This window comes from Zingiber officinale, chromosome 5B (assembly GCF_018446385.1).
Source record: "Zingiber officinale cultivar Zhangliang chromosome 5B, Zo_v1.1, whole genome shotgun sequence".
NCBI classification, from domain to species: Eukaryota; Viridiplantae; Streptophyta; class Magnoliopsida; order Zingiberales; family Zingiberaceae; genus Zingiber; species Zingiber officinale.
In genome coordinates this window covers 24424842-24569020 of record NC_055995.1, presented here as the reverse complement: position 1 = coordinate 24569020, position 144179 = coordinate 24424842, and positions in this window count along the sequence as shown.

The window sequence follows — 144179 nt, the reverse complement described above, 5'->3', positions numbered from 1 at the left end:
GCTTGGAATCGTGAGAAAGGTCCTTTAATCAATTGGTGTAATCAATTAGGACACCGTAAGCGATTACCCTAATCACTTATAGTGACTTTTGCTTCGAACATAATGATTCTGTTCGAACTTTAAGCGATCAGGCTGATCGCTTAAGCTATTTCTTGCGATTGAATAGACTGTTGCTGAATTGATCTGGCTAATTGAATCAGCAATGCCAAATCAAATAAGGTAGTCGATTAAGGTTGAAAATATAGCCTTTTATGCAGGTTGTTGACATGGTAATCGATTAAGGCGCCAACGGTAACCTTAGAAAAGGATTTTTTGGGCTCGGTTCTCCGTAGCGCTCACACGATTCTCTTCTCCTCTCTCATCATCAACCTCACCAGTTTTTGAAGCTTCTTGGAGTAAAGTGTTGCTGTACTTCTAAGGTCAAGAGGTGTTCCCAAATAAGAAGAAGAAGATAACTGGGGTTTCATTTGTGTAAATCTTGTAAGATTTTCTTTATATTTTCTTCTTTGTTCCTCTTGTTGTATTGAGAGTCTTGTACAAGATTTCTCCACCTTTGGAGTGTTTTCAAGAAGGAATATATTCTTAGTAGATGTGTGAGTGAGGGCTAGATCCTTGGATTAGTCACCTCTTCTTAAGGTGGATATCAAGTAAATCCTTAGCGTTAGCATTGAGAGCTTGCTTCGAGTCTATTCCACTGCAAATCATCATCATCGAAGCGTGACTGACTCTCTAGCTCTGAATTTCCCCAACAAGTGGTATCAGAGCGAGGTTGCTTTTTACCTGACTCATCGCTGGAAGGGCAATGAGCTAGAGGAAGAAGAAATTGAAGCCTAAATTTTATTAAGCCAAAGACTTCATCAAAGGCTCAACTTCAAGATGGAATTCCGAGACGGACTCAGATTCAACACATGGGTACCTCCACCATTCACAATGACAAGGTTTGATTCTTGGAAATCAAGAATCGAAAACTTCTTCATGATGGAGATTGAGCAATGGTTTGCTCTAATGGAAGGTTTTGAAGCTCCAAAGGATAGCAAAGGCAAAATCATCAAGAAAAAAAAATGGAGCAAGAAGCAAGTTCAAAGATGTGAGACCAATGACAAAGTGACCAAGCTATTGGAGCAAGTTGGCGAAGATCTATGAAGAACCCTCCACTATACCAAGTCAAGAAAAATTCAAAGAGGGCAACTCATTGGATCAGCAAGAAGAGGACTCCGAGGTTGAGAGGTGCTCAATATCGGAAGAAAAAGAAGTCCAAGAAGTTTCATCCTCAAAGGAGTGCAATGAAAAAGGCAAAGAGGGAGCATACTCTTTGTTTCATGTACAAGAGGATGGAGATGGAGAAGCCTCCACCTCAAGGACTGAGGGGAGTGTGTGGAACATCAATATTGGATCAAGAAGAAGTCTCTTCATCCAAATCAAATGGAGAAAGTGCCACCCCTACAAGTAAAGGTATAGAAATTTCAATTGTAAATAATAAAGATTATATCATTTGTTTCGAATGTAGGGAAAAAGGGCACTATAAGATTAAGTGTCCTAAATTGGCCAAGAAGAAGGGCCAAACGACATCAAAGGGCAAGGAGAAGCCCAAGAAGGTCAACCCATGCTACACAAGAGTAAGGAGCACATTGTGTACTTCTTGTGTAAACAAAATAGATATCACCGGAGCCAATCTCCAAAGGGGAAGAATTCGACCAAAGTCAAAGGAGGAAACACAAGTCAAGGGGGAGCTCTTAAGTGCAAACCCAAGGTATCGTTTATTGAACCAACTCTTTTAAGTAATGATAAAAAACATGCTAGAAGTAATTTATATCATTTCAATGTTATTTATCATAAAAATAGAAGACATGATAGGATTAAAGAAAAATATATAGCTTTTCATGTCAGAACCACCTCACCTAAGGTTAGGAAGGTAAATAACAATCTAGGCAAAAATTCTATGGATTTTAGATATAAGCCTAGAAATAGAAATGCTTAATGACCTAATGAAAAATTAAAATCTAAGGATTTAAGGATGAAAAACCAAGTCTTGAGGTCAAGGCTTGATAAATTAGAAAGGACTCTAAAACGAATGGAAAATATCTTTAAGGGGGAAAAAGAGCACAACCTAGGTTTAGGAATGCAAGAGTCATCCTATGGCCATAGAGGTTTGGGATACAAACCTAAAGCCAAGAAGGATGTGTCTTCTTATCATAGAGTTCCATATAGTTATGGAACTAACCCTAGGTCTAGGGGTTAAGTCAAAGATACAAGAGAAGTTATCCCTAGAAGTATTTTTGAGAAGACCAATGTGACTAAGGCTTCAAAGAAGTCTAAGAAAGTCACTAAGAAAGTCACAAGGGAAACTATCCCTAGAGTTGATCTAGAGGAGAGGAGCATGACCAAGGCCTCTAAGAAGCCTAGGAAGGTCATTAGGAAGGTAACTAGAGAAGTTATCCCTAGTGAATACCTAGAATACTCAAGGAACACCAATAGATTTTGGATTTCTAGGAGTATATTCTCTACACCCTAAATGAGTCTAGAGAGTGTCAACTTTAATTGGAAGGGTAGGTAACCTAACCTTGAAAAAATTGATACTTGGAAGTTATTTTCAAGGTTTTGTTACTCCTTAAACATGAAAAGGATTAATTGATTACTCTTTGGAAGAGTAAAATGTATCAAACTTTGAGAAATTAGACTTAATTTAAATTAGCACAAATAAGGAAAAGTAAAAAAAATGCCAAGTTAAGATTTTGGCATTTTCTTAGGAAAATGAGGGCAATCTAGGATTAATTCTAAGTTAGTAAAGCTCTAGAGATATTTAGATAGATAATCTAGGTATATTTATTTATGCTAAATTACCATGATTGTTTACCCATCATATGTCATGACATCATATTTCACATACATATTTTTATGAAAAATATCAAAAATACCATAACATGTCATACATACATCATGTAGTTATAGTAGTTTTTCTTTTGAAAAAAAATCATTTTGATGTATGTCATAAATCATCATACATTATTTTAATTTCTTGTAATTAAGGACAATGCCATTAATTAACACGTGACATCCTAAGTGGATGATCAATTTTAAAATACCTTGATAGATATGCATGATCCCTTAGATTAGGGCAAAACCAAAATCTACATCTCACAAGGACTATAAGTTGACTGTATGTGTTTTAACACACATTAGATATAAGTGAGATGTTAGGATGATGAACAAAGCTCAAGATCTTGATTTGATGCATTTTTTTGAGTTTTAAGTTCAACAAAATACATAGTTATGTGTCATCCAATTATTGGGAAAGCTAATGTACAAGTCATGTATACTTAGCCCAAAGAACATGGTTGGAAATTAGTTTTAAAAATAATTTTAAATGTACTTTGGAAAACTTTGATGAAGGCTATCTTTTGATAGAAATCACCATTGTAATAGTTAAACACAAACTTGGAAAAAACATTAAAGTTTTTAAGAATTTTCAACTTTGTGTCAATCTTTGAAAATAAGATGTATTTTCTTAGAAAATTATTTTTCCATGATAGTATATATCCTAAATAATGTCTACAAGAATTTTGACATATTTTGGAAGTTTAGAATTTAGAAATCATTTTATGAAATTTGATTGAAATCGATTTTAGAAATCAGAAATGGTAATCGACTAGGTTATTTGATTACCCATCTTAATCGATTATGGCAATCGATTAGGGTGCAATTACGTGAGCATAGAGGCTCACAGAATCGATCACTGTGATCGATTAAGAGCCTTAATCGATTACAACAATCGATTAACACTCGGGAATCGATTAAATCTCAACTTTAATTGATTACGGCCGGTCTTAAGCGATTAAGAGCTTTGTTTAAGCGCTTAAAAGTCTAATTTCAGCTTAACTAAGTTTATTTAAGTTGAATAAACCATGTTTAGTCGTGTTAACCATCCTTAACCCTATGAAACATAATTTTGAACATTTTAGGGTAGTTTTCATGATGAAAACAAGAAGGAATGGTTAAGAAAGACTAAGTTGGAGTTAAAATTGAGGATTACATTCAATATTGATTCTTAAACCTCATAACTTCATATTTTAGGTTTTTTAAAGGTTTAGAAACTCCAAGTCATTGTTGGTACAATGACAGAAGTTTGGGCATATTTTGAGGGAGAGTTACTCCTTAAAGACATGAAAATAATTTTTGAAACCAAGGAAGGTTGTAAAACCTTCGCAATTGTAATGCTCAAGGGTGAGCATTGGAGACAATGAAGGGTATGAGACCTTCATTGTGGTGTTGCAAACAACATGTGAGGTTAAGAACAATGAATGGATAACTCTTTAGGGGAAAATTTTTTGATGTGTGCCAAAGGGGGAGAATGTAGAGTTTAAGTTAGACCTTCATTCCCTAAAGGGGGAGTTTGCCCTCTAGGAAAGGGAGAAAACTAAGGAAACTCTCATTCATGTTTTGGCATGAAGAAGAAGTTGAGGCTATGAGATTAGCCTAACTTAAATGTATTGTCAAAAATCAAAAATGGAGAGATTGTTGGTGCATTATCCCCTGGGTCAAGATTGACTAGGTTGACTAAGCTTGAGTTGGCTCAAGTTTGAGTCTTGATGTTTGAGTTTCAATGTTTGACAATATATGAAGATTGTAGTTGTAATTGTTCATGTGCGGAGATTAGTCAAGTATGTCAAGGCTGACTGGATACTTGATTGAAAAGTCCTAACTAGAGGTTAGGCAAGGGCAATTCCAATGGGAAAGTTGACAGAAGATGAAAATCTAGGTGGATCAGTGTTGACCGAACACTTGATGTTAAAAGTCCTAGTGAGTGAAGCTAGGTAGATAGAAAATCCTGGTGAGTGAAGCCAGGTAAAATCTCTAGTGAGGGAATCTAGGCAGAAGGAAAGTCCTAGTGAGTGAAGCTAGACATAAGAAAAGTCTTGGTGAGTGAAGCTAAGCAGAAGGAAAGTCCTAGTGAGTGAAGCCAAGCATGTGGAGGTCCAAGTGGGTCAAGGTTGACCGGACATTTGGCGTTGGGAAGTCCAAGTGGATCAAGGTTGACTGGACACTTGGCCTGAGATGGTAAGTCCAAGTGGGTCAAGGTTGACCGAACATTTGGCATAAGGAGAAAAGTCCAAGTGGATCAAAGGATTAACCGACCACTTGATGAATAAGTCATAGCAGGTTAAGGTTGATTAGAAGCTAGGCAATGAGGAGTCTCAACAGGTCAAGGTTGACCGGATGTTGAGTAAAGAATCCTATATTTTGGTTTGGGAAGTTAGGGTTTGGTAATTGACTAAGATAGTCGATTACCATAACTTAAGCGACTAAGGTAATCGCTTAAGCTTGGAATTGTGAGAAAGGTATTTTAATCGATTGGTGTAATCGATTAGGACACGGTAAGTGATTACCCTAATCACTTATGGTGACTTTTGCTTCGAACAGAATAGTTCTATTCGAAGCTTAAGCGATCAAGCTGATCACTTAAGCTATTTCTCTCGATTGAACCGACTGTTGCTGAATTGATCTGGCTAATCAATTCAGCAATGCCTAATCGACTAAGGTAGTTGATTAAGGTTGAAAATATAGTCATTTATGCAAGTTGCTGATGTGGTAATCGATTAAGGGGATTCTTAATCGATTAAGGTGCCAACGACAACCCTAGAAAACGGTTTTTCGAGCTCAATTCTCTGTAGCGCTCACACGGTTCTCTTCTCCACTCTCATTATCAAGCTCATCAGTTCTTGAAGCTTCTTGGAGTAAAGTGTTGTTGTACTCCCAAGGTCAAGAGGTGTTCCTAAACAACAAGAAGAAGATAGCTAGCATTTTGTTTGTGTAAATCTTGTAAGATTTTCTTTGTATTTGCTTCTTTCTTCCTTTTGTTGTATTAAGAGTATTGTACAAGGTTTCTACACCTCTAGAATATTTTCGAGAAGGAGTGTATTCTTAGTAGATGTGTGAGTGAGGGCTGGATCCTTGGATTAGTCACCTCTTCTTGAGGTGGATACCAAGTAAATCCTTGGCGTTAGCATTGGGAGCTTGCTTCAAGTCTATTTCGCTGCAAGTCATCATCATCGAAGTGCGACAAGCTATTCATCCCCCTCTAGCTCCAAAGTGTCCCAACACTTGGGAGGTTGAGGAAGCAGTGCTGCTACATTTCCAACTGATCAAGAAGCATTTCTGAACAATAAGATATCAAGTAAGCAAGGTGTTCATTGTATTTGTATCATTATCTCTTGTTTTGTATTGTTCTTGTTGTATTCTCTTATTATGTTCTCATGTTTGAGATTATATGAGGCTTCTCCATCTTCATGAATGAGGTTTTCATAGTGAAGTAGTGAGTGAGGAGTGGATCCTTAGATTAGTCATATTAAAGAGATGGATACCAAGTAAAATCCAAGGAGTTAGCATTGTGGAGTCTTTGCTTCAAGTTTCCATTGCAAATCAAGTTCGAAAATAGAAGCGAGCTATTCACCCCCACTCTAGCTCATACGTGTCCTAACATACAACAGGCTTACAAAGTTTAGCAAATGAAAGAACAAGAAGGGAGAAGATATGAAGAGATTACAAGTTTGACTCAATTCTCCTTCTCTTGGTAACTTGAAGATATTACAGATAAGAGATTGAAATTGATGTTGAGTAGGAGAATCACAATGGAACAGAAGCCCCCTTTTTAACTACTTAAAACCGAGCTATTTCTACACCTATTGCCACCACCAATCTATTGGCATAATTCATCAATCGATTGTTGACCGTTAACTATCCGTTGAATAGTCACTGACTCAAGATCAATAGTTGAGATTGCCCTGCATTTGAATTCTAATTGATTGGTGGATATTATCAATTGATTGATAGTGCCTAATCGATCATCCAATCAATTTAGCAAACTTGTGTTCGCTCAAGAAAACTCTGCCAATCGATTGCACTAATCGATTAGCAATGTAGATCAATCAATTAAAGCAACTTTTGTTTGCTCAAAATTGCTTTTCAATTGATTGGCACAACTTATCAATCAATTAATACAATAATTGAATAAACCACGAATTCTAGATTTAACCCAATTAATTGTGCCAATCGATTGGTGTTGTAAAACTCAAAATTTGAATTTAGGGTTTAGAGTTTTGGCTCACCAATTGATTAGTGAACCCTAAAATAGGATTTTTTTTTATCTCTAAACCCTTAAGCCTAAGCTTCTCTACTCTTGTTTCCCAATTACCTTATGTTGATGAACCTCTTGTTCTCTGGACTTTATGCCTAGACTTCCTCGTCTCTGGGTCTTCATCTACCCTTGCATCCAATCTCGTAATTTGCTTGGGTTTCCTTCTTTTGCCAAGAATCTAGTCCTTGACTTTCTTGGTATTTCTTTACCTTGCATTTGGTCTCTCGACTTGCATGTAATTCTTCTTGCCAAGAATCCAACACTCGACTTTCTTAGACTTCTTTTATCTTCCACACTCATAAGTCAAGTGAAATCTAATTTATTAACCAAAATTTAAATAATTGTCAATAATTGAAATTTCTCATCTAGGGCATGATTGCACCAACAATCTCCACTTTTTTATGTTTGACAATTTATTTACATCTAGTCTAGTTTCCAACATATTATAATATCAACAATTAAACAATATGATGATATCAATACAAAAAACATAAACATTGTAAGATCATGTCATAATATCAATACAACAAGCATGAACTTGAATATGGTATTTCTCTCCCTTGCAAAATATAAAAATGAAGCTAACACAAAGGGATAAATAACATGATAATTGTTGGCGCAGCGGGGCCGGTAAGAGGGCGCAACGTCAATTAAAAAATAAAACAAAATCGTTCTCTAGTTTTTAAACTAAGATTAGTAGCACTATCACAATAATTATAAACTCAAATGAACAACTAATACAATTAAGAGAGACTAACAGGTTTAACTTGGTTACAACCTAGGTGGTTGTTAATCCAAGGCAGGTGCAAAGCTCCACTAGAAATATCTCCTTCGTATAGGCCGAGAAGCCTCTTTCAATCTATGAAAAGCTTAGAAAAGACTAGGAAATTGATTATAGTAGTTGTTCTGAATTTCCTAGGTCCAGGGTGTAGGGGATCTGTAACGACCCGCCTTCTACTGACTAGGCTGTAAGGCCGATCGCTACATTATGCTGTGCTAAATTACTATTGCAGAAAATCTGGATTGATTAAAATTTTACTAAACTGATTACTGTAAAATTTTAACTTAATATTCTAGGTGTACCTAGGAGTTGTACACATGCTAGGGAAGATAATCTATGCCTCTCGGATGACCTGCTAGATGTAATTAGGCATTTCAATCGACCCATGGATCGATTGGGCTGTCGGATCGATCCAGTGATCGATCCAGCTTGATACTGGCACGGAAGAAGACTCTGGATCGGTCGGCTGACCGATCCACAAGCTTCATCGCTTCTGTATGCAGCTGGATCGGTCTACCGACCGATCCAGGAGTACACTGATCGGTCGGTAGACCGATCTAGTGGCTCACTGATCGGTCGGCTGACCGATCAGTGAGCTTTGTACTTCTCTATTCGCATCTGTTTGGTCGCGACTGGATCGGTCAGCTGACCGATCCAGTGGCACAACCCACTTCTGATCGATCTGTAGATCGATCAGGTTTCTGATTTCGAATCAGGACCCCTGATGTCAGCACTGTTTCGTGCCTCAATCCTATTACAAGTTCTAAAATGACTAGGAATCACTCCACCACTAACAAATAACATTCTAACGTCATAAAAGAAGTGTTCTAAGCATAATAAGGTGCATGGTTAACTAATTCATGGCAATTAACATAATGAAGTGCAAAATACTAAAACATTGAAAAGTTCTAATGTTTAAACAACTTGCTAGAGTTTCCTAAGATCTTCTTTCCAAGTTCCTGCCCACACACATCTCCGTAGCATTGCCCTCCAGCCTCCGCTAGTCCATCTTTCCTTTACCTTTATCTGCAGTATAAGGAAAAAGTATCTGTAAGCTTTAAGCTTAGTAAGAAACCATCTACCTCACAAAAACGTGCAACGATACAAACATGTTTTTAAAGAATGCTAGTTAAAACATGCACTGAATTTTGTTAAAGCATGGCATACTGAAGTTACATGGCATAAATACTGAAACATGGCATGCATAATGAAATCTAAGCATGGAGCTATCTCATGGTACCAACTAGGAGAACTAAACTGAAACTGAAACTAAAACTGAGCTAAAACTGAGCTTAAACTATATTCACATAACTAGGTTACGGATTTGAAAGCTATTATCATAATAAGTGAAAATAGTAATCATGCTGCTGTTTGGGCCCGACAACTGTACTTGCTGTGCGCGCATCCCTAACTAGACCCGGGTTTGCAAGTCCCGCATTTAGTAGGGTTTACTAGGTTATCTGAACCTAGGGACGACTGTGGGAGCCCAACCCAATGGATATCTAATCCTGTACAGTGCCACTAAAAATAAAATACTGAATATAGCTACTAATGGTTTATTTTGCTGTTTCTAGGTTATCTGAACCTAGAGCTAGGTTATCTGAACCTAGAGCTAGGTTATCTGAACCTAGAGCTAGGTTATCTAAACCTAGAGGCGACTGTGGGAGCCCACCCATTGGACCGTAGTCCCATGTAAGCTGAAACTAGACTAATATACTGATTTAAATGCTACTAATGCATTTAACTGAGCTGTTAAAAATATCTGAGGTAGTATTTAGCTACACTAATCATTTTGTCGAACACTTGGTGTGCTCCAACTCTCCCCTCTAATAGGGAGACCACCTCTAGGCACCCGACAACGTCTAGAGCCTCCAACTGAAGGAGAACAACGTGTCTGGCCCATCTAGAGGTGCTCAACTAGATCCCTAATCTGTGAGGAGGGTTTTAAACACACCCTAGGTGCCGAAAAATATGCATATAGCTAAACTAAAGGCATGCAATCAAACGAAAGCTACTTATACTGCAAGTGAGGGGTTTCTTACCTCGTGCGCTAGTTTTCTTACGAATCTAGTCGCTAGTTTTCCGGTGGGGACGATCTTCTCGACGATCCTCTCGTGTCTACGTGTTCTTCTCGCAGAGGGGAACGTCCTCGTGTCGGAGTCGTCGCTGGAAGGTGCTCCTAGAGCCCTTAGGGAAGGAACCCTAGGTTTGCTTGGCTTGGGCGCCGAGAGGTGAGGAAGGGAGAGGGTCAGCGGGTGAGGGTTTGAGAGGAGGAAAAGCCCCGATCAAAATATAATCTCCTCACTTAATAATTTTCCTATTTATATTTAGGAATTAGTTCGCTCTACTTCAATATAAATTTAATTGAATCTCTTTCCTTTCAGCACGGCCCTGCTGGGTTCATCTGGTTACTAAGGCTAACTAAAAGTTATCGGATCCGAGAGGTCCCGGGTTCGATTCCCGCCTAAGCTATTTTGCGGTTCTAATTATTTTTGCTACTTACGCTATTCTAAAAATTCCGAAAAAATATCTACAAATTCCAGAAAAATCATAGAATATTTCTAAAATAGTTTTGAGAATTTTCGGGTGCTATAATCCCCCATACCTTATAAAAAGTTCATCCTCGAACTTAGAATAACTCTGGGTACTTCTGTCTTATGCTGGCTTCTGTCTCCCATGTTGCCTCTTCTGCTGTGTGACTTTGCCAAATGACTTTCACTAATGGTACCTCCTTGTTCCGCAATTTCTTAACTGCTCGGTCTATTATCTGAATAGGCCGACTATCATAGCTGAGGTCTTCGCGGACTGGTACCGGCTGGGGCTTAATCACCTGGGTGGTATCTGGGATATGCTTCTTCAGCATAGAGACATGAAATACATTATGGATGGCTGACATATCCTGTGGTAGCTCTAGCTCATATGCTACCTTGCCAACTCTTCTAGTGATAAGGTATGGTCCCACATATCTGGGACTTAATTTGCCCTTCTTCCCAAAACGCATTACTCTCTTCATGGGAGCTACTCTGTGGAACACTGAATCCCCAACTGAAAACTCTAAAGGTCTGCGCCGTGTATCAGCATAGCTTTTCTGGTGGCTCTGAGCTGTCTCTATCCTCTGGCGGATCTGCTGTATAGCTGCTGTGGTATCTGCCACTAGATCTGTCTGAAGTTCTAGTTCTTTCTGTTCACCACTCTCTCATACCAGCAGATTGGAGATCTACACCTCCGCCCATAGAGAGCCTCGTAAGGTGCCATGCCGATGGTGGCCTGATAGCTGTTGTTGTATGCAAATTCTGTTAGACTCAGATATTTGCACCAACTTCCTCTGAAATCTAGGGCACATGCTCGGAGCATATCTTCGAGTACCTGATTTACTCGCTCCGTCTGACCATCTGTCTGAGGATGGAAAGCTGTGCTGAACTTTAACTTCGTGCCCAAAGCTGACTGTACACACTCCCAGAAGTGTGATGTGAACCTACTGTCTCTGTCTGATATAATGGTTCGTGGGACTCCATGTAGTCTAACGATCTCCTTGAGATACAACTGTGCTAGCTGTTCCATGGAGTAGGATATCCTGATAGCTAAGAAGTGGGCTGATTTAGTCAATCTGTCGACTATTACCTAGATGGTATCGAAACCATTCGTAGTTCTGGATAGTCCCACTATGAAATCCATAGAAATGTCTTCCCACTTCCATTCGGGTATCTGAATGGGCTGCAAGACTCCTCCTAGTCTCTGATGTTCTGCCTTAACCCTCTGACAGGTTAGGCAGGTGCTGACATATCGAGCGATGTCTCTCTTCATCCCAGGCCACCAAAAACATTTCTTCATGTCCTGGTACATTTTGGTGGAGCCAGGATGCATCGCATAGGGAGTCTTGTGAGCCTCGTCTAGGATTTTCCTCTGTAGTTCCTCCTGATCCGGAACACATAGCCTGCCACCAAAATACAACACCCCGCTATCTGATATTCTGAACTCTCCACCTTCTGATTCTGCTAAACCTTGCTTGATTCTCTGAATTTCAGGATCCTGCTCCTGAGCTGTCTGGATGTCACCAAGCAAGGTCTACTCTAAGGTCATAGTAGAGAGCTGCTTGACTATGAGCTCGAGACTGAAATCTGAAATCTCCTTCTGTAGGAGCGGTGACATGGCGGCTAGAGATAATAGGGTGACGCTGGACTTCCTGATGAGGGCGTCTGCTACCCTATTCGCTTTTCCTGGGTGGTAGAGGATATCTATGTCGTAGTCTTTGACCAGTTCTAGTCATCTGCGCTGTCGCATATTCAGATCCTTCTGAGTGAAGAAGTACTTCAGACTCTGATGGTCTGTATACACTCTGCACTGAGCTCCATACAAGTAATGTCTCCAAATCTTGAGAGCGAACACCACTGCTGCAAGCTCAAGGTCATGAGTAGGATAGTTCTTCTCATAATCCTTAAGTTGTCTGGAGGCATAGGCGATCACCTTGTCATTTTGCATCAGCACTGCTCCTAGTCCCAACTTCGAGGCATCACTATATACGTCAAAGCTATCTGCGTTCTCTGGTAGAGTCAGAATAGGTGCACTGGTCAATCTCCTTTCACATGGCTCTCTGATCCTCTATCCACCGAAATTTTCTGTTCTTTCCGTAAGAGCATGGTGGGAGGCTATCCCGAGAAGTCCTCTACGAATTTCCTATAGTAACCTGCTAATCACAGAAAGCTTCTGATCTCACTGGCGTTCTTGGGTCTTTTCCAGTTGCTCACAGCTTCTATCTTACTGGGGTTTACCATGATACCATCCTTTGAGATGATATGACCCAGGAAGGACACCTAATCTAACCAAAATTCACATTTTGTGAACTTGGCATATAACTGGTTCTGCTGAAGGGTCTGCAATACTATCTTCGTGTTCTGCGTGTTCTTCCTGAGTTCTGAATAGATAAGAATATCATCGATGAACACGATGACAAACTTATCTAAATATTCCCTGAATACTCTGTTCATGAGGTCCATGAAAGTAGCTGGAGCATTGGTCACACCAAAGGGCATGACTACGAACTCGTAATGTCCGTATCTAGTCCTGAATGCTGTCTTAGGTATATCCCCTTCTTTAACCTTCACCTGATGATAACCTGATCTGAGGTCTATTTTAGAGAACACTGCTGCTCCCTTTAGCTGATCAAACAGGTCATCTATTCTGGGAAGAGGATACCTGTTCTTGATTGTGACTTGGTTCGGTGCTGTAGTCTATACACAGGCGCATGCTCCCGTCTTTCTTCTTCACGAACAATACAGGTGCTCCCCATGGTGAGTGACTAGGGCGTATGAAGCCTTTGTCAAGCAGCTCTTGTAATTGCTCATGAAGTTTCTTCAGTTCTGCTAGAGCCATGCGGTAAGGCGCTTTGGAGATTGGATTTGTACCGGGAATGAGCTTTATCTCAAATTCGATCTCCCTGTCTGGTGCTAAGCCTCCTCAGGGAAGACTGCTTGGTAGTCACATACGACTCGGACCTCTGCTAGCTGGTCCTGACCGGTATTGACTACATGTGCTAAAATCCCGTACATCCCGAATCCATTAATCTCCGTGCCTTCATAGCTGAGAGAAATTTCTTGGCTTTCTCTTGGGTTCTCCGATGAACTCGAATTGCGCTTCTGGAATATAACCTTCGCTTACGGACTCGATGGAGGCACCGTATCCGATCAAGAAGTCCATTCCAAGGATGACATCGTAGTCACCATATTTAGCACTATCGGATCACAAAAGAGCTCTTTGTTTGCTATAATGACCGGCATTGAGCCAGCGCGTGGATGCCATAATTTCTCCTGGAGGTCGTCAGAAACTGACTACTGAGTACCTCTGGAGGTCTCGCTAATTTCTTTGCAAATGCCCTGGATATATAAGAATGGGTTGCCCAGATGTCGAATAAGACAAAGGGTACTTTCTGTAAAATACTAATCGACCTGTAATAACTGCCGAGGCATTTGCTACGTCCTCTGCGTCGGTGAATAGATCCTCGCATTGGTCGTAGCTGGTGGGGCTTCTAATCTGCCCTGGCTGATATGTGGACCGTCTAAAGCGGCCCGCATCCGATGTAATCGAGGCTGGCCTCCATATCGGTGTGGTGAGGAAGACCGGTCTTGTTTGACACCGCTGGCCATATGCCCTTCCTGTCCGCATTCAAAGCATCCTCGTGTGCCTTACGACAAACTCCGGGATGGATTCCCACAAGTAGCACACTTGGATAACTGGGTCGCTTGCTGGTCCTCCTTTTGGGTAACTCCTAGTTTGCGCTTGTTGCTAGAGTTCCCTTTCCAGAGCCTGGAAGCTGTGGCCCTGCCGCGAGTGCCCGAGCCTCCTTGACCTTTAGCTTCCGAGAGGACTTGCTTCTGCTGCTTTTGGTAATGCTCGGTGATTAGAGCACCGCTCACTAATTCTTCCGTGGTTTGTGGCCTATGAACGCCACCAGCCACGTTCATTGCTATTTTCGGCCTCAGCATCTTGAGCATCAACCGGATTCGTTCCCTTTCTGTGCTGACTAATTCTGGGCATAGACGAGCCAACCTGTTGAATTTCTTCACGGCTTCCTCAACTGATAGGTTGCCCTGCCGAACTCGGTGAACTCGTCATAGTGACGGTTGGTGACCCGCACGTGAAAGAACTCCTCAAAGAATTCCTTCTCAAAGTCAGCCCATGTCATCTGGTTACTGGGCGCTTCGCTCGATTCTCTCCCACCACATACGTGCATCTCCTGTCATGCAGAAGGGCGCACTTCACCTTCTCATGTTCTGGCCAGTCCAAGCTCCATCGTACTTTCCAAAGTTTTGAACCGGGCTTGAGCATCCCATGGTTCACTAGCGCCCGAGAAGTTCTCGCTTGACTCTCCGCCACTGGATCGATAGGCTTCTCTTTACCCTCTTTGCTGAGAGGTGCTGGGGTGGGTGGTGGAACCTCTAAGACTCTGGCGTTGCTACGTTTGGTTCCGGGGTGGTGGGAGTATTCTGATTACCCTTTAAGGTGGCTATCTCTGCTATTCACTAGCTAATCGCATCAGAATCGAGCCATTAATCTGTCGGTGGTCCGGGGAGGCACCGCACCGCCTCATCTTGGGGCTCGAGAGTGGTGCCCTTCTAGTCAGGCGTCCTCGTGCCATTTCTAAAGACATAGAGGACATACATAACTAAGGTAATCATGTTTATATATCTACTATCATTATCATGTTAGGTGTTATCATCAATCAACATGCTACAGTATCTACAAACATGAAAGAAGGAACATAATAAAGTGAGAGACGTTTCTTACTTGGAAGCTGCAGGTTCAGTGCTGATGAGTGTGTAGGAAGTATGGAAACTGCTCTGATACCACTCTGTAACGATCCGCCTTCTACTGACTAGGCTGTAAGGCCGATCGCTACATTATGTTGTGCTAAATTACTATTGCGGAAAATCTGGATTGATTAAAATTTTACTAAACTGATTACTGTAAAATTTTAACTTAATATTCTAGGTGTACCTAGGAGTTGTACACTGCTAGAAGATAATCTATGCCTTTGATGACCCGCTAGATGTAATTAGGCATTTCAATCGACCCATGGATCGATTCATCGCTGATCGATCCAGGATCGATCCAGATCGCCTCGGAGAAGACTCGATCGGTCGGCTGACCGATCCACAAGCTTCATCGCTTCAGATGCACTGGATCGGCTCCACCGACCGATCCAGAGTACACCGATCGGTCGGAGATCTAGTAACTCACCGATCGGTCGGCCGACCGATCGCCGATGAGCTTTGTACTTCTCTATTCGCATCTAGATCGGTCGGCCGACCGATCCATAAACTCTCTGTTAGCGATCGATCGGTCACCGACCGATCCAAAGGGCACCCACTTCCGATCGATCGCAGATCGATCGAGTTTCGATTTCGAATCAGACCCCGATTTCAAAGACCGGCCTCAATCCTATTACAAGTTCTAAAACGACTAGGAATCACTCCACCACTAACAAATAACATTCTAACGTCATAAAAGAAGTGTTCTAAGCATAATAAGGTGTATAGTTAACTAATTCATGGCAATTAACATACTGAAGTGTAAAATACTAAAACACTGAAAAGTTCTAATGTTTAAACAACTTGCTAGAGTTTCCTAAGATCTTCTTTCCAAGTTCCTGCCCACACACATCTCCGTAGCATTGCCCTCCAGCCTCCGCTAGTCCATCTTTCCTTTACCTTTATCTGCAGTATAAGGAAAAAGTATCTGTAAGCTTTAAGCTTAGTAAGAAACCATCTACCTCACAAAAACGTGCAACGATACAAACATGTTTTTAAAGAATGCTATTTAAAACATGCACTGAATTTTGTTAAAGCATGGCATACTGAAGTTACATGGCATAAATACTGAAACATGGCATGCATAATGAAATCTAAGCATGGAGCTATCTCATGGTACCAACTAGGAGAACTAAACTGAAACTGAAACTAAAACTGAGCTAAAACTGAGCTTAAACTATATTCACATAACTAGGTTACGGATTTGAAAGCTATTATCATAATAAGTGAAAATAGTAATCATGCTGCTGTTTGGGCCCGACAACTGTACTTGCTGTGCGCGCATCCCTAACTAGACCCGGGTTTGCAAGTCCCGCATTTAGTAGGGCTTACTAGGTTATCTGAACCTAGGGACGACTGTGGGAGCTCAACCCAATGGATATCTAATCCTGTACAGTGCCACTAAAAATAAAATACTGAATATAGATACTAATGGTTTATTTTGCTGTTTCTAGGTTATCTGAACCTAGAGCTAGGTTATCTAAACCTAGAGGTGACTGTGGGAGCCCACCCATTGGATCGTAGTCCCATGTAAGCTGAAACTAGACTAATATACTGATTTAAATGCTACTGATGCATTTAACTAAGCTGTTAAAAATATCTGAGGTAGTATTTAGCTACACTAATCATTTTGTTGAACACTTGGTGTGCTCCAATTCTCTCCTCTAATAGGGAGACCACCTCTAGACACCCGACAACATCTAGAGCCTCCAACTGAAGGAGAACAATGTGTCTGGCCCATCTAGAGGTGCTCAACTAGATCCCTAATCTGCGAGGAGGGTTTTAAACACACCCTAGGTGCCGAAAAATCTGCATATAGCTAAACTAAAGGCATGCAATCAAACGAAAGCTACTTATACTACAGGTGAGGGGTTTCTTACCTCGTGCGCTAGTTTTCTTACGAATCTAGTCGCTAGTTTTCCGGTGGGGACGATCTTCTCGACGATCCTCTCGTGTCTACGTGTTCTTCTCGCAGAGGGGAACGTCCTCATGTCGGAGTCGTCGCCGGAAGGTGCTCCTAGAGCCCTTAGGGAAGGAACCCTAGGTTTGCTTGGCTTGGGCACCGAGAGGTGAGGAAGGGAGAGGGTCGGCGGGTGAGGGTTTGAGAGGAGGAAAAGTCCCGATCAAAATATAATCTCCTCACTTAATAATTTTCCTATTTATATTTAGGAATTAGTTCGCCCAACTTCAATATAAATTTAATTGAATCCCTTTCCTTTCAGCACGGTCCTGCTGGGTTCATCTGGTTACTAAGGCTAACTAAAAGTTATCGGATCCGAGAGGTCCCGGGTTCGATTCCCGCCTAAGCTATTTTGCGGTTCTAATTATTTTTGCTACTTCCGCTATTCTAAAAATTCCAGAAAAATATCTACAAATTCCAGAAAAATCATAGAATATTTCTAAAATAGTTTTGAGAATTTTTGGGCGCTACAAGATTGGTGGCCGGCTAGAAGGCAGGCTGAATAGTTAGGTCACCCCCCAATTTGATTGCTTCTCTACAAAACGTTAGTGTGCAAGTGGAAATACAAAAACTAAAGCAATGAAGGCAAACAAGAATACAAATTCTAACACGATTCCTTTACGTGGTTCAGAAATTGCTTGCTCCTACTCCACAATGTGTCCTTGAGGTGGACCAACCCTTGATCCTTCGGTGGATCAATCCCTGACAATCTCCAGCTAGAGCTTACTCCTTCTCGGTGGAATACAACCTCTCACAAAGCACTCTTCTTCTTTTACAATATAGAGATTAAGAGTAGGAAGAAGAGTATGGCTTGGAAGCTTTAGACAATGACAAAGGAGTGATTCAATAATAATCAGTAATCTCCTTCATGCCCCAAAGCTTCCTATAAATAAGAGGAGAGAGTTGATCATCATATCAACTCATCTCGGCACCAGTCGACTGACACTTTCATCAGTCGACTGGTGCTACCGTTGGAGGTAGCCAATGGCTACTTCGCAATGCAAACGGTTTGCCAACGACTACTTACCAGTCGACTGGTAAAAGTACCAGTCGACTGGTCACTGCTGGCTGAGCGAATAGAATGCTTCTGTTCGCTCCCAGTCGACTGCATAGTCGACAAGACAAATAGACTATCACTTCCACCAATCGATTGATCCCGGTTACACACTCACACTCATCCTCTTCGGAGTTGCCCTTGAAGCCCTCTTCCTTAGCCTTTGCCCCTCATATGCACCCGAGCCCGCGACTCCTCTCTATGCCATCCTTTACGTTGCCTTGAAGTCCTCTTCCTTCGGCTTCACTCCGTTGCTCCTCGTCCGCGGTCCCTCGGATGCACCATCCTTCACCGATCTCATGGACCCGAGCCATAGGATGAGCTTCCCAAGCTTAGCCACACCAAGTTCCTCATGTGTATTTCACCGAGTCCTGCATGACTTAAATACATACCAAACCAATATGAAACCTAACTTAAACTCTTTAATACACACATCAAAATAATGATCGAACCCCGATCAATCCTAGGTCAATTGCACCAACAATCTCCCCCTTTTTAATGTGTAGCAATATGTTTAAGTTAGACATAAAAATAACTTAAAAATTACCAGTACAAATGTAAACATGAAGCATAAATCCAAGCTACCCCTTAACATATGCTCTCAACCTTAATTTTTAAGTTTTGCACACAAGTAATGAGAAATAAGTTTCTAACTTAAACTTTCCCATTTCTCCCCCTTTGACACTATCAAAAAGATTGCTCTAAACAATCATGCATACCAAGGCATCAAAATTGGACTAAGTTAACCAAACCCAACTTTTGACAGTGCTTGAAAATAGCTACCAGTCGACTGCCATCTGTTGCAGTCGACCGACACATTGCCAATCCGAATTTCAACTTTCTGAAGTCAACTTCAGAAATGCATAGAAAATTCCAAAAAATTTGAAAAATCATGAAATTTTGAACACATATTTCTTATATTGTTCTTTAACAAGAAATATGTTTCCATGAAAATTCATCATATTTTTGAAGTTTTGATAAAAACTCAAACACCTTGAAAATCACTCAAGTTGGTATCAATTTGAAAACTTGTTTTGAATTCATATGTTTCAAAATAACTATACCACAGTAAGTATAACATAGAATTGTTTTCAACACATTTAAAATATCTAACTATAATCTATGGGCAAGATGCCCATTAATTAAACATTTTCTTTCCCCATAGTTGATCTATGATCACAAAAAATTGATACATTTCATAACTCATCAAAATGTCATAAGCATAAGTGAATTATTTGTATCATCCTATCATCTCACATCTATGTTTAGAAAATAATGCAAGTCATTGTGAGATAAAATGACGTAACCTCTACTTAGCCCTCTTTATCATGAATTTCTATCAAGCCTAAGTGCTCCCCCTTAAGGTTTCAAGTCAACCATTTTTCAAAGATTTGAATTATGATTTCAATGGTTGACTAACCCAAAATCCTCTAACCCTTGAGGATTGACTTTGGCACCCAATAGAAATTTTTTCTAATTGGGTTAACCAAATATTCCTTGGGGATCGATTTTCTATCTATGGTCTTAGTTTTTGATTGCCCCATAGCAAGTAGACAATGATAGGTCTTTTCATTGTTGGGTTCATTGTATCCTAGCCCATTTTTCTTAAAACTTGCCCTTTAACTCCCAATGATCATATTTAAGGTTTTGGATCTAATTTCAAATTTTCTAAGGGCATTGGTAAGGTATTCTACCTTTTCTCTTAAAGCCTTATTTTCTTCTTCTAAACATGAATCATTTGAATTTGTAGAAGAAGCATGCATATCATTATCCCTAATAGGAATGGATTCTTATTTTTCCTTAAGCATGCAAATATCATTTTTCAAGGACTTATTTTTCCTTTTTTCCTTAAACAAATTCTCATTTGTACTTTTAATAATTTTAATTAAAATATGAGGAGAAAGATTGTATACCTCACTTACCGAGATGTCTGAATCCGATGTTTGCCCTCCCCTTCACTTGAGCTCCCTTCTTCATCTTCACTTGAGCTCTTTCCCTCTTCATTTTCGGATGAGGTGGAGGCTACATCATCAATTCCCATTAGAGCAAAATGGGACACATGGTGCTCTTCTTCCTTCGATGATGATGGATCATCCAATGTTGCTTTTAGGTTTTTGACCTTCTTCCCCTTTTCTTTTGTCTTCTTCTTTTCTTCTTTCTTCTTCAAGAGGGGGTATTCATCCCTCATGTGTCCTTCTCCTTGGAAATTATAGCAAATGACTCTCCTTATCCTACTCTTGCTTCTTGAATTTTTCCTAGAATGGGATTTGTTAGTAGAAAAAGTTTTAAAAGATTTTCTCATCTTCCTTAATATATATGCTTCTTGATCGCTATCCATTGAGGCGTTTGACTTTTTGGAGTCCGAGGATGGTAGTGGTGAAGACTTCTTCTTCTTACCCTTTCCCTTGTTTGCCACAAGGGCTACTCCTCTTGATCTATGAGCTTCTCCATCTAACCCTTCAACTCGAGTCTTGTGAAGCTCCATGATTGAGAAGAACTCATCTAGAGTGCACTTCTCTAGGTCCTTTGAGATGTAGAACGAGTCTATTATTGACATCCAAGTTGTGGTTCTTGGGAAGGCATTGAGGGCTTTCATCATCATGTCTCGATTTGAAAGTGACTCACCTACACTTGTTAGTCCATTAATAATTTCCTTAATTCTAGAATGTAAAATTAATACCTTTTCTCCTTTCTCAAGCTTGATGTTGTTGAGTTGAGATCGGAGAAGGTCTCTTTTTGCCAATTTTGCTTCTGATATCCCTTCATGAAGCTCTACTAGCTTTTCCCACAAGTCTTTGGCACTTGTATAGTTTCCAATCCTTGTTACTTCTTGTTGGGGAAGAACACTTAGAAGATGATGAAATGCTCTTGAGTTTGCTACGTGTTCTTCTCTTTGCTTCTTGTTCCACCTTATTTTCTCAATTAACATATTGCCTTGGTACCTAGGCATCTCAAAACTATTTTTTTATAATTAGCATTATATCGAAATCGGTTTCGAAGAATACCTCCATTCTCTTCTTCCACTTATCTCCTTCGAATTTGGGTGGATGGATGCTTGAGCTAGCCATTTAGATGAAGTGCTCTTCTCGGCGATTAGTCTGTTGAAAGGTGTCCTTGCTCTGATACCACTTGTAGGGGATCAGTGGCCTACTAGAAGGGGGGTTGAATAGCTAGGTCACCTCCCAATTTGACTGCTTCTCTACAAAATGTTAGTGTGCAAGCGGAAATACAAAAACTAAAGTAATGAAGGCAAACAAGAATATAAATGCTAACACGATTCCTTTATGTGGTTCGGAGATTGCTTACTCCTACTCCACGATGTGTCCTTGAGGTGGACGAACCCTTGATCGTTCGGTAGATCAGTCCCCGACAATCTCCGGCTAGAGATTACTCCTTCTCTGTAACACCCCAAATTTCATTGTTTGGAGTTCTAAAAGTGCTTATAAATATTTAGAAATGCTTTAGGAATATTCTATAGATTTTTAGAAATTTTTAGAGTATTTTTATGAAATTTTCGGAGTTCGTTTGGTATTTTTACCAAAAGAAAGAAGTTACAAAAATAAAGAGGTTCGGCCGAGGTTCGAACTCGCGACCTCCGACCCGATCCAAGACATAAGCGAAGCGCGATAGCCAAGCACTCAAGCAGGTGTTTCGTGATAAAAGTGATGACGAAATAAATTTAAGTAATAACTGAAACCGAGAATACCCATTGGTATAAAAAGGAATCGGGTTATTTCCTCACGACCAAAACCCTCTCATCCTCTCCTCTCTCGCGTGCGACGGCGCAGCTCGGGCGAAAACGAAGCCGAAGCTAGGGCTTCGTCTCCGGCGGCCGGCCAAGGGGTAATTCCGTGAGCTCTTCACGGATTCGGGACCCTCTCGTCGAGGAGAACCCGTAGGCATGAAGAAGAGGCCGAGATTTCAAGCCCTCTTAAATCCTAGAAGCTTCTCTTCTCGGCTGTAAGTTCAAGAACACATAGGTAAGTGCTCTCGCCTGCAGTAGGAGTAGTTTTCGGATCTTTGTTTCCTTCTTTAGTTTGAGTTTTTCAATGGACAATTAATAGAAGTCTAATTCCAGCAAGTTTAGATTTTCTTTTGCTATTTATGGGGTACGAACAACCCCTTACCCTTAGCACGTTAGTTGAGTTTTCTTGCTTCTTGATTGTGCATGTTAGTATTTCAGTTTTTAGTTTTGTTACTGAGTTAGGAAGCATGAACAACCTGTGTTTTAAGTATACCATGTTGGTTTGCTCTGTTACTGCAATGAATAAGAACAACTTTATTTGAACCATGCCGTTTAGACCTTTTCTGCTTTCCAATTAGCATGGACAGCCTTACCTACGCTCCAGCATGCAGTTTTAGATGTTCCTTTAGCATCCCAGTTTGCTTATTTTTAGTTCATGTTGAGTTATTGAGCATGAATAGATCACATATTTGACTAGTTATAAGTAAGAAAAGACCAAGGATTTAATTTAATCCCAAATTCCAGAATTTGAGATCAAACATACACCAAGTGTTTGAAGAAATGCCGAGGCACTTCATTTTAGGAGTATTTAAAGATAATATGTATTTTATTTGAAAAGGCTAGTACCCGACTTCCGAGGTTGTCGTTAAATAAATCCAGGTGATCAATTCCGAGGTCTTGGCCCTTGTAAGATCAAGGTCTTTACCCTCGTAGGACTGGTGACTCGCTACCTCAGTTTCTATTAGGGAGCACGCAATGGTACTAAGCATGGGCCCAAGAGATTATTATTTTGAAGTATAAGAGTATAAGTTTGGGAATAAATGAAATAAGCTTCACATAGGTTTTAAAACCAGCAAGTTTAGCTCTTTTATTATAGCATGCTGTTTAGACTTTCTTACTGCTATTTGCAAGCATGAGCAGCCTTACATGTTTATCATTTCAGTCTGTTTTGATTCCTCTATTAGCTTGACAGGTATGACCAGCCGGTCCTTTAGCTTTGTAGTATTGATTTCTTTGATTTCGGTTCCTTTGCTATTAGATGAACATGAGCAGCTTTTCTTTTAAAGCATTCAGTTTCTAGATTTCCTTTTTGTACACATGCATATCCGAGTTTTGCGAGTTAGATAGCGCTTACTAAGCATTCGCTTATAGTTGCATTTCCTCTTACTGCAGATAAAGGAAAAGGAATGCTACAATGAAGGAAGGCGACAAGGAGGTGTGGGATGGATGTGTGATGCCTGGACTATGGAAGCCTTGGGACCTTGCTAAAGAATTTATTAAAATTAATTCCTTATTTAAGTTGATAAGGAAATTTTGGAATCGGATTTTCTATTTCGTGCTGCTAGGGGATTCATTGATCGGTTAACTATTTTCCTTATTGTTAGCTAAGGTTGCTTGGAAATTTTAATATGATACAACCATTACACTTGAATTGCATGCATTAGTTGCTGTAAGTTACATGTTCTATTCTTATTTTCCGGAGCAGTTAAAGGGGGTTAAGTGTTACTATCTTTAGAGTAAGCAATATCAGTTAAGTAGAATGAGTAGTTAAGTAGCGTCGACCCTTAGAGAGTAGTAGTAAGGAGGGTGGTCGTTACAGGTTGGTATCAGAGCAGTCTCCATTCTCCAACATCATACACACATCAACATCTGCCTTGCCGTCTTCAAGTAAGAAAGTACTTAATTTTATTTATTTATTATGTCTTTCCTTATTAATTGCAGTATAGAGAAATCCTTAGAAGTATTTGCATATTTATGTTTAAGTAAGATAAAAGTTCTTGTTTTTGTTTTCTTTTTATGTTTATATATATATGTCTAGGGAGTATAGGGACGATTTCAAGTTTTCTCTCTCTGCATGACTAGATGGCAAGAAGAGGGCATCCCCATACCGCTCGTACTGAGGACCGAACTCAGGAGAACGAAGAGCCAAGAACAATTGAGCCTAATCTCTCTAAAGTTGTTGCTCAACTCCAGAGACAAGTAGTAGAGCAGCAACAAGTAATCGCCAATTTGATGGCAAATCAGCAGCCAGTTTCTCCCCCTCCCCCAACTATCAATGTGGAGACCCTAGTGGCGGCTGAGATTCCACCAGCTATCCTAGAAGGCGCCACAGCACCTAAACGATAAGAAGCATACCTGATACAGTGGCTGAAGTTGAAGCCAGAAAGTTTCTCAGGCACGACTGAGCCCTGGGATGCCTAGGCTTGGTTCAAGACACTGGAGAGCACAATGGAGCTTCTTGACTGGCCAGAAGTTGAGAAAGTCAAGTGTGCCTCCTTCTGCCTATCTGGAGATGCTTGTATGTGGTGGGAGAGAGTTAAGAGCAAGAGAGCAGCCAACCAGATGAGCTGGGCTGACTTTGAGACAGAGTTTTACGAAGAATTCTTCCACCAGCGGATCACCAATAAACATTATGAGGAGTTTATAGAATTCAGACAAGGTGACCTGCCAGTAGAAGAAGCAGTCAAAAGATTCAATAGGCTAGCTCGGTTCTGCCCAGAGTTAGTGAGTGCAGAGAAGGAACGGGTCAGACTGATGCTTCGAATGCTGAGACCAGAAATAACACTTAATGTGAGTAGTGGAACTCACCGGCCATAGACTGGTGAAGACCTAGTCAGCAGGGCATTAGTCGCTGAGCACTTTATGAACAACATCAAGGCACAACAAACGCAACTCAAGCCAGTTAAGATAGAGGACAAGACAGCAGTGAGTCAGAAACCCTAGGCAAGTAAGCAGAACTGGAAGGGCAAGGATAACAAAAGGAAACGATGGAATACAGGAGGCAGCCAAAAGGGAGGTCTAATAGACAAGCAGGCCAAGTTCCCTCCCTGCCCTAAATGTGGGAGACTACATCCAGGAGCCTGTCTTTTGGGTATGACTGGATGTTATTCATGTGGTCAAGAAGGACACCTGGCTAAGGCATGCCCTAACAAGCTCAAAGCACCTCAGCAACAGGCAGCGCCATACGGGAGCAAGCCTTAGTTACACTACATGCCTGCAACTCTGGACGGACCTCAGCTCAGTCAAGGAAGGTTGGAAGCCCCACCAGTTCCAACCAGTGCCAGAGTATTCTCCCTCACTAAAGAGGAAGCTGCTAGTGCCTCCACGGTCGTAACAGGTCAAGTAGTTATTTTTCAGCATTTAGCTACTGTACTATTTGATATTGGGGTGACCCATTCTTTTATATCAGTGCCCTTTGCCAAGGAATTTCAGGTGCCTACAGAGAGCATGAACTCCAAGTTCTTGACAACCCTACCTTCTGGGGAAGTCATGGAGTCCAACTAGTGGCTCCGGGCTGTACCAGTCAAAATTTCAGACCGAGAGCTATATGTTAATTTAGTAGTCCTTGCGATGCAGGATTTTGATGTTATTCTGGGTATGGGTTTCCTCAGCAAGTACAGTGCTTCGGTGGACTACCACAGAAGGAAAGTGATCTTTAGCCCAGAAGGCGAACCACCCTTTGAATTCATGGGAGTCCTAAAGAGGAGGACTAAGAAGTTCCTATCTTCTTTAACAGCTCACCAAATGTTAGCTAAAGGGTGTGCTGGCTTTCTTACGTACATTGTGAATACAGAAGGACAAAAAGGACCCAAGAAGGAAGATGTTCGGGTAGTCTGTGAGTATCCAGAGGTATTTCCAGAAGAGCTACCTAGACTACCTCCCAACAGAGAAGTGGAGTTTGAAATTGAGTTGGTTTCTGGCACCGACCCAATTTCAAAAGCTCCATACCGAATATCTCTAGCAGAGCTAAAAGAGTTACAAGAACAACTTCAGGAGCTACTTGATAAGGGTTTCATCCGCCCTAGTCATTCACCCTGGGGAGCTCCAGTGTTGTTCGTTAAGAAGAAAGATGGATCTATGCAGATGTGCATAGGTTATAGAGCGCTGAACAAAGTAACAATTAAGAACAAGTACCATCTTCCCAGAATAGATGATCTATTTGATCAGTTAAAGGGGGCAACAGTGTTCTCTAAGATAGACCTGCGCTCTGGGTACCATCAGTTGAAAGTGAAAGAAAGTGATATACCCAGAATAGCTTTCAGGACCAGATATGGACACTACGAATTTATAGTCATGCCTTTTGGTGTGATTAATGCACCTGCGGTCTTCATGGACTTAATGAATAGAGTGTTCAGAGAATACCTCGACAAATTCGTCATTGTTTTCATCGATGACATTATGATTTATTCAAGAACCCTAGAGGAGCATGACACGCACTTGAGAATTGTACTGCAAACCCTTCAGCAAAAATAACTTTATGCCAAATTCTCAAAGTGCGAGTTCTGGTTGGAGCAGGTGGCGTTTCTAGGTCACATCATTTCTAAAGAAGGTATCCAGGTGGATCCTGCCAAAATAGAGGCGGTCAACCACTGGTGTAGACCCAAGAATGCCAGGGAGATTAGAAACTTCCTTGGTTTAGCTGGGTATTACAGGAAATTCATGGAAGACTTTTCCAAGATAGCCTCTCCACTAACAGCCCTAACTAGGAAGAATAAGAAGTTTGAATGGTCAGACAAATATGAGCAAAGTTTCCAAGCATTGAAGAAAAGATTGACCAGTGCTCCCATTATGACTGTTCCAGAGAGTGACAAGAGTTTTGACATATACAGTGATGCTTCCAAGATGGGCCTTGGAGCTGTTCTCATGCAAGAGGGGAAGGCTATAGCTTATGCTTCCAGACAACTCAAAGACTATGAGAAGAACTACCCCACTCATGATCTTGAGCTGGCAGCTGTGGTCTTTGCACTAAAACTCTAGCCACATTATTTGTATGGAGTTCAGTGCAGAATCTTCACCGACCATCAGAGCTTGAAGTATTTCTTTACCCAGAAAGACTTAAACATGAGACAGCGCAGGTGGCTAGAGTTGGTTAAAGATTATGACTATGAAATCCTCTACCACCCAGGTAAAGCTAACAAAGTGGCGGATGCACTAAGCCAAAAATCCAGTGCAACCCTGATGCCCTTGTCATCATTAGCACTGCCACTGCAGAAGGAATTGTCAGACTTTGGAGTTGAAATTATTTATGGGCAACTCTCGGCATTGACCTTAGAGTCAACCCTGCTTGAAGATATATAGAGAAAGCAAAGTGAAGATCCAGATATCCAAAAGATCAAGCAAGGGATACAAAAAGGAAAAAAATTTAGAGTTTCGAGTATCAGACAGTGGAATCCTCTATCAGGGGAGCTGTCTTTGTGTCCCCAATGATGAGGAATTGAGAAGGAAGATTCTAGAAGAAGCTCATAGTACACGGTACTCCATGCATCCTGGTTCCACCAAGATGTATCAAGATTTGAAACAGAGATTCTGGTGGTCTAGACTCAAGAGAGATGTTGCAAAATATGTCAGTACCTGCCTGACATGCCAGAGAGTCAAATCAGAGCACCTATAACCCCTCTCAATACCAGAGTGGAAGTGGGAAGAAATATCTATGGACTTTATAACAGGTCTTCCAAGGACCACTAATGGGTACGATGCGATATGGGTGATAGTGGACAGGTTGACAAAGTCTGCCCATTTTCTAGCCATCAAGGTGTCCCACTCTATGGAGCAGTTGACACAGCTATATGTTAAGGAAGTGATCAGACTTTATGGAGTTCCGAAGTCGATTGTTTCTGATAGGGATGGGCGCTTCACCTCCCATTTTTGGGAGTATGTTCAGAATGCATTAGGCACCAAACTCAAGTTCAGCACAACCTTCCATCCCCAGACTAATGGACAGACAGAGCGAGTAAATCAGATTTTAGAAGACATGCTCCGGGCTTGTGCATTAGATTTTAAGGGCAGTTGGTGCAAGTATCTGTGTTTAGCTGAATTCGCCTACAACAATAGCTACCAGGCCACTATCAAGATGGCACCTTACGAGGCACTGTATGGCCGAAAGTGCAGATCACCCATTTGCTGGCAAGAAGTAGGTTAAAGGAAAGAAAAGGAAGTGGAGTTGGACATTCAGACAGAGATGATAGATGAGACCACTCAGGCTATCCAGAAGATCAGATAGAGAATTGAGACTGCCCAGAGCAGACAGAAAAGTTATGCTGACACACGCCGTAGGCCACTTGAGTTCCAAGTAGGGGATTCAGTCTTTCTCAAGGTCGCTCCTATGAAGGGAGTCATGAGATTTGGCAAAAAGGGCAAGTTAAGTCCTCGCTACGTAGGACCCTACCTGATCACAGAGAGGATTGGGAAGGTAGCTTACAAGCTGGACTTACCTCAAGACATGTCAGCAATACACAATGTATTTCATGTCTCCATGCTAAAGAAGTGCCTCCACGACCCTAGCCAAGTGATTCAGCCTCAGTCAGTGCAGATCCAGGAGGATCTTAGCTATGAGAGCAGACCTACACAGATAGTGGACAGAGGAGTTAAGAGATTAAGAATGTAAAATATCGAACAAAATAATAATTAAATAATAGGGTTATTTGATAAATAATCTTATTGGATTTTATGGAAAATTTTAGAAATTTTCTTGGAATTAATTGGAGCTCGTATGATGAAATTAAGGGGATAAATTTGTAGACTTGGTAAAAGTCGTTTAGATATCACAATTAAATTAGGAGTTGATTGACTAAATTAACCTAAAGTTAGTTAATTAAAGTATAGGTATAAAAATATAACCTAGGTTCCTTTGCTTTTCATTCACACCGATTTTCCCCATCTCTCCCGAGCTCACGCCGTAGCCTCCGCCCTTCCCTCCCTCTCGCGATCCACTGCACTCCAGCCGGTAATTCCCTTTCCCCTCTTGAGTTTTCGGACGCCGCCAGTTTCCTCCTCACGCAAGTGAGCCATAGCCACTAGCCTCTCCTTCTCTCTCGAGTCACAGCCGCGGCCTCACCGCACGCGAGCACCACAACGCCGCCCTTCTTATGCCCTAACGCCGGCCATCATGTGCTCCGATCGGGAGACACTGGTATCTGGTGGTGTTGGTTGTCGCCTGAGGCCTTGATCCAGTCGGCCATTGCTGCCCCTTCCTCCCGATCCATCACCGACAGCCGACCCTTCCTCAGCCCTAGTGCCGGTCGCCCGATCCACTACCACCTCCGGCCACGACGAGAGCTGGCCAGCAGGTACATCCTGTATTGGTATAAACTCCATGAAGTAAGGGGTAGATGCTTAGATTTATGATGATTGTCGAGGATGATTGGTTGAATGAGTTACGAATCGAAATTTTTATGTTTTTCCTTGCTCTGCCCTATGCCTCCTCTAAGGTTTCTGCAACGGATTTGGGAATTGATGATTGAAATTGGGCTACCTAGATTCTTCTTGATGATTAAAGTTTCTGCCGTATCTTGATTAGTTCGTGTAGATGGCAAAATTGGATTTGGGAAAGGGTTTATTTGAGGTAACTTGTTTCTAAATTGATGCGATGATGAACTTGGAGTTTTGGTTTGTTTTCCTCGGAGTCCTCTTGCGTTTTTCTGGATTTAGAAGTGACATTGTTTGAAAGGAATTATTTTAGTGTTGTTTCTGCTTGTGTTGGCTGATGTAATCCTAGATAGAATTGAAGTGGTTTAAAATAGTTGTCATTGTGTTTTACCACTAGTGTTGGCTGTGAAGTTCTGGACAGATTCGAAGGGATAGGGATTGGTTAGGTGGATGTGCCTACAGTGTTTTCTTAATAAACCTAAGTTAGGTTTGGGTTTGGCTATATGTTGTTTATGGAATTAGCTAAATTATATATCATGTGATTTACAGGACGTTGATTCGAGTCGAGCACTTTGACGTGAGTTGGTTTAGCACGATCAACAGAAAAAGGCGGGTACTTCTTGTTTTTTTCTCTTTTAGTACTTTGACCTTAGTGCATGAATTATTTTGAATAAGGACTGTTTACCTTGACTCCACTCTTACTTTCCTGTGCTTGATACTTCCACTCAAAACCTTTGAGTTACTCGTTTTATATCCATACAGTCTCTTGTTGTTGTCCATGATCAGTAGCAGATATTAGATACCATGTTTGTATGTTTTGACTGTTGCTTATTTATGTACGATATTGAGCATGCTGGCTTCATGTAGCATACCTGTTTCTGCTTATATATATATGATGACTGTTGCATTGTTCGCATCATGTCATTGCATGCATTCCGCATCCTCGGCCACTCGAGAGAGTGGTAGCTGGAGTTGATGCCGCTTGTCCTGTCGTGCCGCACTCGGCCACTTGTGTGGGTGGTAGCTGAAGTACGAGCAGCAGGGACCCCGTCGCAGATGTAGCTAGTTAGCTACTATGCAACTGTCCCCTCGGCCACTTGTGTGAGTGGTAGCTGGAGTGGTGACCTCTCGACCATACAGGGGTCATGGGGCAGAGAGGTGGGCGGGAGTGACCATCTGTGCATACGCTGTTGTTATTATATTTGTTTTGGCTGCTGCTGTCTATATATGCTGTTATTGCTTACTTACTGTTATTGTTCACATATGCTGATATGCTTACTTCTGTTGAGATATGTTCTCGTTGTAGATGTCTAGTCATTGAAAATTGGTATATACCTTGCTTATTACCTCTGTAGTTATGAACAGTAATGTAGCATATTAGTACCAGTTCTGACCTACTATACCTAGCCTAGGATATGGTTTCAGGTATGAGCATTTGTTTTGGTTCTTTTGTAGTATCTGCTATTTCGGTATGAGACTGTATACTCTTGGCTCACTTTCTAGTTATATGTTATGTTCATGCACTATCTCTTTCCTTACCCGCTGAGTTCCAATACTCACCACCCCGCAAAATGATTTTCTTTCACTAGGTAACAGGTAGATGAGTCATGGATGCTTGGAGAGTCCCGGCTGCCAGTCCCACGACACACTCGAGGATAGTTTCTTTTTTCTAGTTTTGGTTGCTAACGCTATTTATGTTTTGGTTTTGTGAACTTGGTTGTATGCTTCGATATGGATTTTGGAGTCCCGTCTGGTGGTTGCAAGTAATTTTGTTAGTGCCATTGTTAGTTTTACGTTCGTATTATTTTGTGTCTTCCGCTGTGCATGTTTCCAGTCGTGTGGGTTGTTGTTAATTGTGTGGTTGTTTTTATTCATTTATGTCCAGCCAGGTAGGCTGTGTATACTAATTGCGTGTTTGTGTTATTTCTATATTGTTATCTATTCCAGCCGCATGTGGCTGAGGTATATGGTGATGTAGTAATGCTTCAGATTGTCCGCCGTACAGGGGAGATGCTGCCGAAATTTCTTCGGACAGGGACTCCTCCGGGGCGTGACAAAGAAACAGAGAAGTGCCACTAGTGAAAGTCCTCTGGCAGAACCAGAAGCACGAGGAAGTTACTTGGGAGTGTGAAGACAACATGAGACAGAAATATCCAGAATTATTCTAAGTTCGAGGACGAACTTTTTATAAGGTATGGAGAATAGTAACACCCTAAATTTCATTGTTTGGAGTTCTAAAAGTGCTTATAAATATTTAGAAATACTTTAGGAATATTCTAGAGATTTTTAGAGTATTTTTATGAAATTTTCAGAGTTCGTTTGGTATATTTACCAAAAGAAAGAAGTTACAAAAATAAAGAGGTTCGGCTGAGGTTCGAACCCGCGACCTCCGACCCGATCCAAGACTTAAGCGAAGCGCGATAGCCAAGCGCTCAAGCAGGTGTTTCATGATCAAAGTGATGGCGAAATAAATTTAAGTAATAACTGAAACCGAGAATACCCATTGGTATAAAAAGGAATCAGGTTATTTCCTCACGACCAAAACCCTCTCATCCTCTCCTCTCTCGCGTGCGATGGCGCTGCTCGGGCGAAAACGAAGCCGAATCTAGGGCTTCGTCTCCGACGACCGACCAAGGGGTAATTCCGTGAGCTCTTCATGGATTTGAGACCCTCTCGTCGAGGAGAACCCGTAGGCATGAAGAAGAGGCCGAGATTTCAAGCCCTCTTCTCGGCTGTAAGTTCAAGAACACATAGGTAAGTGCTCTCGCCTGCAGTAGGAGTAATTTTCAGATCTTTGTTTCCTTCTTTAGTTTGAGTTTTTCAATGGACAATTAATAGAAGTCTAATTTCAGCAAGTTTAGATTTTCTTTTGCTATTTATGGGGTACGAACAACCCCTTACCCTTAGCACGTTAGTTGAGTTTTCTTGCTTCTTGATTGTGCATGTTAGTATTTCAGTTTTTAGTTTTGTTACTGAGTTAGGAAGCATGAACAGCCTGTGTTTTAAGTATACCATGTTGGTTTGCTCTGTTACTGTAATGAATAAGAACAACTTTATTTGAACCATGCCGTTTAAACCTTTTCTGCTTTCCAATTAGCACGGACAACCTTACCTACGCTCCAGCATGCAGTTTTAGATGTTTCTTTAGCATCCCAGTTTGCTTATTTTTAGTTCGTGTTGAGTTATTGAGCATAAATAGATCACATATTTGAGTAGTTATAAGTAAGAAAAGACCAAGGATTTCATTTAATCCCAAATTCCAGAATTTGAGATCAAACATACACCAAGTGTTTGAAGAAATGCCGAGGCACTTCATTTTAGGAGTATTTAAAGATAATATGTATTTTATTTGAAAAGGCTAGTACCCGACTTCCGAGGTTGTCGTTAAATAAATCCAGGTGATCAATTCCGAGGTCTTGGCCCTTGTAAGATCAAGGTCTTTACCCTCGTAGGACTGGTGACTCGCTACCTCAGTTTCTATTAGGGAGCGCGCAATGGTACTAAGCATGGGCCCAAGAGATTATTATTTTGAAGTATAAGAGTATAAGTTTGGGAATAAATGAAATAAGGTTCACATAGGTTTTAAAACCAGCAAGTTTAGCTCTTTTATTCTAGCATGCTGTTTAGACTTTCTTACTGCTATTTGCAAGCATGAGTAGCCTTACATGTTTATCATTTCAGTCTGTTTTGATTCCTCTGTTAGCTTGACAGGTATGACCAGCCGGTCCTTTAGCTTTGTAGTATTGATTTCTTTGATTTCGGTTCCTTTGCTATTAGATGAACATGAGCAGCTTTTCTTTTAAAGCATTCAGTTTATAGATTTCCTTTTTGTACACATGCATATCCGAGTTTTGCGAGTTAGATAGCGCTTACTAACCATCCGCTTATAGTTGCATTTCCTCTTACTGCAGATAAAGGAAAAGGAATGCTACAATGAAGGAAGGCGACAAGGAGGTGTGGGATGGATGTGTGATGCCTGGACTATGGAAGCCTTGGGACCTTGCTAAAGAATTTATTAAGATTAATTCCTTATTTAAGTTGATAAGGAAATTTTGGAATCGGATCTTATATTTCATGCTGCTAGGGGATTCATTGATGGGTTAACTATTTTCCTTATTGTTAGCTAAGGTTACTTGGAAATTTTAATATGATACAACCATTACACTTGAATTGCATGCATTAGTTGCTGTAAGTTACATGTTCTGTTCTTATTTTTCAGAGCAGTTAAAGGGGGTTAAGTGTTACTATCTTTAGAGTAAGCAATATCAGTTAAGTAGAATGAGTAGTTAAGTAGCGTCCACCCTTAGAGAGTAGTAGTAAGGAGGGTGGTCGTTACATTCTCGGTGGAGTACAACCTCTCACAAACCACTCTTCTTCTTTTACAAGATAGAGATTAAGAGTAGGAAGAAGAGTATGGCTTGGAAGCTTTGGATAATGACAAAGGAGTGATTCAACAATAATCAGTAATCTCCTTCTTGCCCCAATGCTTCCTATAAATAAGAGGAGAGAGTTGATCATCATATCAACTCATCTCAGCACCAGTCGACTGGCACTTCCATCAGTCTACTGGTGCTACCATTAGAGGTAGCCAACGACTACTTCGCACTGGCAACGATTTATCAACGACTACTTACCAGTCAACTGGTAAAAGTACTAGTCGATTGGTCACTGCTGGCTAAGCGAATAAAATACTTTCATTCGCTCCCAGTCGACTGGACCAATCGACTGTCACTTCCAGTAGTCGACTGGTCTCGGTTACACACTTACACTCATCCTCTCAAGAGCCTCCCTTGAAGCCGTCTTCCTCGACCTTCGTCCCTTAGATGGACCCGAGCCCGCGGCTCCTCTTTGTTCCATCCTTCACGTTGTTTTGAAGTCCGCTTTCTTCAGCTTCACTCTGTTGCTCCTCGTCCACGGTCCCTCGGATGCACCATCCTTCACCGATCTCATGGACCCGAGCCATAGGATGAGCTTCCCAAGCTTAGCCGCACCAAGCTCCTCATGTGTGTTTCACCATGTCCTGCATGACTCAAACACATATCAAACCAATATGAAACCTAACTTAAACTCTTTGACACACACATCAAAACAATGATCGAACCCCGATCAATCCTAGGTTGATTGCACCAACACAGGGGTCTTTTAATTGTTGGATCGAGATCGCGCTAGAGGGGGGGGGGGGTGAATAGCGCTCGTGGCTTTCACTTTTTCGGAATCGTAAAACTGTTCAAGTAAATGCTGCGGAAATAAAAACAATCACACAAAGAGGCAAACTATTTACTTCGTTCGGAGCCTAGATCGACTCCTACTCGAAGGCCCGCGATCCTTGATCGCTTTCGGTGGGCAACAACTATAAGTACGATAATTTGTACAATTATAGGAATTTACAGCTCATAAACTTTATACCGACAACTAAAGATGGAGAAGCGTAGTTCCGGGTCGTTGGTGTCGCGTCGCAGCACTTTTGGGTCGTCAGGTTCGTAGCACGCAGCAAGAGATTATTCGGAGAGCGTTGTTCTGGAAGAGGTGCTTGAACACTGCTTATAAAGGGTGCTGGAGGCGCCTCCAAGGCTGTCCGAGGCGCCTCCAAGCCCTGGGTTGCACGCGTCGATAAGCGCTGATCAAGTCGCGCATTATCCCTTTGAAGGCGCCTTCATGCGCCTTCAAGGCGCCTCCATGCTGTGGTCCAAGGCGCCTTCACTTCCCTTTAAGGCGCCTCCAACTCCAGCGCACAGCCAGCTCACCTTCGCACCCGAGGTGCCTCTAAGCTCCATGGAGGTGCCTCGGAGACTGTTCATCCGAGGCTAATGTTGCTCTTTTGTCCCTGCACAATGTGTTAGTCTACAAACTACACACATATCCTACAAGACAAAGTTAGCACACATAATATCATAAATATGAATGAAAGTTCGACAGTCTCCGGACTGTCCGGGTCTGACTTCGGATTTCCGATCGGAAACCCTAGGTCGACCCGACGCCTACTGTTCCCTCTACGGAGAACGCACCCTCACCTACTCCACTCAGGAGATTTACCTGTTGCCAGTCGATCCTCCAGATCGACTAGACTTTTGCTCAGCACTCGACGCTTCCGGACTTTCTGTTGGACATCCGCTTCCCGGCCAGTACAGTCTTTCACCTGGTTCGCGACACCAAAACTTTCCACCTAGGGTTACCACCCCCTAGGACTTTTGCCTGAAGTCATCGACCTGCCAAGACTTTCCGCATAGGGTTACCACCCCCTATGACCTAGGGTTACCACCCCTAGGGTTTTTCCCTTTGCCTAACCGCAGCTAGGACTTTTCTCCACCTAGGGTTACCACCCCCTAGGGTTTTTCCCTTTGCCTAACCGCAGTTAGGACTTTCCTGAAACACTCATTCAACATGTTAGATAATAGAGAATCTTAACTTTGAATCCCTTTGCCATTATCAAAACTTAGGTTCGATCGTCGGATGCTTCCTGCACCAACAATCTTCCCCTTTTTGATTATGGCAACCGAAATTCAAAGTTAAGTAAAAATGCAATATAGATACGCATAAATAAGCACAGGCATAAATAAAGCATAGGCACATTCACAACAAAATTTTCATTTTAAATAAGCACAGGCTTAAATTGTTTTAATTTTCTTTGAAATTTAATTTATAATTTTCTTTGAATTTCTTCCTACTCTCCCCCTTTGCCATATATCAAAATACCCAAGAGAGTGAAGAAAACTAGGCCTTAGCTTAACTTTCAAAGATAATTTTCAATCTTATCTTTCAAAGAGAAAAATAGAGGGTTAAGCATACTTTTGATAAACACTTAGTTTTTCTTGTAAGATTTTTAGCTAGGTGAAATCATAATTTTGAAAGCAAAATTCTTTCTTTAGTTTGAGAGATACTTTTAGTTGAGATAAGGTTATTTTGTCTTTAACCAGTAACTTAGCAAATTTTTGTGATAACTTAGCATTTTAGCTGAGATAACTTAGCATTTTCAGCAGAACTTAGCATTTGAAAACAATTGCTTTGAGAGACACTTAGCTAATTTTTTTTTGTTTTAAACACTTTAAAAAGTACTTAGCTAAATGTTTTTGAAAAAAAAAAATTTAGCTAAATTTGAAAATACTTAGCTATGTTTTCAGCTTAAAAATGATTGCGTTGAGAAAATATCTTGCCAAGTAGCTAAGTTTAGAAAATAATTTAACTAAGTTTAGTTAGAGAAAACTTAATTAAGTACTTAGCTTTGAAAACATATAGCTTATAGAGAAGTTATAATTTAAATGTTAGGTCATAAATAATTTTAATTTTAAAGCTAAGTTAAAAATAGCTTGAATTTTCGAAGATTTGCCAAAAATAGTTTTTTATTTTGAGGTCAAGTCAAATTTTTTTAAAGAAAAACTAATTTTAAAACTGACTCAAAATCACTCCCCCTTAATTAATGCCTTAATAAATTTTTAAATTCAGGAGTTCAAGCATGAGAGGTTAAAAAAATCATTTTCCTAATTTTCCTTCTCACTCATTCTAGATTAACAAGCATGTTTAGCATATGAGTGAGTGTGAGATGAAGTTTACTTTAATTTACAACATTGAAAATATCAGTTAGAATTCCAAATAAGTGCCCATTATTTAGAAGATTTAAAAATTAATTGAGTTTAGAATTTCAAAGAATTTAATAACTTCTGAAAAGGGTTTTGAAATTAATTTTTCACGAGATTTTTCAAATGATTTTGAAATGATCATTTTTCAAATAAATTTTAAAAGAATTTTGAAATTAAGTTTTAAAGATTTTGAAATGATTTTGAAAAGATTTTTCAAATAAATTTTAAAAGAATTTTGAAATTAAGTTTTAAAGATTTTGAAACAATTTTGAAACGATTTTTCAAATAAATTTTAAAAGAATTTTGAAATTAAGTTTTAAAGATTTTGAAATGATTTTGAAAAGATTTTTCAAATAAATTTTAAAAGAATTTTGAAATTAAGTTTTAAAGATTTTGAAATGATTTTGAAACGATTTTTCAAATAAATTTTAAAATAATTTTGAAATTAAGTTTTAAAGATTTTGAAAAGATTTTTCAAATAAATTTTAAAATAATTTTGAAATTAAGTTTGAAAGATTTTGAAAAGATTTTTCAAATAAATTTTAAAAGAATTTTGAAATTAAGTTTTAAAGATTTTGAAATTACGTTTTAAGGATTTTGAAAATAAATTTTCAAAGAATTTTGAAATTAAGTTTTAAAGATTTTGAAATGATTTTGAAAAGATTTTTCAAATAAATTTTAAAAGAATTTTGAAATTAAGTTTTAAAGATTTTGAAATGATTTTGAATAGATTTTTAAAAGAATTTTGAAATTAAGTTTTAAAGATTTTTAAAATAATTTTGAAATTGAGTTTAAAAGATTTTTAAAATAATTTTGAAATTGAGTTTAAAAGATTTTTAAAATTATTTTAAGTTAATTAATTTTGAAAATAATTTAGTTGAATTAACTTGATTTAAGTCAATTTTAATTTTAATTTCCTAGTCATCTCACCCGATCAAAATTTTCAATCAGGGAACCCTATAATTGTTGTGAGATGAACTATGGTTGAATTTTAGGGTCTGGTTTAACTTTTGTGTTAGATTCAGGATTAGCTTTGGGTTCAACAAGTAAGCATTCTTTGGATAAACTTCTGGGCTATGGTGAGTCACAAGGAACTCATTAAAGTAACCATGCCTTCGAGGTTTCCAAATAGTCCTACCCATTGAGCTTAATACTAAACCTTGGTCTAACTAGTTAGGATCCATTTAAGGGTAGCTTCGGTCAGTTCCACTTGGCCAAATGCACCAGGTCGAAGCCATATCTTCCTAGACATGCGATGCCCAAGCTTCCCTAACGTACTATCATCCAAAAACTTCACCAGTACTGTGGGTCAAGTTAAACCTAGCCCGTTTTGATCTAACCTTAATTACCCTGCCGGGTAATCTACTCTTGTTTTATCCATTTCGGGTAGATTAGGTTCAATTACCCTGTCGGGTAGTTCAGTTGGGGGTGCCAGCGAGTCTGGATCCTCCATCTATTTTTATTTAACTTAAGTTGAAATTTACTTTTAATTTCGAATTAATTTCGAATTGAATTTCAAATTTAATTTAATTTCAAAATTTTAATTGAATTTTGAATTTTGAATTTCAAATTTTTAATTGAATTTTGAATTTAATTTTGAATTTTTAATTGAATTTTAAATTTTGAATTTTGAATTTAATTTGAATATTAATTTGAATTATGTTCTTAATATTATTTTTCTATTAGCTCCCCCTGGATCATAGCCTCGATATGGTGTATCAAGGTAATAGACTTGATCCTTGGGGACCCAATAGTGACCAGTTCCAACTTGATTAACCAAGTTGGATTTTGGCACCCATGCTTGGACAATTTTTCTATTATTTCTATCAACTAGCGATAAATATGATTTGTATTTTATTTTAGTTTTAAATCCAAGTCTAGTTTTGTTGTAAATGGCTCGTTGTTTTCCAAGAATCAGATCCAAATTCTTGGAGCCCAAGGTGAACCGTTCCAACGTGTTCTTGAGTTCTTTAATTTGAGCTTTCAAATTGGAATTTTCTTCCTCAAGTTGCTGGACTTGAGTTGAACTTCCAATTTGAACTGACTCTGTTAAAGAGCTCGAGTCAGTCACTTCCTTAAGGGTTGTTACCTCCTTTTGGAGCGACTTAACCCAGATGTTGGATTTAGCCAACTTTTTTACTAAGTAAGATAATAATTCATGCAAGTTATCTAATTGAAATTCTACGAGTAGTGAACTTACAGTGGGTTTTGGTCCTTCGGAAACGAATGCGGATTCGTGGCTTCGATCAGACTCAGTCTCAGATTCGCTCTCGGTTTCTGACTCATACTCGGACTCAGTTTCCGCCACGATTGCTAGTACTGGTAGACCGAGGAAGCTCGTCGGCTCTTCTTCGTCGGACCCGGATTCATCTGAAGACTCGGACGATATCTTTTCCTCTGTCTTACTTGTACCTGCAACCATCGTAATACCTTCCTCGGCCGAAGTAGTATTATTCTGCTCATCTAATTCAAATAAATCATTTATTAAATTATGCTTACTTACTTGAGCGTCGGAAGTGCCCTCGTGTAGTTCCATCAACTTTTGCCACAACTCTTTTGCACTTGCTAAGGGGCCGATGCGGTTCAGTTCTTCATTGGTTAGGCCACATTGTAGCATGCATGTTACTTTGGCATCGGCTTCAACTTTTTTCATTGTGCTAGAATCCCAGTTGATGCATGAGATAAGTTCTCCGGTGTCGTCACGTGGAAGTTCGAGTCCGGTCTGGATGATGATCCACATCTCAACTTGCGTCTTGAGGTGGTATTCCATCCGGTTCTTCCAGTATCCAAAGTCCTCGCCAGAAAAGAGCGGCGGTCGGACGATGCAGAATCCTTCTTGGAATGCCATTTTAAAAGAACCTTGCACACAAAAAATAGCAAAAAAAAAAAAAATGTACCAGGACTTGATCCTGGATTAGCAGTGCGGTATGGAAGGATAGAAATAGAAGTTCACCAGTTTCGAGAAAAAATAAAAATAAAATAATAATAAAATATTATTAAAAAATATTATTTCAAAATTTTCCAAATTCAATATTTTATCAATACTAATAAACCGTGAAAGGATGAAAATGAATTTTTCGAAAATAATTTTGGAGGGAAAAAATGAAAGGCGTAAGGTTTTATTTTTACCCTATACAAACGACAAAGCCACAAAAAATGTTTGAATGGTGATTGCACCAGTTCAAAGCGACCCTGCTCTGATACCAATTGTTGGATCGAGATCGCGCTAGAGGGGGGGGGTGAATAGCGCTCGTGGCTTTCACTTTTTCGGAATCGTAAAACTGTTCAAGTAAATGCAGCGGAAATAAAAACAATCACACAAAGAGGCAAACTATTTACTTCGTTCGGAGCCTAGATCGACTCCTACTCGAATGCCTACAATCCTTGATCGCTTTCGGTGGGCAACAACTATAAGCACGATAATTTGTACAATTATAGGAATTTACAGCTCATAAACTTTATACCGACAACAAAAGATGGAGAAGCGTAGTTCTGGGTCGTTGGTGTCGCGTCGCAGCACTTTTGGGTCGTCAGGTTCGCAGCACGCAGCAAGAGATTATTCGGAGAGCGTTGTTATGGAAGAGGTGCTCGAACACTGCTTATAAAGGGTGCTGGAGGCGCCTCCAAGGCTGTCCGAGGCGCCTCCAAGCCCTGGGTTGCACGCGTCGATAAGCGCTGATCAAGTCGCGCATTATCCCTCTGAAGGCGCCTTCAAGGCGCCTCCATGCTTCGGTCCAAGGCGCCTTCACTTCCCTTTAAGGCGCTTCCAACTCCAGCGCACAGCCAGCTCACCTTCGCACCCGAGGCGCCTCCAAGCTCCATGGAGGCGCCTCAGACACTGTTCATCCGAGGCTAATGTTGCTCTTTTGTCCCTGCACAATGTGTTAGTCTACAAACTACACACATATCCTACAAGACAAAGTTAGCACACATAATATCATAAATATGAATGAAAGTTCGACAGTCTCCGGACTGTCCGGCTCTGACTTCGGATTTCCGACCGGAAACCCTAGGTCGACCCGACGCCTACTGTTCCCTCTACGGGGAACGCGCCCTCACCTACTCCACTCAGGAGATTTACCTGTTGCCAGTCGATCTGGAGGATCGACTGGACTTTTGCTCAGCACTCGACGCTTCCGGACTTTCTGCTGGACATCCGCTTCCCTGTAACGACCCAAATTTCCCCATTTCGAGTTCCAAATGTCCCTAAAAATATTTGGAAATGCTTTTAAAATATTCTAGAGATTTTTAGAAATTTTTAGAGTATTTTTACGCAATTTTTGGAGGTCGTTTGATATGTTTACAAAAAAGAAAGAAGTTTTGACAAAAAATCGTTGAAGGTGAGACTCGAACACACGACCTCGACCCGAGCCGAACCTCAGCCGAACCCAGCCAACCAATTGAGCTGCGGTTGATTTGTGATTAAGAAGGGGAACGAAGTATATTTAAGTTGTAATTGGAACAGAATTAAACCGAGTTATAAAGGGATTAAGTTTTCCCTTTCTCACCGAAAAACCCTATCTGCCTTTTCTTTCCTCTCCCGACGGCGATTTCGCCTTCTCGTCTCGGTCGAAAAATGCAGCAGCAAGTGAAGGTCTCTCCGGCGCCGGCGAAGGCTTTTTCCGGCCGATCTTCACCTGCGGTGGTGATTCCCTCGTCGAGGAAGGTCTGTGGGCGCAAGGGAGGTTGAAGATCCAAGCTAACCGAAACCCTAAAGCTTCCTCCTTCGGTTGTAAGTCCAAGAAAGCATAGTAAGTACTACTCACCTGTGGTAGGAGTTGCTCCGATCTTTCTGTTTTCGTTTCCTTGTTTTTCTGAGTTTCTTGAATCCGAAACAAGCTATATAGATTTTGGCTTTGGGTGTTCTGCCGTGGGTTTCCTTTGCATTTCGGTTGTAACATGCCTAAAGGTTTCTGTGATTCTGTGAAGGTATAGTTTTGAATAAGTTACGTGGGTTTTGTTTGTAACATTTCAGCAAGCAGAATTATGCTAGGAAAGGCGCACGATCAGCCTTGTTAATTGGTTCCAGTAGTAGATTCTATGTTATTTGTAAATTGTACACATTGCTATGTGTTTATTGAGTTCTTTAGATTTGGATTTCTTAAGTTTCAATTCAGCAAGTTGGATTCTTGCTTTTGGGTGGCTGCTATGAGTTGATAAAAGGGAGAAGAAGGGATTTGAATGGTTTTAAGTCTGTTCTAGTTTAAAGCATGTGGTGTTAGCTTTAGATACTTGCTGTTTTAGATTTCTTTTGAATTTAGTTCATTCCTGTGGACTGAACAGTAGCAATTCTTCAGCTTTCTTTTGGCTGCCGTGAGTTTTATAGGAAGTTGAGAAGAGGTTTTAGGTAAATGGAGTAGTTTCCATTAGAAATTAGTTGGGCAGGTGTAATTTCCCCTTGCTGCCATGAAACTTAATTTAAACTGTGTAGTATTGAATAGCTTATTTGTAGCTTAGTTTTACCTTGTTATATTAAGCACAAACAACATACATTTAGAGCACTTTGTAGTTCAGTTTTCCTGGCCAAAACAGGGCACGAACAGCTATATATAAAGTGTGTTTTGTAGCATGATTAATAAGATCAAATTAGTCTTCCTTTGCCCCATTTCACAGCATGTTTAGTAAGCTCAAAGTTGTATTCTTTTGCCCTACTTTACAGCATGATTAGCAAGTTTGAATTAGCTTTCTTTTGCTCTATTCTATAGCATGATTAGTAAGATTAGATTAGCTTTCTTTGCTCTTATCACAGCATGTTTTAAAAGTTCAAACTAGCTCTCTTTTGCTCTATTCTATAGCATGATTAGTAAGTTCAGATGTGCTTTCTTTTCCTTTGTTTTACAGCATGTTTAGAAAGTTCAGATTTGCTTTTCTGTTGCTTTGTTTTATAACATGCTTAGAGAGAGTTTAGATTTGCTTCCCTTGTATTGTTTTTATATAGCATGCTTAGTTAATTGTAATCCTACACTTGTTAGGTATATCTAAAGGATTCCAATAAACTCTAATAAAGGATTATGAGAAAACTGAGTAAAAAGAAAGAGACCAAGGTCTAGTTAAAAAAGAGATAACAAGTAAACTAAAGTAAGAGGCTAGTACCCGACTTCCAAGGTTGTCGTTAAACAAATCCAGGTGACTAATTCCAAGGTCTTGGCCCTGGTAAGACCAAGGTCTTTACCTCATAGGACTAGAGGCTCACTACCTCAGTCACTATTAGAGAGCGCGCAAAATAAAGATGGTACTAAGCCTGGGCCCAAAGAAGAAAAGAAAAGAAAAGAAGAACAAGAAGAAGAAGGTGAAAGAGAAATTAAAGATTAATTTCTAGCATAAGAAAAGTAAGAAGAACAAGAAGAAGAAAGTGAAAGAGAAATTAAAAGATTAATTTCTAGTATAAGGATATAAGAAAATGAAACAAGTTTATGCTTAGAATCAATAAAAGTTTAGTTCTTTAATTCTAAGCTTACAGTAGTTGTTTCATTACTTTCCTGTCAGTTAGTGAGCATGTTTAGTATTCAGTTTTATTTCTGTATACCATGAGTACATGCAGCTTTGCTTTAGCGTTTCAGTTTCAGTATTATTGCATTGTTTTTATGCACTTCGAGTTTTTGTGAGATAGATTAGTACTTACTAAGCGTTTTCGCTTATAGATTTATTTTCTTTCCTCCTACTGCAGATAAAGGAAAAGCTGAGACATGAAAGGGAGGCGACAGGATGGTGGTGGTGATGAAGGTGTGTGATGTCTGGACTGTGGAGAGATCCAGAAGTAGCTGGCAAAATTGTCTAGACTTTCTCTTAGTCCTCTATTAATGTTGTATTAAATTTGGGATTGTAGTTGAGTTTATTTCCGCATGTCTCGCTAGTCTGTTTTATTATTTGTGGAGTGCTGTAGTCATTGCTATTGCTAGAGTAGTTTCTTTGTTTTTATTGTGATTTTTATTACTGCGTGGTTGTGGAAAATCTGTTCCAGCCGTCTGTGGCTGCGTATACTATGTTTGTATTATAGATTTGGTCACCGGTACAGGGGAAACTCTGTCGAAATTTTTCGGTAGGGTTTCCATGTGATATTTAATCATACCGGTTAAGTAGAGTTAGTAGTTAAGTAACGGTCATCCTTAGAGAGTAGTAGTAGTAAGAAGGGTGGTCGTTACAGTTGGTATCAGAGCAGTGTGCCATTCTCCAGCATCACACACACATCAGCATCATCCTCGCCGTCTCTAAGTAAGAAAGTATTTAAATCCTTTCTTTATTCTGCTTTCCTTATTATTAACTGCAGAATAGAGTACTTGTTTTTTTTTAGTACTAAAGTAAGATAGAAGATTTAGTTTTCCTTTTCTTTATTCATATTTATGTATGATTAGAAGGGTTAGAGAGAGGATACTAAGTCTTATTCTTTGCATAATTAGATGTTAAGAAAAAGGATGTCCCCGTACCGTTCGTACTGAGAACGAAGATCAGGAGAACGAAGAGCTTAGATCAACTCAGCCCAATCTCTCTGAAGTTGTTGCCTAACTCCAGAGACAAGCACAGAACAGCAGCAAGTGATTGCCAATCTGATGGCAAACCAGCCAGCAGTTCCTCCCCCTCCTCCAACTATCACTGCAGAGGCTCCAGTAGTAATTGAGACTCCACCAGCTACCCAGGGAGCCGTCATAGCACCCTAGAGACCAGAAGCTTATCTTATACAGTGGCTGAAGCTGGAACCAGAAAGATTCTCAGGCACGACTGAGCCCTGGGATGCCCAGGCTTGATTTAAAACACTAGAGAGCATTATGGAGCTTCTTGATTGGCCAGAAGTCGAGAAGGTCAAGTGCGTCTCTTTCTGCCTGTCTGAAGATGCTCGTATGTGGTGGGAGAGGATAAAGACCAAGAGAGCAGCCGATCAGATGAGCTTGGCAGATTTTCAGTTAGAGTTCTATGAAGAGTTCTATCACCAACAAGCACTATGAGGAGTTTATAGAGTTCAAGCCAGCCAAGATAGAAGACAAGACAGTAGGGAGCCCGGAGCCCCAGTCAAGTAAGTGCAGAAGAACAGAAAGAAGGTAAGAAAGAGGGGGTTCGGGTGGTCTGTGAATATCCCGAGGTATTCCCAGCAGATCTACCCGGACTACCTCCCAATAAATGAGTGGATTTGAGATTGAATTGGTTCCTGGAAACGGTCCAATTTCAAAAGCTCCGTATCGCATGTCTCCAGCAGAGCTGAAGGAGTTACAAGAACAACTACAGGAGTTACTTGACAAAGGCTTCATTCGCCCTAGTCATTCACCCCGGGGAGCTCCAGAGTTGTTCGTTAAGAAGAAAGACGGATCCGTGCTAATGTGCATAGATTTCAGAACGCTGAGCAAAGTAGCAGTTAAGACAAGTACCCCCTTCCCAGGATCGATGACTTATTTGATCAGTAAAGAGGAGCAACAATGTTCTCAAAGATAGACCTACGCTCTGGGTACCATCAGCTGAAGGTGAAAGAAAGAGATATACCCAGAACGACGTTCAGGACCAGATACGAGCACTACGAGTTTATAGTCATGCCTTTTGGAGTGATTAATGCACCTGCGGTCTTCATGGACTTAATGAACAGGGTGTTCAGAGAATATCTTGACAAATTTATCATCGTATTCATCGACGACATTCTGGTCTATTCAAGGACCCCAGAGGAGCATGACACGCACTTGAGGATAGTACTACAGACCCTTCAACAAAAGTAGCTTTATGCTAAATTCTCAAAGTGCGAGTTCTGGTTAAATCAGGTGGCGTTTTTACGTCACATTATTTCTGAAAAAGGTATTCAAGTGGATCCAGCCAAAGTGGAAGCGGTCAACAACTGGAGTAGACACAAGAACGTCAGAGAGATCAGAAGCTTCCTTGGTTTAGCTGGGTACTACAGGAAGTTCGTGGAGGACTTTTCCAGGATAGCCTCTCCACTAACAGCCCTCACCAGAAAGAACAAGAGATTTGAATGGTCAGATAAATATGAGCATAGTTTCCAAGAGCTAAAGAAGAGATTGATCAGTGCTCCCATTCTGACTGTTCCACAGAGCGACAAGAGTTTCGACATTTACAGTGATGCTTCCAAGATGGGTTTAGGAGCTGTACTCATGCAAGAAGGAAAAGTCATAGCTTATGCTTCTAGACAACTCAAAGATTATGAGAAGAACTACCCTACTCATGATCTTGGGCTGGCAGCTGTGGTTTTTGCACTTAAACTCTGGCGACATTATTTGTATGGAGTTCAGTGTAGAATCTTCACAGATTATCAGAGTCTTAAGTACTTCTTCACTCAGAAGGACTTAAACATGAGACAGCGCAGGTGGCTGGAGTTGGTCAAAGATTACGACTGTGAAATCCTCTACCACCCCGGCAAAGCTAACAAAGTGGAAGATGCACTAAGTAGAAAGTCCAGTGCATCCCTGATGTCTCTATCATCATTAGCCCTGCCACTGCAGAAGGAGTTGTCAGATTCCGGACTTGAAATTATTGAAGGGCAACTCTCTGCATTGACCTTAGAGTCTACCTTGCTTGAGAACATACAGAGAAAGCAAAGTGAAGATCCAGACATTTAGAAGATCAAGCAAGGGATACAGAAAGAAGACAAATCAAAGTTTCGAGTAACAGATAACGAGATTCTTTATCAGGGGAGTCGCATTTGCGTGCCCAATGATGAAGAACTGAGGAAGAAGACTTTAGAAGAAGCTCATAGCACCCCATACTCCATGCATCCTGGTTCTCCCAAGACGTACCAAGATGTGAAACAGAGGTTCTGGTGGTCAGGACTCAAAAGGGACGTTGCTAAATATGTCAGTACCTGCTTGACATGCCAGAGAGTCAAAGCAGAACACCAGAGACCAGGAGGAGTTCTTTAGCCTCTTCCAATATCAGAATGGAAATAGGAAGATATATCCATGGACTTCATAACAAGTCTTCCAAGAACTACAAAGGGATATGACGCAATATGGGTAATAGTAGACCGATTGACCGAGTCTGCTCATTTCCTAGCCATCAAGGTGTCCCACTCCATAGAGCAGTTGGCCCAGCTATATGTTAAAGAAGTAGTCAGATTTCATGGAGTTCCTAAATCTATCGTTTCTGATAGAGATGTGCGCTTCACCTCACACTTTTGGGAGTGCGTTCAGAATGCACTAGGCACCAAACTCAAGTTCAGCACAGCTTTCCATCCACAGACTGATGGACAGACAGAGCGAGTGAATCAGATTTTAGAAGATATGCTCAGAGCTTGTGCGCTGGATTTCAAAGGAAGTTGGTGCAAGTATTTGTGCTTAGCTGAATTCGCCTACAACAATAGCTATCAGGCCACCATCAAGATGACACCTTATGAGGCCCTATATGGCAGGAAATGCAGATCACCCATATGCTGGCAAGAAGCAGGAGAGAGAAAAGAAATGGAAGTAGAGCTGAGTATTCAGACAGAGCTGATAGACGAGAATACTCAAGCAATCCAGAAAATCAGACAGAGAATTGAGACTGCCCAGAGCAGGCAGAAGAGTTATGCTGACACACGCCGTAGGCCATTGGAATTCCATGTAGGAGATTCAGTTTTCCTCAAGGTCGCTCCTATGAAGGGAGTGATGAGATTTGACAAGAAGGGCAAATTAAGTCCTCGCTATGTAGGACCTTACCTGATCATAGAGAGGACTGGGAAAGTAGCTTACAGGCTGGACTTACCACAAGACATGTCAGTTATACACAATGTATTTCATGTCTCCATGCTAAAGAAGTGTCTCCATGACCCAAGCCAAGTGATTCAGCCTCAGTCAGTGCAGATCCAAGAGGATCTTAGTTATGAGAGCAGACCTACACAGATAGTGGATAGAGCAGTCAAGAGACTAAGAGATAGAAGTACCACTAGTGAAGGTCATCTGGTAGAACCAGAAGTACGAGGAAGTCACTTGGGAGCGTGAGGACAGTATGAGACAAAAATATTCAGAACTATTCTAAGTTCGAGGACGAACTTTTTATAAGGTACGGGGGATTGTAACGACCCAAATTTCCCCATTTCGAGTTCCAAATGTCCCTAAAAATATTTGGAAATGCTTTTAAAATATTCTAGAGATTTTTAGAAATTTTTAGAGTATTTTTACGTAATTTTTGGAGGTCGTTTGATATGTTTACAAAAAGAAAGAAGTTTTGACAAAAAACCGTTGAAGGTGAGACTCGAACACACGACCTCGACCCGAGCCGAACCTCAGCCGAACCCAGCCAACCAATTGAGCTGCGGTTGATTTGTGATTAAGAAGGGGAACGAAGTATATTTAAGTTGTAATTGGAACAGAATTAAACCGAGTTATAAAGGGATTAAGTTTTCCCTTTCTCACCGAAAACCCTAATCTCCTTTTCTTTCATCTCCCGACGGCGATTTCGCCTTCTCGCCTCGGTCGAAAATGCAGCAGCAAGTGAAGGTCTCTCCGGCGCCGGCGAAGGCTTTTTCCAGCCGATCTTCACCCGGGGTGGTGATTCCCTCTGAGGAAGGTCGGAAGCGCAAGGGAGGTTGAAGATCCAAGCTAACCGAAACCCTAAAGCTTCCTCCTTCGGTTGTAAGTCCAAGAAAGCATAGTAAGTACTACTCACCTGTGGTAGGAGTTGCTCCGATCTTTCGGTTTTCGTTTCCTTGTTTTTTTGAGTTTCTTGAATCCGAAACAAGCTATATAGATTTTGGCTTTGGGTGTTCTGCCGTGGGTTTCCTTTGCATTTCGGTTGTAACATGCCTAAAGGTTTCTGTGATTCTGTGAAGGTATAGTTTTGAATAAGTTACGTGGGTTTTGTTTGTAACATTTCAGCAAGCAGAATTATGCTAGGAAAGGCGCACGATCAACCTTGTTAATTGGTTCCAGTAGTAGATTCTATGTTATTTGTAAATTGTACACATTGCTATGTGTTTATTGAGTTCTTTAGATTTGGATTTCTTAAGTTTCAATTCAGCAAGTTGGATTCTTGCTTTTGGGTGGCTGCTGTGAGTTGATAAAAGGGAGAAGAAGGGATTTGAATGGTTTTAAGTCTGTTCTAGTTTAAAGCATGTGGTGTTAGCTTTAGATACTTGCTGTTTTAGATTTCTTTTGAGTTTAGTTCATTCCTGTGGACTGAACAGTAGCAATTCTTCAGCTTTCTTTTGGCTGCCGTGAGTTTTATAGGAAGTTGAGAAGAGGTTTTAGGTAAATGGAGTAGTTTCCATTAGAAATTAGTTGGGCAGGTGTAATTTCCCCTTGCTGCCATGAAACTTAATTTAAACTGTGTAGTATTGAATAGCTTATTTGTAGCTTAGTTTTACCTTGTTATATTAAGCACAAACAACATACATTTAGAGCACTTTGTAGTTCAGTTTTCCTGGCCAAAACAGGGCACGAACAGCTATATATAAAGTGTGTTTTGTAGCATGATTAATAAGATCAAATTAGTCTTCCTTTGCCCCATTTCACAGCATGTTTAGTAAGCTCAAAGTTGTATTCTTTTGCCCTACTTTACAGCATGATTAGCAAGTTTGAATTAGCTTTCTTTTGCTCTATTCTATAGCATGATTAGTAAGATTAGATTAGCTTTCTTTGCTCTTATCACAGCATGTTTTAAAAGTTCAAACTAGCTCTCTTTTGCTCTATTCTATAGCATGATTAGTAAGTTCAGATGTGCTTTCTTTTCCTTTGTTTTACAGCATGTTTAGAAAGTTCAGATTTGCTTTTCTGTTGCTTTGTTTTATAACATGCTTAGAGAGAGTTTAGATTTGCTTCCCTTGTATTGTTTTTATATAGCATGCTTAGTTAATTGTAATCCTACACTTGTTAGGTATATCTAAAGGATTCCAATAAACTCTAATAAAGGATTATGAGAAAACTGAGTAAAAAGAAAGAGACCAAGGTCTAGTTAAAAAAGAGATAACAAGTAAACTAAAGTAAGAGGCTAGTACTCGACTTCCAAGGTTGTCGTTAAACAAATCCAGATGACCAATTCCAAGGTCTTGGCCCTGGTAAGACCAAGGTCTTTACCTCATAGGACTAGAGGCTCGCTACCTCAGTCACTATTAGAGAGCGCGCAAAATAAAGACGGTACTAAGCCTGGGCCCAAAGAAGAAAAGAAAAGAAAAGAAGAACAAGAAGAAGAAAGTGAAAGAGAAATTAAAGATTAATTTCTAGTATAAGAAAAGTAAGAAGAACAAGAAGAAGAAAGTGAAAGAGAAATTAAAAGATTAATTTCTAGTATAAGGATATAATAAAATGAAACAAGTTTATGCTTAGAATCAATAAAAGTTTAGTTCTTTAATTCTAAGCTTACAGTAGTTGTTTCATTACTTTCCTGTCAGTTAGTGAGCATGTTTAGTATTCAGTTTTATTTCTGTATACCATGAGTACATGCAGCTTTGCTTTAGCATTTCAGTTTCAGTATTATTGCATTGTTTTTATGCACTTCGAGTTTTTGTGAGATAGATTAGTACTTACTAAGCGTTTTCACTTATAGATTTATTTTCTTTCCTCCTACTGCAGATAAAGGAAAAGCTGAGACATGAAAGGGAGGCGACAGGATGGTGGTGGTGATGAAGGTGTGTGATGTCTGGACTGTGGAGAGATCCAGAAGTAGCTGGCAAAATTGTCTAGACTTTCTCTTAGTCCTCTATTAATGTTGTATTAAATTTGGGATTGTAGTTGAGTTTATTTCCGCATGTCTCGCTAGTCTGTTTTATTATTTGTGGAGTGCTGTAGTCATTGCTATTGCTAGAGTAGTTTCTTTGTTTTTATTGTGACTTTTATTACTGCGTGGTTGTGGAAAATCTGTTCCAGCCGTCTGTGGCTGCGTATACTATGTTTGTATTATAGATTTGGTCACCGGTACAGGGGAAACTCTGTCGAAATTTTTCGGTAGAGTTTCCATGTGATATTTAATCATACCGGTTAAGTAGAGTTAGTAGTTAAGTAACGGTCATCCTTAGAGAGTAGTAGTAGTAAGAAGGGTGGTCGTTACATTCCCGGCCAGTCCAGTCTTTCACCTGGTTCGCGACACCAGGACTTTCCACCTAGGGTTACCACCCCCTGGGACTTTTGCCTGAAGTCATCGACCTGCCAAGACTTTCCGCATAGGGTTACCACCCCCTATGACCTAGGGTTACCACCCCCTAGGGTTTTTCCCTTTGCCTAACCGCAGCTAGGACTTTTCTCCACCTAGGGTTACCACCCCCTAGGGTTTTTCCCTTTGCCTAACCGCAGTTAGGACTTTCCTGAAACACTCATTCAACATGTTAGATAACAGAGAATCTTAACTTTGAATCCCTTTGCCATTATCAAAACTTAGGTTCGATCGTCGGATGCTTCCTGCACCAACATTTATAGCCCCTGAGAAATCTCATCTGAAGCTTGAGGGTGCCTCCAAAGGGCTTGGAAGGCACCTCCAATGTGGCGCAATAGATAAAGATTTATCCACTGTAAACAGCTAGTTTGACTGGCCAAAGACACCTTCCATACTCATGGAGGGTGCATTCCATGCTTATGGAGGGCACCCTCTATGCTTATGGAGGGCGCCTTATGCCTGAAGGTGGCGGAGGTGCAGGCGTGCCTCGGAGGTGCCTTCTATTCTCATAGAAGGTGCCTTCAACAACCTTTACAGCCTCTCTCTACTCCGTTGCTGCTCCGATCGCCTGGGTGATTGCGGCCAACTGAAATAGGGCTCACCCGAACATAATTTTTGGCCTTCTCCTCGAGTAGGCTTTCACTCAGGCTTCTGGTCCCTCAAACGTCGTGCATGTCCTTCTCGTCCATCGGTGTACTCTTTCGTAGCATCTCATCCCTCGGATACACCAAGCCCGTCGGCCCTCTCCTGTGTCGTCCTTCTTGCTAGCTGCGTCTTCCTCTCGACTTCCTGTGCTTCTGAGCTCCTGCACACTTAGACACAAGGATCAAACCAAAATATGACCTAACTTAACTTGGTTGATTACATCAAAACAACCACGGGATCCAACAATCTCCCTCTTTTTGATGTGCATTAACCCAAGTTCAAGTTAGGGTAAAATAAATAGAAAAAAATAAATTTGCAAAACTTTTTAAGTTTGTAAAACATTTTAAGTATTAAGTTGCAATATAAGAAATTGAAAATTTGAGTATAATTTGTAAGTAAAAGGAATGGCAAAACATAAGTGATAAAAAAAAACGTAACTCCCCCTAAACTTGTATCTATTCCTCCCCCTTTGATCACATTAAAAAACTAGGGTAAAACAATAATTTTAAAAATTTTGAGATTAAAAATTTTCTAAGTAATGAAGTTTTCAAATAATTGACAAATATTAAAAGTATTATTTATCTAATTTCACAAGCTTATCAGTTTGTCAATTAAATATTCAATTCAGTAATTGACTTTTAGGCTGTGGCGAGGCATTAGGCCTTCTTGGTTATGGATCATCAACCACTTCTAGACAAAACTTTTTAAAGAATTTAAACATTTAATTTTTATGAAAGCCTTAAATTATAAAAAAATATTTAATCTAAGTAAGATTTTGGAACCCAATATAGGTTTCTTCCTACTGGATTAATAAAAAATTTAGGGGGTATATATCTTTTGGGAATTCTTCTAAGTTATCCTTGGTGATGTCTGATATACCAATTTAATCTACTATACTTTCCATACTTTGGTTTTTGACAACTATTCAATTTCAAGCATGCATGGTCATTCAAGCTTTTGATTTGAATTTTTAAATTATCATTTTGTGATTTTAAATTATCTAACTGTCATTTTAAATCAATGTTCTCTTTTTCCAATTTCACTAAATCTTTGAAAAGTACTTTAATGAAATGAAAAGAATGCTTGGGTGAAAGAACACGTACCTCACTTACCTTAAGCTCTGATGCTCCCCTTTCATTGTTGCTTTCTTCTGATGATCCTCCCCCTTCATCTATGCTCATCTCTGAGCTGGTCTCATCTTCTTCTAGATGGATTGCTGTTAGGGCTAGTCCGACATATGCTTCGATTTCAGATTCGGAGGATGAAGATCGTCCCACATGGCTTTGAGATTATGTTTGGGTTGTGTTGGCTTCTTATTCTTTTCCTTGTCTTTGTTCTTTAGTTTCGGGCAGTCATCTTTAATGTGCCATTCTTTGTTGTAATTGTAGCATAGGATGGTCCTTCTATTTTGAAGATGCTTTCTCATCTGTGATTTAGATTTATTAGATTTAATAAATTTATTGAACTTTCTTACCATAAGAGCTGCTTCAACTTCATCGACGGATGCTTTGGAGTCTTGATCTTCCATCTTTGCTTTTAGGGCAACATTGAGATTTGTCTTTTTTATTTCTTTAGGATCTGCAATTCAAGATTCGTGAAATTCAAAAGTGGAAAACAAATTCTCTAGCGTACTTATCTCAAGATCCTTAGAGATGTAGTATGCATCTACTAAGGACGCCCATTTTGAAGTTCTCGGGAAGGCATTGAGCGCATACAGGATTTAATCTCGGTTTGTTACCGATTCTTTAAGATTGTTTAACCGAGTAATCAGTTCCTTGATTCGTTCTTGGAGTTGCGCTACATTTTCTCCATTGTTCATCCTCAGGTTTGTTAGCTGGGTTTGGAGAATGTCTCGCCTTGCTAACTTTGCTTCCGAGGTGCCTTCGTGAAGTTCTAGGAACATCTCCCAAAGCTCTTTGGCGGAGTCGTAGCTGCCAATTCGATTGACTTCCTGGGGCGAAAGAATGTTGAGCAGATGGAATTCTGCTTTACCGCTCTCCATGAAGTTAGCTTGTTCCTTCTTCATCCATTGATATTCTTCTTTGTCTTTTGGAACTATAAAACCATATTTCATTATTAATATAATTTTGAAATCTATTTTGAAGAATACCTCCATCCGACGTTTCTATTGTGTGAAGTCTCCCTCAAATTTTGATGGGTGAATGGTTGCACCCGCCATCATCTTGATCTTTATGCTTCCGTCAGTGATTAGTCCTTTTGAGGCAATTGGGCTCTCATACCCCTTGTTGGCGCAGTGGGGCCAGTAAGAGGGCGCAACGTTTGTTAAAAAATAAAACAAAATATTTTTCTATTTTTCCAACTAAGATTAGTAACACTATCACAATAATTATAAACTCAAATGAACAACTAATACAATTAAAAGAGACTAATAGGTTTAACTTGGTTATAATCGAGGTGGTTGTTAATCTAAAGCAGTTGCAAAGCTCCACTAGAAATATCACCTTCGTGTAGGCGGAGAAGCCTCTTATAATCTATGAAAAGCTTAGAAAAGACTAGGAAATTGATTACAGGATTTGTTCTGAATTTCCTAGGTCCAGGGCCTTTTTATAGTCCCTGGGAAATCTCATCCAAAGCTTGAGGGCGCCTCCAAAGGGCTTAGAAGGTGCCTCTAGCATCGCACAATGGATAAAGCTTTATCCACTACAAATGGCTAGTTTGACTGGCCGAAGACGCCTTCCATACTCATGGAGGGCGCCTTCCATGCTTATGGAGGGCGCCCTCCATACTTATGGAGGGAGCCTTCCGCCTAAAGGTGGTGAAGGCACAGACACACCTCGGAGGCACCTTCTATCCCCATAGAAGGCGCCTTCAGCAGCCTTTACAGCCTCTCTCTTCTCCGTTGCTGCTTTGATCGCCTGGATAATTGTGGCCAACCGAAATAGGGCTCACCTGAACCTAATTTCTGACTTTCTCCTTGAGCAGGCTTCCACTCCGGCTTCTCGCCCCTCGAACGTCGTGCACATCCTTCTCGTCCACCGGTGTACTATCCCGCAACATCTCATCTCTCGAACGCACCGAGCCCGTCGACTCTCTCCTGTGCCATCCTTCTCGCTAGCCGCGTCTTCTGCTTGACTTCCTGTGCTCCTAAGCTCCTGCACACTTGGACACAAGGATCAAACTAAAATAAAACCTAACTTAACTTGGTTAATCACATCAAAATAATCACAGGGTCCAACAATAATGACGAGACATTCCCCCTTAACTTGTGCATTCTTAAGATATAGGGTACACCCGTATAATTCATAAATATAAATACATAATCAAGGATGGGGTACTCTCCCTTAACTTATGCAATACAATGTATCACAAATAACTAATAAAAAAACTATGAGCATCGCATAAAACTGAAGTCAATCATATAAAATGTTCCTACAATGAGGTAAGAGTAGTCAAGTACATCATATCAAATGTCATAATAGAATATATAAAGTTAAACAATAAAATATACCAATAAGCATACAACGTTCAACTCCTAGTCGAGATCTAAAATACGTGAAATTATATCATCACACGCTATAGGATCATCATTCGCTAGAGGATCATCATTCGCTAAAGGATCATAATCCGCTAGAGGATCATCATCTATTGGAGAGGGTGGCTAAGGAGGAGGTCTTCTAGTCCATGAGCGTATAAGATCATGCTAGGAAGTAATGCTCATCTTAATGTCAATATGGCATTGGTCAATACCCTCAAGATGCATACGTATCTGAGTCATCTCAGTCATTTGAAGATCATGATCCAAGCGTGCCTCCTTAAATTGTGTATCCACAATCTCCTAGAGCTCAAAGACTTGAGACTAAAGGTCATCAAGTCGATTGTAAGAATCAGGCTCAACATCCTCCTCCTGATCAACCATTGCAGGATCCCTAGCAACAACGTCATCTGGTGTAGATCCCTCATGCCTATGTTGATGTCTCGATCCCTCACCTAATCGACGACCATCTTGTTGGTGGAGTTAGCACTAATAATCAAACTTATGTTTTGATGTATGATAAAAGGTTAAAGATAGATTATGTGTTCTAATATACTTACCAAGTGTGCAGGTTAAATGCTTGATGGGTCTAAAGGACCTAAAACTAGCTTGAAGTCCAATTAGGTCAGGAAGATCTGATAACTAGTAAGAAGCCCAGATAGGTCAAGAGAGGATCTGATATCTGGTAGAAAGTCAAGTTGGGTCTGTAGGACATGACAACTAGCTAAAGTCTAGATGTGACATCTGGCAGGAAACTTAGTGGGTCAAGAGATTAGATGTCAAGTGTCTACATATGATAAGTTGAGGTAAGCAACTGGAGGAAAGATTCAGTGAGGATGAGTCTTAGTGGGACTGTAGATACTAGTCTAACTTAGATCCATTTTAGAAATCTAAGTTGAGACCAAGACTATATACTAGTCTTGATAAGATATGATCTGATTCATAAATTTATTTTATTTTATTATGTACTAGCTCTATTTTGTAGACAATTTTGTTATTTAGACTAACATACTTTTGCAGGAGTTAAATGCAAAAAAATAAATCGCAGATGAACAGTGATGGAGGTGCCTCAGCTTACAAAACGTGCCTCAACTAGGGCACTAGAGGCGCCTCGGATGGATGGAGGCGCCCTAGAGTGGATAGAGGCACCTCAGGTTGGAGCATTAGAGGCGCCCTCAGTCGAATGGAGGTGCATCCAAGTGGTAGAAGCCAAAGTTCATGAAGAGGATAAGCTCGAATAGAGGCGCCTTCATTACCCTTTAAAAGGAGGATTCGACTAATGCATTCAACACAACTTTTGTATAAGCTTCTTCAATCATTCTTCTGCACTATCCTCCTACTACCACTTTGCTATGACCTTACTATGCCCAACTACTACAGTTAGAGTAGCACCGACCTTGAGCTACGAACCTCAATTAATACAAGTGTTGGTAATATTTTTTTAAAAAGTTAATTACTATTATCATTGCATAAGATAGTGTAGCCTATTACACTTTCTTTATTTGTAATCGAGATTTGAATTTTAGTGGATTTCCTAATCGATACAGTCCAAGGGATTGTGGGCCTTAGAGTAGGAGTCGTCGAAGGCTCCGAACCAACCAAAAAATACTTATTTTCTGTCATATTTTATTTTCTTCTATTGATCTTTCCACTATGCATTTAGTTTTCTAACTATTTTTAAAAATAAAAAAAGAAAAGTTTTATTAAAACATGATTCACCCCCTCTCACGTTTTATACGATCCTACAATTGGTATCAAAGATGGGGTCTACGAGAGTCACTCTAAATTGGTACAACCACCATTCAAGCAAAAGTTTTTGGGGTTTTCATTTTTCGTATTAAGTTAGAATTGGTGCAATCATCTTTTTTTTTGACAAATCTTTTGTTTTTTGTAATTGCTCGAAGTTGGTGCAATACCACTCGAGTCATTCTCGCATCTTAATACCCCAATACTTATCCCAAGACCTAGTTTTAGAAACTTCTTGTAAGATTTTATTTTTAGAACGAAAAAATGGCTCAAAATGAAGGATACAATATTGCTCACCCCCACTCTTCAGCAGAGATGATTTTTTATACTAGAAGATGAGAATGGAGGTTTACTTGAAGACCGACATTGACTAGTGGTTTAGTATTCATTGAGGTTACATGGCTCTGATTAATGATATAACTAGTTTGCCCCTTGATCTAGAAAAATGTAACCCAAAAATGAAGAAGCTAACCCAAGTTTACTCGAAGGCACTGAACACCCTTTAATGTTGACCAAGGAACTTAACCGGGTTGGATTGTTCGATAACTTGAAGGAGCTCTGGGACAAGTTGATTGAGCTACACGAGGCCACAAACGATACTAAGGTAACAAAACACGACTTGCTATTAAATAATTTACTTGATATAAAAATATAAGATGGAGAAACAACAAGTCAATTGCATGTGAGGATCAAGAACATCCTCAACGGACTCCACCTGATCGGGCATCAGCTAAAAAATAGGGACACAATAAGGTATACCTTAAACTCATTTCTTCGAAATGCACTATAGGCATCTATAGTAGATGCTTATAAAATTTCGAGGAACCTCTCTAAATTAAAGTTAGATGAGATTTTCTGTGAATTAGAACTTCATGAACAAACTAACTCAAAATAGGTCGAGAAAGGTATAGATTTCCTTACAAGTTCTTCCAAGGAGGTGAAGATGAAAGCCTGAACCAAACCTGAGCCAAACATTGAGCCTAACTCAAAATCAGATGAAGAAGAACAACTAGTGAACATGGTAAGAAGATGTTCACTAGAAAGAAGAACTTCACCAAGAGCAATCTGCAGAAGATGATCAAGTCTACATCCAACAACGTAAAGGCAAACATCACCTTCTTTGGTTGCAACAAAAAGGGCCACTTCAAACATGAGGGTCCAAATAAAAAAGAAGACAAGTTCAAGAAGGAAAGAAGGAAGAAGGCGCTCAAAGTCACCTAGGATGAGTCTTCTTTGGAAAAATCAGATGCTAAAACATCAAAGCATACAAGCCACCTCGCATTGATAGAAACCAGACCCGAGTTGGAAAATGATTCAAACCAAGAAGATGAGTTCAAGTACAAATTAAGTTACGAATTCATATCCATTTTTGAAGGTTCTAATGAGGTAGAACTTATTTTCACTATAAAGTTTCTTAAAATAATTGTATGTTTAAATAAAAAATTAACTAAATATGAAGAACAAGTTAAATTACTCCTTAAATAAAATCAAGACCTTAAGGAACAACTTAACTTAGATTCCTTAATTGAACAAATTCAACAAGGAAACTAAACTCAAGTTGCAAAACTCGAGGAAGAAAATTTCATATTGAAATGTGAAGTTGAGAAATTTAGAGAACTTCTAGAAAAAATCACCATAAGATCGAAGTACCTAAATATGATTTTAGGATCTCAAAGAACTATATAGAATAAGTCTAGACTTGGATACAAATCCAGCTCAACTAATAAAACATTTACTTCACTTGTTAGTTAAAACAAGAAACCAACCAAACCATGGGTTCTGAAAGCTTACCTAACTAAGCAAGTAGGACAAAATTAATACTATATACCTAAAAGTGAAATTCATTACTTAAATACAAAACAAAGATTCTATGATTCAGGGAGAGACACTAAATTAGTTGAAACCTCAAGAAAATAACCTATCCACTTGGGTAATTAGGGCTAGATAGGAAATAGATAATTTGATTCTTGTCCAACATAGTACCAGGATGGGACAAGGTGATAGTACGTTAGGGAAGCTTGGTCTAGGAAGTCAAGTAGGATAAGGAGTATCCTACTTGGTCTACTTAGCTAAGTGGAACTAACCGAAGCTACCTTGCCACATCCTATATTAGTTAGACCAAGGTTTTTTAATAGGAAGGTTAAATGTACAATTTCATAAAAAGACTTTCTCTAAAATTAGTCGTTGCTCCGATACCCAAAAAGGCTCCTACGCCTCTCTATAGCTTGGAAGTCAATTTTTGAAATATATATTTAGCTGAGTAACGATTAAACCTGAATCTAACACAAGGTCGAATAATCTATAAAATTCAAAATGAATTCAGTAAAATTGACTAAACATCTCATAAAACTATAGAATTATCTTAGTTGAAAACTTAGACTAGGTAAGAAAGTTTAAGTCTAATCTAAACTTAAAATCTTAATTAAACTCAATTAAACTCAATTAAACTAAATTAAAATCATAATTAAACTCAATTAAACTTATAATAAAACTGTAATTAAACTTAATTATGTTAGAGTGTATACTAAAAGCCTAGCTTTTGTAAACATTTATTTATGAAATAAAAGAATCACATTGGTCAAATGTCTACATTTTATTTGTTAAGTGTAGTTGTTCAATTAATTTATATTGTAGATAATATGGTGTGTGGTGTCACACACAGAAGATCATGTTATCAGTTCTTTATAAATTATAAACAGTTGCTCACGACTAAGATGGAAAGGAATAAACCATTGGAATAGTCGTAGTGTAATTAGGTATTAGTTTATCTTGACTAATAAATTACACTAGTACACTCTAATTGTATTGAGTAGGACCATTTTAGGTAAGTTATTTTTATACTGACTTAATAAAAGAACTAGACCTTAGTTATTATGAAAGTGTGTGCTCTTAATCCTAATATAATAACAAGCATATATATTTAGTATTTATTTCTTTAACTTATCAAAGGGTGAGATTTAGTTCGATAAATCAATAGGCCCGATAAGTTGGGAAATGATATTACTTATAGTGTGTGTTGTTGATTATAGAAGGAAACTGTGTCCTAGTTATCTAGGTTGAGAATGTCTCCAAGAGGAGCTCATAAGGATTGTCATGTTAAACCCTGCAAGTGGACTTAGTCCAACATGACAATGGGGTTGAGTGGTACTACTCTTGAAGCTAGATATTAATTAAGTGAGTTGTCAGTAACTTACTTAATTAGTGGACATTCGTTATCTTAAACACAGGGAGACTAACACACTCATATATGAAGGAGCACATAATGTAATTTGGGATTGGTGCAGTAGTGCAATAATAACTCTATAGTGGAATGAGTTATTATTGATGAACTTGAGTTGTATGTTCGGGGCGAACACGGGATACTCAAGCTCATCGGAAGGCCAAAACCAATTTCTCCTCTAGGTCCCTGTCGTAGCCTCATTAAAGCCACAAGTCCATCCAAATAAAAGCCCTTCTTGGTGTCCAAGAGAGGGCTGACCCAAGGCTTGGTGACCAAGCCAAGGGCCGACCACCATCTTCTCTTAAGGGGCCGGCCCCTTGCTTGGTGCCCAAGCAAGAAGGGGCCGACCACAATAATTCAAAGATGAGGGGGTGTTTTGAATTTTTAAAATATTCTCTTTGTAGATATCTACAAGTTTTAAAAGAGAGATTTTAAATTTAAAAACTTTCCTTATTTGAATTAGGCCACATGGTTTAAAAGAAAGTTTAAAAATTTTAAAACTTTCCTTTTTTAACCATCCTCATGGTTTTAAGAAAAAAGGAAGAGAAATTTTAAATTTGAAAATTTTCTATTTTTGTAACCATGTTAAAAAAGGAAATTTTTTGAAGAGAAGTTTTAAATTTTAAAACATGGTTTTAATTTTTAAAACTTTCCTTTTTAAACATTTACTTTAGGAAATTAAAAGAGAGCTTGTAAAATTTTATAAGAGTTTTTTTCTTTGCTTATAAAATTTTTACAAGGATTATTTCTTTCCTTTTAATTGTGGTCGTCCACCCTTGCTTGGTGCCCAAGCAAGGGGCCGACCAATCATCCTTTAAAAGATTCAATCAATTAAATCAATCAATGATTGGTGATTGATTCAATCAATAGGAAAGAAAAGGAAAAATAAAAGGGGAAAAGGAAAAACAAGAGGAAGATTTTATTTTTTGTAAAAAGTTTTTCCTTTTTTGCCTTGGGAAAGTAATATAAAATAAGGGGAGGGGAGGCATCATGAATTAACAATTCTTATTCTCAAGTCGGTGCTTCCTCTTGTGGCCGACCCTCTCCCTCTTCTTATCCCCTTGCTCTCTTTTATTCCCTTGAGGTGGTGGTGGCCGAAATATAGAGAAGGAGAAGAAGGCTTTTGGGTGGTGTTCATCTTGGAGGATCGTCGCCCACACGACGTCCAAGGCAAGGCGAGGAATACGGCAGAAGATCTCGAGGTCATTAGCTTACAAAGAGAAGGTATAACTAATAATTTTCTTCCGTATCATTCTAGTTATTTTTCTTTGTATGAATTCCAAACACAAGAGGCAATAGATTCTAGTTTTCGGATTTGTTATTCGAGTTTGTGTTTTTGTTTTTCGAATTTGTGATTTGATTGTTCTTTTTTGTTAAACCTAGAGTTATATAAGGAAATTAAATATTAGCTTTCCTTAAAAGGCTTTGTCTAGGAAGTGGTGGTTGCTCCCATATCCAAGAAGGCCTAGTGCCTCGCCATGTTTAACCTAGAAGCCAATTTTAGAAATTAATATTTAATTAAATTTATAACATAGGTGGATTTGGATCAATAGTGTTAAGTTTCGCTTGCGATCCAAATCTAAACTATTAAGGACAGATAAGTTAAATTTGGAATCAATAATGTTAAGTTCCGTTTGCGATTCCTAATTTAACTTCTAAAGAACACAATAGGTTATTTAGGAAAGGTTCGACACTTGTACAAAATTTTTATACAGTCGAACCAGTATGATCTTCCTAGGACTAACCAACAATTGGTATCAGAGCTAGGGTTTGCCTCTGTGTGTTTTGGTTTTCAAATTAATTATGCACATGTCATACATAATTTAGGCAGGATAATAGTAGGATGTGCTGACTTTGTGGTTGCAGACTCCAACTATTATGACATTTAGATATTGTGTGTGATTGGACCCTTGGACATGTCAAGGGCATTATTTTGTGTGTGCATGATTGTATGTATCAAATACAGCAGGAGCTGTATTAGTTTTAGAATTTTTACTTTTTTGTTCGATCTAGAATATATGTACATTCCTTTGTGGAATATAGGGTCGATATATGTAAAATTCTATATTTTTCGTGGATCGTATCTTTGCGAGGCGTGGTGCTATTGGAGGACCAGAGGCACAGCGGAATAAGAAGCAAGATAGATACGACAACTCGACCCTATACCGGTGGCTAAAGATGGCAGCAGCTAGGGTTGGAGCATACAGAGAACAGTGACAGAAAAGATCATAATAGTTGGAAAATTAATTTCCATATTTATTGCTTTTATTTACTGTGATGTATGTGTGCATGTGATGTATGCTAGCATAGGTTAAAATTCCTCACCTTAAATAACTAAGTGGGAGAGAGATTTTTTAAAATAAATTTCATGGTCTCCATTACTAGTTTGTAAGTGATGCAAACAAACTTGCGCGTTGGCTCTGAGTGCCTTCCTCCATGTTGGATGAGTTTGTTTGCAGATTACTAGATCAAACTTCCATTTTGGATGACTATAGGAAATTAATTAAGAGCGTGTGATCTTCCCCATCGGAAGGGGCACAATCTTATTAATGGACTAAGTGTCAAGTAATGGTATACACTTAGGCACATCTAATAGTATCCTCCCTATCGGAGTCACTGCTATTATTTGTGTGACCAAAGGAAAACTAACTATTAATTTTATTTGTCATAAAGTTAGGTTGACAAGAATAAAATTAATGGGTAAAATCTTCTCTTACAAATGTTTAATTTTGTATATGTCCACACTATCGTGGCATGCAAAATTCACGATGATTTGAGGTGTTGGTTAATTTAAAATAGTATTGTTTGAGGAATCAATATTATTCTAAATTTAGAGTCTTGACCAAAGTTTATTTTTATGATTCTTAGGATGACTTTCAACCCACTGACCATTATTCTGAAAGAGAATAGACTTACTGGTCCAAACTATATAGATTGGAAAAGAAACCTGGATATTATTTTAACTGTTGAAAGCTATAAGTTTGTACTGTCAGAGGTATGCCCAGATACACATAATGGTGATTCTACCCCAGAGGAGATTGAGTATCATAAGAAATGGGTAAAAGTAGATGAGATGGCGCGGTGTTACATTTTGGCTTCAATGTCAAATGTATTGCAACATCAGCATTAAGATTTACCAACTGCTTATGATATAATGAATAATCTCGAAGAACTCTTTGGGTACCAGAGTTGGACTGCTAGACAAGAGGCAATGAGAAAGTTAATGACAGTCACCATGTCTGAGGAGACACACTTAAGGGATCATATCCTCAAAATGATGGCTTATCTGAACGAAATACAAGTCCTTGGAAGAGAAATCGATGGGGAAACCCAGGTCGATATAATTCTCCAAACGCTACCCAGAAGTTTTGAGCAGTTCCGCCTAAACTATAACATGAATAAAAGGGAGTATACGTTGTGGAACTTCTGACAGACCTACAGGCAGCAAAAGGTATATTTCGTCGCAGTTCTCAGATTCACTATGCTGAAAATGGTTCTACTTCTAAGTCGAAAGGAAAGAAGAAGAAGAAACAGGTCTTTTCAGTAAAGAAGGTGAATAAACCTCAGGGTACAGGACAAAAAACTAGAATGAAGAAGCCGAAGGGTAAGTGCTTCATCTGCAAGCAGTCAGGACATTGGAAGGCGGATTGTCCTCGTAGGAATCAGAATAATAAAGGTATATCTTATTCTCTAGTAGTTGAAACATGTTTAGCGGTGTTATCTACCAGCACCTGGTGTGTAGATACGAGAGCCACTGATCATGTCTGTAACTCTTTGCAGGGGTTCCAGGAAACCCGACGACTATTTGAAGGAGAGATAACCATCTACATGGGCAATGCTACTAAGGTGGCGGCTATTGCAGTGGGAGACGTCTACTTACCTTTTGATAGGAATAGAAGTTTGGTTTTAAGAAATTGTCTTTATGTACCCAGTTTTAGAAAGAATTTAATTTCAGTTTCTAAACTGTATTTGGATGGATATTTTGTTTCTTTCAGTAACAATGTAGTTATAAAGAGAAATAGAGTTATTATCTATTCTGGTGCATTGGTTGGCAATTTATATACATTAAATCCAATTTCTCCCATAAAGCAACAAATGGAAATTAATAACACATCTTCTAACTCTAATAAGAGAAAAGAACCTTCGGAAATGAACCAAACATATCTTTGGCATCTAAGGCTTGGTCATATTAACTTAAGTAGGATTTAAAGGCTTATAACCGATGGACTCTTGGGTACATTAGAGTTGGAAAACTTTCCAACCTGTGAATCTTTCTTGGAAGGTAAAATGACCAAGAGACCTTTTAAGGACAAGGGGTATAGAGCCAAAGATGTGTTAGAACTGGTTCATTCTGATTTGTGTGGTCCTATGTCTATCCAGGAAAGAGGTGGTTTCGAATACTTTGTCTCTTTTATATATGATTATTTGAGATATGGATACATTTACTTGATGCGCCGCAAGTCTGAGTGCTTTGATAAGTTCAAAGAGTACAAGGTTGATGTGGAGAAACGTCTTGGTAAAAGTATCAAAACACTACGGTCTGATCGTGGTGGCGAATACCTCTTAGGAGAGTTTAGGAATTACTTATTAGAGGCAGAGATTCAGTCCCAGTTATTCGCACCTGGTACACCCCAACAGAATGGTGTGGTAGAACGAAGGAATATGACTCTTATGGAAATAGTTAGATCGATGATGAGTTATTCAGAATTACCAAATTCATTTTGGGGATACGCTCTGGAAACAGCAGCGCACATTCTGAACTTAGTACCTTCTAAAACAGTACCTTCTACTCCCATAGAATTGTGGAATGGACGAAAGCCCAGTCTAAGACATATTTTGATTTGGGGTAGTCCAGCACATGTCCTAAAAGCAGATGCTGATAAGTTAGAATCTCATACAGAAGTTTGCGCATTTGTGGGTTATCCTAGAGGAACGAAAGGTGGTTTATTTTATAGTCCTAAAGACCAGAAGGTCATTGTTAGCACCAATGCCCAATTTTTCGAAGAAGACTATATAATGGACCACAAGCCCAAAAGTAAAATTGTTCTAGAAGAAATGAGAGAGGACACGTCTATTTCAGTACCAACAGTACAAGATGAAGTACCACAAGAGACTGCAACACATGTAATACATGATACACAACCGCAGACAGTGCCTCGTCATAGTGGGAGGGTTGTAAGGCAACTATAAAAATTCATGTTTTTGGGAGAGTCTTTGGACTTGATTCCAGGTAAACATGAACCTGATCCTCGGACATATGACAAAGCACTCCAAGATATAGATGCAGTATCTTGGCAAACGACAATGAATTCTGAAATAGAGTCTATGTATTCTAATAAGGTCTGGGAGCTTGTAGAACCATCAGATGGTGTAAAAGTCGTTGGATGTAGGTGGATCTACAAAAGGAAAAGAGGGACAGACGGGAAGGTAGAAACCTTCAAGGCAAGGCTTGTTGCGAAAGGGTATACTCAGAAAGAGGGAATCGATTATGAGGAGACTTTTTCACCGGTAGCTAAGTTAAAGTCTATCCGGATACTCTTATCCATTGCTGCTCATATGGATTATGAGATTTGGCAAATGGATATTGATCCGGCAGTAAGGATGGGGGACCCCCCTTTGAGGGAAGTCAATGCCACGTGGAGGTCAAAAGTCAAAAGGCGAACCGAAAAAGGGGGGCCGACCGACCGAAAGGGGTATAAACAGAAGCGAAGATAACCCGACGGGGAGTCGGGTCTCCGACGCTCATGGTAAGCTAGGTCGCCGGGCCGAGCGGGTATAAGTAGCCTGCTCGGCCGAGGCATAATGCAGTAATGTTGTGAATAGTTTCATCCGGGCACCCGACCTGGAATCTCCCGAGCGGATCCGTACCTACGTCCGGTCGGACGCGATGGTACTGCCGAGCGGCCGGATGCTCGGCGCAGGAGCAGAAGAGACAAAAGGGCAAGGGCAACATCGGGAAACATCTTCTGACAACAAGCATGTCCAGTGACCAAGCCCTATGCTGAACCTTACGACAGAAGGTTCTGACGTCCCATCAGAGTGATGCTTGGACTGTAGCGGTATAGTGTCAGGCAAGCTCCTCTAACAAGCCCATACTGAGGTATGGTAAGAGGACACGTATTCACCTCGGTATGTGTGCATCAGGCTCCTCATAGCTCTATATAAGGGTCCTCATACTTCGCCGGAGGTACGTAATCTTGGATCTTCGAAGCCACTTCCTTAGTTTCCTCTTGCCTGACTTGAGCGTCGGAGGGTCGTCGCCGGGAACCCCTTCCCGACCCGACTTCTTTGCAGGTTCGCCGGAGCTCCATACGGCCGGTCATAGATCCACATCATCAGTTCAGAGAGTGCCACGTGCCCAGCATCCATCGATTCAACGTTCGGACAGGATCAATTTGGCGCCGTCTGTGGGAACGCACCTGCATCAGAGTGGAATCAATGGATGAAGCTGGACGACCACACACCGTGATGCTCTCCCAAGAGGAGCTCGACTCTCTAATCGAGGCAAGAGCAGGTAAACTCGTGGAACAACAGAAGCAGAAATCGCAAGCCGAGCGGATGGAGTAGCAAGCGACATCCGCGTCGGGAGGCCGAGTAGAAGCACCGCCCGCCACGGTTCCATTTCATCGGGCCTTATTCCGTACACCTCCTAAAGTCACAGCAGTTCACCGTGATCGAGGATCTTCATCTGACGAGGCGCCCGTACGAGACAACAGAAAAGGCAAGGCTCCCTGAACGGACGCCTCCCCCGAGCGGATCAACCGACAATTTTCAGAGGTCATCCTGCGGGATCCTCTGCCAAAGCATTATGTTCCCCCGACGATCAGGGAATACAATGGAACCACCGACTCGGACGATCATCTGGGTAAGTTCGACAACACAGCTACCTTACACCAATACACAGATGGAGTAAAGTGCCGGGTGTTCCTTACCACTCTCTCGGGATCGACGCAACGGTGGTTTCGGAGGCTGCCGGACGGATCCATCACAAGTTTCAAAGACTTCCGCACGACCTTCCTCCATCACTTTGCAAGCAGTCGGCGATACCAGAAGACCAGTGTCAGCCTATTCGCCATTAAGCAAGAGCCAAGGGAGCCGCTCAGAGCTTACATCCAACGGTTCAACCGAGTGGCCATGGATATTCCAACGGCCACCTCAGAAACGATGATGAACGCGTTCACGCAAGGACTCGTGGACGGTGACTTCTTCCGTTCACTTATTCGGAAGCTGCCTCGAGACTACAATCATATGTTACATCGGGCCAATGAGTACATTAATGTGGAGGAAGCCCAGACGGCCCGAAGGAAAGAAGCTCTAATCGAGCAGCCGGCCCCCATCGAACGGAAGCCACACACTGGTCACCAGCCGCCCAGAGGACCGCGAGCTGAAGCAGTCCGCCCTCATCACGCAGGGTCCCACGCCGTTCAAGAGGTAGCTGCCGAACGACCTAAAGCAAAAAAGAAATGTACCCCGATGTTTTGCTCGTTCCACCGGACCGACACGCATAACACAAGAGATTGCCGGAGCCTTCCCCTGATCGCCCACCCCGCGCCTCGGAGTAGTCGTCGTCGCTCACCATCATCCGACAGGCGACAACAACACCATGAAGCCGATCGGCGTATATTTGATAGGCGACAGCGACAGTCTCCCGAGCGACATCATCCTCAGAGGCATGAGGACTATCCCAGGGTGTCTAGGGAGCGGCCTAGGCCGTCTGCTCGGGAAGAAGAAAATAGAAGCAACACGTCCCGTGGCGAAATCAACATCATCGCTGGCGGGCCGATCGGAGGTGACTCCAACAGAGCACGGAAGGCAAGTGTCAGGCAAGTCCAGATCCATGCGGTCGGCTGTAGCCAAGAGCGGGCGAGCGGGCCTGAAATCAGCTTCGGGCCCAGGGACTTGGAGGGAGTCGAAGTGCCACATGACGACGCCCTCCTCATCAAAGCGGTAATAGCTAATTATACTATTCACCGTATTTTCGTTGATACAGGCAGCTCGGTCAACATCATCTTCAAGAATGCTTTCGATCAACTGTAAATTGATCGAGCCGAGCTGCTGCCCATGACAACCCCCCTCTACGGGTTTACGGGCAATGAAGTTCTGTCGGTCGGACAGGTCCGACTGGCTATTTCGATGGGAGAAGAGCCGCTCAGAAGGACGCGGACAACAAACTTCGTTGTGGTTGACTCTCCCTCCGCATACAACGTTATCTTGGGACGACCGGCGCTCAGTGAGTTCCGAGCGGCTGTCTCCACCTTCTACCAGAAAATCAAGTTCCCGGTCGAAGATAAAGTTGGAGAAGTACGGGGAAACCAATTGGCGGCTCGGCGATGCTACGTCGAGATGGTCCGAGCCGAAGCTAATTCCGCTCGGAAGACGTCGCGGATCGAGGTAAATGCCATAACTGAAAAACCACCCTCTTTGGTTTATGAAGAAAAAGAGGAGGTGCAAATCCACCCGACCCGACCGAAAGCAACCACCTTCATCGCGGCCGATCTGGAGACAAGCCAGAAAGAAGAGGTAATCAAATGTCTTCAGAAAAATTGTGACGTTTTCGTTTGGTCGACGCATGAGCTGCCTAGAATTTCGCCAAGAATAGCACAGCATGAGCTTCACGTCCGAACGGACGCTCGGCCGGTGAAGCAAAAGAAGAGGGACTTCAGCTCTGAACAGAATGCCATCATCCGAGCGGAGGTCGAGAAACTCCTGGAGGCCAGCCACATACGTGAAGTACAATTTCCGAGCTGGTTGGCGAACGTGGTGCTAGTCTCCAAACCGGGCAACAAATGGAGGGTTTGCATTGATTTCCGAGATCTCAACAAAGCATGCCCAAAAGATTTCTACCCTCTGCCTCGGATCGACCAGCTGTGGACTCCACAGCCGGGTGCGAGTTAATATGCATGCTAGACGCCTATCAAGGTTACCACCAGGTGCCGCTCGCCCATGAGGATCAAGAGAAAGTAAGCTTCGTCACAGCGGACGGCACTTACTGCTACAATGTAATGCCGTTCGGATTGAAGAATGCAGGAGCAACTTATCAGCGCTTGATGAATAAAGTATTCAAGGAGCAGATCGGACGTAATTTAGAAGTATACGTGGATGATATTCTCATCAAGTCCGTCCGAGCGGCCGATCTCTTTAAAGACATGGAGGAGACTTTCCGAATGCTGAGGAAGTATGGAGTTAAGCTGAACCCTCAGAAGTGTCTGTTCGGAGCAAAAGGCGGGCGCTTTTTGGGCTATATAGTGACTGAGAGGGGCATAGAGGCAAATCCCAGCAAGGTCAAAGCACTGCAAGATATACCGCCCCAAAGAAATCTAAGGGAAGTACAGCGCCTGACCAGTCGGATAACTGCGTTATCCAGATTCATCTCCAAGACTGCCGACTGGAGCCTCCCTTTTTTCAAAATCCTGCGCAAAGCTACCAAGTTCCATTGGGACGAGGAATGAGATCGGGCGTTTGAAGAATTGAAGGCATATCTGAACTCTTTGCCCGTGCTAGCCAAGCCAGCTATGGGTGAGCCGCTCTGTATCTATTTATCTTCAACCGAGCAGGCAATAGGCTCTGCATTAGTGAGGGCAAGCGAAGAAGAACCTGTGTATTTCTTAAGCCATATTTTAAAAGATGCTGAATCTCGCTACACCGGACTCGAGAAGCTGGCTTTTGCTTTGGTCCTCGCCGCTCGAAGATTTCGTCCTTATTTCCTACCACATTCAATCATCGTCAGGACGAATAGCCCATTGGGGAGAGTGATGCTGAACCCAGAAGCGTCCGGACGGCTCATCAAGTGGACAACGGAGTTAAGTGAATTTGATATTCAGTATCAACCCCGGTCGGCGATAAAGGCGCAGTCCTTGGCAGATTTTGTTACCGAGATGCAAAAGCCCGAGCCTGAAGCTATGTGGAAAATTTTTGTGGATGGGTCGTCCACTCGACTCGGAAGAGGAATTGGGGTGTTATTGCTCTCTCCACAAGAAGAACGGATGCATCTAGCCATCCGGCTGGAATACAAAGCCACAAACAACGAAGCGGAGTATAAAGCCCTCATATCCGGCTTGCAGGTAGCCCGCCATGTAGGAGCCGGTCAGGTGACAATCCATTCGGACTCCTAGTTGGCCGCTCAGTAACTCTCGGGCACTTTTGAGATTAACAACGCTCGGCTCAAGATTTACGCTGAAGCCTTTAAAAAGCTCAAGGCCAACTTCAGAGAGGTCATTATCCAGAAGATACCCCGAGAGGAGAACCAGGCTGCAGATGAGTTAGCCAAACTTGCAAATTCAATATCACCGATCGTCATACAACAGCCAATTGAGCAAGTATCCCTGGTGGCGCATATCGATCGGATGGAGAGCCTTGAGTTTCCGAGCGATTGGAGGACAGCCATCATGGAGTTTCTCTGCTCGGGTGCGACACCGTCCGATCGGGAGGCAACCCAGCTATTGAGAAGGAGAGCCGGCTGGTTCACACTTGTTGGAGACCAGCTCTACAAGAAGGCTTTCTCCCGCCCATTTTTGAAGTGTGTGAGCTCGGAAGACGCGGAGTACATCCTCCAGGAAGTGCACCAAGGATCGTGCGGAGGACATCCGGGCGGACGATCACTGGCTAGGAAGATCCTGCTGGCTGGATACTTCTGGCCAATACTGCTAGAAGACGCCGCTCGGACCGTCGCGACGTGCCTTTCCTGCCAAAAGTACCACAACGTCTCCCACCGACCGGCGGAGGAAATGAAGGCATCTACAGTTTCCTGTCTGTTCGATCAGTGGGGAATGGATATCGTGGGTCCGTTCCCTATGGCAACCGGTCAGCGGAAGTTTTTACTGGTGGCGGTCGACTACTTTTCCAAATGGGTGGAGGCCGAGCCGCTGGCGAAGATCACAGAGCAAATGGTCAAAAAGTTTATCTGGCAGCATATAATCTGTCGGTTCGGCATTCCTAGTCGGCTGGTATCTGATAACGGGCGGTAGTTCATCGGGAAGCAGCTCGAAGAATGGTGCAAAAGTTATGGCATTGAGCAACACTTCACTTCCGTGGCGTATCCCCAGAGTAACGACCAAGCGGAAGTAACCAACAAAGAAATACTCAGAATTCTTCGAGCTCGACTGGACCACACAGGAGGAAGTTGGGTGGACGAGCTGCCGGGTGTCTTATGGGCTATCTGCACGACCCCAAAGGAGGGAACGGGAGTCACGCCGTTCCATTTAGTGTATGGAGGCGAAGCAGTGGTCCCGATTGAAGTCAGCGTCGAGTCCGTCCGGATCTAGAGCTAAGTGTTTTGATAACGCCAAGCGGAGGAACATGGAGTTGGACATGATCGATGAAGAGCGAGTCAAAGCGTCCGTCCGGCTGATGGCGTACCGGCAGAGGATGAAACAGAATTATAATCGGCGCGTGATTCCCAGAGCGTTCCAAGTTGGCGACTTAGTATGGAAGAAAGTAAAGCCGGTCGGGGACGTTGGCAAGCTGGAGGCTCCTTGGGCGGGTCCCTTCAAAGTCATCGAAAAGTTCCGCTCGGGTGCTTATTATCTAGAGGATGAAGACGGACGACAACTGGATTGACCATGGAGCACAAATCATCTCCAGCCGTACCGAGCTAGGTGAGAGGTGCGCTGATGTAATTCATTTTGTGTCTCTTGGTTGCCTGTGTTCTTTTAATGCAGGAAGCAAAATGATAAGAAACGCATTTGGCAACCTTCGCCGAACGGCAGTGTTGAAATTAGCCTTAAAGGCCGTCGAGCTCCGACGTTAAATATCGAGAGTCACACCGGCGACTATAAACCCTCCGACCGAAAGACCGTGGAGCTCCGACGTTAAATATCGAGAGTCGCGCCGGCGACTATAAACCCTCCGACCGGAAGACCGTCGAGCTCCGACGTTAAATATCGAGAGTCGCGCCGGCGACTATAAACCCTCCGGCCGGAAGACCGTCGAGCTCCGACATTAAATATCGAGAGTCGGCGGCGATTATAAACCTCCCCGGAAGACCGTCTAGCTCGGCATTAAATATCGAGAGTCGGCGGCGACTATAAACCTCAGGGCCGTAAGGACCGCCGAGCTCCGAGCGTTAAATATCGAGTCGCGCCGACGACTATAAACCTCCGGCCGGAAGACCATCGTGCTCCGGCGTTAAATATCGAGAGTCGGGCCGGGACTATAAACCCTCCGGTAGGAAGACCGTCGAGCTCCGACGTTAAATATCGAGTCGCCGCGACTATAAACCCTCCGGCGGAAGACCGTCGAGCTCCGAAAATCGAGAGTCGGATCGGCGACTATAAACCCTCCGGCCGAAGACCGTCGAGCTCGATGTTAAATATCGATAGTCGCGGCGACTATAAATCATCCGCCGGAAGACCGCCGAGCTCCGGCGTTAAATATCGAGAGTCGCGCCTGTGACTATAAACCCTCCGAGCGGACGCCGACGTTAAATATCGAGAGTCACGCCGGCGACTATAAACCCTTCGGGAAGACCGTCGAGCTCAACGTTAAATATCGAGAGTCGGCTCGGCGACTATAAACCCCGCGGAAGACCGTCGAGCTCCGACGTTAAATATCGAGAGTCACACCGGCGACTATAAACCCTCCGGCGGAAGACCGTCGAGCTCGACATTAAATATCGAGAGTCGCTGGCAACTATAAACCCTCCGGCGGACCGCGTGAGCTCGACGTTAAATATCTAGAGTCGCTGGCTACTATAAACCCTCGTAGGAAGACCATCGAGCTCGACGGTAAATATCGAGTCGGGCGACTATAAACCCTAAGACCGTCGAGCTCCGACGTTAAATATCGAGAGTCAAGCCGGCGACTATAAACCCTCCAGCCGGAAGACCGTCGAGCTCCGACGTTAAATATCGAGAGTCACGTCGGCGACTATAAACCCTCCGACCGGAAGACCATCGAGCTCCGACGTTAAATATCGAGAGTCGTGCTGGCGACTATAAACCCTCCGGCCGGAAGACCGTCGAGCTCCGACGTTAAATATTGAGAGTCACGCCGGCGATTATAAGCCCTTCGGCCGGAAGACCGTCGAGCTCCGACGTTAAATATCGAGAGTCGCGTCGGCGACTATAAACCCTCCGGCCGGAAGACCGTCGAGCTCCGACGTTAAAAATCGAGAGTTGCGCCGGTGACTATTAACCCTCCGGCCGAAAGACCGTCGAGATAAAGACGGAGGAGGTCGACTTGTGAGTCATTTGGCCGTTCGGCCAAGTAGGCAAAAACACTTGTGAACATCTAGCGAAAATCCCGATTGCAAAACAGAACATATCAAGCCGAGCGGATGGCATGCATATTGATTAGTAAAAGAAAAAAGCAAACAAGGGGATAGCATATCATTAGAGAAATTAAGGCCGAATCGTCGAATTACAAAAAGTGATCATTTTTAGCTGAGCGGCCAGATTACATATAAGCTTCTATTCTAAATATTCGTAGAGATCCTTCGGGATGTTGTTGAGGAGTGTTGCCTGGTCTTGTGCAGGGATAACAGTGGAATCAGGAAGTTTCCCTTTGGACTTCAAGTATTCTGTCGTGGCATTCATGGCAAGTTCAAAGGCCATGTACATCCGCTCGCAAACTTTCTCTGAAAATTCAGTCGAACGGATGTAATTCAGCCTTAGGGCTGCGACTCGGCCAGGCTCAGCATCTTGATATTCCTTGAAGGCCGCTTGGGAGGCTGCGAGGGACTCCTGTAGAGTTTTCAGCTCTTCCTTATGCTTATTTGCATCGGCCGAGCGACCCACCTTCTCTCCATCAAGCTTCTCCATCAGCTCTTTCACTTTTTGCTCCAGGCCCCGAGCCTCTACGTTCTTCTTCTCCAGATCGGAGATAGCCGTTTTCTTCCACTCGGTGGCCAGGCTTATTTTGCGATCCAGTGATTTGTTCTGGCGATCGAGTTCGGCCAGAGTGTGAGCTTGCTCGGCCATCTTCTTCTGCTCGGCTTCCAGCAAGTCTTGGGCCTTTTTGAGCTCTTTCTGTAGCTCAGCGTAGGAAGGGCCTTGGGAGCCGGACGAGCCGCCCGGAGCTTTCAGCCTTCTCAATTCTTCGTCTACCATCGCTAGACGATTGGAGACAATAATCTCCTCTACCCATCTCTGCAATTAACAAATTCATTAATAGTCGATCGGAAAGAATGCATAAAAAACTTTGGAAGAAAATGCACTTACCCCGGTGGCCTGCTGCATGTGGCTATTGGCCAGGTTCCTCAGCGGAATCATAGCGACGCGGGCTCGAGCGTCGGCCCATATTTCGGCTAGGGGCCCCTTTAAGGTGATCGTGTGCTCGGACGCGGTTGGTCGATCAGCCTCGGGCATCAGTTCTTCGGTTGGGAGGTGAAGAGAGACCCGGACGGTGCGGCGCCGACCGGGGGTCGTCTGGGCGGAAGCCGGAGAAGGATTGGAAGCCGACGCAGAGAACTAGGACAAAATTGTTGAACGATGGACTTGACGGGGAGCGGGCAGAAGGACGCTGACTGGAACGACCTCAAGAGGGTCTGCCGACGCGTCCAATTACGATGGGGTCCGATCGGACGATATCGCCTCTACCGCTGGAGCTTTGCCTCGAGAATCAGCGGTGGTTCGCTCGGAAGGATGGACAGTAGATGTAGCCGAGCGGAGTGGTGTCTCCATGCGGCGTCACTTTTGTCGGGGGGGGGGGGTCGCTCTTCCTTTTGAGCAGAGCCTCCCTCCTGGATGGAAGGCTCTCGACTAGCAGTTGTGTCAGCCGCTGGCTCCGGGAGAGAAGCCTGAGCGGCCGACTCCCCGGCATTTGTCTCACTCTCTTCTTCATTAGAGCCGACCGACTGGATGCCAAGCGTTTCCATCTCTTTGGCCGCTGCGGCCTCGAGCACCGCCGCCTTCCTTTTCAAAATGCCAGCCATCACCGACTCCATGACAATGTTCGCTGCAAAGGAAAAAGAAGAAAATCAGTTAGCAATCAAGGAAAATGTACAAGTAAGATTCTTACCGAAGCCGCTCGAGAGGGGGGTCCTGATCGGACTCAGGCCGAATATGTACATCACCCCTTCTGGTAAGAACTTGTTGATGTCGACCCTCAGATCGGCCAGCATGTTGGCAGCATGAAGGTAGTCCGGTCTGGTCTTGAACCTTTTGAGCTCAGGGAAGACTGACGGTCCGGTCTGCCATTGGGTTCGGAAGGGAGCCTGCTCGGGAAGGCGAATATAAAAGTAGAATTCTTTCCAATGCTTATTGGAAGAAGGTAGTTTATTGAAGAAAACTAAACCGGGCCGAGCCTGGAACATGTAAGTGCCCGGCTCAGACTGTTTAGGGTAGTAGAAATAGAAGAAAACCTCCGGTCGGAGGGGAATGTTATGGATTTTGAATAGGACGACAACGCCGCATAGAAGGCGGAAAGTGTTGGGAACTAGGCTTCCGAGCGGAATGCCGAAGAAATTACAAACGTCAATGATAAAGGGATGAATTGGAAGTCGTAGACCGGCAGTGAACTGGTCACGGAAAACACAAAAGGCTCCGCGCGACGATTTGTGTGGCCGAGCGGAGGGAGTGGGTAGGATAATTTTGAGGTCGGAAGGGATGTCAAAGTTATTTATCAGAATATCGACGTCACGCCGATCGAAGCGTGACTCCATGGTAACATACCATGGGCCGAGAGTTTGGTCTTGGGATTGAGAGGAATGGGCCATTGTCCGAACGGACCAAATCAAAAAAGGCGAAGAAAGGTAGAGGATAGAAGAAAGAAGGCAGCAAACGAAACAGTGCCCCGAGGACCAAAACTCTGGAAAGAAATGCAAAGAAAACACAAGAACCAAAAGGAGAAAGGTGAGCCTTACAACGAAGAGGAGGATCGAGGGAAGAACGCTGGAGATCGTCAGAGAACAGGAGCAGGATCGCCGGAGCGCTGAGGAAAAGGAACTGGGGGGCACGCGTGGGCAAAAGTGACGCGAAGGAAAGAAGAGAAGCCTTTATAGGGTGGAGCCCGAGTGGCCTCCACCGTCGGATCCAGGTCGTGAGAATCGGAGCGCGCATCGCGCCGTCCATTTCGAACTGCCTCGGTCTCGTCATCCGCGGCACCGCCGCCGTACGATGACGATAGCAAGGCCACGTGACATTCCATCACGGGGGAGCATTTAATGAGCGCCTTAACGAGGCACAGAGCGCGTGCCCGGCCTTAATGTCAAAGATTGGCGTAAATTCTGAAGAGATCCGAGGAATGTGGCGGTTAACTGAACACCGTAGCTACCCACGTGGTGGTCGAGTGGAAGATAATTTCACGGAGACGCCGCTCGGTGCAACTAATAGTCCAGTCAGTCGGACTAATCGCCTCCTTCGACTAGACTTGAAGGGGAGGCAAGTGATCCGGCAGTAAGGACGGGGGACCCCCCTTTGAGGGAAGTCAACGCCACGTGGAGGTCAAAAGTTAAAAGGCCGACCGGAAAAGGGGGGCCGACCGGCCGAACGGGGTATAAGCAGAAGCGAAGATAACCCGACGGGGAGTCGGGTCTCCGACGCTCATGGTAAGCTAGGTCGCCGGGCCGAGCGGGTATAAGTAGCCCGCTCGGCCGAGGCATAATGTAGTAATGTTGTGAATAGTTTCATCCGGGCACCTGAGCACCCGACCTGGAATCTCCCGAGCAGATCCGTACCTACGTCCGGTCGGACACGATGGGACTGCCGAGCGGCCGGACGCTCGGCGCAGGAGCAGAAGAGACAAAAGGGCAAGGGCAACATCGGGAAACATCTTCTGACAACAAGCATGTCCACTGACCAAGCCCTATGCTGAACCTTACGACAAAAGGTTCTGACGTCCCATCAGAGAGATGCTTGGACTGTAGCGGTATGGTGTCAGGCAAGCTCCTCTGACAAGTCCATACTGAGGTATGGTAAGAGGACACGTATTCACCTCGGTATGTGTGCATCAGCCTCCTCATAGCTCTATATAAGGGTCCTCATACTTCGCTAGAGGTACATAATCTTGGATCTTTGAAGCCACTTCCTTAGTTTCCTCTTGCCTGACTTGAGCGTCGGAGGGTCGTCGCCGGGAACCCCTTCCCGGCCCGACTTCTTTGCAGGTTCGCCGGAGCTCCATACGGCCGGTCATAGATCCACATCATTAGTTCGGAGAGTGCCACATGCCCAGCATCCATCGATTCAGTGTTCGGACAGGATCAGATGTCAAGACAGCTTTCCTTAATGGAAGTCTTGAAGAAAACATCCATATGAAGCAACTAGAGGGGTTCATTGAAAAGGGCAAAGAGCATCTAGTGTGCAAGCTGAATTGATCTATTTATGGACTGAAGCAAGCTTCAAGATCTTGGAACATCCGGTTTAACGAAGTGATCCAGTCATATGGATTTATTCAGTGTCCGGATGAGTCTTGTGTATACAAGAAGTGTAACGGAAACGTGGTGGTATTTCTTGTACTATACGTAGATGATATTTTATTAATTGACAACAATATCAAAGTGTTATCGGACGTAAGGGTATGGTTATCCAAACAATTTGATATGAAGGACTTAGGAGAATGTGCACACATTCTTGGGATCAAAGTCATAAGGGATCGTAAGAAAAGGATGTTGTGCCTATCTCAAGCTTCATATATAGATACAATCCTTGCTCGTTTTAGCATGCAGAACTCCAAGAAAGGTTTCTTACCTTTTAGGCATGGGGTAGCTTTATCTAAAGAGATGTCTCCGAAGACATCAAAAGACATAGAGGACATGAAGTCAGTTCCTTATGCTTTGGCTGTGGGAAGCCTAATGTATGCAATGCTGTGTACGAGACCTGATATCTGTTTTGTCGTGGGCATGGTTAGCAGATATCAGAGTAACCCTGGACAAGGATATTAGATTGTTGTAAAGCATATATTGAAGTACCTGAGAAGGACTAGAGATTATATGCTAGTTTACCAAGCAGACGATTTGCTCCCTATGGGTTACACGGATTCAGATTTCCAATCAGATATGTGTTTACTTTAGGAGGTTGAGCCATTGCATGGAGGAGTGTCAAGTAGAAATGCGTTTCAGACTCAACCATGGAAGCAGAGTATGTGGCAGCCTCTGAGGCAGCCAAAGAAGCTGTATGGATCAGGAACTTCCTAATGGACTTAGATGTGATTCCTGGTTTACCCAAAATCATCACAATTTATTGTGATAATAGCGGTGCAGTTGCAAACTCGAAGGAACCACGAGCCTATAAGGCAAGTAAACATATAGAGCGCAAGTACCACTTGATACGAGACATCGTCAAGCGAGGAGAAGTTGTCATCGCCAAGATTACATTAGCAGATAACCTGGCAGATCCTTTCACTAAGGCCCTTCTGGCGAAAACTTTAGATCGACATGTGGAGGGGATGGGAATCAGATGTATGGTAGCAGATATGATAGCTTAGTCTTTTAGTATAAGTGGGAGATTGTTAGAGTGTATACTAAAAGGCTAGCTTTTATAAACATTTATTTATGAAATAAAAGAATCACATTGGTCAAATGTCTACATTTTATTTGTTAAGTGTAGTTGTTCAATTAATTTATATTGTAGATAACATGGTGTGTGGTGTCACACACAGAAGATCATGTTATCAGTTCTTTATAAATTATAAATAGTTGCTCACGACTAAGATGGAAAAGAACAAATCATTGGAATAGTCGTAGTGTAATTAGGTATTAGTTTATCTTGACTAATAAATTACACTAGTACACTCTAAGTGTATTGAGTAGGACCATTTTAGGTAAGTTCTTTTTATACTGACTTAATAAAAGAACTAGACCTTAGTTATTATGGAAGTGTGTGCTCTTAATCCTAATATAATAACAAGCACATATATTTAGTATTTATTTCTTTAACTTATCAAAGGGTGAGATTTAGTTCGATAAATCAATAGGCCCGATAAGTTGAGAAATGATATTACTTATAGTGTGTGTTGTTGATTATAGAAGGAAACTGTGTCCTAGTTATCTAGGTTGAGAATGTCTCCAAGAGGAGCTCATAAGGATTGTCATGTTAAACCCTGCAGGTGGACTTAGTCCAACATGACAATGAGGTTGAGTGGTACTACTCTTGGAGCTAGATATTAATTAAGTGAGTTGTCAGTAACTTACTTAATTAGTGGGCATTCGTTATCTTAAATACAGGGAGATTAATACACTCATATATGAAGGAGCCCATAATATAATTTGGGATTGGTGCGGTAGTGCAATAATAACTCTCTAGTGGAATGAGTTATTATTGATGAACTTGAGTTGTATGTTCGGGGCGAACATGTGATACTCAAGCTCATCGGAAGGCCAAAACTAATTTCTCCTCTAGGTCCCTGTCGTAGCCTCATTAAAGCCACAAGTCCATCCAAATAAAAACCCTTCTTGGTGTCCAAGAGAGGGCCGACCCAAGGCTTGGTGACCAAGCCAAGGGCCGACCACCATCTTCTCTTAAGGGGCCGGCCCCTTGCTTGGTGCCCAAGCAAGAAGGGGCCGACCACAATAATTCAAAGATGAGGGGGTGTTTTAAATTTTTAAAATATTCTCTTTGTAGATATCTACAAGTTTTAAAAGAGAGATTTTAAATTTAAAAACTTTCCTTATTTGAATTAGGCCACATGGTTTAAAATAAAGTTTAAAAATTTTAAAACTTTCCTTTTTTAACCATCCTCATGGTTTTAAGGAAAAAGGAAGAGAAGTTTTAAATTTGAAAATATTCTATTTTTGTAACCATGTTAAAAAAGGAAATTTTTAGAAGAGAAGTTTTAAATTTTAAACATGGTTTTAATTTTTAAAACTTTCCTTTTTTATCATTCACTTTAGGAAATTAAAAGAGAGCATGTAAAATTTTATAAGAGTTTTTTTTTCTTTGCTTATAAAATTTTTATAAGGATTATTTCTTTCCTTTTTAATTGTGGCCGGCCACCCTTGCTTGGTGCCCAAGCATGGGGCCGACCAATCATCCTTTAAAAGATTCAATCAATTAAATCAATCAATGATTGATGATTGATTCAATCAAGAGAAAAGAAAAAGAAAAATAAAAGGGGAAAAGGAAAAATAAGAGGAAGATTTTATTTTTTGTAAAAAGTTTTTCCTTATTTGCCTTGGGAAAGTAATATAAAAGAAGGGGAGGGGAGATATCATGAATTAACAATTCTTATTCTCAAGTCGGTGCTTACTCTTGTGGCCGGCCCTCTCCCTCTTCTTATCCCCTTGCTCTCTTTTGTTCCCTTGAGGTGGTGGTGGCCGAAACATAGATGATACGGTTTGGGTTGAGGGGCATAGAGGGAGTTTGAGGGAAGGAGAGGGGAAATTGTGTCATTCCACTATTAGGGCATTAAGGGATGAGGGGGGCTGCTTGGTTCGGGGGCTGGCCGCTGCTTGCAACAGGAACCAGGGGGGTTTTTTGGTTCGTGGAGGTGCCGCCGCCAGCGGAGGGGTTTTCTTCCTCCCTCTTACGAACCTCGTCGGAGCCACCGCCGGCCACCCTCTCTCCTTCGCTCTCACTCTCTCTCGTGCCCAAACCACAGCACAAGCAAGAGGAATCGTCTTCCTTCTGTTACGCCGCCGCCACCACGGGATCAACCTTGTCGCAACGGTGAACGGAGCACCTCCTTCATGAAAGCCGACAGTAGCACCACCGCGCTTCTCCTCTTCCTCTTCCCCGCAGCGCTACCTACGAACCGATAAGCCGTCGCTCACCTTCTTCCTCTCCATGCGGTGGCCGACCCCGGTCGGACCGATGCCCACATCGGCGAGGGCTTCTCCATCCGCAGCCCAGAGGAACCAAGGGAGGAGCCCGCATTCTCCTTCCTCGCTACCATCACAGCCGTAAGGGATGCCGCCGCCGGTTCCTCCTCGCCGCGCTGTCGCCGACAGACCGCCACCGCGCTTCTCGCTCTCGTGCACGCCGCCGTTGAGGCCTATCGTCGTCGGAATAGAACCCTCCCCTCTTTCCTGGTCCTTACGCAGCAGCCCTGTTAGTCGGCAGTCATCGGGCACCGCGGCCTTGCTTGCCGGCGCCTCCTTCAACTCGTCGCGCCTCCACGTGCTGTATCCTCTCTGACCAGCAGCCCCCGCGCGGCAATAGTCCATGTGTCGGCCGTCTTTACGTCAATTTCGTCCCGGCTCCTATTCCACCGGCCTTCGTGCCGTTATCTCGTTCCAGCTTTGTGTGTTGTGGTGTTTCGGCCTTTGTGCCTTGGTTATTGTTGGGAGCCACTGATTTAACCGTATTCCGCTCCTGTTGTTATCTCGGTCTGCGTGCTGGTGTCTTCTCCCGACCTGCGCGCCGATGTCCTATCCAGATCTATGTTCAATAATGTAGCCCGGCCTGCGCGCCGATTTCGTTTCCCGACCTGCGTGTCGATCTCGGGTCCCGGCCTGTGTGCTGATCTCGTGTCCTGGTCTGCGTACCGATATTAGTTCCCGGCCCGCGTGCCACTATTATCTCCCGACCTGCAGCTTGTCTTCCGGCCTTGTGCCACGTCCTGCTTCGCGTCGTCAGATCCAGCTCTTCATCCTGATCGGGAGTCATCTATTCTTTCGGGTCGCGACAACTCGAGCCGCGACCCATCCGAGGGCTCCCCCTGGGCCAGGGTACGTTCTCCGTTCATACTCTATACATATTTCATTATTTTATGGCTTAGTTTTGTGCTCATATATTCGTTGGATCTGCCTCGAGCATCGGGGTACCGGGGGCCGAGTCAACCCAGTCACTGGCTGCAGGTAGCGTTGACCAGAGGACTTTTGAAGACTCAGTCAACACAGAGGCCATCCCAGCACACCCCCTCTGGGACGTCGCGATTCAGTCAACATTTCATCCACCTCCCCCGACGGTCCGTCTGACTCAGCTTTCGGACGAGATCAATAGAGAAGGAGAAGAAGGCTTTTGGGTGGTGTCCATCTTGGAGGATCGTCGCCCACATGATGTCCAAGGCAAGGCGAGGAATACGGCAGAAGATCTCGAGGTCATTAGCATACAAAGAGAAGGTATAACTAGTAATTTCTTCCGCATCATGCTAGTTATTTTTCTTTGTATGAATTCCAAACACAAGAGGCAATAGATTCTAGTTTTTCGGATTTGTTATTCGAGTTTGTGTTTTTGTTTTTCTAATTTTTGATTCGATTGTTCTTTTTAATTTGGTTAAACCTAGAGTTATATAAGGAAATTAAATATTAGCTTTTCTTAAAAGGCTTTGTCTAGGAAGTGGTGGTTGTTCCCATATCCAAGAAGGTCTAGTGCCTCGCCATGTTTAACCTGGAAGCCAATTTTGGAAATTAATATTTAATTGAATTTATAACATAGGTGGATTTGGATCAATAGTGTTAAGTTCTGCTTGCGATCCAAATCTAAACCATTAAGAACAGATAAGTTAAATTTGGAATCAATAATGTTAAGTTCCATTTGCGATTTCTAATTTAACTTCTAAAGAACACAATAGGTTATTTAGGAAAGGTTCGACACTTGTATAAAATTTTTGTACAGTAGAACCGGTACGATCTTCCTAGGACTAACCAACAAATAAAACTTAAGTTAAAACATTAATTAAATTTTTTTAATTAAACTCAATTAAAAATTTACTTAAACTTAAATTAAAAATTAAATTAAACTCAATTAAAACCATAATTAAATTTAATTAAACTTTAGTTAAACTTAATTTAAACTTAAATTAAAAACTTAATTAAGTAATAACATCTCTTATTTTATTTTTTGTAGGAATCTAAGTGGATACTGGATAGTAGATGCTCCAGACACATGACTAAGGATCGCACCAAATTCACTAAACTAAATCTCAACAGGGTAGGAATAGTTGTCTTTGGAAATAATGAAAAATTTAAGGTAATCAGAATAGGTAATATTGAACTCGAATATAATTTCTTTATTAAAAGAGTATTACTTGTCAAATATTTATATTTAACTTACTTAGTATTAGTTAGTTGTGTGATTCTGGTTATAAGTTTAAGTTTCTATCATCTGAATGCTTAATTAAGCACACAGACAACCCTAACACAAAACTTAAGGGTTTTAGGCAAAGTAATATCTATGTAATTAACCTAACTAATTCCTTACTTAAGTGTCACTTAACACAAAAAAGAGAAAACTTGGTTATGGCACAGAAGGCTATCCCACAACCACTTTAGGAATATCACCAAATTAAATGGCTTAGTTAGAGGATTACCAAAATTACCCAACTTAGAACCAAAATTTGTACTGTTTGTCAACAAGAAAAACAAACTAAATCAACTCATAAACCAAGTAATCAAGCTCAAACCAACTCAATACTTGAACTATTACACTTAGACTTATCTGACTCACATGGAATTTAATCAATAAATGAAAGTTTATACTGCTTAGTAATAATCGATGATTATTCAAAATTCACATAGGTAAAATTCTTAAGAATAAAGATGAAACATTTGAAATCTTTAGTAATTTTTGTAAACAAACATAAAATAAAAAATATTTAAAAATCAAAAGAATTATGAGTGATAATGGTGGTGAATTTAAAAATCATAGGTTTAATAATTTCTGCCTAGAAAATAGTTATCATCACAAATTTTCATGTCCTAAAATACCTCAACAAAATTGTATAATGGAAAGGACAAATAGAATCCTACAAGAATCCATTAGGACAATGCTTAATGAATACTAACTATCCAAGTACTTTTGGGCTAAAGTCATTAGTACAGCTTGCTATATCCAAAATAGAACAATAATAAATAAAAAATATAATAAAATCTCTTATGAAATTCATTATAATAAAATACCAAATATTAAATATTTTAAAGTATTTGGATATTCAGTATATATATTAAATATAAGAGAATACTTAGAAAAATTTACCTCAAAAATTGAAAATAGATTTTTTGCAGGATATTCACTTAATAGTAGATCTTGTAGAGTTTATAATAAAAGTACACTAAGGATTGAGGAAATAACCAAAATAAAATTTGATGAAAACTCTAACTCTAAAGAACCTGACCAAAATATGACTTGATATCAACCAATAGACTTTGTTAGGACTAACATCAAGGGGGAGTTAGGGAAAACCTAAACCAAATAGAAGATTAAGAAGACAAACAAGATCAATCACATGAGATCAACAAAAACAAACTGATTCAAGAATCATTGTTAGTTTCGACCATCTAATTGAACAAATATTAGGTGACCCAGACCTAAGGGTTCTAACTAGATCAATATTTAGAAACCTAAGTCAAATTACATTAATATCTAAAATTAAACCAAAATAGTAAAAAATCACTTCTTAACCTAGATTAGATTATAGCTATGTAAGAAGAATTGAATTAATTTGAACAAAATGAGGTCTAAGACTTAGTACCTTTGCCCAAAAAATAAAAAATTTATAGAAACAAAATGGGTATTTAGAAATAAACTAAATGAAAAAAGTGAAACTAAAAGAAATAAAGCAATGTTAGTAGCTAAAGCATTTAGTCAAGTAGAGAGACTTGACTATGATAAAACTTATGTTACAGTAGCCAAAATTGAATCCATTATAATGCTATTAAGTTATGCAACCCATAAATGATTCAAACTCTACCAAATGGATGTTAAATCTACTTTCTTAACTAGATTAATCAAGGAAAAATTTTATGTAGGTCAATCACCTAGGTTTGAAAGTATAGATCATCTTGACTATGCATTTAAATTAAAGAAATTATTATACAATGTTGGTGCAGTGAGCACCAGATGATCGAACCTGAGTTTTGATTATGGAAAAGGGCTCAAAGTTAAGTGGTGGTGTTATCTAACAAAGTTCATGGAGCTTGCAGGAAAGTCCTAAGTGATACTTAGGCAAAAGTCCTAGCTGCGGTTAGGCAGGTGAAAACCCTAGGGGGTGGTAACCCTAGGTCATAGGGGGTGGTAACCCTATGCGGAAAGTCTTGGCAGGTCGATGGCTTCAGGCAAAAGTCCTAGGGGGTGGTAACCCTAGGTGGAAAGTCCTGGTGTCGCGAACCAGGTGAAAGTCTGAACTGGCCGGTGAAGCGGATGTTCAGCAGAAAGTCCGGAAGCATCGAGTGCTGAGCAAAAGTCCAGTCGATCTGGAGGATCGTACTGGCAACAGGTAAATCTCCTGAGTGGAGTAGGTGAGGACGCGTTCCCCGTAGAGGGAACAGTAAGCGTCGGGTCGACCTAGGGTTTCCGGTTGGAAACCCGAAGTCAGACTCGGACAGTCCGGAGACTGTCTATACTTTATTTTATGTGTACTGTGCTAACTTTGTTTTGCAGGGTATGTGTTTTGGGACTAACACATTTTGCAGGAACAAAGGAGCAAGTTACAACTCGGATGAACAGTGTCCGAGGCGCCTCCATGGAGCTTGGAGGCGCCTCGGGTGCGAGCCAGGAAAAGGCCAGCGCAGCAGACTGGAGGCGCCTTGAATGGAGTTCAAGGCGCCTTGGACCGGAGGTTGGAGGCGCCTTGGATAGGTTGAAGGCGCCTTGAACCAGATAGAGTTCGACCAGGTCAGTGCTGATCCACGCGGGTGACTCGGCTCGTTCAAGGCGCCTTGATGAACAGTGTAAGGCGCCTTGAACCCTCTTTATAAGGGGTTTCGACCAGCAGCTCTGAACAACAACTCCCAAGCGATCTTTCTGCTACAAGCTGCTCACGAGACGATCCTGAAGTGCTGCTACGACATTCCGACGACCCGGAGCTCCAATCTTCTTCTTTCTTAAGTTGTCGGTACAAGTTTATTTCAAATACTTTCAGTGTAATTTGTAATATTCGGAATTATAGTTGTTGCCCACCAGAAGCGATCAAGGATCGCGGGCCTTCGAGTAGGAGTCGTCACAGGCTCCGAACGAAGTAAAAATACTCTGTGTCTTTTGTTTTGCTTGTTTTTATTCCGCTGCTTTGTTTTAACTCCGATAAGTTTTACGTTAATCGAACGATTGAGCCACGAGCGCTATTCACCCCCCCTCTAGCGCGTCTCGATCCAACATACAACATAAAACAAGCACCTAAGACCTAGTACGAAAGTTTATCCACATATCTGATATCCAAAGAATTAAATCAAGGATGAGTAGACTCAACCTTTTTTGTAATAAACCTTGAGTCAAATATTTTTATAGCTCAAGTATATGTAGATGACATTATTTTTGGATCAACAAACTCAAAATTTTTACAGGAATTTATAACTTTAATAGAACAAGAATTTGAAATGAGTTTAGTGGGTGAACTAATATTTTCTTAGGTTTATATATCAAAAAAACTAATGACAGTAATTATGTATATCAACAAAAATACACAAAAGAATTACTTAAAAGGTTTGGAATGGAAAATATAATAACTTTTAGGTTTGATTTTAACTCAAAATAGTTAAGTACAATATCACCTCTAGTGACATGATCTCGTATAAAATGATGTTTTACTTTAATATGTTTTGTTCTTGAATGATAAACTAAATTTTTGGTTAAGTTTATGGAGCTCACATTATCATAAAGGACTTGTACATTTTTGTAAATTAGTCTATAGTCCTCTAAAATGTGAGTCATCCATAACAATTGTGATACATACTCTCCCATAACGATATATTTAATTTTGGTTGTGGAGTGTACTACGCAATGTTGTTTTCAACTTGAGGAAGATCTAAGAAATTAACATCCTAAAATAGTGCTCTTTCGATCCAATTTTCATCCAACATTATCTAAATTGTATGACCTTTTATAAAATGAAGGTAAAGTGAATTTTAATGGGATTCATTCTTAAAGTGATCATGAAGGATTGTTTGTTTATTCAACAAAACATTCCCAATTCTCTTCATAAATATTTAAATTTAGCTTTGGGAAGTGGTTTAATATTTTATGGAGCTCATATTATCACAAAAGACTTATACATTTTTGTAAATGAGTCTATAGTCCTCTAAAGTGTGAATCCTCCATAAAATTTTTGATACATACTCTCTCTCCTATAGCAATATATTCAGCTTCGGTTATGGAGAGTGCTATGAAATGTTATTTTTGACTTGACCAACTAACTAAGGAAGATCTAAGAAATTGACATCCTCCAATAGTACTCTTCCAATCTAATTTGCATTCGACATTATCGAAATCGTATGACCTCATATAAAATGAAGGTAAAGTGAATTTTAATGGGTTTCATTTTTGAAGTGATCATGAAAGATTGTTTGTTTATTCAATAAAATATATTCCCAATTCCCTTCATAAATAATTAAATTTAGCTTCGAGAAGTAGTTTAATAAAAATATCAGCTAGGTTTAATTTTAAATCAACATAGTTAAATATAATACTACCTCTAGTCATATGATCTCATATAAAATGATGTTTTTCTTTAATATGTTTTGTTCTTGAATGATGGACTAAATTTTTTGTCATGTTTATGGAGCTCACATTATTACAAAGGACTTATACATTTTTGTAAATGAGTCTTCTAAAGTGTGAGTCATCCATAACAATTGTGATATATATATTCTTCCATAGAGATATATTCAACTTCCATTGTGAAGAGTGCTACACAATGTTATTTTCAACTTGACCAACTAACTAAGAAATATCTAAGCAATTGACATCCTCCACTAGTGCTCTTTCGATCCAATTTGCATTCGATATTATCAGAATCAGAGTATCCCATAAGATCATAATTTTCAGTTCTAAGATATCATAGTCCTACATTTTGGATTCCCTTTAGGCATTAAAGAATTTGTATGACGACATATATGTGTGACTCATTGGCACAAGATTAATATTTTGCACACATACCCATGGTGAATAAGATATCGGGTCTACTAGTCGTAAAATAAAGGAGACTATCTATAGTACTACAATACAATTTTGGATCAACTTCTTTGCCTTACAGATCTTTATCTATTTTTGTATTAAGTGGTCATAGGAGTAAATATTGTTGGTATAATCGACTTCTAGAGTTTCGATGTTTAACAATGTACCTTAGTCTAGTCAGTTTAACCAAGGGTTAATTCAAACAGGACTTGATATTTGGAAGAGAAAAGCCTAGTCAGGACTAGATGACTAGTAAGGGTAAGTCCTAACCGAAGGATAGGAAGGTGAGAAGTCTACTGAGTGACTAGTCCTAATTGAAGGTTAGAAAAGAGGAAGTCCTGGTGAGTGAAGCCAGACCCTAGTGAGTGAAGCTAGGTAGTGGAAGTCTTGGTGAGTAAAGCCAGACCCTAGTGAGTGAAGCTAGGTAGTGGAAGTCCTGGTGAGTAAAGCCAGACCCTACTGAGTGAAGCTAGGTGGTGGAAGTCTTGGCGAGTGAAGCCATGCAATGGAAGTCTTAGTGAGTGAAGTTGGACATCCTTAGGGGAAGATAACCCTAGGTAATATATGATCGACTGATTTTTGGTCTACCACGCGTGATCGACCGGACCAACGAATTATTAATAATGATAACATTGTTCTGTCTTTACCATTTTATATCTATTATGTTAACTCAGTGTTGCGGATAAATCTTAGTAGATCAGCTTGGTCAGATACTAAGAAAGGTAAGAAAAAGTCCAAACAGGTCTAAAGGACCAGATGTTTGGTAGGTAAGTAAAGGTAAGTTACTAGAGGAGAGTGACTCTGTGAGGACACGTCTCAGTTGAGGGATAGTAGGTGTTAGTCCAATTTAGGCCCATTTTAGATCTCTAAATTGAGACCTTGATTAGATCCTAATCTCAAAGAGATAGGGTCTAATTACTACTTATTATTATTGTGCTAACTCTGTTTTATAGGTAATTATTTGTTTTAAGCTAACATGGACTTGCAGGATCGTTTGGCACAAATTCACCTTGGATAAATAGTGTTGAAGGCGCCTCCAAGCTAGCTAGAGGCACCTCAGACCGAGCTTAAGGCTCCCTCGCGCATGGGCTAGAGGCACCTTAGAGCTGATGGAAGGTGCCCTCTCGCGTGGGTTGAAGGCACCTTGGAATGCATTGAAGGCGCCTTAGAGAGGATCAGAATGTTGCTTCATTGTGGATGAGAAGTGATCTTCTTGGGATAAAACTTCAAGGTTGAAGGTGTTGGATCGTAAATTCGATAGAGGGGGGGGGGGTGTGAATATTGATTAAAAAAATCTCGAGTAAGCAGCGGAATAAGAAATGCGAGAAGAATGACACAAGTAGTTTTATTTGGTTCGGAGCCTATGTCGACTCCTACTCCAAGGCCCGCACACAAGGGTGCTTTCGATGAGAAATCCACTAGAAATTCGAAATAATTTTTTACAATTTGAAGTATAAGAATGCTAATAAAAAAAACAATACTGACAAAAGGAAAGAAAAAAGAGCGTCAGAGTGTCTTCGCAGCGTCGTAGGAGCACAAGAGAGCGAATCGTGAGTTGTATAATGACTCCAGCCTTTACCCTCCTTATATAGGAGGCTCGGGGTGCCTGGAACCTCCGGGGTGCCAACCAGGGCGCTCCACGTGGAGAAATGACATTGCGGATGAAATTTCACCTCCGGGCGCCCGGAATCTAGTCACGATCTCGACTTAGATATCTGAAATGGGTCTAAGTCAGATTGGCGCCTAATGTTCCCTTCCCAGGAACGCGTCTTCATAGTCACTCCCCTCTAGTGACTTACCTCCACTCACCTGCTAGACGTCTGGTCAGCCCTTCGACCCGTCTAGGTTTCGTGCCAGTTATCCAGTCAGCCCGTCGATCTGTTTGGATTTTGTGCCAGACATCAGGTCAGCTCATCGACCTATCTGGGCTTCTCCTGTACACTCGATCAGAGTGTTAGATAACAATGAAACTAACTTAACCTATGTTGTCATTCATCAAAACTTGAGTTAGACCGCTAGTACTAACTGCACCAACAGAAGGCACCTCCATGGGCATTGGAGGCGCCTCCAACAACCCTTAAGAGGACTGCTCAAGTAGCATTTGGAACAACAACTTGACACTGTGCTTTGACAATTCTTTTGTTGCTTTAACTATGATTTTTTGCTATTGCGCTACTACTCTGTGATTTTTGATCGTTGCTGACAGACCGACACCAACACATGAGCCTATTTAGATTCCTATCTACTAGAGTGTTGGTAACGATTTTAATTTATAGTTTACCTTTCATACTTTCAAAAAGGAATTGTAGCTTGTTGCACTGTCCTACTTTCATCTTGTACTTGATTCTCTCTTCTGAAGGTACCGGAAGAGACATTTTAGTGGATTACCCATCGATAGGTCCACGAGACCTGGGTCTTGGAGTAGAAGTAGCCGAAGGTTCCGAACCAAGTAAAATCGACCGTGTTTTCTGGTATTCTTTTTTCTTACTTAATTTCTGTTGCGTACCTTGATTTCAAAATGAAAAGAATGAGATTTTCAAAACCACGTGATTCACCTCCCTCTCAGGTGTGACTCGATCCAACAAATATTTTTTTGATATTTTTCATTCCAAATTTCTTGAAGATTTCTTTTGCATATTTAGATTGATGAATGTATATTTCTTCTTTCGTTTGCTTTATCTATAATATTAGGAAAAATATTAACTCAGCAATCAAAATCATTTCAAATTCACTCTCCATATGATTTATGAACTCATTTAGATAATATTTATTTGTAGAACCACAAATAATGTCATCCACATATACTTGGGTCACAAAAATATCATCTCCACTATTTTTCAAAAATAATGTGAGATTAATTTGCCATCTATGAAATTCTTAGACACTAGGAATATTGATGACTATTCATATAAAGCATGATGTGCTTGTTTTATCCCATACAAGGTTTTTTTAAGCCTATACATATGGGTTGGAAATTGTGAATTTTTAAACCCTGGTAGTTGCTCAACATAAACTTTTTCATAAATAAAACCATTTAGAAATACTGATTTTACATTCATTTGATATAATTTAAAACCTTTAAGAGCAGCGAATTCTAACATCATCCTAATGAATTCTAATTGAGCTACGGATGCATATGTTTCATCATAATTTAACTATTCTACTTGATTAAAACATCTAGCAGCAAATCTATCTTTATTTCTCACAACCACTCCCTTATCATCAAGTTTATTTCAAAAACCCACTTTGTGTCAATAATTGAGTTTTTTGGATCTTGGAACTAAGTCCCAAACATAACTTCTCTTAAATTAAGATAATTCATCTTGCATTGCTAAAATCTAGTATGGTCAAGCAAGACATCGTTAATAGTTTTTGGTATAATTTAGGAGATCAATGCTATTTGACTTTCTTTATTTAAAAATATGATCGAGTTATCACTCCTTTTGTAATATCTCCCATGACTTAATCTAAGGGATGATTAACATTTGTCCTAGTGGATCTTAGTTCTTGAGTTGTGGTGATTACATGCTCAATTGGTGACCCTTCTATTTTTTTCACTCTTACTCTCTTGGTTCTCCCCTTGATTATTTCCCTCATTTAACATTATTTTTTCTAATTTAAATTGTAATTCAACATCAGTTATTTCAATCAGATTTGAAGATGGATTTTCTTCAAAAATAACATTTAGGTATTCTTCAACTATTTTAAATCTTTTATTGTAAACTCTATAGTCTTTGCTATGATTATTATACCCTACAAAGGATACCCTCATCTACCTTAAACGAGAATTTTCTTAAGTGATCTTTGATGTTTAGAATGTATACCTTACATCCAAATAGTCTAAGGTGTTTGATTGTAGGTGTTTTCAAAACCATAACTCATGTGGTGTTTGGTCCAGTAACCTATGTATTAGGGTTTAATTTTATACATAATATGTTGTATTTATTGTTTCAAGCCATAGGTAGTTATGAAGTAAATATTCATTCAACATGCTCCTAGTGGCCTCTTGTAACACCCTATTCTTTCTTTCTACAACTCTATTTTATTGTGGTGTCCTAGGGGTAGAAAATTTATATTTATATCCATTTTCTGAGAAAAATTAGTAAATCTATCATTGTCAAATTCACCTTAATTAATTAATTTTTTGATTTTTCTCATTTTCTACTCTTCTAAAAAAGCAATCAATGTTTCTAAGATATGATCCTTATATTTCTAGAAAAACATCCAAGTATATCTAGTAAAATCATCTATTACAACAAAGCAATATCTACTACTATTTAAAGAAACATGCTTACTGCTATCAAACAAATTCATGTGTAATAGTTCTAATGTAGTAGATATACTCAAAATAGTTTTACCTTTGTATATAGCTTTAATTTGCTTACCCATTTGACATGCAATACATAATTTATCCTTTTGAAACTTCAACTTTGGCAATCATTACACTAACTCTTTCTTTGATAGCCATTTAATGTTCCTCATATTGGTGTGAGCAAGTCTTCGGTGCCAAAGCCAAATCTCCTCTTCTTTGGACATGAAATACTTTGTAAACACATTAGTAGCACCATATAATTTAATTTGATAAATGTTTCCCTTTCTATAGCCTATGAGTATGGTAGTGTTTAAGTTACTATGCTTGATTAAATATTAAGATGAGTTAAACTCAACTCTATATCCCGAATCACATAGTTGATTAACACTTAGAAGATTGAAAGTCATGTCATTCACTAATAAGACATTTCTAATCATGAATTATTCAAAAATTTAATACCTCCTATTCCTATAACCTTAAGATCACCACTATTACCAAAGGAAATGATACTTTTATATTTGTTCTAAAGTGATGAGATTTTCGATGAATCTATTTCTATATGCTAAAGCATCCGCTATCTATAAACGATTTTGTTGGATGCTCCCCCTTGGCGCATGCTTGTTCGAACATGATGAACTAAATATTTTGGTACCCAAATCTTAGGTCTGGTAATATCAACAATAATTTCTTAGGAATCCATGCTAGTGCATTTTTTCCCTTAGAGACATTATTTTTTACTGATCAATGATATAAATTTTACTTCCTTTTATTTTGGATTATAACCTAATCTTACTTTGTTTTAAACTACTCATTGAGCTTCCAAATTATGTCTTAGTATTTTGAGCACGTTGAGAACTTTTTCAAAACATTTCTAAGGTCATCTACTTGCAATTTTAACAATGTATTTTCTTTCTTAAGTTCATCTACTGCAATATCGATGCTATCATGATGCATACAAGACTCTCATAATGCATTTTGAAGTTTAAATACTTTTAATTCATTTTGCAATTTCCTAAGCTTACCTTTTGATTTTGACAAAACATTTGTTAAACATGCGATAGTAACATACATTTATCAAGTTTGGGGGAGGTTATCTCATCATCTCTAGATGATGACTCACTTGAGGATTCTATATCCTCACTGTGACTATTTTCAACTTCACTATTCTCCTCATTGCTTAACGTCAAGAGTGCCATGTTCCTTGGGTTCTTCCCTTCATCTTCTTCTATTCACTCAAAGAGGAATCATCCCATGAGGCTTTCAAGGCCTTCTTCATAATTTTTCCCTCTTGCTTCTTCAATTTCGAACACTCAAATTTGTAGTGTCCTGTCCTATTGGATTCATAACAAACCACATCAGTTTAGACTTTGATTTTATCAAGGATTTACCTCTCCTATTACTAGCATTAAAGATCTTCTTGACATCTTTCTTATTGAATTTTTGAGATCTTTTCATCATCTTTCTTACAAAAGTTTTCATCTCGCTGGAAGACATCTCTTTCTTACTATCACTTTCTTGATTAGATTTGGATGAAGTATCTTCCTTCCTTTCCTTTTTCTTCTCATTGCCATTTTTCTTTCTCTTTTCACCTATAAACAAATTTATACCCTTCTCCTATATCTTGCATTGTCTTGTTCATGCAATTCAAGTTCACAAAACAATTTATCTAGTTTAACAATTAACAAATCCTTTGAAAATTTGTAGGCATCCACCATAGATGACCATAAGGAATTTCTAGGGAATGCTTTCAAAGCATATGTGATGAGATCTCTAGTTTCTAACTTTCCTCTGATGATGTGAAGTCCATTTAGCAACTCTTTAAACCTTTCATGAAGTTGACTTACTATTTCACCTTCTCTTTGTAAAATATCGAAAATAGGCAAATATTGATAAGGGAATTTTCTAGAATTTTTAGAAATTTTTCGGGAATTTTTCGGAACTCGTATGGATGAGTTTACGGGGATAAAAATGGGGTCCAGGAAAGGCTGTTTAGGCTACCCCATTTAAGTGAGGAAAAGTTAATTTTTTTTTCTTTTCCTTTTCCTTTTCTTTTCTTTTTCTTTTTATTTAATTTCTTCTCCTCTCCCACGCCGTTTCCCTCTCCCGATCTCCCCCGACCTCGTGCCCTAACCCATGCGACACCGGCAGTTTCGATTTCCTCTTCCTCTCCTTCTTCCGACGCCGAGCAACGCCGAGCCTAGCTTCTCTACAATCCCCAGCGCCGACCACCGCAGTGTCGCCGGCCTCTCCTCTGTGCCCTAGCATCTCCGCCGACGCCACAAGTGAGTTGATCGGCCGACGCCGTCCAACAACGCCAGCGTCGATTGGGTTGTGCCCTAGCAAATGTGGTCTCACTACGCCACACCGGCCGAGCAGCGCCGACTTTTCTTTTCCCTCGCGCCATTGCCGCGTGGAAGTGCCGCCGGCATGGATCTGTCGCCGATCCTCTTCTTGATTTCCTCTGCCCGAGCCCTAGCTCCGGTTCCTCCCCACAACACCGGTGCGACGTGTCCTCGACCATGCCACGCCACACAGTGTAGCCGCATCACCACGAGCACCAGCGACACTGCTCCTCCCTTTCCGGCCAGTTGTCGTCGTCCCTTTCCCATACCTTGTCTCCTCAGAACAGTATTGATCTGGCATTGTGATCGACAGGTGAGGGTTTAGTTCTTAATCTTGTGCTATGTTCTTGTTTGATTTCTGCTGTAGTTCATCACCAGATCATTGCCTCTTGGATTTCAGATTCCTTTCACAGTAGATCGTCATCCCTGAGATGGTTAGGTTGTTGGATGGCTTCGTTACGTAGAAGGTGACACAGATTTGCTGCCTAGCTACCAGTGATGGGTTCTTCACATGAACCGAAATATGTTGGCACAGATATAGGTAAGACTTGTTGTTTAAAAAGATTATTTGAGTAGTGATTTGGTTGATGCTCAAAGGGGAGGTGTTGATTTGTGATTTAGTGTGCTAGATTTGGAGACTATGGGATATTTTAGTTCTGATCATATTTTTCTAGCAGTGGGTGTTTTGTCGGTGAGTTAACAGCAAGTACACGGATATAGGACGTTGATTCGAGACGAGCATCTCGACATTGGACTGGACTGGATTGAACCTGTTATTTGAGGCGGGTATCTCTTGACTTATCTTTTATGATATTGTCATTGGATATGCATAGTATTTTATAACTACAAGCAATGAACATGTTTGCCTTTGGTATGTCACTGTTTGATATCCATAACATGTTAGATTTGTCGCCTATGATGTATCCGTGCTTATATCTCGTGATTTGTTGCCATGAGTATCTTATTGCCATGAGTATCTTAGTTTCTAGAGTGACATACCATGTTTTACTGAGGTTAGGACTAGGTTCTGGACTTTTGGTTTCAGTCATGTGTATCGAGACTGTCTGATATTTAGGTTTTATGCCATGACTGGCTTATGTACCTCTATTTGTATATCATATATGATTCGTGTATCTAGACCTTGATTCTTGATATGTGCATATTGTTGGTACATATGTTATGGAAGGAGATATGTTTAGGATCTAGGTTGCTATACCATAGAGGACCTGTATGCCCTAGATCCGTGGATTGACCTACTGATACTGTGGTACCCATATTATGTATATATGGATTTTTCTATACTGGTCAGGATATTCCATACTTATTATGTTCAGGACATAGGTTTTTGATATTCTATCGGACCTGTGTACTATAGATTTTGGTTTGTGACCATCGCTTTTACAGTACCCATTTTATATATATGGATATGGTTATGTTGATCAGTTTTTGTTATGCATAGTGACATGCATCATGATTGCATGCTGTGCGATTGTCGGCTCCACTATGGTTGAGCCCATCGCCAGTTACATGTACTGTACACACCCCCACTCATGGTTTAGTGGTATATCAGGCAGGTGTGTGGCGGTTCTACTGTTTGGCTCCGTTGGTCATATGACCCAGCGTGGTAGCCGGCAGTCAGTTCCGCTTTGTTTGGCTCCGCTGGCATTTAGTGTAGCAGCGTAGTAGGTGGACCAGTGCTCTGTTTGGCTCCGTTGGTCGGTGACTCAACGTGGTCGGCAGAGATACCTCCCCGCCATCGTGTACCGGAGTTGAGAGCATTGAGCTCCCCATTTATGATTTGGGGTCACAGGGGCGAGTACTCCGACATCCGTCCACTCGGTCACCATCGGAGCAAAGTGACGACAGAGTGCACGGTTGTCATAGCCCTACCCACTCGGTCTCGCCATTTGTGTGTGAGAGGACTGATTGGCGTCAGGGGTGACCAGGACGCATCATTAGCATCATATGCATTGATGTATTTATATTATTGTGATTGTGTTTGCTGCATTTTGGTTGGATGCATACTTTTGACCTGCATACAGGATTATTGACACTTTCGGTTTGACGACCCTTTTGTCTGGATAGGAGTTCCTGGTGAGTACAGCTTCCTCAGTTACCTTTCAGTTTTGCATATTCCCTATATATGATTAGGAAGCTGTATTCCATGTTTGTTGCTGTTAGATATATATTACTACTCATGTCCATTGGTATTCGCTGAGTTGTTGAACTCACCCCCGTTGACACTATCTTTTCAGGTACCAGGTTATTGATGGTGTCGCTTGGAGCATCCTGTCTGCTGGTCCCCGCGTCACATCAGAGACATATCGCTGCCTTTCTGTTGTTTATCTTGGTATATGAAATTTCTGTATTTCGAATTGTGTTCTGGTTTTTGCTTCCGGATGTTATGTTGTTGGTTGTGTAAGCCTAGCCGGCTAGCAGTTTTGTGTTTTGATTTTGGTACAGCCGAGTGGGCTGCTTTATTTTTAACTGCGTGGTTGTGTCAGCCAGAGGCTGAATTTGATATTAACTGCGTGGTGTTTGTTTTCTTTTATTGTTATTATTCCAGCCGCATGTGGCTGAGGTATATAGTGCTTGTAGAAAAGTTTCAGATTGTCTGCCGTACAGGGGAGATGCTGCCGAAATTTCTTCGGACAGAGACTCCTCCGGGGCGTGACAATTTAGTGGTATCAGAGCGAGGTTACGATACTTGCTATGTGTTTTGGATTTTCGAGATTTATCTGATACCAATTTATTTGGTATCAGAGATCGACTTACGAGTCTTATTGTCCCTGTATTTCGGATTTCGTGTTTTGATTTTCTCGATGTGACTTTTCGGGACCTGGCAGCAGCAGGACATCTCCAAGCTTTAGGAGGTATGTTGGTATATGTTATCCTACCTTTTTGGTTAGTTTATGCCCTGTTCACTATTATAGTTTATGACGTGTATTTGCACTCTTTACTAGTACCTGTCTAGTTGAGATAGCATATATTTTATGTATTAGGTAAAACCCTGATGATGATCGACCTTGATAGAGATTAAGGGTTACAGTTTCTGGCGATTTTTCATATCATACACCAGTAGTTTTAGTTTCTGTTATTACTAGATGGTTAGCAGATTGAGGCACATACCAGCCTCTGCTATTATTAGCTAGGTAGTGACTAGTAATTATATATTCTAGTTGACCCAGCCAGTAGAATACAGATATACTTTAATTAGTTTTCGTCGGTAGATGATTGATCTACTCTTGTGAGATCGGTCAGTGAAGTTTGATTTACCATAGTTGCTTGAAGGGGATTAATGTAATTTTGATCAGTTGGTAGATGGCCGATTTAGTTTTGTTGGACCGATCAGTAGAGGACCATCATACCCCATTTTATGGAGATGCTGATCTTTGGGTTGTTTGTGCTTAGTTTGGTATCTAGAGCACATTTGAGTACATGTTTTGTACTGACGTGGAAAAGACTGAGTTGATCGTATATCATTGTCGATTTTGGTCAGTCTTTAGAGGATTGATTTATCCTATTCCGTGGGTACCTTAAATTTAGACTGTATGTATCTTGTAGGATAACTTAGAAGGTGGCGTAGGGTTTGTGTGGTAGATTAGATTTAAAATATGTTGATTATGCATGTTTATGTGGTGTGTAGATATGATTATTATGTGTTGTAGGAGTCCTGTGGTAGACTGGCCGATTGCATCATTGAGATTATGCTGATTGTAATATGGAAGGTATCATGTTGATTAAACCGGTGTTATGGTAGATGCAGATGTGTTCGATGTAATATTCGAGGTATCTTGTTGATTATATTTGATTTGTGGATACACTTGTGTCAATTAGACTTTATTGGAAGTATAAAAGTGATTATACTCATTTGGTATGTGTTAGGTGAGTATTATTGGAGGTGTATTGTTGATTATACTACGTTGATTATGCACACGTGTTCGGTATACATTGTTGGAGGTATCACGGTGATTTATACCTATGATGTGAGTATTTTTGGTGTGTACTAATTGGAGGATTATGTCGATCATACATATGTTGTGTGTGCACGTGTGTCAGATGTATGGTTGGTAGCATCATGATGATTCTACCTATGTTAAATGTAGAATATTAAATGTCTACATTATGATATTGGTTGTTTTACCTTGTCAACTAATTCTCCCATTAGTGGGTGACCGACCCACTAGGAGGATGATAGAGTTGACTATGGATTTGATTTGCTTACTGGGTGGTTATACCCTAGGTTTACCCACAGTGATCTGTGGTAGAGAGATGTCTTGTACAGTCTCTAGCTAGATAGTTAGGTGCTTTGGGCACTTATGTATTGTTGTGGTAGAGTGTAGCTCCCACATGTTATGGATCGTTTGTGGTAGAGCATAGCTTCCACATATTCTGGATTCCCACATATTTAGGGATTGTTTTGTAGTGGAGCGTTGCTCCTATATATTGCGGATTGTATGTAGCGGAGCATTGCTCCCATATTTATTGTGGATACATATTTTGGATTATTTGTGGTGGAGCGTTGCTCCCACATAGGGAGGATTTCTTGTGGTAGAGCGTTGCTCCCACATTTGTGGTATTTCGTGTGATAGAGCATTGCTCTCACACTGGAGGTTCTATTCTTTGGTGATTATATATCGTTGGTGATTAGATCTGTTTATTGTTGAGGATCTTATGGTTAGGAATGTCTGTGAGACGGACATTATGTGTTTTGGTTTTACCATTAGTGCTTGTGGTGCCCTAGATGTTATCATGGACTCGATGATTGGGGTATCCCTAGAATGTTTGGATCGGTTTCCATTGTCTTTGTTGACGATGTTGTGATTTATTACGGATCTGAGGTGAGTCACGTACACTACCTTTGCATAGATCTAAAGATGTTTCGACGAGAACATGTATATGTGATTATCAGTAGTGCTGATTTGGATTGTCTTTTGTGATGATGATTAGGACACACGGTCACCAGTAGGAGTATACCGTGGTTCCACAGGAGATCGAGGTTGTTACCGTTGGGAGTAGACGGAGTCGATATAAGAGGCTCGCAACTTCCTTTGTTTGGCTCGATATTTCCGGAGATACGTTGAGGGTTTCTCACGGATTGCTATGCTACTTACACGCCTGATCAGGAAAGGCGTGAAGTTCACTTGGACTGAGGTTTGCAAGACCAGCTTTTAGGAGCTGAAGCGGAGTTTAGTGTCGGCTCGGATTTTTGGTTTTACCTTCTGGAGAGGACGAATTCGTGCTCTATACCGATGCATCTCTACCGGGTTTGGACGCTGTTTTAATGCAGCACGATAGAGTAGTCTCCTATGCTTCTCGTCGGTTGAAGAAGCATGAGAAGAACTACCCTGTACATGATCTGGAGCTAGTCGCCATTATTTTTGTCATGAAGATTTAGCGACATTATTTATATGACGTTACATTTGAGATTCTCACTGACCCTAAGAGTATCAAATATCTGTTTTACTTAGAAGGAACCTAATCTTCGACAGAGGAGATGGATGGAGTTCCTGAAGGATTTTGATTGTACCATTAGCTATCACCTAGGAAAAGCTAATGTGGTTGTTGACGCGCTTAGCTGGAAGTCTAGAGTGACTTTGGCTTGCCACCGAGTTGTGGTCACAGACTGGTTACCATGGTTGCTCAGTCGTCGATCAGGACGAGGATCCGAGAGCCCTAGGCTGTATTTGCGGGTTATTTGCAGCCAGATAGCTTCCGGGTAGCAGACCGAGTTCACACGAGACGAGGAGGGTATTATATACTTCCGAGGTAGATTATGCGTACCTCAGTCTCATTCGGTCTTATAAGAGTTACTTCCAGAGGCTCATCGCTCATGATTTGATGTCCACCCAGGCGGTACCCATATGTACCAAGATTTGAGGTGTTTCTATTGGTGGAACGACATGAAGGAAGACATCGCGGATTTTGTAGCTAGATGTCTCGTCTGTCAGCAAGTGAAAGCCGAGCATTAGAGATCTGCCGGCTTACTTCAGCAGATTTCTATTCCTGAGTGGAAATGAGAACATATTACTAAGGACTTTGTGGTGAGTTTGACGAGGACATGACGAGACCATGACGCGATTTGGGTAATCGTTGACCAATTAACCAAATTCGCGCACTTTTTAGCTAATCGGGGGACAGATTTCCTGGATCGATTGGTAGATCTATTTTGCCGGGAGATCATCAGATCACGTGGTGTTCCGTTGATTATTTTTCGGATAGAGACCCCGATTCACATCTCATTTTTGACAGAGTCTGCAGCAGACCTTGGGCACGCAGCTCTGTTTCAATACAGTTTTCCATCTTCAGACAGATGGATAGTCACAGCGGACCATTCAGACTCTAGAGGACTTGCTGAAGTCTTGTGTATTGGATTTTCGGAGGCAGTTGGGAGGACCATTTGCCATTGGTAAAGTTCGCCTACAACAACGGTTTGCATTCGACTATCCAAATGCCACCGTTGAAGTGTTGTATGGTAGGTCTTATAGGACACCCACCCTCTGGGATGAGGTTGGGGAGACCCAGTTGATGGGACCTCATAGAGCTCAGCATGACGCAGAGTTGGTCCGTACTATCAGACGGAGAATGTTAGAGGCACAGGATCGCCAGAAGAGTTATGCTGATCGGAGACGCAGACCACTAGAGTTTTCTGTTGGCGATCATGTATTTCTGCGAGTTTCACCCATGAAAGGGGTGAAAAGATTGGCCTTAGAGGTAAGCCAGCTCCGCGATACATTGGACCTTTCTAGATCTTGGAGAGGATTGGAGCGGTAGCATACTTGCTAGCACTACCACCGTCCTTGGTAGGCGTGCACGATGAATTCCACGTATCTATGCTGAGTAGATACGTACCTGACCCGACACATGTGCTGACAGATGTCTTAGTTCCAGTTCAGCCTGACGTCACTTATGAGGAGATTCTGGTACGGATTCTGGACTGGAAAGAGCGTCAGTTGAGGAACAAGACTGTTCGGCTGGTTAAAGTCGGATGGTAGTATCATTCGGACGAGGAGGCTACTTGGAAGCTCGAGGATACTATCCGAGCTCGATATCCCCATCTTTTCACTTGAGGTATGTGATTTGTTTACCATTCAGCATTTATACGTTTTACCTGTTATTAGTGTTTGCTGATGGTAGATAACGAAATTTGGGGACCAAATTTTTATTAGTGGGGGAGAATGTAAAATATCGAAAATAGGCAAATATTGATAAGGGAATTTTCTGAAATTTTTAGAAATTTTTCGGGAATTTTTCGGAACTCGTATGGATGAGTTTACGAGGATAAAAATGGGGTCCAGGAAAGCCTGTTTAGGCTACCCCATTTAAGTGAGGAAAAGTTAATTTTTTTTTCTTTTCCTTTTCCTTTTCTTTTCTTTTTCTTTTTATTTAATTTCTTCTCCTCTCCCACGCCGTTTCCCTCTCCCGATCTCCCCCGACCTCGTGCCCTAACCCAAGCGACACCGGCAGTTTCGATTTCCTCTTCCTCTCCTTCTTCTGACGCCGAGCAACGCAGAGCCTAGCCTCTCTACAATCCCCAGCGCCGACCACCGCAGTGTCGCCGGCCTCTCCTCTGTGCCCTAGCATCTCCGCCGACGCCACAAGTGAGTTGATCGGCCGACGCCGTCCAACAACGCCAGCGTCGATTGGGTTGTGCCCTAGCAAATGTTGTCTCACTACGCCACACCGGCCGAGCAGCGCCGACTTTTCTTTTCCCTCGCGCCACTGCCGTGTGGAAGTGCCGCCGGCATGGATCTGTCGCCGATCCTCTTCTTGATTTCCTCTGCCCGAGCCCTAGCTCCGGTTCCTCCCCACAACACCGGTGCGACGTGTCCTCGACCATGCCACGCCACACAGTGTAGACGCATCACCACGAGCACCAGCGACACTGCTCCTCCCTTTCCGGCCAGTTGTCGCCGTCCCTTTCCCGTACCTTGTCTCCTCAGAACAGTATTGATCTGGCATTGTGATCGACAGGTGAGGGTTTAGTTCTTAATCTTGTGCTATGTTCTTGTTTGATTTCTGCTGTAGTTCATCACCAGATCATTGCCTCTTGGATTTCAGATTCCTTTCACAGTAGATCGTCATCCCTGAGATGGTTAGGTTGTTGGATGGCTTCGTTACGTAGAAGGTGACACAGATTTGCTGCCTAGCTACCAGTGATGGGTTCTTCACATGAACCGAAATATGTTGGCACAGATATAGGTAAGACTTGTTGTTTAAAAAGATTATTTGAGTAGTGATTTGGTTGATGCTCAAAGGGGAGGTGTTGATTTGTGATTTAGTGTGCTAGATTTGGAGACTATGGGATATTTTAGTTCTGATCATATTTTTCTAGCAGTGGGTGTTTTGTCGGTGAGTTAACAGCAAGTACACGGATATAGGACGTTGATTCGAGACGAGCATCTCGACGTTGGACTGGACTGGATTGAACCTGTTATTTGAGGCGGGTATCTCTTGACTTATCTTTTATGATATTGTCATTGGATATGCATAGTATTTTATAACTACAAGCAATGAACATGTTTGCCTTTGGTATGTCACTGTTTGATATCTATAACATGTTAGATTTGTCGCCTATGATGTATCCGTGCTTATATCTCATGATTTGTTGCCATGAGTATCTTATTGCCATGAGTATCTTAGTTTCTAGAGTGACATACCATGTTTTACTGAGGTTAGGACTAGGTTCTGGACTTTTGGTTTCAGTCATGTGTATCGAGACTGTCTGATATTTAGGTTTTATGCCATGACTGGCTTGTGTACCTCTATTTGTATATCATATATGATTCGTGTACCTAGACCTTGATTCTTGATATGTGCATATTGTTGGTACATATGTTATGGAAGGAGATATGTTTAGGATCTAGGTTGCTATACCATAGAGGACCTGTATGCCCTAGATCCGTGGATTGACCTACTGATACTGTGGTACCCATATTATGTATATATGGATTTTTCTATGCTGGTCAGGATATTCCATACTTATTATGTTCAGGACATAGGTTTTTGATATTCTATCGGATCTGTGTACTATAGATTTTGGTTTGTTACCATCGCTTTTACAGTACCCATTTTGTATATATGGATATGGTTATGTTGATCAGTTTTTGTTATGCATCATGATTGCATGCTGTGCGATTGTCGGCTCCACTATGGTTGAGCCCATCGCCAGTTACATGTACTGCACACACCCCCACTCATGGTTTAGTGGTATATCAGGCAGGTGTGTGGCGGTTCTGCTGTTTGGCTCCGTTGGTCATATGACCCAGCGTGGTAGCCGGCAGTCAGTTCCGCTCTGTTTGGCTCCGCTGGCATTTAGTGTAGCAGCGTAGTAGCCGGCAGACGGTGGACTCTGTTTGGCTCCGTTGGTCAGGTGACTCGGGTGGTAGCCGCAGAGATACCCTCCCGTCATCGTGTCCGAGTTGAGAGCATTGAGCTCCCCATTTATGATTTGGGGTCACGGGACAGGTTCGACAACATCCGTCCACTCGGTCACTCATCAGGAGCAGTGACGACAGAGTGCACGGTTGTCATAGCCCTACCCACTCGGTCTCGCCATTTGTGTGTGAGAGGACTGACTGGCGTCAGGGGTGACCAGGACGCATCATTAGCATCATATGCATTGATGTATTTATATTATTGTGATTGTGTTTGCTGCATTTGGTTGCTGCATTTTGGTTGGATGCATACTTTTGACCTGCATACAGGATTATTGACACTTTCGGTTTGACGACCCTTTTGTCTGGATAGGAGTTCCTGGTGAGTACAGCTTCCTCAGTTACCTTTCAGTTTTGCATATTCCCTATATATGATTAGGAAGCTGTATTCCATGTTTGTTGCTGTAAGATATATATTACTACTCATGTCCATTGGTATTCGCTGAGTTGTTGAACTCACCCCCGTTGACACTATCTTTTCAGGTACCAGGTTATTGATGGTGTCGCTTGGAGCATCCTGTCTGCTGGTCCCCGCGTCACATCAGAGACATATCGCTGCCTTTCTGTTGTTTGTTTTCTTTTATTGTTATTATTCCAGCCGCATGTGGCTGAGGTATATAGTGCTTGTAGAAAAGTTTCAGATTGTCTGCCGTACAGGGGAGATGCTGCCGAAATTTCTTCGGACAGAGACTCCTCCGGGGCGTGACACTCTTATTACAAAATTATATATTTGGTTTGTGAGAAGATCCCTCTTTGCAATTTTAGAGTCCTTGGTTCCTTCATTGAGATAAATTAACTTATCCCATAGCTCCTTGGCACTTTTGATTGGACTAACCTTAATTAATTGCTCCAAGCTCAGTCTATACAATAGTGTAATGACCGCTTTGGCATTTGCTTGCAACTTCCATTTTTGATTTGAGGACCATCTTGTGGACTCTAATATCTTGTCATCTTTAGATATTGGCTAAGAGAAGCCCTCAATTATGGAGAACCACATATCTATTTCAGTTCTAAGGTAATACTCCATGTGGCTCTTCAAATATGCAAAGTTGCTTCCATCAAAGTATGGTAGTCGAGTAGTGCTATAACCCTCATTCAAAGACATCTCATTGTTCTACACTTGAATCCTTTGTATGTAAGTCCTCCGAAATAATCTTGCTCTGATATCACTTGTTAGGATGTTACAAGCTAGAGGGGGGAGGGGTTGAATAGCTCAAATTGAAATTTTGTTGATGATATTGGGTAGAGGAAACTTCGAAGCGAAACAAGCGCGACACACGCACAACGCTAATGCGAGTGATTTTACTTGGTATTCACTTTTTAAGACAACTAATCCAAGGGTCTACTCCTAGATGTCTACTTCCACTAAACTTTCTCCTTCTCATACCAAATCTGAAGGTAGAGAAACCTTCCTATAGCAGGATTACAACAGGCTTATAGAGTTCAACAAATGAAAGAGCAACAAGAGAGAAGAAATGAAGAGATTATAAGATTGACTCAGTTCTCCTTCTCTTGGCTGCTTGAAGATGTTGCAGATGAGAGCTTGAAACTGATGTTGAGTAGGAGAATCGCAATGGAATGGTAACATCCTTTGGTGGAAAAAGCCCCTTTTAAACAACTTAGAATCAAGTCATTTCTACAACTTTTTACCACCACCAATCGATTAACATAACTCACTAATCGATTGTTGACCATTGACTATCCGTTGAAGGGTCATTGACTCCACATCAATGGCTAAGATTATCTTGATTTTGAATTCCAATCAATTGGTGGGAATTACCAATTGATTGATAATCGATCGACCAATCGATTTGGCAGACTTTTGTTCGCTAAAGAAAACTCTACCAATCAATTTGGCAAGCCTCTATTCACTCATAAAACTCTGTCAATAGATTGGTAACTCTTAATCGAATAGACCAATCAATTTGAGGAACTTCTATTTGCTCAGAATTGCTTTTCAATCGATTGACATAACTTACCAATTGATCGATTGTGTCAATCGATTGGTGTTGCAAAATCCAAAATTTGGGTTTAGAGTTTAGAGTTCTGGTTTACCAATCAATTGATATACGATACCAATCGATTGGTGAATACTAAAATAGGATTTTTATCCCTAAAGCCTCAAGTCTAAGCTTCTCTACCCCTATTTCCTAATTACCTCATGTTAGATAAATCTCCTTTTCCCTAGACTTTTGCCCAGGGCTTCCTCGTCTTTGAGTCTTCATCTACCCTTGTATCTGGTCTCATGATCTGCTCGGGTTTCCTCATTTTTTAAAGAATTCATTCCTTAACCTTCTTAGTCTTTCCTTACCTTGCATTCAGTCTTCCAACTTGTATAGACTTCTTCTTATCAAGAATTCGACTCTCGACCTTCTTAGATTTTTTTATCATGCACATTCATTCCTCAAGTGAGATCCAACTTATTAACTTAAACTTAAATAATTATCAATTATTGAAACTTCTCATCCGGGGTATGATTGAACTAAAAAATTATGGGTTAATCATGTGTTAGATTAGAATCAAAATAAACTTTAGAATTAGTCTTAATTGGTGGTTCTGTCTACATTATTTTCTTTGTAAAACAGTCAACTAGTTAGTCGGCTAACACTATATGATGTTGATTAATAAAGGATTTGAGTTGAGTCAACTCAAAAAGCAATTTCATCATTACAATCGATCAGTTAATTTATTAATGCAATTACATAATCTACTTATAAAGGATTTAGTCCATTGATGAAATAATTGTGTGGTTGCAACGGAATAAATAGTTATTACAAGGCAGCAATCCAAAAACTTCAAGAAAGATTAGTCGACTCGTGGCATAAATAATTAACCGAAGAGGCTGTAAAGCTGTTGCATGACAGGGATTAGTCAATTGGAAGCATAAAATTGGTGACTAAACCAATGCAGGATAAAAATTTTAAATGTTGAGTGAAAACTTGGTTGAAGACTATATAATGTTAGGACTGGATGGCCGAGCTAAGGGGAGGAGTAGGTGAATACTGATTTAAAATTGCAAGTATAATTTTGATACGCTTGATAATTACTTTAGCAAGGTCATACAAGATTAACATAGTAGAGATGTAACAAACATACAAATAAATTTATCAATTGCTAATACATTTATTTGATGTGGTTCACCAACCTTCAAGCTCTTACACAATTTGTAATCTTGATTTTGTAAGAGATTTTTCCACCTTCAATAGTTGATCGAAAAGTAAAAAGTTAGTTGTGCTTTCTAGCAGTGATCATCAATAAATCATAAGTCAAATAAAAGTCTGGGACAAAAGGCAAAGGTATATGAACTTGTTAAACCATTGTATGAACTTAAGCATGCATTGAAACAATGATATGAATTTTTTTACAAACTTATATTGACAAATGGTTTCAAGATTAAAAAGTATGAACATAAAACATACACATAAGACATATGAAAGAATATGCTTGTATCTATGCTGACAACGTGCTAACGATGTGTAGTGATTTTGATGTAATCATGACCACTACAAAATATAGATAAAAAATTATTGGCAGGGACTCATATTTGGATGAAAGCCAATACGATAGATGTTATGGAAGAAAAATCTATTATGATTTTTCATAATAAAATTCTGTTACGATTTTATATAACAGAATTCTGTTACAATTTTTCATAACAGAATTCTGTTGCATTTTTTCATAACAGAAATCTATTATAATTTTACTGGGTCTAAGGTTTATGCACTATTTATAGGGATCATTATAAACCTATTGTACAACAATAATCACAAGAATCATTGGATATGATTCTCTTGTATAGAGAGAATTCTAATAAAACTTTGGTCAATTTTATGAAGTAGGCACGTAGCCGAACTACGATAACTCTTCTTCTTTCTCTTCTTTTTCTCCTTCCTCGTATTTGCTCTTCTTTTGTGAGTCTTTGTCATGTTGATCTATGCGATCTCTTCCTCTTCTTCCGAAACCACGAGGTTGAGAGGTGTTGCCCCCTTCTTTGCGCAACAATTGGTATCAGAGCTACAGATTTTGGTGGATTTCTTCAACATGTCGGGGATGACTTCTACGAAGTTTGATATGGTAAAATTTGATGGAACTGGGAACATTAGATTATGGCAAAGAAGGGTCAAGGACATATTGATGCAACAAGGCATGGTGAAGACGCTAGGAGAAAGGAAACCGGAAAGCATGGAGAGATCATATTGGGAAGAACTTTAGGCAAAGGCAGTGGCAACAATAAGACTTTGTCTTACGTATGATGTGATGTACCATATCATAGACGAGGAGTCACTGGTGGTAGTTTTCTAAAAGCTAAAAAGTCGATACATGTCAAAGTCATTGACAAATAAGTTATATTTTAAGCAGAAATTCTTTAGGCTGAAGATTACAGAAGGAATCGATCTGAGCCAGTACATTAACGTATTCAACCAGATTGTGAGTGATCTAAAACAGTTTAATGTGAATATCAAAGATGGAAATAAGGCACTGATATTGTTGAATTCTCTATCTTCATCTCCTACATACGAGAATTTGGTTACTACTTTGATGTGAGGTAAGGAAACTCTCAAATTGGAGGACATCATAGGTACATTGCTAGGTTTTCACCAAAGCAAGAAAACAAGCGATGAAGTTTCCCAGGGAGAAGGATTTGTGGTAAATATCAACCAAGAGCATGGTAGAAGCAAATCTTGACATGGATCGGGTAACAACAACAAGTCTCATTCTAAGTCAAGAAGGAAGAAGATGATCACGTGTTACAAGTATGGAAGAAAAGGTCATATCAAGAGAGATTAATCTAGAGATAAAGAAATATATTGCAGAGAATAAAGGTAGTTTAGTAAAGTTTGCAAACATAGTTGAAGAAGAAAATTTAGAGGGTGGTGATGGAGATATGCCATCAGTTATGTCAAGTTCGGAGCAGCTTCTGCATGTTCATATCACATGACTCCAAATAAGGATTGGTTTGACACCTATAGGGCAGTGGATTCTGATTCAGTATTGATGGGAAACAATGCATCATGCAAAGTTATCAGCATAAGGAACGTCAGAATCAAGATATCTGATGGTGTGATCAGAATCCTATGTGATGTCAAATATATACCAGATCTAAGGAAGAACTTGATCTCGTTAGACACACTAGATAATATTAGTTTTATATTACAATTTAGTGAGCGGGGTGATGAAGGTCAACAAGGGAGCTCTAACAGTAATGAAAGGATAAAAGGTAGCAGGGAACATCTATAAGTTGATAGGGACTACAGTTATAGGTGGAGTCACCTCGGTAGAGTCTGAATCAGTTATAGGCATATGGGTGAACGTGAGATGCTAGAACTTCATAAGAGAGATTTATTGAAGGGTATCAAGATGTCCAAGCTTGAGTTCTGTAAATTCTATATTCTTGGGAAATAGAGCAAAGTGCAATTCAAGATGGCAACAAATATGATGGAGGTGATTCTGGATTACATATATACAAATCTCTGGGGACTAGCCAATGTAGCATCATGTGGAGGACACTTGTATTTTATGAGTTTTACTGATGATTGCTCATGAAAGGTCTGGGTATACTTTATGCATCACAAGTCAAAAACTTTTATAAAGTTTAAATTGTGGAAAACTAAAGTGGAGAACTAGATAGGAAGAAAGATCAAATACCTTAGGTTAGACAATGAGACTGAGTACACAGATTCAAAGTTTTAGGAATTTTGTGAGCAGCATGAGAGCATGGGATAATGAGATATTTCTCGATTCATAGGACACCTCAGCAGAATGCGGTAGTAGAAAGTTTGAATAGGACAATTATTAAGAAGGAAAGATGTCTCAGGCTGAATGTAGGGCTAGCAAATAATTTCTAGGTGGAATCAGTTAAAATGACATGTTATCTCATTAATAGATCACCAAGGGCAGCATTAGAAGGTAAAGTATCAGTAGAAGTATGGACAGGAAATCCAATATGCACATATGCATCTTCGAGTTTTTAGATGTCTAGCCTATATCTACATATCTAGTGAGGAAAGATCAAAACTGGAAGCGAAGTCGAAGTAGTGCATTTTTCTGGGATATTAGAAAGGAGTTAAAGGCTTTAAGCTTTGGAATTCTAAGGCAAACAAGGTGGTGATTAGAAGAGATATGGTGTTTGACGAAAAGGCTATGCTATAGTGTACTCAAGAAGAAGGAAAGGAAACACCACAGAGCAACATGGAGAAAGATATTGTGCAGATAGAGCTAGAAATTCATGACTCCGATGATTCTAGCTCGGAGCACACGAAGCATTACACTATAGCTGGTGGCAGAATGAGATGAGTCATAAAACCACCCACCAGATACGGATTCGAAGACTTGGTGTCTTATGCACTTATCACTAGTAGCGGAGACCCTGAATTTTTTCAGGAGGTGATACACAGCTCTGAGAAGAACAAGTGGACGAGTGCTATGGCAGAGGAAATGGAGCTGTTGCGTAAGAACCAAACGTGGGATCTAGTCGAACATCCTGAAGGAAAGAAAGCTATAGGGTGCAAGTGGATATTCAAGAAGAAAGAAGCAATGTCAGAGGGAGGATAAGTGAAGTTCAAGGCTCGGTTGGTAGCAAAAGGGTATTCAACAGAGAAAGGGGATTGACTATGAAGAAATTTTCTCTCTAGTAGTAAGACACACGTCAGCAGTGTTAGCTTTGGATGTACATCACGATTTATAACTTGAGCAAATGGATGTGAAGACGACATTTCTTCATGAAAATTTAGAGGAACAGATTTTTATGTCACAGTCTGAGGGATTTAGTCAGCCCAGACAAGAGAAGTTGGTTTGTAAGTTAAAGAAATCACTCTATGGTTTAAAACAATCTCCAAGGCAATGGTACAAACATTTTAATTTATACATGATTCATAATGGATATAAGAGATGTGAGTATGATTGTTGTATATATGTGAATAGCCTTAAAGATGAATAACTGATTTTCTTACTACTATACGTAGATGAGATGCTCATTGTTGCAAAGAAGCTGAAAGAGGTATACAGATTAAAGAGGCTACTGAGTAGGGAATTTGACATGAAAAATTTGGGAGAGGCCAAAAAGATTCTTGGGATGGAGATTCACAGAGATAGAGTTGTAGGGTGATTATGGTTGTCTCAACGTAGCTATGTGGAGAAGATGCTAGATAGGTTCAACATGAAGAATGCAAAGTCAGTGAGTACACCCCTGGCCCATCACTTCAAGTTATCTAGTATACAATGCTCAAAGATGGATGACAAGATCCAAGAGATGTCAAAGGTTCCTTATGCCAGTGCAGTTGGTTGTCTGATGTATGTCATGGCTTGCACGAGACCAGATTTGGTGCAAGCAGTTAGTATGGTGAGCAAGTTTCTCTCAAATCCTGGTCGACCACATTGGGATGCAGTGAAGTGGATTTTCATATACTTAAGAAATACAACTGATTATGACATCATGTTCAGTATGATTTACACAAGACCAAATTTGCACAAGCAGTTAGTATAGTGATTAAGTTTCTCTCAAATCCTAGTTGACGACATTGGGATGCAGTAAAGTAGATTTTCATATACTTAAGAAATACAACTGATTATGACATCATGTTCAGTAGATAATTGGAAGATGCTTCAGTTGCTGGATACGTAGATGCAGACTATGCAAGAGATTTAGATGACAGGTGGTCTACTACAGGATACGTGTTCACAATGATAGGAGGACCAATATGTTAGAAATCTATGATACAATCTATTGTTGCATCGTCTACTACGGAGTTAGAGTACATGACAGCAGCTGAAGCAGCGAAAGAAGCTTTATGGCTTATAGGATTGGTTAGAGAATTGGGTTTTCAGCAAGGTGAAGTCAAGTTGTTATGCAATAGTTAGAGTGTTATTTATTTGGCAAAGAATCAGGTGTATCATGCGAGAACTAAACACATTGATGTAAGGTTTCATAAGATCAAAGAGCTGATTGCTTCCAAGGAAATTCAACTTGAGAAGGTTCACACTAGAGATAATGCTGCAGACATGTTAACAAACCCAATGACTACAGAGAAGTTCAAGCATTGCTTGAACTTAATCCATATCTGTAAATGCTAGAGGAAGGAAGCCTAGATCCAGAGATCTAGGTGGAGTGTTGTTTAGATACTCGTGTTCTTCGAAGGGGTGAATATTCGCCAAGGTGGAGATTATTGATGAGTGGCTCATATTTGGATGAAGCCCAATGCAATGGATGTCATGGAAGAAAAATCTATTAAGATTTTTTGTAATAAAATTCTATTGCGTTTTTATATAATAAAATTCTGTTACAGTTTTTCATAACAAAAATTTGTTCCAATTTTTCATAACAAAAATCTGTTATGATTTTACCAGTTCTGGAGTTTATAGACTATTTATAGGGATCATTGTAAACCTATTGTACAACAACAATCACAAGAATCATTGGACGTGATTCTCTTGTATAGAGAGAATTCTAATAAAGCTTCAGCCATTTTTGTGGAGTAGGCACGTCGTCGAACCACAGAACTCTTCTTCTTTCTCTTTGTCTTCTCCTTCCTCATGTTTGCTCTTCTTTTGTGTATCTTTGTCTTGTTGATCTGCGCAATCTCTTTCTCGCTTATTATTCTTCCAAACCACGAGGTTGAGAGGTGTTGCCCCCTTCTTTGCACAACAAAAATCTTGAGAGGAAAGATACGAGTGCATCTTATATAATGTCAAGGAAAAAAATCACTAATGTATTTATAGGATTTGCCTATTATAGTATATTTAACTTTAGGTTATACTTAGTATAACATGTATTATATTCACATTAAAACTTACATATACTTAAACCTATACTTAAGGATTATCGATTATTTGACATATATCACAAGCTAGACTAATCTTGACATAGTGTATGTGAAAACTAAGTAGACTTATGAATAATCCAACTAATGAAAATTGGAAGGTAATAATGAGTGTTAAAAGGTACATATCCAACATATACATTGAACTATAAATTTTACTAATGTTATTTATCTATATCAGAAAGATATAGTGGTGCTAATTAGATATCAAGCATAAAAGTGTCTAAATGAAATGAATGACTATATTTTTATAGTCAAAGTGTTTTAGAAGTACTCAAAGAAAATTGGCATAGTTTGATTCACTCTAAAATTTGAATTCATATTATTAGACAAAGTTAGAGAAGATATTATTGGTGCAATCATTCTCAGGTCAAGGTTGATTAGTTTAAATAAGATTAAGTTATCTCGAGTTTGAGTTTAGACATTTGACAATATGTGAGAGAGAAATTAAGTAGGCCAAGGAAGGACCAGACAGTTGATTGGAAAGTCCTAATTGAAGGTTAGGCAATGGAAAGTCCTAACTGGAGGTTAGACAATGGGGAGTCCTAGCGAGGCTAGGCAGTGAAGACCTAGTTAGGAACTAGATAGCGGAAGTCCTAGTGGGGCTAGGAAGTGAAGACCTAGTTATAAACTAGGCAATTTGAAGTCCTAGTGGGGCTAGACAAGGGAAAAGTCCAAGTGGGTTAAAAGTTGACTAGACATTTGGTGATCGAAAGTCCAATGAGAAGTTGACACGAGATAGAAAGTCCAAGTGGGTCAAAGGTTGACTGGACACTTGGTGAAGAAGCCTTGGCAGATCAAGGTTAACTAGATGCTAGGCAATGAGAAGTCTCACAAGTCAAGGTTGACTGGAGGTTAGACAAAGGAACCCTAAACTCGGATTTAGGGAGTTAGGGTTAGGAAATTGATTTAGGTAATTGATTGACCCAAAGCAATCAATTAGGGTAATCAATTGAGAGAGTTTTGCGAGAGCACAGAAGGTAGGACAATCGATTAGGTTGTGTTTCTCTCATGAACAGAAAGCCTTGATTAGGACTAAGCTAAATTGATTGGTTCATGTTCACAAGAAAGTGTTGAATCAATTGGGAAATTGATTAGGTGGATTTTCTCTCATGAACACAAGCTTTAGAATTGATGGGTTTAATCGATTAGAAGCTGTCAATTGATTAGTATGACTCACCAATCGATTGGTAGGGTAAAAAAGAGTCATTCTATAGGTTTTGAATAGTCGAGCTAACGTGACAATTGATTAGGGGTAAGTTAATTGATTAGGATACATCGAAGTAACCCTAGAAAAGGGATTTTCATGAAGATTTAAAGCACACTTGTTTCTGCCGATTCTTGGGAGTTTTGGAGTAAAGTGTTGCTATATTTTCATCCACCAAGAAGAAATCTAAACCAAGAAAAGAGCAAGAAACTCAAGGTTTCTCATTATAAACCCTAAAAGCCATTCTCGACTGTATTTTGTGTTTGTATTCTTGCTTTCTTATTGTATTCTCATGCTTGAGCTTGTATGAGGTTTTTCCACCTCAAAGAAGGAGATTTTCATAGTGCATCTGTGAGAGTGAGGAGTGGACCCTTGGATTAGTCACCTCTAAGAGGAGGATATCAAGAAAAGAATCAAAGTGTAAGTATTGCTTCAAGTTTTCCACTATAAATCATCTCCAAAGAAACAAATGAGCTATTCACTCCCTCCTCTAGCTCTCTACATGTCCTAACAAGTGGTATCAAAGTAAGACTGCTCTTCACCGGACTAATCAACAGAAGAAGCACAAGAGCTAGAGGAAGAAGAAGAAGATGAAAGTTGAAGCCCTAAATTTCAGCGAATCAAAGACTCATCGTTAAGGAGCTCAACTTCAAAATATATAGATTTCCAAGATGGATTCAGATATGATATCTAAGCATCTCCACCTTTCAAATTGGGAAGCTTTGATCATTGGAAGTCAAGGGTCAAAAATTTATTTATGATGAAGATAGAGCAATGGTTTATTTTAATGGAGAGATTTCAAGCTCCAACGGATAACAAAGGGAAGCTTCTCAAGAAGAAGAAATGGACTGAGGAGCAAATCAAGAGATGCAAGGCTAATGATAATGTAACTAAATTATTGGTTAATTATTTTCTAAGTAACATCTTGTGCAAAATTGGACAATATTAAGATGCCAAAGAGCTATGAAGAAGTTGGCAAAACTTTATGAAGATCCAACTTTGGTGAAAAATGAAGATAAATCTAAAAAGGGAAACTCATTGGATCAAGAGCAAGAGGTTTCAGAGGTTAAGAGATGCTCAACATCTGAGAATGAAGATGAATAAGAATCTACCTCACAGATTGAGGGGGAGAGTTTATTGACACCGGAACAAGGAGAACCCTCAATTTCCTGAGCCAATGTGGAAGAAGAGTGTGCCACCCCTATAAATTGTGAAGGTATATCAATTTCAATTAACAAAACTAAAAATCATATCATATTGTAAAATACTGGGAAAAAAAATGGCGGATAATGATAAGGGAATTTTTTGAAATTTTTAGAAATTTTTTGAGAAATTTTCGGAGCTCGTATGGACGAGTTTACAGGGATAAAAGTGAGTCCTAAAAAGGCCTGTTTAGACTACCCCTTTAAATGAGGAAAAGTTGAATTTTAATATTCTTTTTCTTTTACTTTTCCTCTCCTTTTCCTTTACTGCAACTGACCCGTGCCTTCCGCCCTACATCGTCGTTTCTTCTTTCCCAAACCATCCGCCAAATCTCCCCAACCCGAAGTTTCCTCTCCACCTCTATGCGGCGCCGAAGCTTCTTCCTTTTCCCTCGCACCAGACCATTTTCCCCAACCGGCGTCGATTTGTGTTTCCTCTCCCATGTGAAACAGAGCCTCGGCAAAGAAGGGAATCGGGCAGATCTCCTTCCCCTTCATATTTTTTTCAGCGGCGACACTCCTCTTCGTCCCGGTCCGTCGCCGGCGAGGAGTTGATCTTGGAGCCTTGAAGGGGGAAAAACTTGTTGTTTCTCTGGTCTCCTTTGATTTCTTAACTTCATTTTTCTTTCGGTCTCGGCAATAAGCAGCGAAGAGGCGTCGGATCTGTTCCACACCAGCCATTTGGGTGAAGCGATAGCTATTGTTTTCACCAACTGTTGTCCGATCTTCCTCTCTGTTCGTCGGCAAGAACGAGTTGTGCCCTAGTATCGTCGTCACCCTTCTCTGTTCCGGCTTGGCACCACTGTGGCATTTGGATTTCACCAGCGGAAGCTTCGGACCTGTTTGGGCTTCAGCCATTCCTATTGAGGATGATCCACAGCTTCGGACACAAGTTCCAGCAGCAAGATCTATGGTTGTGAGTTGGCAGGAAGATATTTAGGTGAGGGTATTTAGCATTGAGCAATTTATAGATGGTTTGAATGCTTAGTTTTGTTGATGCACCTTTAGTAGTAGTTGAATGGATTATTAGAATTGGAACAGGTTAGCTTAATTTAATTTGATGCTTAATGGTAAGACTTGGACTGATCCAAGTATACTTTATGGATGTATAGGTGATTCTTGGTAGCTGTCGGTGGAGCTTTATAAGGCTGTAAGCTTTCTATCTCGCTATATTCTAAGGTAAGATGTATAATATTAGATTTGTAGTGATGCGAGTTTAATTTATAGTTGGAGGTTATGGTTGTTTGTCTCCTAGCCTTTGTAGCTTGTCCAGCATTGTTCACTGGCGATCCACAGCACCGGTCATTCTGTTTTGGGCAGGGAAACCCTTTTGATCGTGAGCCACCATCAACCACCACTGCATATGGTGAGTATTATATATGATAATCTATATATTGAACCAATTGGTTAATGGAATTGTATTTGGTGAATTAAATCCGGATTAGCTTCAAATAGCTTAGTAAATCCATGAGTAAAAGTGGTAGTAATGTGATGAATTAAGTACCGTTGATTTATATTGGATTAGATTTAATCCTTGGATTTATTAGATATGATCATATTGCTAATCGTAAGTTGATCAGCGAAAGGAAATGATTGTGTTGATTGAGGATTATTGATTAAGGAGATTAATTCAGTTAATCATTAATTAGGATTAATTAATGATGGATCGATTAGGATTTTTCCTAATTAAGTTGGGTTTGATTTAGCTAGTTGTTGTTTATAAAATTAGCTAAATTGTATATCACGTTATCTGCAGGATTTTGAGTCGAGATGGTGTCTCGACGAGGGATCTATTTTGGATTGGATCTTTCTATTGGAGGCGGGTACCTCTTGACTTATCCTTTTATGATATTGTCATTTGGATATGCATAGTATTTTATAGCTACAAGCAATGATCATGTTTGCCTTTGGTATGTCACAGTTTGATACCCATAGCATGTACTGTTTTGTCGCTTGTTATGAATCCATGTTTATACCTTGTGATTATTGCCATGATTATTTCCTAGAGTAAGTGACATACCATGCTTTACTGAGTTTAAGACTAGACTCTGGATTTTTATTATCTGACATGTGTATCTATATTTTTATATCATACCTGATCTGTTTACCTAGACCTTTTGCTTTAATCCATGTACATTGTTGGTACATATTTTATGGAGGTGGATATGTTCAGGACCTAGGTTGTTATACCATAGAGGACATGTATACCCTAGATCTGTTGATTTGACTTACTTGTACTAGGGTACACATTTATATATATATATATGTGGATTTGGTTCAGGATATTGTCATGCTTAGTTTCATGCACCATTCGCATGATTGCATGCTGCGTGATAGGCTTCTCCATTATTGTAGAGCATATCGCCAGTTTCATCACTGTTCGCTGCTCCGTTGGTCCGCTCATGGGTAGCGTGACACAGCGTGGTAGCACGTCAGTTTTGCTCTGTTCGGTGCTTCGTTGGTCCGCTCATGGGTAATGTGATGCAGCGTGGTAGCACGTCAGGGATCCCTCTCCGTCATGGTGTACCGGGAGATGAGAGCATTGCGCTCCCTCACTTATGATTTGGGGTAGGGGTATGTGTGTACTCCGACAGCTTCCCGTCCACTCGGTCACTCATCAGGAGCAGTGACGTCAGAGTGCATGGTTGTCACAACCCTACCCACTCAGTCTCACCATTGTGTGTGAGATGACTAACTGGCGTCAGGGGTGACCATGTCATTGGCACCATGTGCATGTATTTCATTTATTTGCTTGTGTTTGCTGCACTTATATGCTGCATTTTGGTGGATGCATTTGTTTGACATGCATACAAGAGGCATATTGTGTATCTGGTTTGACGACCCTTTTATTCTGGATAGGAGTTCCTGGTGAGTACAGCTTCCTCAGTTGCCTTTCAGTCTTGCATTTTTCCTATATATGATTAGGAAGCTGTATTCCATGTTTATTGCTGCTAGATATATCTTACTAGGCATGTCTATTGGTATTCGCTAAGTTGTTAAACTCACCCCCGTGGACACTATCTTTTTCAAGTACCAGGTTGTTTATGGAGTCGCTTGGAGTATCCTGACTGCCGGTTCCCACGTCATATTATTAGACCAGTCTTCGCATTTTATTTATGTTTATCGTGGTATATGGTATGTGTGTAATTGGCTTTGTGTTCCGGTTTTATTTCCAGAGTATTGTGTTGTTATGTGGTGTAAGCCTAGCCGGCTAGCAGTCTTGTATATTTGGTTTTCTATCATTTTCTGCTGTATTTTGGTTATGTTTTTTTATTGTATCAGCCGAGTAGGCTGCATATAAACTGCGTTGTTATGTGTATATTCCAGCCGCCTGTGGCTAAGGTATATTGTGGATGTAGAAAGTTTCAGATTGTCCGCCGTACAGGGGAGTTGCTGCCGAAATTTCTTCGGACAGGGACTTCTCCGGGGCGTGACAATTTAGTGGTATCAGAGCAGGTATACGATACTTGCTGTGTGTTGGATTTTTGAGATTTATCTGATACCAATTTATTTGGTATCAGAGCACGGTTTACGGGTTTTATATTCTGTGTTTTGGATTTCCTGTTTTAGTCTTCTTGATGTGACTTTTCTAGTTTTGGGACCTGGCAGCAACAGGACATCTCCAAGCTATAGGAGGTATGTTGTTATGTGTTATCCTACCTTTTTGGTTAGTATATGCACTGTTGACTATTATAGTTTATGACATGTATTAGTATTCTTTATTAGTACCTGTCTAGTTGTTGTAGCATATATTACATGTGATGGGTTAGCCACTTATCTTGATTGACCTTAATAGAGATTAGGGATTATAAGTTCTGGTGATTTATTATATCATGCACCAGTAGTTTTTAGCTTCTGTTATTACTTGTTGGTTAGCAGATTGAGGCACATACCAGCCTCTGCTATTATTAGCTGGGTAGTGGATAGTATCTATATCTTTATGTTGACCTAGCCAGTAGTATACCATTTATTCTTAGTTAATTTCATCAGTAAACATTAATTTACTCTTGTTAGATCGGTTAGTGGAAGACTGATTTACGTTTGTCGACTTGGGTAGTCATAGATTGATATACCTTAGTAGCTTGTGGAGGATTAAGGTATTCTTGATTAGTTAGTAGATGACCGATTTAGCTTTATTGGTCCGATCAGTAGAGGATTGCCATACTCTAATTTTGGAGGTTTGAATCTTTGGGTTATTTGTGCTTAGTTTGGTATCTAGAGCACATTTGAGTACATGTTTTGTACTGACATGGAAAAGACTGAATTTACCATATATCATTGTCGATTTGGGTCAGTTTATAGAGGATCGATGTATCATATTCCATGGGTACGTTAATTTTTGACTGTATGTACCTAGTTGGATAACTTAGAAGGTAGTATAGGAAATATCAGGTTGATTGGATTAAATATGCTGGTTCTGCATATTTATGTGGTGTGTACATATGATTATTATGGGTTGTAAGAGTGTTATGATGGATGGTTTAATTGCATGTAGTGAGTGTATACTTTTCCAGTTATAATTGTTGTGGGTTTCTGATAGATTATACCCGAGTGGTTTGATTGGTTTATTGGAGGTATTTTGTCGATTAAATCTATGTTGTGAAATGTGTACATGTGTTTGAGTGTCATATTGGAAGTATCTTGTCGACTACATCGGTGTTGTGATGTATACATATGTGTTTGGTGTGGTATCTGAAGTATCTTGTTGATTATGTGTGATTTGTGAGTGCACTGAGTTTAGTATGCCTTAATGGAAGTATATATTGATTGTACTCTTGGCATATGTGTATATATGTCATATGAGTGTTGTTTGAAGGGTATTGTTGATTTTATCTACGATGATATATGCACACGGGTTCGGTATGCATTGTTGGAGGTATCACGATGATTTATACCTATGTTGTGAATATGTTTGGTGTGTACTAATTGGAGGATTATGTCGATCATACATATGTTGTGTGTGCACGTGTGCCAGGTGTATGGTTGGTATCATCATGATGATTCTACCTATGTTGAATGTCTACATTATGACATTTGTGGTATTACCCTATCAACTAATTCTCCTATTAGTGGGTGACTGACCCACTAGGATGATGAAAGAGTTGACTATGGATTTGATTTGCTTATTGGGTTGTTATACCCTAGGCTACCCACAGTGATATGTGGAAAAGTGACCTCATGCAGTCTCTGGCTAGATAGTTAGGTGTCGTGGGCACTTATGTTTGTTTGTGGTAGAGCGTAGCTCCCATATATTTTGGATTGTCGTGGTGGAGCATTGCTCCCACATGTTATGGATCGTTTGTGGTGGAGCGTTGCTCCCACATATTGCGGATTGCGTGTAGCGGAGCATTGCTCCCATATTTATTGCAGATACATATTTAGGATTATTTGTGGTGGAGCGTTGCTCCCACATATGTGGTATTTCGTGTGATGGAGCGTTGCTCTCACACTGGAGGATCTATTCTTTGGTGATTTATATCGTTGGTGATCAGATTTCCTGACTTGTTGTCGAGGATCTTATGGTTAGGAATGTCTGTGATGCGGACATTATGTATCTGGGTTTTACCATTAGGGCTTGTAAAGCCTTAGATGTTTTCAGAGACTTGATGATTTTGGTATTCCCATGATGTTTGGATCGGTTTCCATTGTCTTTGTTGACGATGTTGTGATCTATTTCGGATCCGCGGTGAGTCACGCACACCATTTTGCATAGTTCTAGAGATGTTTCAATGGGAACATCTATATGCGAAGATCAGTAGTGCATTTTGGGATTGTCTTCTGTGAGATTTTTGGGACACATGGTGACCAGTAGGAGTATACTGTGGTTCCACAGGAGATCGAGGTTTTTACCGTTGGGAGTAGGCGGAGTCTATAGAAGAGGCTCGCAACTTCCTTTGTTTGGCTCGATATTTCCGGAGATACATTGAGGGTTTCTCACGGATTGCTATTCTACTTACACGCCTGACCAGGAAAGGCGTGAAGTTCACTTGGACTGAGGATTGCAAGACCAGCTTCCAGGAGCTGAAGCGGAGACTGGTGTCGGCTCCGATTGTTGGTTATGCCTTCTGGAGATGACGGATTCGTGCTCTACACCGACGCGTCTCTCTAGGGTTTGGGTGATGTTCTGATGCAGCACGTCAGAGTAGTCTCCTATACTTCTTGTCAGTTGAAGGAGTATGAGAAGAACTACCCTGTACATGATCTGGAGTTAGCCGCCATCATCTTTGCTTTGAAGATTTGGCGACATCATGCATACGACATTACATTTGAGATTCTCACTGATCATAAGAGTCTCAAATATATTTTTACTTAGAAGGAACTTAATCTCCGACAGAGGAGATGGATGGAGTTCCTGAATGATTATGATTGTACCATTAACTATCACCCGGGGAGAGCTAATGTGGTTGCCGATGCACTTAGCAGGAAGTCCAGAGGGACTTTAGCTTGCCACCGAGTGGTGGTCACAGACTTGATTCAAGGTTTCTCTGAGTTGGGCCTTGAGGGGTAAGGACAGACAGAGCAGGGTACTCTGGTTACCATGGTTGCTCAGTCGTCGATCAGGACGAGGATCCGAGAGCCCTAGGCTGCTGATCAGTATTTGCAGTGTATTTGCAGCCAGATAACTTCCGGGTAGCAGACTGAGTTCACACGAGATGAGGAGGGTGTTATATACTCCCGAGGTAGATTGTGCGTACCTCAGTCTCATCCGGTCTTGCAGGAGCTACTTCAGGAAGCTCATCACTCTCGATTTGCGATCCACCCAGGCGGGACCCGCATGTATCAAGATTTGAGGCGTTCCTACTGGCGGAACGGTTTGAAGAAAGACATCGCGAAATTTGTAGCTAGATGTCTTGTCTGTCAGCAGGCGAAGGCTGAGCACCAGCGACCTGCCGGATTACTTCAGAGGATTCCTATTTCTTAGTGGAAATGAAAACACATTACCATGAACTTTGTGGTGATGCCTAGGACACGACGAGGTCATGACGCGATTTGGGTAATCGTTGAGCGGTTTACCAAATCAGGCACTTCTTAGCGATCCGGAAGATGGATTCCCTAGATCGATTGATAGATCTATATTATCGGGAGATCAGCAGATTACATGGTGTTCCGTTGACTATTATTTCGGATAAAGATCCCCGGTTCACGTCTCGTTTTTGACAGAGTCTGCAGCAGGCCTTGGGCACGCAGCTCTGTTTCGGTACAACTTTTCATCCGCAGGCAGATGGATAGTTAGAGCGGACCATTCAGACTCTAGAGGACTTGCTGAGGTCTTGTGTATTGGATTTTGGAGGCAGTTGGGAGGACCATTTGCCATTGGTAGAGAGTTCACCTACAACAACGGTTTGCATTTGGCTATTCAGATGACACCGTTTGAGGCGTTGTATGGTAGACCTTGTAGGACACCCACTCTTTGGGATGAGGTTGGGGAGGCCCAGTTATTGGGACCTCATAGAACTCAGCGTGAGACAGAGTTGGTCCGTACTATCAGACGGAGGATGTCAGAGGCGCAGGACCGCCATAAGAGTTATGTAGACCGGAGTCGGAGACTCTTAGAGTTCTCTGCAGGCGACCATGTATTTTTGCGAGTTTCACCCATGAAAGGGGTGAAGAGATTTGGCCTCAGAGGTAAGCTAGCTCCATGATACATTGGCCTTTCCAGATCTTAGAGAAGATTGGAGCGGTAGCTTACACGCTGGCACTACCGACGTATTTCACGTATCTATGCTGTGGAGATACGTACCCGACCCGACACATGTGCTGACAGATGTCTCAGTTCCAGTTCAGCCTGACGTCACTTATGAGGAGGTTCCGGTACAGATTTTGGACCTGAAGGAGCGTCAGTTGTGGAACAAGACTATTCGACTGGTTAAAATCGTATGACAGCATCATTTGGATAAGGAGGCTACTTGGGAGCTTGAGGATACTATCTGAGTTCGATACCCCCATCTTTTCACTTGAGGTATGTGATTTAATTTACCGTTCAGTATTTATACTCTATATCTGTTGTGAGTACTTGCTGATGGTAGATAATAAAATTTGGGGACCAAATTTTTATTAGTGGGGGAGAATGTAAAATACCGGAAAAAAATGGTGGATAATGATAAGGAAATTTTTTGGAATTTTTATAAATTTTTCGGGAATTTTTCGGAGCTCCTATGGAAGAGTTTACGGGGATAAAAGTGAGTCCCGAAAAGGCCTGTTTAGACTACCCCTTTAAATGAGGAAAAGTTGAATTTTAATATTCTTTTTCTTTTACTTTTCCTCTCCTTTTCCGTTATTGCAACCGACCCGTGCCTTCAGTCCTACATCGTCGTTTCTTCTTTCCCAAACCATCCGCCGAATCTCCCCAACCCGAAGTCTCCTCTCCTCCTCTATGCGGCGCCGAAGCTTCTTCCTTTTCCCTCGCACCAGACCATTTTCCCCAACCGGCGTCGATTTGTGTTTTCTCTCCCATGTGAAACAGAGCCTCGGCAAAGGAGGGAATCGGGCAGATCTCCTTCCCCTTCATTTTTTTTTCAGCGTCAACACTCCTCTTCATCCCGGTCCGTTGCCGGCGAGGAGTCGATCTTGGAGCCTTGAAGGGGGAAAAACTTGTTGTTTCTCTGGTCTCCTTTGATTTCTTAACTTCATTTTTCTTTCGGTCTCGGCAATAAGCAACGAAGAGGCGTCAGATCTGTTCCACACCAGTCGTTTGGGTGAAGGGATAGCTATTGTTTTCACCAACTGTTGTCCGATCTTCCTCTCTGTTCGTCGACAAGAACGAGTTGTGCCCTAGTATCGTCGTCATCCTTCTCTGTTTCGGCTCGGCACCACTGTGGCATTTGGATTTCACCAGCGGAAGCTTCGGACCTGTTTGGGCTTCAGCCATTCCTATTGAGGATGATCCACAGCTTCGGACACAAGTTCCAGCAGCAAGATCTGTGGTTGTGAGTTGGCAGGAAGATATTTAGGTGAGGGTATTTAGCATTGAGCAATTTATAGATGGTTTGAATGCTTAGTTTTGTTGATGCACCTTTAGTAGTAGTTGAATGGATTATTAGAATTGGTACATGTTAGCTTAATTTAATTTGATGCTTAATGGTAAGACTTGGACTGATCCGAGTATACTTTATGGATGTATAGGTGATTCTTGGTAGCTGTCGGTGGAGGTTTATAAAGCTGTAAGCTTTCTATCTCGGCTATATTCTAAGGTAAGAAGTATAATATCAGATTTGTAGTGATGCGAGTTTAATTTATAGTTGGAGGTTATAGTTGTTTGTCTACTAGCCTTTGTAGCTTGGCCAGCATTGTTCACTGGCGATCCACAGCACCGGTCATTCTGTTTTGGGCAGGGAAACCCTTTTGATCGTGAGCCACCATCAACCACCACTGCATATGGTGAGTATTATATATGATAATCTATATATTGAACCAATTGGTTAATGGAATTGTATTTGGTGAATTAAATCCGGATTAGCTTCAAATAGCTTAGTAAATCCATGAGTAACAGTGGTAGTATTGTGATGAATTAAGTACCGTTGATTTATGTTGGATTAGATTTAATCCTTGGATTTATTAGATATGATCATATTGCTAATCGTAAGTTGATCAGCGAAAGGAAATGATTGTGTTGATTGAGGATTATTGATTAAGGAGATTAATTTAGTTAATCATTAATTAGGATTAATTAATGATGGATCGATTAGGGTTTTTCTTAATTAAGTTGGGTTTGATTTAACTAGTTGCTGTTTATAAAATTAGCTAAATTGTATATCACGTTATCTGCAGGATTTTGATTCAAGACGGTGTCTCGACGAGGGATCTATTTTGGATTGGATCTTTCTATTGGAGGCGGGTACCTCTTGACTTATCCTTTTATGATATTGTCATTTGGATATGCATAGTATTTTATAGCTACAAGCAATGATCATGTTTGCCTTTGGTATGTCACAGTTTAATACCCATAGCATGTACTGTTTTGTCGCTTGTTATGAATCTATGTTTATACCTTGTGATTATTGCCATGAGTACCTTAGTTCCTAGAGTAAGTGACATACCATGCTTTACTGAGTTTAGGACTAGACTCTGGATTTTTATTATCTGACATGTGTATATATATTTTTATATCATACTTGATCTGTGTACCTAGACCTTTTGCTTTAATCCATGTACATTGTTGGTACATATTTTATGGAGGTGGATATGTTCAGGACCTAGGTTGTTATACAATAGAGGGCCTGTATACCCTAGATCTGTTGATTTGACTTACTTGTACTAGGGTACACATTTATATATATATATATGGATTTGGTTCAGGATAGTGTCATGCACCATTCGCATGATTGCATGCTGCGTGATAGGCTGCTCCATTATTATAGAGCATATCGCCAGTTTCATCACTGTTCGGTGCTCCGTTGGTCCGCTCATGGGTAGCGTGACGCAGCGTGGTAGCACGTCAGTTTTGCTCTGTTCGGTGCTCCGTTGGTCCGCTCATGGGTAGTGTGATGCAGCGTGGTAGCACGTTAGGGATCCCTCTCCGTCATGATGTACTGGGATATGAGAGCATTGCGCTCCCCCACTTATGATTTGGGGTAGGGGTATGTGTGTACTCCAACAGCATCCCGTCCACTCGGTCACTCATCAGGAGCAATGACGTCAGAGTGCACGGTTGTCATAGCCCTACCCACTCAGTCTCACCATTGTGTGTGAGATGACTGACTGGCGTCAGAGGTGACCATGTCATTGGCACCATGTGCATGTATTTCATTTATTTGCTTGTGTTTGCTGCACTTATATGCTGCATTTTGGTGGATGCATTTGTTTGACATGCATACAAGAGGCATATTGTCTATCTGGTTTGACGACCCTTTTGTTCTGGATAGGAGTTCCTGGTGAGTACAGCTTCCTCAGTTGCCTTTCAGTCTTGCATTTTTCTTATATATGATTAGGAAGCTGTATTCCATGTTTATTGCTGTTAGATATATCTTACTAGGCATGTCTATTGGTATTCGCTGAGTTGTTGAACTCACCCCCGTGGACACTATCTTTTTCAAGTACCAGGTTGTTTATGGAGTCGCTTGGAGTATCCTGACTGCCGGTTTCCACGTCATATTAGAAGACCAGTCTTCGCATTTTATTTATGTTTATCGTGGTATATGGTATGTGTGTATTTGACTTTGTGTTCCGGTTTTGTTTCCGGAGTATTGTGTTGTTATGTGGTGTAAGCCTAGCCGGCTAGCAGTCTTGTATATTTGGTTTTCTATCATTTTCTGCTGTATTTTGGTTGTGTTTTTTTATTGTATCAGCCGAGTAGGCTGCATATAAACTGCATGGTTATGTGTATATTCCAGCCGCCTGTGGCTGAGGTATATTGTGGATGTAGAAAGTTTCAGATTGTCCGCCGTACAGGGGAGGTGCTGTCGAAATTTCTTCGGACAGGAACTCCTCCGAGGCGTGACACATATGCTTTTAGTGTAGGGAAAAAGGATATTATAAGAGAAAGTGTCTAAAATTGTCCAAGAATAAGGTTCAAATAATACCTAAGGCGAAGGAGAAGTCAAAGGAGGTCAGCTCTATGATACGAAAGAGCAAGGATCACATTCTATACTTATCTTGCAATCAAAGGGGATATTATCAGAACCAATGTCAAAGGGAGAGGTATCCAATCAAGAACAAAGGAGGAAATTCAAGTCAAGGGGAGCTCCCATGGACAAAACTAAGGTATCATTAGTTAATGGTACTTATTTAAGTCATGACAAAATGCATGCTAGAAATAACTTTTATGATTTTAGAGCATGTTATCATGAAAATAGGGAACATGATAATCCTAATGAGAAACATAGGTCAAATCATGCTAGAACAATCCTATTTATGGATAGGAAGGTAAGAAATAATTTAGGTAAGAATTCTAAGGATGTTAAATATATGTCTAAAAGGAAAAATACTCAAGGAAATCATGAAAAATCCAAATTTGAGGATTCAAGGATAGAGAATTAAGTTTTGAGGTCAAGGCTTCAAAAATTAGAGAGAACCCTAGAGAAAATGATGAATAATGTCTAAGGATCAAAGAAACAAAACCTCGGTCAAAATAAACAAGAGTCATCTAAGGGCAAAAGAAGTTTGTGATACAAAACTAAGTCTAAGGAAAAGGTGTCCTTACACAACAAAAAAATAAGGATTCTAGGATAAATTTTAGGAAGATTTTTTTTAAAAAAATTTCATTACAAAAAATTTTCGATGAAAAAAAATTCGTCTTCAATTTGCCGTTGAAAAATTTTATGATGAATTAATGAAAATTCATTGGAAATTTTGGGACAAAAATTAAAATTTTTCATAGATTTCATTGGAAATTTGGAACAAGAATTAAATCATCACAAATTTCATAATTTCAAATTTGCAACAAACATATATTTTTGTCGCAGATTGGCGATGAATTATTTTTCGTCGCAAAAAATGTTGCATATTAGTGACGAAGACATGGCAAAAAAACCCTTTTTCGTCATAGATTTACGACAAAAATAGATTTTCATCCCAAATTTGTGACGAATTCAGATTCATCCCAAATTTGGGATGAATCTAAATTCATCACCAAAAATGTTGCATTTTGTTAAGTAGCCACGCCAAAAAATTATTTTTTTTTCTAGTAGATTTGCGACTAAAATAGATTTGCGTCCCAAATCTGCAATGAATCTAGATTCATCGCAGATTTGGGATGAATCTAGATTTGTTAGAAATCTGCAACGAATCTAGATTCATCATAGATCTATGGCGAATCTAGATTCGTTCAAAATCTGTGATGAATCTGGATTCATCCCAAATCTGTGACGAATCTGGATTTGTTGCAAAATTACCATGAGTTTGCGAAGAAAATATTTTTGTCACAAATTTTATCACAAAACTCAAAATTTTTTGCTAGCATCTCCCCATTTTTTACTTTTATCATGTTTATATGTTTACATATATACAACATCATAATCACATCATATAACACATCAACACATACAACACATCAACTCATCCTACAATTAACATATCCAATACATCCTACAATTAAACATGATACAACACATCCTATTAACATTCAAAGAAACCATCCAAAATTAAACATATCATATTCATACATAACAAAATAGTATACAAACAACAAGTTATAATATCTAAGTTCTAAACATATCAAAGTTCAACAAGTCATAACATAAACAACAAACCTAACAAGTCATCTAAAGGACAAAAAAATACAAATCATCATGTCTTAGGATCTTCTTTCGTTCTTCTTATCCTGTGTCAAATTAAAAATAACAATAAGTAACATTTATAACAAAAAAATATGTATAACAATCAATGATATGTGTGCAAAACTTAAGTCATTATCATAATATATCAAGGTCTTAGATGGAAAAAGATATCATTTGTCCTTAATTGCATGAAACATATACATACATGAAACTTGAACCTAAGTGTAACAAAAAAAAATGTATAGGTCATGTAATAAAAAATACATGTATCAAATGTTCTATGACATAATAAAAGTATCTAAACCTATATAGCTAACTTTGCATGGATTAATAGTAGGCAAGTCAAAAATATGCAAAACATGGCATAACATGTAAAGTATCAAGGAAAAATAAAAATATAGATGCAACTATAACATGACATTGAAAAAAAAAATCCTAAAATAAAACTTAATAGGTAAAGACTTACTTGCTCCAACATAGATTTACCAGATGACTATTAGAAAAAAAATTAATAATATTAAAAAATTAAATAAAAAACAAACTCAATCAAATAATAAATGCTCATACAAAAGATATTCATGAAGAATCACCACCACTACCATCATCATCATCACCATCATCACTGTCACCGAGAGAAATCTAACCTAGAGCGGAACTTAATTGAAAATGTCACAAAATCAATTCTTGTTATCGGTGCATTTCACTCATTTCTTGATACCTTTTAGATATAATGCCTTCAATTGGGTAACCTCTTCAGTTAAGTTATATATCTGGGTATTTACTGGTATTGAGGAGGAAGAAGATATATGACCAACTCTTTGGGTTTTGCTCAAAGAACCTATTTTGAATATCCTTCCTCCCCCTTTTGGCCCTCACTCACCTATAGCTATAAATATAAATCATTACCAATAAAAAACTTAGACCCCTCAATATTAGCATTAGAAATACTTGAACATCTCTGTGTTGCCTCCAGCTCAACATATTTTTCCTATATCATACTAAAAATATTAAAATAAATTTACAATAACAAAATTTTAGGAATGCAAGAATATAAAGTTAAAGTAGGTATATAACTAATAGAATATAAGTTATAAATTAAGATCCAAAATTTATCTAAACCTTCATTGCTTTAGCTCTGCCCTCGCTCTAAGTCTTATCTTTTTTTTTTTGAAAGGTGTAGGTGAAAGTATCTATAAATGAAGTCTCCTTTCCCATTTCATTAGTCTAATAAAGATTATTAGAAATAATTAAATAGTGTCAAATAGATTAAGAAAATAATGGAAGAGTTAAAAAATTACCAATCTATGTCTATGCTCATCAATATTGATAGAGACTCCTGCATATGCCATAGACATGTCTCTAGAATTAAAAGATTGATTTACTTTATTCTAGTGACTCCTTTTTTTACATTCCTCGATTGCCCAAAAATTGGAAATCCTAATCCAATTTTCCTTTGTGATGAATGGTGGTTTTCCCCCCTTCTCTTTGCATGATTTAGTACATGGTGAATGTGATCGCTATATTTTTTTTTCATGAAAATCTTCCTTATTTCCATCTCATCACTACTATCCCAAGTGAATGATCACTGCAATGGAAAAAATAATTATTTATATATTCACTATCATTTAAGATATAAAATTAATGAGATATACCCTAAATTTGCTCCACCATATCTCTCTTGTCGGTGTTGGAGTTCTTTATTACTCATCAAATTCCCTTTCTAATGATTATTCATGATTCTATTAATCTCATGAATAACATAGATAGAATTATCAAAGCGATCATAAAATTATATAAAAAAATAAATAATGAATATAGTTGAAAAGATAAAATATTTTGATTTTACTTACGAATCTCTATTAGGGGCTATAAACTCTCGAGTGTCTGCCTCTCAACAATTGAGTGTCTGGAAGGAACAAAAGTGGCTATTGGTGACTTGATCAGTGAAGGTACTACCAAAGGGGAAGGCGATGGTGCATGGGAAGGCACTAGGGAAGGTGTATGGGATGGTCATGCCTGATCAGGGGGGTGTAGGTACTGGTGCTGTATTTGACTGCCCCTGAGATCTCTGTCTGCGACCACCCCATCGAAAGATATTCTAAAAATTCAAAAATAGGATAAAGTAAATACAAATTTGATGCATAATGAATAATATGAAAAAAAAACTTACCATATTTCTTAAGAAATAATAGAGTTTACGAACCCTGAGATAATAAGATATAACTTCTAATGACCTATAGAAAAAAATATAGAGCATTAGTAGATAAAATATATAAATTTAAAAATGAGACAGTTTTGTAACTAATTAAGATAGATAAACTAATTGAGCTATGAGTTTTTTAATTTACAGATTAGAACAAAATTTACTCATAAAAATAGTATCATATATGAAAATAAAATATCATAAATTTTGTTATATTAAGGTAACAAATCTTATCCATCATCAAAAATCAAAGTCCTCATTATCATTATCATTCTCATTATCATTGTCGTCGTCGCCCTCTTCTTCTTCTTCCTCCTCCTCCTCATCATCAACATCATCATCATTCTCATTAATTTCACTTGCATTCATATTTATCACTATGTTGGGAACTCGTAATATTGGAATAATATATTTTTTGGTATGAAATGTATTCATAACTTTCTCTTGTTGATATGCAATGCCCTCCCAATGATCCTCAATTTTTTTCCTTGCTTTTATTTTATAAATAACCCAACAATCAATTTTGATATGAAGCATAAAATACTTGAATTACTTGTTGTGCCAATACAAATGGTTCATATTTCTAATATAATCTTTTATGATTTATTTCAACTAAATTATACTATGGATGCACCTTCATCTCTCTTATAGCGTTAAACCAATGTCACATGAATAGAATAACTTACATTTATGGGGCAGGGTATTCTACCTCTATAATTTAATCTAATAAACCATAAAATCATTGCTTGCATCTCCAACATTGGATGACTTAACATAAACTCTAATATTTATTATAGTCTTTCCCATTCCATATTCTTGAGTATGAAAATTATATCAATTTATGTAACGCCCGAAAATTCTCAAAACTGCATTAGAAATATTCTATGATTTTTCTGGAATTTTTAGATATTTTTTCGGAATTTTTAGAATAGCGGAAGTAGTAAAAATAATTAGAACTGTAAAATAGCTTAGGCGGGAATCGAACCCGGGACCTCTCGGATCCGATAACTTTTAGTTAGCCTTAGTAACCAGATGAACCCAGCAGGGCCGTGCTGAAAGGAAAGGGAATCAATTAAATTTATATTGAAGTTGGGCGAACTAATTCCTAAATATAAATAGGAAAACTATTAAGTGAGGAGATAATTTTGATCGTGACTTTTCCTCCTCAAACCCTCACCCGCCGACCCTCTCCCTTCCTCACCACTCGGGGCCCAAGCCAAGCAAGCCTAGGGTTCCATCCATAGGGCCATAGGAGCATCTTCCAGCAACATCAAGGATAGGAGGACGCTCCTCTCCGCGAGAAGAACGCGTAGACGCGAGAAGATCATCGAAGAGATCTCTTCTCCGGGAAACCTAGCGCTTAGATCTGTAAGAAAATCCAAACAGGAGGTAAGAAACCCCTCACCTGCAGTATAAGTAGCTTTCGTTTGATTGCATGCCTTTGGTTTAGCTATATGCAGATTTTTCGGCACTCAGGGTGTGTTTAAACCCTCCTCGCAGATTAGGGATCTAGTTGAGCACCTCTAGATGGGACAGACATGTTGTTCTCCTTCAGTTGGAGGCTCTAGACGTTGTTGGGTGCCTAGAGGTGGTCTCCCTATTAAAGGGGAGAGTTGGAGCACACCAAGTGTTCGACAAAATGATTAGTGTAGCTAAATATTATCTCAGATATTTTTAATAGCTCAGTTAAATGCATTAGTAGCATTTAAATCAGTATATTAGTCTAGTTTTAGCTTACATGGGACTACGGTCCAATGGGTGGGCTCCCACAATCGCCTCTAGGTTTAGATAACCTAGCTCTAGGTTCAGATAACCTAGAAACAGCAAAATAAACAATTAGTAGCTATATTCAGTATTTTATTTTTAGTGGCACTGTACAGGATTAGATATCCATTGGGTTGGGCTCCCACAGTCGTCCCTAGGTTTATATAACCTAGTAAACCCTACTAAATGCGGGACTTGCAAACCCGGGTCTAGCTAGGGATGCGCGCATAGCAAGTACAGTTGCCGGGCCCAAACAGCAGCATGATTACTATTTTCACTTATTATGATAATAGCTTTCAAATTCGTAACCTAGTTATGTGAATATAGTTTAAGCTCAGTTTTAGCTCAGTTTTAGTTTCAGTTTCAGTTTAGTTCTCCTAGTTGATACCATGAGATAGCTCCATGCTTAGATTTCAGTATTTATGCCATGTAACTTCAGTATGCCATGCTTTAACAAAATTCAGTGCATGTTTTTAAATAGCATTCTTTAAAAACATGTTTGCATCGTTGCATATTTTAGTGAGGTAGTTGGTTTCTTACTAAGCTTAAAGCTTACATATACTATTTTCCCTTATACTGCATATAAAGGTAAAGGGAAGATGGACTAGCAGAGGAAGCTGGAGGTCAATGCAGAGATGGTGTGTGTGGCAGGAAGCTGGAATGAAGATCCTTAGGAAGTTTAGCAAATTAAGAACTTAGTTTCTTTCTTAAGACACTTTTATGCATTTCTAGTGGTTTAAATGCTATGAATTAATAAATCTTGCACTATGTCATGTTAGAATGCTAGTTAGTGGATATTAGAATGTTTTCCATGCATTGTATAATTGTTGTGTGAGGTTTTGGCATGAACTAGTGCTAAAATCAGAGTTTCAATGCGAAATCAGAAACCCAGATCGATCTACAGATCGATCAGAACTGGGTTGTGCCACTGGACCGCGAACAGAGAGTTTATGGATCGGTCATCCGACCGATCGGTGAGCAACGGATCGGTCCACCGACCGATCGACAGACTCGGATCGGTCCGGTAGACCGATCCACCCGCATACGTGAAGCGATGAGCTGTGGATCGGTCCAACCGATCCGAGGTTTCTCTCTCCCGCCAAGATCGTCGGATCGATCACCGGATCGATCCGACCCCAATCGATTCATGGATCGATTGAAATGCCTGATTACACTAGAGCGGGACATCCGAGAGGCATAGATTATCTTCCTAGCTTGTGTACAACTCCTAGGTACACCTAGAATATTAAGTTCGATTTTACTATCGGTTTAGTAAAATTTTAATCAATCCGATTTAATAGTAATTTAGCACAAAGATGTATCTACATATATGCCTTACTGCTTAGTTAGTAGAAGGCGGGTCGTTACAGAGTGGTATCAGAGCAGTTTCCATACTTCCTACACACACATCAGCATTGTACCTGCAGCTTCCAAGTAAGAATACCTCTCACTTTGTATGTTTATTGCTTTTCTGTTATAGATAACTAAAGCATGCTTGTTTATGATAGTAGTTAACATGATAACAATAGTTTCTCTATTATGCTTGTGTTAGTCATGTATGTCCTGCATGTCTTTAGAAATGGCACGAGGACGCCCAGCTAGAAGGGCACCAGCCACTGAGCCCCAGCATGAGGCAGGCAGTTCAGTGCCTCCCCCAGACCTTACAGCACTAGTGGCTCAGTTACAGCAGCAGCTAGCTGAACAGTAACAGAAAATAGCCACCTTAAAGGCTAGTCGGCAGAACACTCCCACTGTCACCCTGGAGCCTAACTTAGCGACACCAGTGGTCTTAGAGGTTCCACCAGTCCAGCCTACGGCACCAGTAGCCCCAGCAGCAGGAACGCAGAGAGAAGCCTATCTGATCCAGTGGCAGAGAGTCAAGCCAGAGAATTTCTCAGGCAGCAATGAACCATGGGATGCTCAGGCATGGTTCAAAACACTAGAAAGTACGATGGAGCTTCTGGACTGGCCAGAACATGAGAAGGTGAAGTGCGCCTCCTTCTGTCTGACAGGAGATGCACGTATGTGGTGGGAGAGAATCAGAGCGAAGCGCCCAGTGAACCAGATGACATGGGCTGACTTCGAGAAGGAATTCTTTGAGGAGTTCTTTCACGTGCGGGTCACCAACCGTCACTACGACGAGTTCACTGAGTTTTGTCAGGGCAACCTATCAGTTGAGGAAGCCATGAAGAAATTCAACAAGTTGGCTCGTCTATGCCCTGAATTAGTCAGCACAGAAAGGGAATGAATCCGGTTGATGCTCAAGATGCTGAGGCCGGAAATAGCAATGAACGTGGCTGGTGGCGTTCATAGGCCACAAACCACAGAAGAATTAGTGAGCAGTGCTCTAATCACTGAGCATTACCAGAATAGCATCAAGCAGCAGAAGCAAGTCCTCTCAGAAGCTAAAGGTCAAGGAGGTTCAGGCACTCAGAAACAACAGGGCCACAGCTCCAATTGGAAAGGGAACTCTAGCAATAAACGCAAGTCAGGGAGTTACCCAAAAGGAGGACCAGCCAGCAAGCAGCCCAGTTATCCAAAGTGTGCTACTTGTGGGAAATTCCATCCTGGAGTTTGTCGTAAGGGCACACGAGGATGCTTTGAATGCGGACAGGAAGGGTATATGGCCAAGCAGTGTCCAAACAAGACCAGTCTTTCTCAGCCACAGCCGATTCAGTATGGAGGCCAGCCAACTCAGTTACATCAGATGTAGGCCGCTTTAGATGGTCCACATATCAGCCAGGGCAGATTAGAAGCCCCTCTAGCTACGACCAATGCGAGGATCTATTCACTGACCAGAGAGGACGTAGCAAATGCCTCGACAGTTGTTACAGGTCAGATTAGTATTTTACAGCAAAGTACAACTGTCTTATTCGATACTGGGGCAACCCATTCTTATATATCCAGGGCATTTGCAAAGAAATTAGCGAGACCTCCAGAGGTACTCAGTAGTCAGTTTCTGACGACCTTACCTTCAGGAGAAATTATGGCATCCACGCATTGGCTCAGAGCAGTGCCAGTCATTATAGCAAACAGAGAGCTCTTTTGTGATCTGATAGTGCTAAATATGACTGACTACGATGTCATCCTTGGAATGGACTTCTTGATCAGATACGGTGCCTCCATCGAGTGCCGTAAGCAGAAAGTTATATTCCAACCTGAAACAGAAGCACAGTTTGAGTTCGTCGGAGAACCAAAGAGAAAACCCAAGAAATTTCTCTCAGCTATGAAGGCACAGAGATTAATGGATTCAGGATGTACGAGATTTTTAGCACATGTAGTCAATACCAGTCAGGACAGGGACCAACAGCGAGCAGAGGTCCGAGTCGTATGTGACTACCCAACAGTCTTCCCTGAAGAGTTACCAGGCTTAGCACCAGACAGGGAGATTGAATTCGAGATAGAACTCATTCCCGGTACAAATCCTATCTCCAAAGCGCCTTACCGCATGGCTCCAGCAGAACTGAAGGAACTTCATGAGCAATTACAGGAGCTGCTTGACAAAGGCTTTATACGCCCTAGTCACTCACCATGGGGAGCGCCTGTATTGTTCGTGAAGAAGAAGGATGGGAGCATGCGCCTGTGTGTAGACTACCGAGCACTGAACCAAGTCACAATCAAGAACAGGTATCCTCTTCCCAGAATAGATGACCTGTTTGATCAGCTAAAGGGAGCAGCAGTGTTCTCTAAGATAGACCTCAGATCGGGTTATCATCAGGTGAAGGTAAAAGAAGGGGATATACCTAAGACAGCATTCAGGACTAGATACGGACATTACGAGTTCGTAGTCATGCCCTTTGGTGTGACCAATGCTCCAGCTACTTTCATGGACCTCATGAACAGAGTATTCAGGGAATATTTAGATAAGTTTGTCATCGTGTTCATCGATGATATTCTTATCTATTCAGGAACTCAGGAAGAACACGCAGAGCACCTGAGAACAGTATTGCAGACCCTTCAGCAGAATCAGTTATATGCCAAGTTCACAAAATGTGAATTTTTGTTAGATCAGGTGTCCTTCCTGGGTCATATCATCTCAAAGGATGGTATCATGGTAGACCCCAGTAAGATAGAAGCTGTGAGCAACTGGAAAAGACCCAAGAACGCCAGTGAGATCAGAAGCTTTCTGGGATTAGCAGGTTACTACAGGAAATTCGTAGAGGACTTCTCCAGGATAGCCTCCCCACTGACAGCTCTTACCAGAAAGAACAGAAAATTTCAGTGGACAGAGGACTGTGAGAACAGTTTCAGCGAGCTGAAAAGGAGATTGACCAGTGCACCTATTCTGACTCTACCAGAGAACGCAGATAGCTTTGACATATATAGTGATGCCTCGAAGTTGGGACTTGGAGCAGTGCTGATGCAAGATGGCAAGGTGATCGCCTATGCCTCCAGACAACTTAAGGATTATGAGAAGAACTATCCTACTCATGACCTTGAGCTTGCAGCAGTGGTGTTCGCTCTCAAGATTTGGAGAATTTACTTGTATGGAGCTCAGTGCAGAGTGTATACAGATCATCAGAGTCTGAAGTACTTTTTCACTCAGAAGGATCTGAATATGCGACAGCGCAGATGGCTAGAACTGGTCAAAGACTACGACATAGATATCCTCTACCACCCAGGAAAAGCGAATAGGGTAGCAGACGCCCTCAGCAGGAAGTCCAGCGCCACCCTATTATCTCTAGCAGCCATGTCACCGCCCCTACAGAAGGAGATCTCAGATTTCGGTCTCGAGCTCATAGTCAGACAACTCTCTACTATGACATTAGAGTCTACCTTGCTCGGTGACATCCAGACAGCTCAGGAGCAGGATCCTGAAATTTAGAGAATCAAGCAAGGTTTAGCAGAATCAGAAGGTGGAGAGTTCAAAATATCAGATAGCGGGGTGTTGTATTTTGGTAACAGGCTATGTGTTCCGGATCAGGAGGAACTACAAAGGAAAATCCTAGACGAGGCTCACAAGACTCCCTATGCGATGCATCCAGGTTCCACCAAGATGTACCAGGACATGAAGAAACGTTTTTGGTGGCCTGGGATGAAGAGAGACATCGCTCGATATGTCAGCACCTGCCTAACCTGTCAGAGGGTTAAGGCAGAACATCAGAGACCAGGGGGAGTTTTGCAGGCCATACAGATACCAGAATGGAAGTGGGAAGACATTTCTATGGATTTTATAGTGGGATTACCCAGAACCACGAATGGTTTTGATACCATCTGGGTAATAGTCGACAGATTGACTAAATCAGCCCACTTCTTAGCTATCAAGATATCCTACTCCATGGAACAGCTAGCTCAGTTGTATCTCAAGGAGATCGTTAGATTACATGGAGTCCCACGAACCATTATTTCCGACAGAGATAGCAGATTCACATCACACTTCTGGGAGTGTGTACAGTCAGCTTTGGGCACAAAGTTAAAGTTCAGCACAGCTTTCCATCCTCAGACAGATGGTCAAACGGAGCGAGTAAATCAGGTACTCGAAGATATGCTCCGAGCATGTGCCTTAGATTTCAAGGGAAGTTGGTGCAAATATCTGAGCCTAGCAGAATTTGCATACAACAACAGCTATCAGGCCACTCTCGGCATGACACCTTATGAGGCTCTCTATGGGCGGAGGTGTAGATCTCCAATCTGCTGGTATGAGAGTGGTGAACAGAAAGAGCTAAAAATTCAGACAGATCTAGTGGCAGATACCACAGCAGCTATACAGCAGATCCGCCAGAGGATAGAGATACCAGAGCCTTGCGGAAAAACTATCCGATATACGAGAGTTTTCGATTGGGATTGATGTTCCTCGAGTAGCTCCCATGAAGGAGTAATGCTTTGGAAAGAAGGGCAAGCTAAGTCCCGGATATGTGGGACCATACCTTATCAAGAAAAGAGTGGGCAAGGTAGCATATGAGCTAGAGCTACCCGAGGAAGCGGTCCACAATGTATTTCATGTCTCTATCATATCCCGATGCCACCGTGTGATTGAGCCCCGGTCAGATCCGAAGACCTCAGCTATGATGATCAATGGCCTATTCAGATAATAGACCGAGCAGTTAAGAAATTATGGAACAAGGAAGTACCATTAGTCAAAGTAAATTGGCACAGTCACACAGCAGAAGAGGCAACATGGGAGACAGAAGCCAGCATGAGACAGAAGTACCCAGAATTATTCTAAGTTCGAGGACGAACTTTTTATAAGGTATGGGGGATTGTAACGCCCAAAAATTCTCAAAACTGCATTAGAAATATTCTATGATTTTTCTGGAATTTTTAGATATTTTTCCGGAATTTTTAGAATAGCGGAAGTAGTAAAAATAATTAGAAACGCAAAATAGCTTAGGCGGGAATCGAACCCGGGACCTCTCGGATCCGATAACTTTTAGTTAGCCTTATTAACCAGATGAACCCAGTAGGACCATGCTGAAAAGAAAGGGAATCAATTAAATTTATATTGAAGTTGGGCGAACTAATTCCTAAATATAAATAGGAAAACTATTAAGTGAGGAGATTATTTTGATCGTGACTTTTCCTCCTCAAACCCTCACCCGCCGACCCTCTCCCTTCCTCACCTCTCGGCGCTCAAGTCAAGCAAGCCTAGGGTTCCATCCCTAGGGCCATAGGAGCATCTTCCAACAACATCAAGGATACGAGGACACTCCTCTCCGCGAGAAGAACGCGTAGACGCGAGAAGATCATCGAAGAGATCTCTTCTCCGGGAAACCTAGCGCTTAGATCTGTAAGAAAATCCAAACAGGAGGTAAGAAACCCCTCACCTGCAATATAAGTAGCTTTCGTTTGATTGCATGCCTTTGGTTTAGCTATATGCAGATTTTTCGGCACTCAGGGTGTGTTTAAACCCTCCTCGCAGATTAGGGATCTAGTTGAGCACCTCTAGATGGGACAGACACATTGTTCTCCTTCAATTGGAGGCTCTAGACGTTGTCGGGTGCCTAGAGGTGGTCTCCCTATTAGAGGAGAGAGTTGGAGCACACCAAGTGTTCGACAAAATGATTAGTGTAGCTAAATATTATCTCAGATATTTTTAACAGCTCAGTTAAATGCATTAGTAGCATTTAAATCAGTATATTAGTCTAGTTTCAGCTTACATGAGACTACGGTCCAATGGGTGGGCTTCCACAATCGCCTCTAGGTTTAGATAACCTAGCTCTAGGTTCAGATAACCTTGAAACAGCAAAATAAACAATTAGTAGCTATATTCAGTATTTTATTTTTAGTGGCACTGTACAGGATTAGATATCCATTGGGTTGGGCTCCCACAGTCGTCCCTAGGTTTAGATAACCTAGTAAACCCTACTAAATGCGGGACTTGCAAACCCGGGTCTAGCTAGGGATGCGCGCATAGCAAGTACAGTTGCCGGGCCCAAACAGCAGCATGATTACTATTTTCACTTATTATGATAATAGCTTTCAAATTCGTAACCTAGTTATGTGAATATAGTTTAAGCTCAGTTTTAGCTCAGTTTTAGTTTCAGTTTCAGTTTAGTTCTCCTAGTTGATACCATGAGATAGCTCCATGCTTAGATTTTATTATTATGCCATGTAACTTCAGTATGCCATGCTTTAACAAAATTCAGTGCATGTTTTTAAATAGCATTCTTTAAAAACATGTTTGCATCGTTGCATGTTTTAGTCAGGTAGTTGGTTTCTTACTAAGCTTAAAGCTTACAGATACTATTTTCCCTTATACTGCAGATAAAGGTAAAGGGAAGATGGACTACCAGAGGAAGCTGGAGGTCAGTGCAGAGATGGTGTGTGTGGCAGGAACCTGGAATGAAGATCCTTAGGAAGTTTAGCAAATTAAGAACTTAGTTTCTTTCTTAAGACACTTTTATGCATTTCTAGTGGTTTAAATGCTATGAATTAATAAATCTTGCACTATGTCATGTTAGAATGCTAGTTAGTGGATATTAGAATGTTTTCCATGCATTGTATAATTGTTGTGTGAGGTTTTGGCATGAACTAGTGCTGAAATCAGAGTTTCGAAATCGAACCCGGATCGATCTACGGATCGATCGGGGTTAAATGCGTTATCGATCGGCCCCGACCGATCCACCGTGAACAGAGATTATGGATCGGTCACCGACCGATCCGTGTGAACAACAGAGGAGTGCGAAGCTCACGATCGGTCGACCGACCGATCGGTGAGCTTAATCGATCGGCTACCGACCGATCGGTGTACTCTGGATCGGCGGTGAGACCGATCCACCGGTAATCTGGCGATGAAGCTTGTGGATTGGTCAGCCGATCGATCCAGGGTTTCTCTCCGTGCCAGTATCAAGCTGGATCGATCACTGGATCGATCCGACAGCCCAATCGATTCATGGATCGATTGAAATGTCTGATTACAGCTAGCAGGACATCCGAGAGGCATAGATTATCTTCCCTAGCTTGTGTACAACTCCTAGGTACACCTAGAATATTAAGTTCAGATTTTACGGTAATCAATTTAGTAAAATTTTAATCAATCCAGATTTCCGCAATAGTAATTTAGCACAGCATAATGTAGCGATCGGCCTTACAGCCTAGTCAGTAGAAGGCGGGTCGTTACAATTTATGAAATATACTAGCCAAGTGTGTACCATTGCTTTTGGACTCCATACAAGATGTATTAGCAATTTTTACTCAACCTGAGCTTGATTATCATGAACCTAAATTCAAATACGACAATTGTTACGAACCTTCACATGTGAATACCAAATTTAAATTGACTACTCACATATGATTTGAAACATGGTGCAAATTCTTCTTGTCATAAGCAATCAAACTCTTGTGCCAATATTTCAGAATATAAGTTTTCAAAAATCCTACGATAAAAAAAAATTATAACACTAAAAGTTACGACATAAGAAATAAAAAAAATAAAAAATATATACTAACTCATAATATGATGATACTTCTAGATAATTCAGTAAAATATATGTATGGGCTGCCTGCCATTCTTGACCAATTAAGTATCTCTTCTTATATGATCCACTTAGTTAACCAAGGTAGTTAAAAATTGAGAATGAGTTTAAATTAGGATCGATAGGACCCTCATCATTTCTTCTTGGTCTTTGCCTTTTTCTCTGAATGTAAGATTCAAAATAATATGATGCAAAAGTTGTTACTTCTTCTATATTGTGTTGGCATAGCGACAGGGCCGGTGAGAGGGCGCAACGTCTAAAAATAAAAAAAAACTTTCCCTTCTTTCCTACTAAGATTAGTAGCAATATCCCAATTAAAATAAACTAAAATGAAAAACTAATTAAAAAGAAAAGAGGCCAACATATTTGACTTGGTTACCACGTAGGTGGTTGTTAATCCAAGGTGGTTGCAAAGCTCTACTAGAAATATCTCCTTCTCTGTAGGTGGAGAAGCCTCTTACACTCTTTGAAAAGCTAAAAAAATCTCTAGAAAATGATTACAGTAGTTGTTCTCAGTTGTTGTATCTTTCCTAGGTCCAGGGGTCCTTTTATAGCCCATGGAAAATCTTATCTACTGCTTAAGGGACCCTCCAAGGGGTTTGGAGGGCGTCTCCAGTGAGGCAACGGATAAAGCTTTATCCAATGCCAAAACAACTACATAGATTAGGTCGAGGGCACCCTCAATAACATGGAGGGCGCCCTCTATACATCATGGAGGGCGCCCTCTACCTGTAGCGTATAAATAGCTCTAGCTTTCCTTTGGATCTTCTGCTACTCTATTTACTTGGGTGATTGTGCCCAACCGAAATAGGGCTCACCCGAACCCAATTTCCGGCCTTCTCCTCGAGCAGGCTTCCGCTCTAGCTTCTCGTCCCTCGAACGTTGTGTATGTTCTTCTCGTCCACCCATGTACTCTTCCACAGCTCTTTTATCCCTCGGATGCACCAAACCCGTCGACTCCCTTCCCGTGCCATCCTTCTCGCTAGCTACGTCTTCCGCTCGACTTCCTGTGCTCATAAGCTCCTGCACACTTAGACACAGGGATCAAAACCAAACAGAACCTAACCTAACTTGGTTGATCACATCAAAACAATCACGGGGTCCAACAATCTCCTCTTTTTTGATGTGCATCAACCCAAGTTCAAGTTAGGGTAATAACAAAAAAGAAATGATAAATAAATTATTTACGTGTGAAGTTTGCAATAAAAGAAATTGCAACACTAATTATGATTTATCTAAATTCAGACTTATAAAATAGAGTTTAGCAAAAATTAATAAAAATTCAGAATTTTGATAAAAATTCTAACTCCCTCTGCTCCCCCTAAACTTATACCTATTTCTCCCCCTTTGATCATATCAAAATAAATAATATGTAATTTTAAGTTTTAGGGAAAAGAAAAAACTTGATAAAAACAAGTAAAAGAAATTTATTGTCATTTTTTAAGTTTTAAGTCTAATTTTTGACTTTTGAAAGTTATTCAAGCATGCATGGTCATTTTTTAATTTTTCGATTTCTATTTTCAATTTTTTATTTTCTAATTTTAGATTATCATACAATTGTAGAGCATATGCTTTTGCTAAATTCAATTTTAATTCAATATTTCCCTTTTCTAGTTTAACTAGATCTTTAGTAAGACTTTTAATAAATTTAAAGGACTGCTTAGGAGAGAGAGTACGTACCTCACTTACCTCAATTTCTGATGCTCCCTCTTCATCGCTGCTTTCTTCCTATGATCCTCCCCCTTTATCAATGCTCATCTCTGAGTTGAGAGTTGGTTTCATCTTCCACTTGATGGTTGGCCATTAGGGCTAGTCCTGAGAAGGCTTCAACCTCGGACTCAGAGGATGATGAATCATCCCATGTTGCCTTCAGGGTCATATGTTTGGAGGTTGTTGGTCTTTTGTACTTTTCTTTTTTCCTTGTCCCTTTTCTTCAATTTTGGGCAGTCATCCTTGATGTGCCCTTCTTTGTTGTAGTTATAGCATCGAACCTTTCTTTTGTTTCGGTAATACCTCTTTGTCTACGATTTAAATTGTTAGACTTAATAAATTTATTGAATTTCCTTACCATTAGAGCTGCTTCATTTTCATTAATTGATTCTTCGGAGTCTGAATCATTGGTTCTTTCCTTCAGAGCAATGTTCTGACTCGATCCTTTTCTGTGTCCTACGCAGCGAGACTCGTGTAATTCAAAAGTAGAGAAAAGACTTTCTAAAGTACTTACCTTGAGATCCTTGGATATATAGTAGGAGTCTACTATAGTTGTCCATTCAGGTGTTCTTGGGAATGCATTTAATGCATACCTTTGTGCGTCTCGATTCGTTATCGTTTCTCCGAGGTTTGTTAGTTCGGTGATCAGCTCCTTGATTCTTCCATGTAGTAATGCTACTGACTCTCCTTCTTCCATCCGAAGGTTCGTCAGTTGATTTCGGAGCATGTCCCATCAGTAAGCTTCATTTCAGAAGTTCCCTCGTGCAGTTCCAGGAGCTTCTCCCAAAGTTCCTTTGCTGAGTTGTAGCTGCCGATTCGATTGACCTCCTGGGGTGGAAGAACGTTGAGCAGATGGAATTCTGCTTTACCATTCACCACGAGTCAATTTGCTCCTTCTTCGTCCATTGATATTCTTCTTTGTCTTTTGGAATTGTAAAATCATATTTCATTGTTAAAAGAATTTCGAAATCTGTTTTAAAGAATACCTCTATTTGGCGTTTCCATTGTGTGAAGTCTCCCTCGAACTTTGGTGGATGAATGCTTGTACCGGACATCGTCTTGATCTTGATGCTTCAGTCGACAATTAGTCCTTCTGAGGCGGTTGGGCTCTGATACCACTTGTTGGCACAGCAGAGGGGCCGGTGAGAGGCCGCAACATCTAAAAATAAAAAAAACTTTTCCCTTCTTTCCAACCAAGATTAGTAGCAACATCCTAATTAAAATAAACTAAAATAAACAACTAATTAAAAAGAAAAGAGGAAAATAGATTTGACTTGGTTATAACCTA